We start from the raw sequence: 122,994 nt of genomic DNA, 5'->3' as shown, positions 1-122,994 counted from the left end.
CAGGACTGTTTGACAATGTGTCTCCTCTCATTAAACAGCACTGATAAATGAAGATAGCAGACGACTTGGATTCAGAGGACAGTGTAACTTGGACTTGCAGGAGTGAGAGCTGAACCAATAAGACTGACATGGAAGAAGAATCATACTCTTGGGCACAGACTGCTGATCGCTGATGCTTTTTGTTCAATGTTCTGGAGTCAGCTCTTAGTGAAGGACACTCTACCCTTTAAGTGTAGGACAGCTCTGGGATCAGTTTCAGGTGTAGGACATAATACTGACATTACAGAGCTTCTTATCTATCGGCACATTCCACTACTCAGGGGGGTGAAAAGGGTTAAATCGAAAGGATTCTACAATCTAAATCGTTCCATTATGGGTTACACAAGCACATGCTGCCAAGCACTCGTCCACGAAGGCCAAGACTTTATTCCTGCTGACCACATTGTTTACCTGCACGAGGAGTACTGTAGACGTGTCTCCAAAACCACTGTTGTACTACACTACTATACATTTAGGTACTTTTATACGTCAATTGGTTTCATTGCACTTCTGATGGAGGCAAGTTAAGGTACTGTATGTGATGAGTAGGGCCTGAAGTTTTTCCTGACTGACCTGCCCAGGGAAAACTCTGGGTCCTAGTGATAATGTGAAGGCGATGGGGACAGTGTCCTGTCCTGTTGTCAATCAATTGAAAACAATTGACAATGAAACAATTGTATTGATGAATCAGCCATTGTGAAGTGAAGGGCTGTATTGTATTACAGGATACAAGTGGAATTCCAAACTCCAGCCTTATAGGTAGAAAATGAGTGTTCTTTTTCCCTCCAGTTAGAATTAGAATCAGTAGTATTATTACGAAGTGCATACTTACTTGTATAGATAATTGTTAGCCATAACTTCTAGTAGTGGCATGTGCATAGGTGTAAATAGATTTTTTTGGGGTGGTGGTGGAGGGGGTGGGGGGGTGTCCTTTGTGGAATTTGTAATAAATCTTCTGAAAATACATCTGGAAAATGTGTAAGTGGATCTGTGCCCTAGCCTGGAAAACAAACTGAAATGCTCCATTTTACAAGTGAATCAGAGCGATTCAGTGTGGATCCAGGCTATTATGTGTGCTCCCAAGGAAATAAATTATAATCCGGACACGAGACTCAGTGAAGCCGTATTTGTAACAGCCCTCCGCTTTATTGAAATACATTGGAGTCAGGTTAATATAATGAGTTCTCCACAAGTGTGGTGGCCAGTTTCCATACATTATTTGTTTGACCTTACACCTTAAATATTTCTGTGCAAAAAGAATCTACATCACCTGTAGTGGGCCATCCTCAATAAAAGTCCCAAACCGTTCAAATAAAATGAGCAAGTCAAAATTAAAAACAAATCCAAAACAAACAAAAAAATGATTACATCTATAACATGCAAAACTGTACAAATTATTACAAAGCAATCCTAGAAAAACAAAGTGTATAATATGATATGAAAGAACAAAATAATATAGAAGGAACTGAAGATAAGACCTCACTGAAATGCAAAGGCGTTTTTTTATTTTTTTAATGGTTATCATGGTGGCACCTCAGCCTCAAACTACTACCCTCCATCTGCTCTTTCACCCCGTTTCATCCTTAATTCAAAACACTTGTCTGATTTCTTCCTCTGTTTAAATCTGTCTTTTCTTCCACCTGAATCTTTAGACCCTTACTCCTAGTCACAGCTAGCTACACCAGGGCTAAATTTAGCTCTTCTTTCCCAAGTGCAGTCTGTTCTGTCACACTCACTTCTATTGTTAGGGGGAAAATAATCATTGGTTCTGACATTCCTGAGTTTTTAAAAAAAATTTAAAGTGGGATTTCAGGGCTTTAACTGTACAGTATAAAGCCTGGTCTATCATACTCTTAGACCTAGATATCTCCTCTTCGCTCTCAGCTAATACATTCTACAGATAAGGCCCAGCAGATATGAATAGGGACTCTTGGTAGCTTAAAAGGAAATATTAAAGAGAGGTGGTTAAGTTGAGACGGTTGAGTTAAACCAACTTAGCGAGACTGACGTCTAAAAGGCAAATTCTTATTTTGCAAGCTCAATATAAAATGGAATTCTAAAAACATGTGGAATGAGTAGGCTAGCGATAAATTACTGTATTTTCAAGGGAATATAATAGAATTGTGGTTTAGGGTTAAGGTTTAGGACCCCAATGGCACGAATGAAAGCAGAAATCTGTTCCGTTTTTGTCTTATATTTTATACACTTCTGACTAGAATAGATAAACTGCCATGTTGACTACTTGGTACACTTCAACCCACCCAAACACTCCTAAACCTTAAGACAGAAGGTCCCTTTGAGCAGTAAGTAACAACGGTCATTCATTAAATGGTCTGTAACATAAAAATAATTCCTCATTAGAAATGAAAAAAGTCCCCTTTCCAGAATAAGAGTCCCCTCCCTTCCGCTTGAGAGAGAAGAGTCAGCTGATCTAGGCACTCGACCCAAAGCTCAGAAACAATATCAAGTAACTTGTGTATTTATGTGTGGAAATGAAACATCAACAACACCATGCTGTGATTTGCATTAGGGTTGGGGTCAATTTCAATTTTGGCAATTCAGAAAGTAAACAGAAATTCTAATTCCAAATTTGTCACAAAGAAGCATTGAGGAAAATTGGAATTGGAATGGGACTTGAAATGACTGAAAAAAAATGGAATTGACCCCAAATTGGGTTTGTATCAAGGTTATTGCATTACCAGACAGTAATATACAGCTTACCAGTTAATAGTAAGAACATATCAATAACAGCAGGGAGGTTTGGAACAGAAATTAAACATTGAACTTGTCATCCTAGCATTTCTTTTCCATTATTTCACTCTTTTTTGACCTCCATTTCAGCCTAGCGCTGTCTGTCTAGTCAAATCGACATCTACAATTGTTGTCTCTCTTTCCCCCCCTAACCTATCAAAACATTCTTCAAAATAAGCAAGGCTGTCTGAAAAATAATGAAGACTCAAGATTCCAAGTCATTCTATTTTTGGTTATAACAAGCTTTCCAAAATCTCTCTCAGAAGTCAAAGGATAGACATATTTGAGGTTCACACGTTGGTACCACAGAGAAAAGTATGGAAATACACACTTAGTGTTTCAGAATCACTGTCGGTTAGGAAAGACACAATCCCACCTCAACTGATCTAACTGTGGACCATAGTGGAAAGAGTGGAGGGGGAAACGCCCGTGTGTGTGTGTGCGTGTGTTTGTGCGTGTAAGTGTGAATGCATGCATCTGTGACAGGACTATCGCTTCAAATAAATGCACATATTCACTTAACAGCACGGGTCCATGCGACCCATAATATTAGTTTCCTCAAACGCAAATCAAAATGACACTTGACAGTTTGTGTCTCATACATGAAATAGAAAGAAAAAAACGAAAACAAATCTGAAAGCAAATCAGAGGAACTTGAAGTGGTTTAAAATGGCTTTCGTGTGAATATAACCTCAAATCATACTCAAAAGATAAATAGGAATCGAGGATCTTCTCGCATCATCTATTTCTCTATAGTATTTCCCTTATCATATATTATTCTCTGATTTTAACCTATGTACATGGTTGTGATGGGAATCGGCTTTTTGGAATTGATCAGTGGTTGGTCTATTACTGTACTTACGGTATTAGGTCTACACTACATGGAAAATGGTCCCAGATCACTGGATGAGGTCACTGGCCCGTGTCATGAGGAAGTCGCATAAGGAGCTGTGATGTCATCATAGAATGTTCAGTCTGCTTCTAAACACTGCTGTCCCTAAGAATTCGAGAACATGAAGCCAGCGAGGTGTCACCTAGAGTTAAAATACCCCTAACCATACTTTAATTTTTGTACTGCTTTACTGTAGCTTTTCGCTGATGGTATGAAGAAATTAAGTCACTGCACATATTTCACTTCATGAGCAAAAAAAAAAAAAAAATACATCATTGCTTTCTTTTTTTCTTCATTATTACTATTTTTTTTTAAACGTTATTTTGTGAGCCTTGTATTGTAAATGGAATTCCACCTCTTCTTCTGCTGCCAACTACCGTTTTGGAAGAAAGCAACAGAAGGAGAAAGAGAGTGAAAACATCCTCTCTCTTTCTCCTCTAGCTGCAAAGCACCTTGCTCTCCATGTCTTCGATAGATAGATGAATAAATAAAAGGTGGCCCCCCAAGCCCAAAGGGTGCTGTGTACACGTATCAAATGATCTGTTGTTGTTTCATATTGATCCTCTTCTCTTTGTCGCATCTTGAGGTTTGTGTGTCTCTTTACAGGAGTTGCCAATTACATAATAATCTATACGGGGCTAGTAGTGCTGCAATCAAAAGTACTCTCAATAAAACTCATTGCTTCGCTTATTCTGGTTATCAGCTACAAAGCAGATGAAAGGGGGTGTACATTTTAATTCATATATTGTATGCCCTCCCTCAAAAACACACACACACACACACACACACAGACAAACATGAGCACACACACACAGACAAACATGAGCACACACACACACACACACACACACACACACACACACACACACACACACACACACCCTTTCCCAGTATTTCCCTCTTGGTCAAACACTTCCTTTCCCCGTGTTTGTTTGTAGATCTCAGTTCCATCTTGCGAACTTTGTGGGAGGTCAAAGGTGAAGTAAGTAAGTGGGGGGGGGCCTGTGGCAGCGGGTGCAGTTCCGTGGGCAGGGCCCGGGAAGGGGGGGGGCGGGCCCGGGAGCTTGGTGAGGGTCAGGGATTGGAGCTGTGTGCGGTCTGTCACTCATGTGTCCCAGCCAGTCATGCGGTCTGTGCTCTCCAGTGAGAGGGACTTGGTCTTGTGGGGTGAGGCTGGGCTGGGGGGACTGCTGAACGTAGAACTGTTTGACGCCGTCGAGTGACGGGGCGAGTCAGAGTCCTGGAGAGAGAGAGGGGGGGGGAGAAAGAGAGAGAGAGAGAGAGGGAGATTTAAAGATAGTGAGAGGGGGAGAAGGAAAGGGGAAGAACAGGAAGAAAGAGAGGGAGGGAGAGGCACTGAGATGTCATACTTTTCTCACAGCTAAACACAAAACAGGCAAGGGTCACGGTCAGTAGGCATGCAACGCAAGAAAACCCTGAAACACAGGGGGCGATACGATCTTAACTTGTCTGAGAAAAATATTGCCCCTTTTTTAATATAAATAAATAAATAAATAACAGACAAATAATATGTACACTTTCTCCTATTTGTGCCTACTGAACACAACCCATCTCTCCAATGGGCTCAGTAGATCAGGCCTGGTCAACACTAGTCCTCAGGGACCTCTGTGTGTGTGTTTGTCCTTCCAACCAACCACTGTCATCATCAAAGCTAATCTGCTGTTTCACTTCCTGCCTGCCGATGTGGACATGGTGATATCTCTTCACATCACCACACAGAGCGCTAGGCAACAATGACTTAATGCCCCGGGAACCTTCCACATCATCAGACAATGAGCAGCTCGATTGGCCGGAAGTGATTGGTCACAGCAAAACACATACGCAATACACACGAGGCCCCTCGTCTACTGTCTACTACTACAATACACAGCAGTCAGTGGAGGTTGACCAACTTTTGTTCCAGCTTAGTTGAGAACGCACGGTTAAAATAATCAACACATATATGGTTTTGGAGCTAGAACGCGATTTGTTAAATCAGGGGTGTAGTGTGTGTGTGTGTGTGTGTGCTGGGCTGGAACAAAAGCCTGCATACACTGCTGGTCCTCCATAATTATGATATGCCACCCCTGCTATAGTATACCATTGTGTACAAGATACCCCTGAGGACAGCACTGAGAGTTGCTAGTTAAGAAAAGCAGGGTTGAGATCATCTCCCTCCTTCACTGAAGGGAGGTAGTAGGGTTTGTAAAATTCCAGTAACTATCCCACAACTCCCAGGTTTTCCAGAAATGTCCTGATTATTCCCTCCTGATTCCGGGAACCTTCCAACTGGGGGTTTCTAGAAAACCTGGGAATTTGAGGAAAGTTACCAGAATCTTGCAACGCTACACGGGAGGTGGTGAGAGTGAATTTGTCCTCTGCACCGCATGTTTCTCACAGACAAAACATAATTTTTTTCATTTCTATGGCTATTTGTACAGTAGGCTACGGCTGTGGGAGCTACAACTGTCCACCACCGCACTACAGTAGCTGGCACAAAGGTACAGGTACTATAATGGCCTATAGGAGAGGAGTGCCACAGTATCTTCCTGATGATGTATCAATCAAATCAGATCAGATACTGTCATGGTCATGATTAGAAACACGAGTTGGGCTGGCCACAGGGGGACAGTATGGAAGCAGACAGACGCATGCGGGGTAGAGGATGATGGTGACACACCGTTCCAAAAACCAAACCAGGAAATGAAGTAGAAACCCCAGGGCAGGTCAGGGGAAAGAGGAATGAGTAAACGCCCTCTAGCCAGAAACAGTGGGGGCAATCAGATGCTGGTGCTGCTGGGGCTGAAATGGTGCAGTGGTGGGAGGCTTTGGGGCAAAGCTTCACGACTGTGGGCAACGCGCGCACGTGCGTGTTGGTGTCTGTGTGTGTGGTTGAGGGGTAGGTCACAGTGCGTCTGGGTTGGTTGTGTGTGTGTGCTGACATTACCTTCATCTTACTAAGCAGGGTCCTTAAAGCCCTTTTCAGATCGGGGGTCTTCTCCGATGGCGAGACCGCCTGCCACTGGAGAGGAACAGTTACAGACTCAGCGACCCGGCCCGGCCCAGAGAACAACATGCTGGGGCTGGGGGGGACCGAAGCGGGTGGAGGGGGGCGAGATGGGGGCAGGCACGAATCACGATGGAGCTAGCCAGGTATGAGGGACGGTGGGGGTGGTAGACAGTCAGCCAGGCCAGAAGAGGGAGCCAAAGGCACAATGGATAGCTAGAGCAAGAATCCCCTGCTTTGAGGATGGCTGGATGCTTGAGGTAAAAGCTTATCTTAACCACAGATCTAGGATCAGATTATTAGACCCCAAATCTAACCTTAAACATTAGGGGGAAGAAAAAACTATCTGACCCTGAATCAGTGGTTAGTGGTGACTTGAAACTAGCTACTACTGGCTGGGTGGGTGGTTGAGGCTGAGTGAGGAGAGGCCAGATGCAGAGAACCAGAGAGGGGAATGGCTGTGACTGAGGTTCGGGTCAGGATTGAGTTCCCTATGAGGGGCTGTGGTGGGTCTAGGAACCAATCAGACCGAGGGATAGGATGAGGCAAAGGGCGATATGGGAGGGCACGAGAAGACGTAGGCTGGGTGGTGGATGTTGTGGGTAAAAGGGGGGCGCAGAGTTATGGGGCACACTTTGATATGTCTAATTACATAGATGTTTGATATGTCTTCCACGTCATTGGTCACCAGGTAGAGTATTTTCAGTGTCTGTGTAGTGTTATGGTGAACCTAGTCATTTTAGAGCAACTGTGCTCAAACGATTAGTGAAACGTGGTTTCAGATCCATCCACTTGACTCTCACAACCAAAATACAACTATCTGAACACTAGTATCGGAGATGCGACTTTTACCGTATATCATCTAAGCGACGACATAGATTCAGCACAATTGTTCCCAATTATTAGTAGCCGAGTTTTAGTAGCCTTAATCAAGTGCAATTTACCCAGGCGCCCGAGGGAGGAAGCAAGCTAGGCTGGTCACGTACCTCTCTGTCGAACTGGGAGAGGGGTGCGTCGCTGCAGCCGTCCATACCCCCTCCGGAGGACAAGGAGCTCTCGGAGGGAGAGGTCATGGTCTGGCGCTTAGAGCTGTAGCTACCCCCGGACAGCTCTCTCCTCAACGCATTGCCGTTCTGAGATGACGAACCTGGAAAAAGGAGGGAGAGAGCCAAAAATAGAGAGATAGGGGAAGAAAGAGAGGAATGGGGAGAGAGTGGGACAGAGAAGGGAAGGGGGAGTTAGGAAGAGAAGTGAAGAGAGAAAGTTAAAGACAGATGAGTGTCACCCTTCGGAATCTATTCAGACCCCTTGACTTTTGTTACATTACAGCCTTATTCTAAAATGTATTAAATAAAAAAAATCCTCAGCAATCTACACACAATATCCAATAATGACAAAGCGAAAACAGGTTTTTCGACATTGTTGCTTAATTTATTAAAAATAAAAAACAGAAATACCTTATTTACATAAGTATTCGGACTCTTTGCTATGAGACTCGAAATTGAGCTCAGGTGCATCCTGTTTCCATTGATCATCCTTGAGATGTTTCTAAAACTTCATTGGAGTCCACCTGTGGTAAATTCAGTTGATTGGACATGATTTGGAAAGGCACACAGCTGTCTATGGAAGGTCCCACAGTTACCAGTGCATGTCAGAGCAAAAACCAGGCCATGAGGTCGTACAGCTCCGAGACAGGATTGTGTCGAGGCACAGATCAGGGGAAGGGTACCAAAACATTTCTGCAGCATTAAAGATCCCCAAAACACAGTGGCCTCCATCATTCTTAAATGGAAGAAGTTTGGAACCACCAAGACTCTTCCTAGAGCTGGTCGGCCAGCCAAACTGAGCAATCGGGGGAGAAGGGCCTTGGTCAGGGAGGTGACCAACAACCCGATGGTCACTCTGACAGAGTTCTAGAGTTCCTCTGTGGAGAACCTTCCAGAAGGACAACCATCTCTGTAGCACTCCACCAATCAGGCCTTTATGATAGAGTGGCCAGACGGAAGCCACTCCTCAGTAAAAGGTACATGACAGCCCGCTTGGAGTTTGCCAAAATGCACCTAAAGACTCTCAAACCATGAGAAACAAGATTCTCTGGTCTGATGAAACCAAGATTGAACTCTTTGGCCTGAATGCCAAGCGTCACGTCTGGAGGAAACCTGGCACCATTCCTACGGTGAAGCATGGTGGTGGCAGCATCACGCTGTGGGGATGTTTTTCAGCGGCAGGGACTGGGAGACTAGTCAGGATTGAGGCAAAGATGAACGGAGCAATGTGCAGAGAGATCCTTGATGAAAACCTGCACCAGAGCGCTCAGGACCTTAGATAGGGGCGAAGGTTCACCTTCCAACAGGACAACGACCCTAAGCACACAGCCAAGAGAACGCATGACTGGCTTCGGGACAAGTCTCAATGTCCTTGAGTGACCCAGCCAGAGCCCGGAAATCTCTGGAGACCTGAAAATAGCTGTGCAGCAACGCACCCCATCCAACCTGACAGCGCTTGAGAGGATCTGCAGAGAAGAATGGGAGAAATCCCCCAAATACATGTGTGCCAAGCTTGTAGTGTCATACCCAAGAAGACTCAAAGTTGTAATCGCTGCCAAAGGTGCTTCAACAAAGTACTGAGTAAATGGTCTGAATACTTTTGAAAATGTGATATTCCAGATATATTTTTTTGAATTGATTTTCAAAAATGTATAAAAAAACAGTTTTTGCTTTGTCATTATGGGGTATTGTGTGTAGATTGATGAGAAAAAACAACTATTTTATCAATTTTAGAATAAGTCTAACATCAAAATGTGGAAAAAGTCAAGGGGTATTTTCTCGAGGCACTGTAAATGCATTTAAATCTACAAAAATCTACTTTCCATTGTTCACTAGTAACATACACATCCATTTTCTCTACCCAGGCCTACATCTTTTGATGCTTCTTTAATCCCCATTTTATTATACAATATTTATTTTACTATTAAGCTTACTAGCTTAGTGTGTTTGGTAGTGTGATACTTACGGATGCCCAGTCCACTGCTGGCGCTCATGGACCGTCCCGGCTCGGCTCTGTTCTTGGTGATGGAGGGAATGGACACGGAGCCACTGAAGCCTGCAGCACGACTCTCCTGAACACGCACGTTCTGTGTCAGAGAGGCCAGTGGACAGGGGAGGACAGAATAGACCGGGGCGGATGAGGACAGAGAGGCACAGATATATGGATTATGGAGATGATATGAGAACGCATAGATATACAGGCACATAGAAACAATTGTGAATACACATTCACCGAATGACAAATATGGATATGAACACATATAACATGTAATATAGCCATGATGACCACACATATGTAAACACAGACATTAAATCACAGAAACGCACAGACATTCACACGTACAAACACATGATGCTCAGTTGGACCAGAGAAGGAAGTACAAGTACTCAGCTTGTTACAACTAAGCAGAACATCTATGGAAACTCTCTGTAGTGGCCCGTCTTACCATGGGCAGGTCTTTGAGGATCTGGATGCCGTCCCCAGGTCCCATGTGGGCCACGTGGTTGAAGTTGGTGGGGTTGGAGATCAGCTTGTTCCTCATCTCTGGGTCTCTCAGCATCTCTCTGTATAGGACACACACCAAACACAGGAATGAGGTCACTGTGGCCAGGACAGGGTGAACGCACCAGTAGAGAGTGATATCGCGTAAACAGAATGAGCTTTATGCTTATGGAGGGGACGAATATGGATGAATGGTATGGAGTCTGTACTAAATCTGTAGTGTGTAATGCATCATTAGCTGTACACTCCCTCTGTGAAGTAGCTTGGTGCACTATGAGTGTATTGTGCACTATGTAGTATGGCGTGCACTACATAGTGTGTAGTGTATTGTGTAGTGTGCACTATGTAGTGTATTATGCACTGTGTGTAGTGTATTGTGTAGTGCGCCCGACAGTGTGTAGTGTATTGTGTAGTGTGCACTATGTAGTGTATTATGCACTATGTGTAGTGTATTGTGCAGTGCGCACTACGTAGTGTGTAGTGTATTGTGTAGTGTGTACTATAGTGTATAGTGTAGTGCACCCTATGTAGTGTGTAGTGTATTGTGCACCATGTAGTGTAGTGTGTAGTGTATGGATATGAACACATATGCACATATGTCGGCGGGCAACAGCAAGGTGCATGTGACACATCTAGTGCAGTAGTGCCTGGTTAGAGGTTAGTTGCATGCCCCGCTTACCACGTGCTTGCATACTCTCGCTTTCAGCTCGCTGCTGCCGGCTAGCCCTTGCGGTGAATTGAGCAGTTCATGCACAAGTCTCTCCTTGCCGGTACAAAGCCATGACCAAGACTCCTGTCGGGCCTTATCGCGCCGGCACACGTTAACTGGTTGTCTTGAAACACCAGGCTAACCCGGCAGGGGATCTCGGAGCAGCAGTGTGGACACGTCCTGGCAGCCATCAGCCACTGTCCCGCTGCCTTGTGGGTTAGTCTGGTACGACAAAGGCTAGGGGAGCACACCCTGAGAGAAGAACAGCGTGCTGGCGGCGCGTGGTAGGCGGACGCCGACAGACTGGGGTTCAGGCAGCCTCCTGCAGCTGTGGAAGATACTGGTCGTCCTGGATTTCCCCACTTGCCACTGGAATTTCACCTTCCTACAGTGAAGTAGTGCTGTTGAGGATTGCGCACCCTCAGCGGCACTTTACATTACTTCCTTTGCGCAGGTATCCACTTCTGACCTCGGTGAAGCCATCAACCGGAAACCGGCCTAAAGCCTGGCAGGTTTGGGGCGTCTGGTGACGGGGGCAGGAGTGAATGCACCGGGAGCCCTTAATCAGACCCCTCTGCACGCCAGCGGCACAGGGCTATTATGGTCACCAGCAGTTGGGACTTGAGTGGCAGCTGCTCTCGGCAGACCCCGTGTGCCTGAGCAGCCCTATTTAGCCACACTGCTCTCCCCCAGCTGGGGGGAGGCCTAGAAAGTGGCCTAAAAAAAACGTTCCACTCAGGGGTTGAAAAATGCTAAAGAAAATAATTCCCCTGAAACTGGCGACATAGAACATCAGAACTCTTTTGGACACTGACGATAATAGCGATAGACCCCATCGGAGAACAGCTTTGATTGCTGCAGAACTAAGGCGCTACAACATTGACATTGCTGCCCTGAGTGAGACCATGTTTCTGGATGTACGTTCCCTGAAAGAGGAGGGAGAAGGTTATACCTTCTTCTGGAAAGGTTACCCTCCGGGGGGACAACATCAGCACGGTGTGGGACTGGCAATTAGAGCCTTCTACCCAGCCTCACCGAAACACCTTTCGGCATAATTGAAAGACTCATGTCTCTCCGTATCCCCTTAGCCAAGATCCCCCTAGTCACTAGATGAGGCCCTTCACCCGGAATGACGAGATCTTTCTGCTGGGTGACTTCAACGCTAGGGTGGGACAGCACATGGAGCGGAGTGCTGGGTAGACATGGTGTTGGTCAGGTCAATGAGAACGGCACGAGTCCGCTAACTCTATATGCCGAGCGGGATCTCATTGTCACCAACAGAAGAACAAATATAAAACATCATGGATGCCCCCACGCTCCAAACACTGGCACCTGATTGATTACGCCATAGTGAGACGTTCTGACACAAATGACATCCTGCTGACATGTGCCATGAGGGGTACAGAATGCTGGACAGATCACCGTATGATACCGTCTAAACTCCAGGTGAGAATACTTCCCCCCAACGCCTGCAGAAGTCCAGTAAGAGGCGTCTGCATCCGGCTTGAGAAAACTGCAGTAAGGGACGAGTTCTGTTGCTGAAAGGCTGAGGGTAACTGAGCCTCTTCTGAGCGCAGATGACCCCATGGACCAGTTGTGGGCATCTATTAGCTCAGTGCTCTATCAGGCAGCGGCCCACTCCATTGGCTACAGAGGTAGGAAACATCAGGACTGGTTCGATGACAACTCTGACACCATCATAACGTTACTGGACAATATGCACAAAGGTCTACATTCAACAAACCCAAATCTGCTACCCTCTGCAAGCAATGGCGTGCATCACGCAAGGACGTGCAAACAACCTTGCATGCTCTGCAGAACGAATGGTGGACGAATAAGGCACAATAAATCCAAGTTTATGCCGACAAAAACGACATGCACAATGTCTACAACTCAACTAAAGCTATGGCCCTAGAAGTCACTCCATCACCCACATGAAAACAGCTGATGGTCTGACTCTCTTGAAGGACCAAAACCAGATCCTGATGAGGTGGGCTGACCACTATGAAGCACTACTCAATCAGCACTCTCCTACAGACCCCTCCATCCTGGAAGAACTTCCTGTCCATCCACCCATTTCGAGACCTCAACCATTCACCAACCTTCCAAGAGGTGTTATCAGCTATCCATTCCCTCAAGAACAACAAGACTCCTGGCGCTGACAACATCCCAGCAGAGATACTTAAGAAGGGAGGTTACTTCTGCACCAGAACGTTCCACCAGTACATCACTGAGGTTTGCGACTGGGAGATCGTCCCCCAACAGTGGTGGGATGCAAACATTGTCACCATCTATAAGAACAAGGGTGACAAGTTCATCTGCAGCAAAAGCCAGAGGATATTTCTTCTGGCTGTTGCCGGCAAGGTCCTGGCCAAGGTGATGCCACACATGCTGGTGAACAACATCACAGAGGAACTGCTGCCAGAGTCACAATGAGGCTTCAGAAAGAACAGGAGTACGGTCCACATGATATTTACGGCACGGCAACTCCAGGAGAAGTGCCGTGAACAACATCAGGACCTTATCGTTGCCTTTGTCGACCTTTCCAACGCCTTCAACACTGTGAGCAGGGAACTACTATGGGGCATTCTACTCAAATTTGGCTGTCCAGACAAATGTGTTAACATCCTTTTCCAGTTCCATGATGGGATGATGCCTCAGTGGCCATAGGAGGGCAGGAGTCAGTGCCCTTTGGAGTAAGCGTCGGTGTGAGGCAGGGGTGTGTGCTGGCACCTGTACTCTTTAACATCTTCATCCTATGTGTCCCCCAGCTTCTCCACAAGGAGCTTGAGGATAGCAGCGGGGTTGCGGTCGACTTCGGGCTGGATGGAAATCTATTCAACATCAGGAGGCTCCAAGCAACCACCAAGGTTTTTGACGGAACGGGTTCTTGAGCTGCAGTATGCTGATGACTGTGCTCATGGCCACACTCTGGAAGACATTCAGTCCTTCTTTGTAGCGTCTGTGAGGGTCTATAGCAGGATGAGACTGTCTATCAACACCACCAAGACAGAGGTGGTCTGCCAATGGAGATCCAGCCCTCCACCCACCATGCCTGTCTTCACAATTTAACACAAATCACTGGCAATAGTCCCGTCCTTCAAATACCTGGGCAGCATCCTGTCGGAGAACTGCAGCATCGACCTCGAAATTCAAAATAGGATCAAGCAAGCATCAGCTGCCTTCGGGAAACTCAGACGCAGGGTCTCCCAAAACAGGGATCTCCACCTCCACACCAAAATCACCGTCTATTAAGCCGTCTGCATCACCACACTTCTTTACAGCTGTGAAGCCTGGGTCACTTACATTCGCCACAACAAGCAGCCCGAGCGACTCCACATAAGATGCATGCAGCGCATCCTGGGAATCACCTGGTGTAGCCATGTGCCACATACAGAAATACTTGCTAAGACAAACTGCAAGAATATGGAGGCCATGGTCACCCAACACCAACTGCGCAGGCTTGGGCATGTCATTAGAATGTCTCAGGAGCGCTTGCCGCGGAAGATCCTGTATGGCCAGCTACATCTTGGACGGAGGTCTGCAGGGGGGCAGATGAAGCGCTACAAGAACCAGCTAAAAAACGTTGCTGAAGAAGCGCAACATCAAACCCACAGCACAGACCTAGAAGATGCTGCTGCCGACCGTTTCACCTGGCGGCAGCTCTGCCAGAGGGGTGTACATAGGTGGGAGGAGGAGAAGAGCACAAAGAGACAGCTCAGGAGAAATACAACCATGCCTGCCCCCGCCAACACAGACTGCATGTGCCCCACCAGCAATAAAGTTTGTGGATCTCAGATTGGACTCTACAGTCACCAAAGAATCCAGCGTTAACTCATCATCGGATACGATGGACTATCATAAGCAGTGTAGTGTGCACTACGTAGTGTGTAGTGTGCACTACATAGAGTGTAGTGTACCTTCTCTGCTGTAGCCTCTCCTCTTCAGGGACTCTGAAAGAGAAGCGTCTCTTGTTGTTCAAGCTGCGAACCATCTGCTTCCTGCTGTTGTCAGAAGTCTCGGGGACCACCAGCTCATCACCCTCTGGAATATTAACAACATGGCCACCGTCGTCAACAACAACAGCATCATCAGTAGCATGATCATCATAAATATTTCTAATCCAGTTCTTATTTTTTGTTGTTGAAAAAAAATCTCTTTAAAAAAAGAACATGATAATACTACTGTGGAATACACAACCATTAAAATGAGTATTTCACTCAGTCAGTGGTCATAATCAAGATATGGATCTCTCCTATGCATTTAGAGGTCCAGAGGCCTATCCTGTGTGCAACTGACCTGCCGTCTTGTTTCGGAAGTAGATGAGCCTCACTGTCTCCAGACCCAGGAGGTTCAGGGATCCATCGGGGTTCAGAGGTCGCACCTTCAGGGGGGATACAAAGGGGTCAAATGTTACACCTACACCAATCCCACGACCGGCCCTCCGCTACATGTGCAGTCCTATACTCTCACCTTCTTTAGTGGGACGGTCTGAATCCACTCCATGGTGTTGACATCAAACACATCCACAGCATTCTCACTGTACACTGACAGGTAGGGGGCGTTGTAACCTGGAGGGGAGGAAGGAGGACAACATCAGCTTCAGGCTGAAAGCTACATTCTGGGATTTGTTTTTAAATGCAAAACGACAGCCCCGCTACTTGTTTTGGTAAACAGCTTTGGGATGAGGCAGAGGAAATGTAACCCCTCACAAATGTGTAGACAGCCACTCTAGAAGCAAGCACTGTCTCCACACGATAGTTTTAAACATATTCGGAAGCTATATACTTTTTATTTACTTGTCGTTTGTAAACAGCTAACACCTATTTTGGTTTATGATAACGGTAAGACAATTGTGCTGGTTCAGAACTCACAGGCAGAGTTAGGCACGGCCGGCCACATCAGCTCCTGCTGGCGCGAGCGGCGGCCCTGCGAGTCCACATACACCCCTATGGCTGAGAAGCATAGCAGCAGCTCCTTGGAGGAGATCTCCACGGCACACAACGCATCCAGGCCCTGCTGGGATATGAAGGCCAGGGTGTGGTCCTCGGGGTGCAGCAGGCTGACCGGGGCACAGTCCCCGTGGACGCTGTAGCGCGTGAAGCCAGCCTGGTAGCCCACACACAGCCGCTCGCTCAGGAGACCCATCCACTGGACAGGACCTGGGGTTTGGAGCTCCCGCAGCCGGCGGTGGCGCATCTTGCTCTTGTTCACCTGGGAGATAGAGAACCCTCATGCTGTTATTTAGTGAGTAAATTTTTTTATATTTCATAATCCCATGAAAATAGCCTACATATCGTTGCTTTTCTAAGCAAAGTTACACGACATCATTTGTCAAATACGACAATGAACTTTAAAACCCCATCCCTTCCGTCCCCACCGCCCACCTCGTAACAGATGACCTGTCTCTTCATGGCCACACACAGACAGGTGAGGGAGTTGTTTCGGACGGGCCCGGACACCAGCGCTGTGCAGCCCTTGGTCTCGGCCAGCTTGTAGGAGTCCATCTCCCGTCCGTCCAGCGCGGCCATGGGGAAGAGGCGGACGTGGCGGTTACGACCGGAGATGACCGCTAGGAGCTGCTCCTGGGGGACCAGGTCGATGTGGTAGACCTTCTTATTGTCTCCCACGCGGATGATCTCTGTGAGGTCAGGAGGGGGGAGAGAGAGCGAGTTGTCAAAAAGACCTCTCCACTGTGATCGCCAATATGTGGTGAGCATTCTACTGCAAACTGGGTGAAGTGCATCAGGCGGGTAGGTGCAAAAGTCGTACCATCTTTGGTGACATGGATAACATAAAGGCCTTCCTCGTTGCCCAGGGCAACACGCTCGTGATCTGAAGAGAAAACATCAAGAGGACGTTTGATTCAGAGTCTACCGCATAGTTAGGTAACAAGATGCAGAAAGTGTGATCCCTTCTGCAGTAGAACATGCAATGGCTGTATACTACAAACTCTTAATGAGACTGATACAGAGAAGAGTTTTTCCCCCCCTAACAATTACTTTCTTACTACATGACCAAAATAGAGGGGCAGCGTGTGTGTGTGTGTCTCCCCTACCTATAATAGCGGCGGACTGCGTGGTCTTGATGAGCGGTAGCGTGCTGTCGTAGGCCTCTTTGGGCACGTAGACAAAGCGCTCCTTCAGCTTGTTCTTCTTGAGGATGCGCTGCAGCTCGTTGAGAAGCCCCACCCACTTGTTCCTCTCGTGGTCGGTGTCCGCCAGGATCAGGATGGAAGGTTTGTGACTGGAGGAGGCGGACAGCTGGGCAGCCGTCACCTGGAGGGGTTTAGAGGTCAGAGGTTTGGGCAAGGTTAGGGCTTTTGGAATGGCGTCCCACAACAATGAAGCATTGTTTAAAAAGCGGAGAAATCTGAAGACTGGAATAGGCGGGGGAGTAATCACGGAGTAAATGTATGGATGTATAAATAAATGCATGTATTCAAGAAAAAAAGGCTAACCCTGAATATACATGGGATGTCCTTGCGGCTGGCGTGAATGACGTCAGACGCCAGGACAGAGCTGACTGAAAACTCCTCATCCCTGGAAAACAAAGGAAGGAGAAAGTGTGAGAGAGAGAGAGGGGAGAGGCAGAGAGAACGTGGGAGAGATTGATTGAGTCAATCAAATAAGGGACTAAACCCAGAAGTAATTCTAATAAGCAGCCATTTCTCTCTGATAGACTGGGTTGTAGTTCAGACAGAGCTCAGGTTGTAGTCCTTGTCAGTCTCACGTCATGTCTATGACCTGACTGACCACCACACTGGGCGTTGTGGCCCTTCCCCAGCTATGGGAGTTCTAGTTCAGACAGAGCTTAGGTTGTAGTCCTTACCTCATGTCTATGACCTGACTGACCACCACACTGGGCGTTGTGGCCTTGCCCTCTCCCAGCTCATACAGGAAGAGCTTGAAGTCACACACTACGGCAACCGCCCGCTGCCAACCCTTCTTCACCCCCGTTGGCTTGGGCACCTGGGAACACACACAGGGACAGACACACACTTCAGTCTCACACATAGACCCAACCTAGTATTGACAGTGGTAAACAACCTTTAGAGACAGACATATTTTACTATACAGACACAATTAACAGGCAAGCCTCACACACAGGTCAGCCACTGGTGATATAGGGACGTTAAACGTACAAGGTTTTAGTTTTACATTTGCACTTTAATTCACAGGTACTTATTCTACCAGGAAATGTTGTTAAAAGAGTGCATAAATAAACAATCTTCGGTGTCATACGTACTCTGACATGTCCCTCGTAGGCAGTGCCGATGCCCCTCTGAGGGTCAATGCCCAATGGCCCCTTGGTCTGGTCATGTGGCACGGGGCACACTGCTGGAGCCTTGTCAGCACATGTCACGTGGCACGAGAAGTTACACACTGCAAGACCAGACAGGAGAGAATAAGGGGTTTATATCGGTTTTATATCTAGCCTCAAGAGACAGTACTCCCACCTCAGTCTTGCTCCACTTCTCCTCCTTCCATCCAAAATCCCCTGCCTTCTTCTCTTCCTTCCACCTGTTTCCCTCCATCCCTTTCCTCAGATCCCAGTCTTCCTTCCTTTATCCCTCTCGCTCCTCATTCTCCCATCTGTCTTCCTCCCGCTCTCCTCCACCCTTTATCCCCCCCTCCCTCTCTCTCTCTCTCTCTCTCTCGCTCTCTCATCGTACCTTCGCAGGTGCAGCCCTGGCGGATGAGTCCCACCATGAGAGAGGTGCACTGGTTACACTTGGTTGGAGCACTGAAGGACTTCACCACAAACTGGTGGGCTTTGGGCTGCAGGGGACAAACAAAGGAGAACAGAGGACCGGTCAAAACACATAGGACTAATACAGACGCTTTATTGAACTACAGCAACTGGTCTTCGTCGGGTCCATGGGATTGACATGACTATTGACCGAGGTTAAAACAGTAGAATGGTATTTGGGAGGTCAAAATGGATGTCAGGTCTTACCTTGGGTGATGAGCGGCCAATACTACCGTACCCCCCTGATCGCATGGTGGGGGTCTGGACTGGCCGTGGGAGGTGGTCTATCAACTAGAGGGTGAGAGAAGACAGAAAGATCTGAGTACAGCTAGGGCTGTGGCGGTCACGAAATTTCATCAGCCGGTGATTGTCAAGCAAGTAACTGGTCGGTCTCACGGTAATTGACCGTTAATTAACAAACACATTTAGCGTCTCCTGGCTTCCACACTGATAAGAACATCTACGTTTTACATTTAATATGGCCTACACCTTCACAATAAATCCATGATTTATTTTTAGACAGGTCTAAAGAAACATGATATGAAGAAAATGAAGTCTATTTCAGAAGAACAGAATAGCATACTTTGTCCTTATGTTAGGTCCTGATGTGGCTATGCCAAATGGCTGTGGGTTACACTAGTTCATTTAGCAGACACAATTTGCTTAGAATTCCATGGCATTATTTTAGAGTATGAAGAAAACAACTGAACAAAGCTGAATTAAATAGAAAGGATACTTTCTCCAAACGATTTGAGGGCGTGTGCACATGCGGCTATTCTGTGTTGAGCATTTAACAACGAAATAGGTCCTCCTATATGCTTAATTTAGAGTTATTAATGGAACTTTAGTTGTTCTACAAACATTGGGCTATCTGTTTATGATTAACACATTGTAAGGCTGCATGATGCGACTAATGATGATTTTTTTTTTTTAAGTTGCTTGAAAGGCATGTACTCTGCTTTGTTTTTTTACGCAGGCTGTACACACTTAAAGTCTCTCATTCACAATTTGACAAGCACTTGATATTGCCTCAAATTTCCCGGCGGCATACCCTTTGTGTGGCCGTAATGCATCCTAAAAAAAATCCATGCCTTTTGCGGCCAGTGGCCTTTGTGCCCTTGGCCGGGAGTGCTGTGTTGTGCCCTTCTCCCTGAGTGCTGTGTTGTGCCCTTCTCCCTGAGTGCTGTGTTGTGCCCTTCTCCCTGAGTGCTGTGTTGTGCCCTTCTCCCTGAGTGCTGTGTTGTGCCCTTCTCCCTGAGTGCTGTGTTGTGCCCTTCTCCCTGAGTGCTGTGTTGTGCCCTTCTCCCTGAGTGCTGTGTTGTGCCCTTCTCCCTGAGTGCTGTGTTGTGCCCTTCTCCCTGAGTGCTGTGTTGTGCCCTTCTCCCTGAGTGCTGTGTTGTGCCCTTCTCCCTGAGTGCTGTCCGCTCCGAAGCACCTCTCACTCACATGGCTCACCATCACGTGATCGGGTCTTTCTCTAACATCTTCTCTTTTTTGTTCTAACATGCCAGAGGCTGTTCACCTTGGAGACCTGCTGCGGATATGGAAGACAGACACGTCGGGGACAACTGCGCGCGTCCTTGTCCAATTCCGAGGTGCATATTGAAAATATTGGAAGAACTGTCCACATTTAGTTTTGGTCAGCCAACAAGATGAGTATGTCTAACGAACAGCAAAAGCACTAGCCTATGTCAATGTACTATCCCCCATAGTACAAAAATGTACCTATTCTATTCTGTACGAGAGACAAATATTCCAAACATAGTCTGGCACAGTTGTGGGATGCGATAGATCTCAAATTAATACAACCACTGGCATCAAAAATACTTTTTTTACACAATGTGGCTTAACGCAACAGATCAGAACGTTTAGCTTAAAATGTTGATCAACTATTAGGCTATTTCTTCACATTATAAGCTCAGCAATGTGCACACGGCAGTAGGCTATAAGCACAAATTTCATTAGCGGGAAAACACCATTATCAAAAGTGACCGCAAATGCGATTATGCATGTAATGCTTTAATTATAAAGGTGCATTTTTATGGTGAAAATAATCTTCCCCAAACTTGAAACTCACTCGCAGCTTATGAATGCCAGTTAGGCTCTAAACCCCTTGTAAAGCGGATTTATGTGCTTCATTTTCTTGCGCAACATGAGCTCATGGGCTCTCATGAAGTGTTTGATTAGATTTTTGATTACATTTGCATTGATGTCAGGGTGATTAGAGGAACAATAGGGTGCGGAGTACCATGCAGTTAGCAAGTTTGGCCATCAGCAGCATCAGAGCTTGGAGAAGCCTAATTACTGTGACTAAAGGGTCATGTGGAATTTGACTGCCTTCATTACTCGTGACCAATATGGTAATATGGTCACCTTAACAGCCCTAAGTACAGCACAATATATACCTAGTTTTTATTTTATGGTCGGAAAATCAGCCCTTATAGATTAAGAACAGTCTAAGATTAAGCATAATATAAGTTGAGGTCCAAAGTTCAGAGGTTAGAGTTCACCTCTATAGGCTCCACGTCGCTGGCCATGGAGGGCGACCGTGAGCGAGACTTGAGCTGGGACTTGGAGTCCTCGCCTCTGGATGGAGTGTTGGAGGGAGTGAAGTTATCCATCGAGTCCACCTGGAAAAAGGGATGAGAGAGAGAGAGAGAGAGAAATAAATGAAGAAAGGTGGGTTGCAGGACATAGAAACAGGTTGTGATGGAGTTGGTAGAAAGTAAGGAAGCTAAAAGGGACCAAAAAGCACCATCCATGCTTAGAGTAAAAAGCAAGAAAACAATTCAACCAGGTAGATGCACAGTATTATAGAGGTAAACGGAGATTGTAGTCGTAGCAGAGATAGGACTGACCAATCCATTGGTCAACGGTCATTAGGAAGCCTACAGTTTGGACCACAAACCCATGAACAATGCACATGACACGAGTGCTACACATACAGTGCATTCAGAAAGTATTCAGACCCATCGACTTTTACCACATTTTGTTACAATTACAGACTTATTCTAAAATGGATCAAATACATTTTCTCCTCATCAATCTACATCCAACAGCCTATAATAATGACAAAGCGAAAACAGGTTTCTAGACATTTTTGCAAATGTAAAAAAATTATAAAACAAAATACCTTATTTACATAAGTATTCAGACCCTTTGCTATGAGACTCGAACTTGAGCTCAGGTGCATCCTGTTTCCATTGATCATCCTTGAGATGTTTCAACAACTTGATTGGAGTCCACCTGTGGTTAATTCAATTGATTGGACATGATTTGGAAAGGCACACACCGGTCTATATAAGGTTCCCAAGAACACAGCATCGAAGGTCCCCAAGAACACAGTGGCCACCATCATTCTTAAATGGAAGAAGTTTGGAACCACCAAGACTCTTCCTAGAGCTGGCCGCACGGCCAAGAGCAATCGGGGGAGAAGGGCCTTGGTCAGGGAGGTGACCAAGAACCCGATGGTCACTCTGACAAAGCTCCAGAGTTCCTCTGTGAAGATTGGAGAACCTTCCAGAAGGACAACCATCTCTGCAGCTCTCCACCAATCAGGTCTTTATGGTAGAGTGGCCAGACGGAAGCCACATCTCAGTAAAAAGGCACATGACACCCCGCTTGGTTTGCCCAAAAGGCACTTACTGGACTCTCAGACCATGAGAAACAAGATTCTCTGGTCTGATGAAACCAGATTGAACTCTTGGTTCAATGTCAAGCGTCACATCTGGAGGAAACCTGGCACCATCCCTACGGTGAAGCATGGTGGTGGCAGCATAATGCTGTGGGGATGTTTTTCCAGTCGCAAGGACTGGGAGACTAGTCAGGATCGAGGGAAAGATGAACGGAGCAAAGTACAGAGAGATCCTTGATGAAAACCTGCTCCAGAGCACTCAGGACCTCAGACTGGGGCGAAGGTTCCCCTTCCAACTGGGTAACGACCCTAAGCACACAGCCAAGACAACGCAGGAGTGGCTTCAGGACAAGTTTCTGAATGTCCTTGAGTGGCCCAGCCAGAGCCCCGACTTGAACCCAAACGAACATCTCTGGAGAGATGTGAAAATAGCTGTGCAGCGACGCTCTCCATCCAACCTGACAGAGCTTTCGAGGATCTGCAGATAAAAATGGGAGAAACTCCCCAAATACAGGTGTGCCAAGCTTGTAGCGTCACACCCAAGAAGACGCGAGGCTGTAATCACTGCCAAACGTGCTTCAACAAATTACTGAGTAAAGAGTCTTCTTACGTAAATGTGTTAACCTTTTTGTTGTTGTTGTAATATATACACGTTAGCAAAAATGTCTAAAAACCTGTTTTTGCGTTGTCATTATGGGGTATTGTGTGTAGATTGATGAGGAACATTTTGTTTTTAATCAATTCTAGAATGTCACGTAAGTCTGTTCGAATGCACTGTAACCCATTGACCATGCCGACTGTAGCCACGAGGGACAAGAGCACAGCCACACCATACATTTGGTTTTGGGAAATCCACAAAGCCACTTGGAGGATAACGAAACAACTGCAATAAATGCACACATATACGCTACTGTAGTTTATTGGAGGACTACAGTGCAGGCCATACACCCATACATACACCATGCCTTAAAAGCAAAGACAAATACAATAAAATACTTAACTTTTTTGAAAGTCCAAATGTTGCATCTCCACAAAGCCCCATGCATAACAACCGACACAACACACACAATACATTCCCTTTCATGCAACAGACACAGTTGAGGTTCAGAGGGTGATTGGGCACAGACAAAATAACAAGCACAGAACCGCTGCTTAGCTTACTCGTCTGCCTTTGCTAGTTGGCCCAACTGATGGAGAGCGCTTCAGTGGGGGGAGGGAGAGAGGGACAGAAAAATGGAAAGAAGTCAACATTGAGAAGTCTGAAGTGGCTCTTAAATAGGTCACATTAAAAGGAATGGTAGCCTATCTATTTGCTGAGGATGTCCTTTCCACATTGCACTGAAGGACACTGCCTGGATTGGGTAATAACTCTCGGTGTCCCAAATGACACCCTATTCCCTACATAGTGCACTACTTTTGACCACAGCCCCTGATCAAAAGTAGTGAATAGGGTGCGATATGGGACATAGACTCTTGGACTAACAGGGGAACTCGTGATGGTACTACAGTGTGGAAGGGAAGCTCACTCCAGAGTGTTAAACAGTATGTTCTGTAGTGTCTGGACTCAAAGCCAAGTAGCCATGGATGGCATCAAAGAATGTCTCTATACTAAGTGGGAGGAATCGGCTCAGTATACAAACATTCTTTCAAGTCTTGACTAAATTCCAAGGAGCCCAAATTCTGCTGCTGCAAACCCCACTCACGCAATGGCTATTTTCCGTTTCTCCGCCCTTTTCCTGAACTGAGCACTTTCTCACATGGATTTAACAATGGTGGAAACTCCCTCTAGCCAACCCTTTGCTTTTAAATGCATGACACAGAGTGTGCAAGTGCACAATTTGGGAGAAGGGTGGAAAATTGGGACATAGCCAAAGACTGGGGATGCTGCTGATCCACTACTACATTCACAGAAGACTCATTGGCTAGTAGGCTTATCTACTCACACGGGACTAGCTACGACGCTCACAGATACCCACACGGACGAACACAGAGAGGTATGGTCCACTCACTCACACAAACACTGGATCCAATCACACCACCACGCTCTGAGGCAACTAGTTAGCTTATTATCCATCTACAGTCTAGAGCTCCACACACGTCAGCCACTGCCCAACAGAAACTTACGTCTTCCCAAAAATCTATTAAAGAGGATGAGGATGAGGAGAAATAATCCTGACGTAGCAGAACATGAAAGCAAGGAGAACCAAATAAAAACAAGATGTGAAATATTTACACAAATGAAATAAAGAAAATTAATTGAAGAAAATGAATGTTCTGAACAAAATCTGTTAAAAAAAATTAATTTAAAAAAAGTGAAGGAAGACACAGTCACTCAACAAAAGAAGAGAGGCCTTTAAACATTTCCTCTGATCTTTAAACAAGTCAGAGACCGTGGAATTTAGAGCAGATGATTAAAAAGCCATCCTGTCTATAAAGTGCGAGGGATGGCTACTTACATCGAACTGGTCCAAGGCTGTGGTGGGGGCGTTGAGGAAGGCCAGAAAGGAGTTCTGGGAGTCCTGGTGCTTCACACCTACACAAAACAACCCCACCAGAGACCACAATCACATCACCATGCTGTCCTAAAAGCAGCACAGAGAAAGTAGAAACATTTTGCCCTCTCCCAGTTTCATACATTGAAAGTTTCTTAGTCGGTGCTTAAGACCAGATATTCCATACATATAAAAACGAAAAGGTCGGCACTCAAACAGAACATATAGCTTTGAGAGGAGAAACACAGGTCAGAGGTGATGGTTCCAGTCTCACCCCTGCGCAGGCGGAGCTCCTCCGTCTCCTTCTTCAGCCTCTCAATCTCAGCTAGCAGGTCCTGGTTCTTAGTGTCCGACTCCTGCAGCTTACTGAGGAGACAGGAGGGTAGATGAGCCAGAGAACGTCAACAATGCCAAATCCGATCATGCAAGCCTAACAGAGTAATACTTTAGGTGCGCACTCTTGACTGACTGCACTGTACTGCCGTTGAATGTGCCCCATATCCCATGTTCCCTTTTTGAGCAATAAAGATTTTCTAAGTCTCAGCGTAGTTCTTAGACTATGAGTTTAAAGGTAGAAAAGTAAGTAAGAGCAGCAGTGGACGTACCACTCAGTGGAGATGTTCGAGGCCTTGACTTTGTTCAGTTCGTCCTGGATGGTCTGCTTGGCTCTGATCTCAGCGTCCAGTGCAGACTGCAGCTCCAGACGGGCTGACATGTCCAGCTTAGCGAACCTCCGCACCTTCCACGGCATGTCCTGCTGTAGGGGGGAGAAAGGAGGGAGGGGGGTGAAAGGGACGCAAATGAAGAAGGGTAAGTTCAATGCAGATGTGAGGAGAGGTACAGAGGTTCTTGCGTGTGTGTGTGTGTATATGTGTGTGTGTGTGTGTGTGTATATATGTCTCACCGTGGCCCTGGCACCTAGGCTGGTGTTTCTCAGTCCCTCCAGCTCCTCGGTCATCTTAGTGGCCAGAGCCTGGAGGTAACCTCGCGCATCCTTCTCATCGCTCACCCTGGAACACACGTCACACACGTCACAGAGGACACATTCACTCGCGTCATTATACAAACACACGCACTCATGTGGGCACACAGACACACACCCTGCAGGTAAGCCCTACCCTGTAGGTAGCACGCATGAACTCGTTAACCCTGTCGCACAGTCAATAAATACAGGGATATGAGCAGCCCTCACAACTCACTAAACGCAGTATACGTTGCATAAGCTATCATATCCAAACTGTCACTTTAACTGGACTGCAAGATTACAATACGGTTACGATAACTTGCCATTGCCCTCCCATTGAGTATTAGATTAAGGATATGTCCCAAGTGGCACCCTATTCCCGATATAGTGCACCGCGTTGGGCTTCGGTCAAAATTAGTGCACTATAAAGGAATAGGGTGCCACTTGGGACGAACACTAAATAGGCCCAGAGCCAGAGTTCTATGTGTACATATAGGGCACAGAGGGTTCTGAACAATCCTGGCCAGTACATACACATTTCCCCCACTAGGGGTCTCTAAGGTCCATACAGGAGCTCTGGTCGTCACTAGTTACCACCCTATCCACAACTACAGTACTAAACATAACCGTACAGTAAATCCAAAAGGCACATTTTGGTTTTCATGATTTTTTACAATATAACCAATACTGCCTTTATGGCTGTGCTATCTAGTGGAAACCAGGAGCTCTGGGCCAGACTCTATTCCTGTTTCTCCTACTGCAGTGGCCTGGAGTGGCCGGCAGGGGGCACCACTCACCACTGTATCAGTTCATTGTTACAGAGTGTGTGTGTGTGTGTGTGTGTGTGTGTCCTGTATGTCTCTCCGTCCCTCACCACTGTATGATCTCAGTGATCTGGGCCTCCCAGTGAGCAACGCTCTCCTTCTTGTCAGCCAGCTCCCTCATCTCCTCCTCCAGCTGTCTGTTGCTGCTGCTCAGCTTCTCAAACATGGACGTCAGCTAGAGGAGAGAGGACAGGACAGAGGGCAACACAAAGTCAATCAGAGCCATAGATATTATACAGAGTTTGGCAACCTCAGCAGATATTGCAATAGAACTTTAATTTGAGCCATGCTGCGCCAGATTTTCAAGCGTATGACAGGGTGGGGAAAGGCAGGGCAGGGTCGGAGAAAGAGGGACAGAGAAGAGAGGGGAGAAAAGGTTAGGGCAAAGGGTAAGAAAGTTAGGGAAGGGGGGAGGGGGCATAAAAAAAAAAAAAAGAGGGTACAGGGGAATGTTAAAAGAAGAGGGGAGAGAAGGACAGGCCAGGGGTGGATGCCAATGTAGGGTGGGTAGAGAGAAAGACAGGGAGGAGGGCAGGGAGGTGGAGAGGGGCTCACTAGTCATCTATATAATACAATTATGATTGATGACGTCATAAGTGCTGATCCTAGCCCTCGTGGCAACTGGCCATTTATAAATACCTGTAGCTAGCTTGGTAATTATAAGCTACTTGACAGTTGCAAAGGGAATGTGTTTTAGCGTAATGGTTTGACAGTGGTGAATTATTACTGCGCACATGGCAAAAATCTGATAAGTGGCAAGTAGGTTGTTGGTTGACATAGGACCAGCAAAACAATGGTAAGTGCAAGCTGACATGGACCCAGAGTTATAATACACAGTTTGAAGGATCATTTAAACAGGCTAAATATAATAGTTCCAAGGTAACCTTGCATTTGTTGACATGTGTTAAATGTATTTCCGAACGAAAGCAGCTAGCTTTAGAATAGAAAACATTTAAATATAATCTGATCATTTATAGAAAAATATATATATATATATATATAATCTGATCCGTGTGTTCTGGCTGTCATGCGGAAAGCATGTGAAACAGAATGATATGGGTCTGCGTCCCAATTGGCACCCATTTCCCAAATAGTGCATTTCCTTTGACCAGTCCCCTGGTCAGAAGTAACGCACTATAAATGGAATAGGGTGTCATTTGAGACACAGCCAACGATATGTGCTTCTCCCTATTCTTCCCTGGCACAAGTTGAGCATGTGTTCAGGAAGTGTTGGGGAATGTTCCCTATTTTCCACATACACCCTACCCTGGCTGCTATCAACTTCCAGGCATTGCTTCATACTTAATATACAATACCACAAAAACAAACATCACTTTTAATACGATACGTCAGAACTCCTACAAAAGTATTTTGCTTGGGAACTTCCAATTCTCATTCCCATTTCTCCCACTTCCAAAGTCAATAGTATGGGATCCAACGGGCCGGTCCATTTGCGTGTGTAAGAGACTGTGGTCTGTTTTGAAGGTAGATATAGATGAACAGTGATTATATTGGCTTTGCCAGGAGAGAAGGGTGGCGCCGGAGGGGATGGCTGCTGTTTTACGGAATCCTAAACAACTGTGCTATTTTGTTTGTTTTTTCGCATTGTTTGTAACTTATTTTGTGCATAATGTTGCTGCTACCGTCTCTTATGACAAAAAAGAGCTTCTGGATATCAGAACAGCGAATACTCACCTCAAACTGTGCGAAAATGTTTTCTTTAATGAGTCCGACGCGAAGGATATACTGCATCTCCGAGACCAGGCCCAAATCCCCGTCATTCACGCGAAGAAAATACACAAATACAGGGGGCAGAGATCGGGGTGTCTTGTCAGAATCCACGGCGAGTGGGTAACCCGCTTCTACCGTCAGTTCTATTGGCCAACGTGCAATCACTGGAGAATAATCTGGATGATTTCCATTCGAGACTATCCTACCAACGGGTTAGTAGGATAGGGTTTTCTGTGCATCGGCAGGACAGAACAGCAATGTCTGGTTATGTCGCTATGCTCTCAGACGAACCATCAAACAGGCAAAGCGTCAATACAGGACTAAGATTGAATCGTACTACACTGGCTCTGACGCTCATCAGATGTTGCAGGGCTTGCAAACTATTACGGAATTCAAAAGGGAAACCCAGCCGCAAGCTGCCCAATGACGCAAGCCTACCAGATGAGCTAAATGTATTTTATGCTTGCTTCGAGGCAAGCAGCACTGAAGCATGCATGAGAACCAGCTGTTCCGGACGACTGTGTGATCACGCTCTCCGTAGCCGATGTGAGTAAGACCTTTAAAAAGGTCAACATTAACAAGGCCGCAGGGTCAGAAGGATTACCAGGGCGTGTACTCAGAGCATGCGTGGACCAATTGGCAAGTGTCTTCACTGACATTTTCAACCTCTCCCTGACCGAGTCTGTAATACCTACATACCTATGTTTCAAGCAGACCACCATAGTCCCTGTGCCCAAGAAAACGAAGGTAACCTGCCTAAATGACTACCACCCTGCAGCACTCACGTTGGTAGCCATGAATTGCTTTAAAAGGCTGGTCATGGGTCACATCAACACCCTCATCCCAGAAACCCTAGACCCACTCCAATACCGCCCCAACAGATCCACAGATGACGCAATCTCAATTGCACTTCACACTGCCCTTTTCCACCTGGACAAAATCGAACACCTATGTGAGAATGCTGTTCATTGACTACACCTCAGCGTTCAACACCATAGTGCCCACTAAGCTCATCACTAAGCTAAGAACCCCAGGGTCTAAACATCTTCCTCGCAAACTGGATCCCGGACTTCCTGACGGGCCGCCGCCAGGTGGTACGGGTAGGCAACAACACATCTGCCACACTGATCCTCAACACGGGGGTCCCTCAGGGGTGCATGATTAGTCCCCTCCTGTATACCCTGTTCACCCACGACTGCGTGGCAAAGAACGACTCCAAGACCATCATTAAGTTTTCTGACGACACAACAGTGGTAGGCCTGATCACCGACAACGAGACAGCCTATAGGGATGTCAGAGACCTGGCAGTATGGACAACCTCTCCCTTAACGTGAGCAAGACAAAGGAGCTGATCGTGGACTACAGGAAGAGGAGGGCCGAACAAGCCAGTATTAACATTGACTGGGCTGTAGTGGAGCGGGTCGAGAGGTTCAAGTTCCTTGGTGTTCTCATCACCAAAAAACAAACTATCATGGTCCAAACACACCAAGACAGCCGTGAAGAGGGCACGACAACACCTTTTCCCTTCAGGATACAGAATTTTTTTTGGCATGGGTCCTCAGATCCTCAAAAAGTTATACAACTGCACCATAGAGAGCATCCTATACTAGGCGGTGTCAGAGGAAGGCCCAACAAATGGTCAAAGACTCAAGTCACCCAAGTAATAGAATGTTCTCTCTGCTACCGCACGGCAAGCGGTACCGGAGCGCCAAGTCTAGGTCCAAAATGCTCCTTAACAGCTTGTAACAATTAATCAAATGGTCAAGCGGACTATTTACATTGACACCCCCATTTGTTTTTACACTGCTGCTACTCGCTGTTTATTATCTATGCATAGTCACTTTACCCCTACCTACATGTACAAATTACCTCGATTAACCTGTACCCCCGCACATTGACTCTGTACAGGTACCCCCTGTATATAGTCATGTTATTAAGATTTTATTGAGTTACCATTTATTTTTTATTTAGTTTATTTAGTAAATATTTTCTTAACTCTATTTCTTGAACTGCATTGTTGGTTAAGAGCTTGTAAGTAAGCATTTCACAGTAAGGTTTACACCGGTTGTATTCGGCGCATGAGACAAATACAATTTCATTTGATTTGAGGTGGGGGGGGGGGGTCATATGATGCGAGAATTGGGATGTGTGTGTGAGAGGGTTACCTCAGGTCAGGGCAGTGTGTGTGTGTGTGTGTGTGTGTGTGTGTGTGTGTGTGTGTGTGTGTGTGCGTATAACATCTCACCTTGTCCAGTTCACTGGAGAGCTTCTTGTTCTCCTCGGTCAAAATGACCCTCTCCCTCTCGTACTTCTGCTTGTACTCCGTCTCAAACTCCTCACGCTCGCTTTGGCTGCCACACACACACACACACACACACATATTCAGATGTTCCATCATCACTTACACAAACACATCAACCACACACTATACCTGCTATTCAGAGCAAGGTCCAATGAATACACACATAGGCCAGATAAGGAGCATTGAGACAAAGCCCCGTCAGACATGCCATATTAATCTCAACCACATCAATACTGTTAAAGAGACTATCCAGGAGCCAGATCTGCATCCCAAATGGCAACCCATTCCCTATGGGCCCTGGTCAAAAGTAGTGCACTAAATAGGGGAGAGGGTTCCATTCGGGGCGCACACAGTTTGAACTAGGCAAGCCGGGGATGCTGGAGGGTAGAAAAACAACGGCTTACAGCTTTTTCTCCAGTGTCAGTCTGTATCAGGTGCCGTTAGGTTAGAGGAATGTTGCTTCTTGGATAGAGGCAGAGGGGGATAACACTAGCTAGATCTAAGGGACTCTAACACATGAACAAGGGTCTTCTCAGGAGCTAGGTCAGAGGAGAGAAGGTAACTAGCATTAAACTACACTGCGAGTACAGCACAGTTGAGGCCAGGGTGAAGTAACGTTAACCATGTTTACCTTGCATAAACCTCGCTGGAAAGAAGAGGACGAGTACACTGTCAGGTAAGTGCTACTACACAGAGAGAGAGTAACTGTTCTACTGAATGGGTCAACTCCATAGGCCCGTTTCCCGGTACCAGATGAACTTAACTGGACTTAAAAAGCACTTTCAATGGAAATGTTCAAGTAGACAGACAAACAACGGCAGTTAGATCTAAGGAACTCTAAGACATGTACAAGAGTCTTCTCAGGAGCAAGGTCACAACAGAGGGGTAGGGTTGTGACGATACCAGTATCGTGATACTCAGATGCATCTTAGCAAGGAACATGAAAACTTGAAGCGGACTTCATATCTTAAGGAAAACCGTTCTTAACTGCCTCATGTTGTCACGTGTTTATTGCCTCATGTTGTCACGTGTTTATTTCCCGAGCTATAGCGCACAATATTTGACATAAAGCAGGTTTTTAAAGGAGCAATGATTTTAGTCTGCTTTGTGGGTTTTTTTGTGCCATGGAAAATGTTTGTATCACGATACTGGTATGGTGACAATCCTAATAGGAGGAATCTGAGATCAAACTACACTGTGAGCACAGTAGAGTCCAGAGTGAAGTAACTTTGACCATGTTTACCTCGTATAACCCTCGCTGAAAAGAAGGGGAAGAACCCAGTCGGGCATGTATAGTATATCTCCATGTACTACAAAAAGGTTTAAACCAGAACCACATGAATGCTTTGTCTATGTCTCTAAATTGACTGTCCTATAAGTCTATGAGTGTTGTGGATATCCAATTCTACTAAGGCGGTAGCGCACATAACCCATTATACACACAAAGAAATACATGTAGACAGACAAGACAAACACACCTCTCCCTGCGCGTCTTCTCCAGTTTGTCCTTGAGCACCAGGATCTCCTTCTGCAAGGTGAGCTGCTGTCCCTCAGCGTCGCGGAGCTCCTTGCGGAGGCCCTTGAGCTCGTTGGCGTGCTGCGCCTCCCTCCTGCTCAGCTCCTCCTCGTAGAACAAGGTCTTCTTCTCCAGGTCGGCACGCAGCTTCCCCACTTCCTGGCTCTGGTCCGAGCCCACCACCGAAGCTGACGGCCCCACCTGCTTCTGGTTCAGGGGAAGAGAGGAGTTAGCCAAATACACACGTCCAGGGGTGTGTTCATTAGTGCATGCCGGAGCAAAATACTTTGCAATGGAAAAAGTTTGCTTCCTTTTGAACACACCCCAGGTGTGTGTGTTTTGTGAGTTACAGTATTGTTTCCACCCCTGTAAAAAAAAAAAAAAAACGACTTCTAGGTCTCCGAATGGGTGACGTCATCGATTGAACGCTACGCTAACTAGCTAGCCATTTCACATCGCCTACATGTGCGTTTCTGACTACAAGTCGCTCTGGATAAGAGCGTCTGCTTACATCTGTGAAGATCTGTACATGAGCAACAGAGAGTGAGAGAAAGTAAGAGAATGGTGAGTTACGTCTTATAGAAAGGGTATCTGTGTGTGTGTGTATTTGTGTGTGCGTGTGTTAGAGGTCCTCACGAATCCACCTGTACCCGAATACCCGAGACCCGATCCGGGATCCGAGTGGATTCGGATCCAGAATTCTAAATAATGTCACGGGTCTGGTTCAGATCTGATATGATTGTCACGGGTATGTGTAATTTTAACTGACTGATCTGGAAGGAGCCATACAGATCTGAACACGATTGCTGAGGTAGCGAGAGAGAGAAATTGTATCATTTATGCTGCTTCTCTTTGCTTTTCACGAGAATGCCTCGGGTAGCTTGTTGTTGGCCAATCATAAGTCATCAAAGGGGCAATAGGCTACAGTCAGAGCCTTCGTGTGTGGCAAAAGTAAAAAAAGATCTAATCAATGGAAGAAGGAATAAAAATGACGGAATTAAAACATAAAGGAGAAGTATAGGCTACAACGACCAAGAGCCAACAGGCATGCTGCTACTTTATATTCTGAATGGAGTTGTTGTTTGTAACTGTGCAGGACGAGAAAGCGCATGCAACCTCAATTAGCCTAGCTAGCTGCTAGCTAGCTAGCTGCTAGCTAGCTAGCTAGCTAGCTGCTAGCTAGCTAGCTAGCTTACTTAACTAGCTTCTCCCAGTTTGATGCAGTCAAGAAAGGTACTACGTAATCATATTTGATGATAAATAACCTTGCTATGGCAGCTGTTAGTCTACTATAGAGCGAGTCGGCTTGGTTGGTTGCCATTTCTCCCTCATTCGTCCCTCAGTCACTCGCTCACACTCACAGAAGCCTACACAGACAGCACGGCCCCTGCTAGAGCATCACCTCTCTCTACTTCTTCTCCCTTGCACTTTATCAGCTCCGGTTTATTAAAGTCGCTTAAACCTTTTCTGCTGCTTCCTTCACTTGGATCGGACAGGGTCTGGATCTGACCAGTTCTATACGGAACGGATCTAGTTGTCCGTGAGTCCGTTCGGAATGGGTCTCCATATTTTACAAATGAATTTACGCATACCGGGTCCAGATGGGAAAGCCCCAGGGCCATCTTTTTGGCCCCCCGTGAAGGCCTCCAGTGTGTGTTACCTTGAGTCCGTCCAGCTCCTCCTCTAGCTGTCTACAGTGCTGCTCTGATCGTTCTCTCAGCTTCCTCTCCTTCTGAGCGTCTGCTGTCTGCTCCTCGGACTGGGCCTCCATCTGAGAGACACATCCAGCAAGGGGTTAATACACACACACACACCACACCACACACACACGAGGCCACCACAGATCTTCTTTCACGTAGACATATAGACACGCACACACAAACTATCCAAAACTAAAGAGGTTAAAAAAAACATCCATCACACAGACACACCAATACCTCGAAGAACCACGGGAACCACGAGACTACTCTACCTCCTTCTTGGACCTCTCGGCCTTGCGCACCTCCAGCCGTAGAGCCTCCACCTTCTGGGACAAAGCCTCCATCTCCTCCTCCTTGTCCCGGAGCTGGCGGCCCAGGCGCTGCTTGGCTGATCGGAGGTCAGTCAGACGCTCGTTGAGCTCGGAGAACTCCTGCATGGCCAGCTTCCTCTGGCTGTGGGCTTCTTTCAACTCCTTAGACTGACTCTTCATCTTCTCACTGGCCTCCATTAAGTCCTATAGGGAATGAGGGTCAGGGTTAGTGGCTGACACTGAATGACTGGGAGTAACACCCAGGCGGGTGCTGTATGTTGGTGGTGAATAGGGTGAGTTAACCCAATACAGTATCGAGGCCTAGGGAAGAAGCACACCGACACACACACACCTTGTGCAGGTCGTCCCTCTCCAGGTTGAGGCTCTTCATCTGTTTCTCCAGGCTCCTGAGGTGTTTGGATGAGCCCTCCATTTCTCGACGGGCTGATGTAGCTTCCTCCAACTTCTGCTCCAGTTGACCTGAGTCTGACACACACATTACCCACATTACAGAGGGTCAATGTTGTTATACACAACATTGGCCAATATGCATTACATTTCCCTCTGATGTATGTTTTCGGTCATTATATATTTCATTTTATAGGTCAATGACTATGCAATTCCCATAATGAACCTGGCTTGTTTACTGTATGCATTATTTATTGCCAGCTATTACGTCTTCCTAGTCATTACTGTCCATCTTTCCATTTTGTATCTGCACTTGCCCATTATGTAGAATGTATTTCCAGTCCGAGTCTATCCATGCATGGTCAACGCTGACCTGGCTGGAATGTGTTTGTGTTCGACTACACAGTAACATCTTTACAGTTGAATGTTTACCTGCGATCTGTTTCTTGAGGATGTCAATCTCAGTCTTCAGACTCCTGATCTCCACCTCCTTGTTAGAGGGGACGGGTGCTGGTCCTTCTCCTGACACGTGCTGCAGGGCCTGGACTGTCTGGGTCGACTCTGGAAGAGGAAAGAGGGGAGGTTGAGGGGAGGGTGAAAAGAGAGTGTGAAAGTGATTTCAGAGTATTAGAGAGACGGTGTGTAAATTAAACATCTGGAGAGTGTCCCGGATGAGGAGACAGGTTAAAGAAGGATTGAGACAACTGAGACATGATTGTGTATTTGTGCCATTCACAGGGTGAACGGGCAAGACAAAAGATTTAAGTGCCTTTGTGGTAGTAGGAGCCAGGCGCACCAGTTTGTGTCAAGAACTGCAACGCTGCTGGGTTTTTCACGCTCAACAGTTTCCTGTGTGTATGAAGAATGGTTCACCACCCAAAGGACATCCAGCCAACTTGACACGACTGTGGGAAGTTTTGGAGTCAACATGGGCCAGTATCCCTGCGGAACGCTTTCGACACCTTGTAGAGTCCATGCTCTGATGAATTGAGGCTGTTCTAAGAGGAAAGGGGGGATCCAACTCAATATTCATAATGTTCTGTACACTCAGTGTATATGTGCGTGTGTGTGTGTACCTAGCAGCTTGCGGCTGAGCTCAGTCTTCTCCTGCTCCAGGCGTCGTATCCTCCTCTCGTAGGCTTCAGTAGCTAGACTCTCCTCCAGACTGCGCTGGACACATACATCCATCTGTGCCGGACCCAAACCACCCGACTCCCTCAAACAGCCCCGGTCAGATAGGGTACTGGAGGTGGGGGAGAAAGAGGACAGGGAGAGAGAAAGGGGAGCGGGGAAGAGAAAGGGGAGAGAGAGAGAGGGGAAGAGAAAGGGCAGAGAGAGAGAGAGAGGGGAAGAGAAAGGGCAGAGAGAGAGAGAGAGGGGAAGAGAAAGGGGAGAGAGAGAGAGGGGAAGAGAAAGGGGAAAGAGAGAGGGGAAGAGAAAGGGGAAAGAGAGAGGGGAAGAGAAAGGGGAAAGAGAGAGGGGAAGAGAAAGGGGAAAGAGAGAGGGGAAGAGAAAGGGGAAAGAGAGAGGGGAAGAGAAAGGGGAGAGAGAGGGGAAGAGAAAGGGGAGAGAGAGGGGAAGAGAAAGGGGAGAGAGAGAGAGAGAGGGGAAGAGAAAGGGGAGAGAGAGAGGGGAAGAGAAAGGGGAGAGAGAGAGAGGAAGAGAAAGGGGAGAGAGGGTGAGGGGAAGAGAAAGGGGAGAGAGGGTGAGGGGAAGAGAAAGGGGAGAGAGAGTGAGGGGAAGAGAAAGGGGAGAGAGAGAGAGAGGGGAAGAGAAAGGGGGGGGAGAGAGAGAGGGGTAGAGAAAGGGGAGAGAGGGTGAGAAAGTGAGGAGAGAGGGAGTGAGAGAGAAAGACACAGAGAGCAAAGGGGAGAGAAAAAACACAATTAACAGACCATTAGCCTTCAGGCTAGGATAAGAGATAAGATGACAAACAATCCCGATTCAATAGCTTCTCACTAGTGGAAATTGAGTGTTAGTTTCAGTGTGGTTGAGGTTAGATCAGATGATAGAAAAGTAGGAGTGAAGTAGCCTGGTCCCAGATCTGATTGTGCTGTGTAGTCTATGCTCATTGCTATGCCAAACATGACCATAGGGGTTGGCAAGACGGCACAAACAGATCTGGGACCAGGCTAGGAGTGAGGATGTATTTGTATGCATGCTGTATATACTAACAAAGCTGTAGAAGTAAACGTTGTAACTGAAGATGAGTGACGTTGATAGCGGCCACTCACCATTTACTGGTGTAGGTGAAGCCTACGAAGGGCAGGTGGTGTCCAGAGAAGGCCGTGTGAGAGGGAGGGGGCATCGTCTCCTGACACAACACAAAACACATTTGATTAAAACACACCTCTACAACATCGCAGAACGTTGAGATTACGGTGCGATAAACAATGGAAAGATGAGAAGAGTAAGGAAGACTCTTTAAGCCTTGATTGTAGTCCCATAAAGAGAAAGAGAGAGTTATACCGAGTTCTTGAGACAGTCATCGTCCACGTCAAAGTTGGACGTGTCTGTGGGGCTGCTGACTTCTGGTATGTAAGGGGCCTCGCACGTACGGATGTTGTCCCAGTCGATGCCTGACGGGAATGACAGACATTGGCATTATAGTTTCTTACGGTCATATTTATCATAATATACAGTTTCTTATTGTCGTATAAAATCGTATCACTATCGTCTAGTTTCACTTCAACGGCAATCATCATGATAAAAGCAGCTATAGTCATTTTATCTTGATGATTGGAGACAAGAGTTAGCGCGATAATAGGCTGAAGTTATACAGACAAGAGTTGCGGCGATACAGACGGAGTCCCCTCAAACGGTTTCAAGCCCTACCAGAGAAGAAGGGGTGAGATTTGAAGTCCTCGATGCCGTTCTGGCCCAGGCGGTGCTCACGGCTGCAGATGAGGCGCCGGATAAGGTCCTTTGCCTCTTCGGACACGTCCGTCATCTGCAGGGGGAACTGGAAACGCTCCTAGGGACCCGGCGGAGGGAGGAGAGGGAAAGGAGTCAGAATAATGAGGATATGTCCCTAATGGCACCTTATTCCCTATTTTAGTGCACTACTTCTGACCAGGGAATAGGGTACCATTTGGGATGCTATCCAAATATATTATTTGTGTAAAGTTGTCAAAAATCTTTCTATTTCTCGTTTATTTTTACTGATCATGCATTATCCCCTATTGCAGTATACAGCAGTATAGTTCCATACTATAATTATTTTCCTGTTTCATGTATATATATGGTCCTTGACAAAGAAGCACAGCACATTTTTTAAATGTATTATATAGCCCATGCATGTTTCCCCTGTTGCAGTAGAAAGCAGTATAGTTCTATGCAAGATAGTTTAATGCACACAAATAAGGCATTCCTTCAGCTAATATGGCCGCCGGGTGAGAGTGAAGGTATAGTTGAAAGGTGATGGGAAGGGAGAGGGGGAAGAGTTAGGAAGGTAGAGCGGAGTGGTTTGGAGTCAGGATAGGCTGAAACTAACTATGAACAGACCTGGGGTCGTATGTATCAATCGTCTCAGAGTAGGAGTTCTGATCTAGGATCAGGTCCCTTCTGTCCATATAATCTTCTTCATTATGATCTAAAAGGCTAAAGTGATCTTAGACCAGAATTCCTATTCTAAATCCCTTGATACATACAGCCCCTGAACAGAACATACTCACACTTTAACCACTATCACTCAGACCCAGTCCCAAATCGACCCCAAGCCACCTACCGCCTATGCACTTGTGGAGATCTGAGAGGATTCTAGAAGTGTATAGGGGGTAGGGGAAAAGGGTCCATTTGGGACTGGGCAATCAGACCCCCAAAAAGAAACACTCACAGCAGCACCTAACTCCTCCTGTCGGTGGACGGAAAGGATCAGGAGAAAAAGGGGTAGAGAAGAAGGAAGAGTTGAACGCTTTGTAGTCAGAAAGAAGAACTAAGTCTATGAAACAGAAAGTACCTAGAACGTACAAACTCAGACTTCAGCCTAACACCTAAACAATCCCACGTGTCTTGAACAAAGGTTTGAATAAAAACAAAAAGCTCTTATTTAAAGATGGGTTTTAGTACAGTAAGTACAATGTCACTACCAGTCACCATCAGCCACTAAGCAGCCCCCCTCACCTTGTGGTTCATGATCTTGCCGTAGGTCTCCACCAATGACTCTGCGTAGAAAGGGGTCTCCCCGTACAGCATCTCGTACATGCACACGCCCAGGGACCACCAGTCACACTCAGGACCATACTTCCCCTTCCCATCCTCCATCGCCTGCAGGATCTCCGGAGAGATGTAGTCCGGGGTCCCCACGGCAACCGACGACTGGACCTGAGGTCCCAGGAGATGAATCGATTAGTGAGTGGATGGATGACATGAGGGATCAACCATGTAAATCATATAATACTTTATTTACAGTGCCGTCAGAAAGTATTCACACCCCTTGACTTATTCCACATAATGACAAAGTGAAAACATGTTTTTAGAAGTTTTTGCAAATGTATTGAAAATAAAATATCTAATTTACACAAATATTAACACCCCTTCGCTCTGACACTCCAAATTGAGCTCAGGTGAATCCAATTTCCTTTGATCATCCTTAAGATGTCGCTACAACTTGATTGGAGCACCTGTGGCTCATTCAATTGTTTGGACATGATTTAGAAAGAAACACACCTGTCTATATAAGGTCTCACAGTTGACAGCGCATGTCAGAGCAGAAACTATACCATGAAGTCCAAGGAACTGACCGTAGATCTTAGAGATTATTATGATGAGACATACATTATATCTGGGGAAGGATATAAAACTATTTATAGAGCGTTTAAATGTTCCAAGGCCACAGTGGTCTCCATAATTGGGTAATGGAAAAGAAAATATGGAACTACCCAGACCCTGCCTAGAGCTAGACGTTTGATCGAACTGAGCAACCGGGCAAGAAGGACCTTGGTCAGGGAGGTGACCAAGAACCCAATGACCACTCTGACAGAACTACAGAGTTCCTTGGCTGATTAGGGAGAACTTGACAGAAGAACAACAGTCTATACAGCAATTCACCAATCTGGGGTTTATGGGAGAGGGGCCAGACTCCTGAGAAAAAAAAGCACATGACAGCACGACTGGAGTTTGCAAAAAGGCACATGAAAGACAGAGCATAAGGCAAAAGAATCTATGGTCAAAATGTTAACTTTATGGCCTGAATGCAAAGCACTAGATGAAGCATGGTAGTGGCAGCATCATGCTATGGGGATGCTTTTCAGCAACAGGGACTGGGAGACTGGTAAGGATAGAGGGAACAATGAATGGAGCCAAATACAGGCAAATCCTTGATGAGAACCTGCTTCAGAGTGCAAATTACCTTAGACTGGGGATTCTTTTGCCTTATACTCTGTCTTTCATGTGCCTTTTTGCAAACTCCAGTCGTGCTGTCATGTGCTTTTTTTTCTCAGGAGTCTGGCCACTCTCCCATAAACCCCAGATTGGTGAATTGCTGTAATATACGATTTACGTTCCGACAGGACAGGTACCCCAAACATACAGCCAAACAACAGTGGAATGGCTTCAAAACAAGAATGTGGAAGTCCTTGAGTGGCACAGCCAAAACCCAGACTTGAATCCCATTGATAATCTGGGGAAAGACTTGAAGATTGCTGTTCACCGCCGCTCCCCATCTAACTTAACAGAGCTTGAGATAATCTGCAAGGAAGAACGAGAGAAAATCCTCAAATCCAGATGTGCAAAGCTAATAGACATTCCCAAGACGACTCAAAGCTGTAATCGCCGCCAAAGGCGCTTCTACAAAGTATTGACTCAGGGGTGTGAATACTTATATAAATGAGATATTTCCGTATTTCATTTTCAATAAATGTGCTATTTCTAAAAACATGTTTTCACTTTCTCATTACAGGGTATCGCGTGTAGATGGTTGAGAAACTGTTCATCCATTTTGAATTCAGGCTTTAACAACAAAATGTGGAATAATAAGGGGTATGAATACTTTCTGAAGGCAATGTATCATCTGGAGCATTAATCTGTATATCAGATGTTAATTGCGTGTCTACAGTGAGTTTGGAGTCAAATACGTCCACCAAACCTGAACGAGACCATGCCATAGAGTTAATACTACATAAATAACACTTAACTGAAACCGGGCCAAAAGAGCATCAGTCACAGCAGCTTTAGAGAGACGGGTCCTCTAAGGTCTCAACTCATTCAAAGCCAAGTTGCCAACCCCTTTGGAGAAGCTCAACTAGAGGAAGTGTCTTAACAACAGGCAGAGCCATGAAATCCGCCAGAGGGGAGGCCAAAAGGGGGGGGGGGGGGGGGGGGTTGATTGGTTGGTGGTTTGGAGGTGTTTGGTTTGGAACATAGCCGTGTGTGTGTGCATGTGCTCACCGTGCCGTCCTCCATGAGTTTAAGGCAGGAGCCAAAGTCAGCCAAGCGGATGTGGCCGTTCATGTCCATCAGGATGTTGTCTGGCTTGATGTCCCTGAGAGACACACACAGAGACACCAAACTAAATATACTGATACCTAAGAGGAAGAAGGATAGATGGAGGAAGCGGGAGTGGAACAAAACAAAAAACACTTATATCCCAGAGGGGGAGACTGGGAGGGAGAATGAAAGAGTGAAAACAACTTTAACGCACACTAGTGATTGTTTGGTGTGAGAGAAAGAGACTGTGTGAGGGAGAGAGAGATTTTGGTTCTGTAGAGAGTGTGTGTTTTGTCTCCTGGATGCCTTCACGTCTACCCTCATTAAGTTGTGAAGAGGGCACAACAACACATTTCCCCCTCAGGATTTGGCATGGGTCCCCAGATCCTCAAAAAGCTCTACAGCTGCACCATCGAGAGCATTCTGATCGGCTGCATCACCGCCTGGTATGGCAACTGTTCGCCATCTGACCGGAAGGCGCTACAGAGGGTGGTGCGTGTGGCCCAGTACGTCACTGGGGCCAAGCTTCCTGACATCCATGACCTATATACTAGGCGGTGTCAGAGGAAGGGCCAAAAAATGGTCAAATACTCCAGTTCCCCATAGACTATTCTCTCTGCTACCGCATGGCAAGCGGTACCGGAGCGCCAAGTCTAGGACCAAAAGGCTCCTTAACAGCTTCTACCCCCAAGTAATAAGACTGCTGAAGAAATAATCAAATGGCCACACGGACTATTTACATTGACCCCCCTCCCTTTGTTTTTACACTGCTGCTTCGCGCTGTTTATTATCTATGCATAGTCACTTTACAAGTGACCTCGACTAACCTTTACCCCGTACATTAACTCTGTACCGGTAGCCCCTGTATATAGCCTCGTTATTGTTATGTCATTTTCTTGTGTTACTTTTTTATTTTATTCGATTTTTTTAACTTTAGTTTATTTAGTAATTATTTTCTTAACTATTTCTTGAGCTGCATTGTTGGTTAAGGGCTTGTAAGTAAGCATTTCACGGTAAGGTCTACACCTGTTGTATTTGGCGCATGTGACAAAATTTGATTTGAAGTCTTGTGTTTATTTGGGCCGCGCCTCACCCTTGCTGCCTCTATTGCCAATAGGGCAGGCCTCTCACAGGGTTACACACACGCTCCCTGACCAGGAGACCCTGTCCCGAGAAGGCTTTACATCCCACTTAATGCAGACAATGTCAAGCCCGTGTCTCCACTGTTCCCCTTATTAATATACTATTAATGCACAAAACATACCAGTGTAGCTGAAGCAAATCCAAGTTACACACCCACACAACACAAGTTGGGAGGGTTCTAGTTGGAGGGAAGGGTGTAGGTGGGCAGTATGGGGGTACAGTACACCCTGCTCTGGGGAGGGAGGGGTGTAAGGGGGGGGGGGGGGGGGGGGGGGTACCCCCTACTCATAAGCAGGCGCATAAAGAGGTAAACAGAAGCCCTGGCTTGCTGAGAGGATTGGGGAGGGGGGGGCAGCAGGATACAAAAGAACAAAGGCTTCTCACTGGACAGCAGGATACTGAGGCTGCAGCCCAAAATGGCACCCTATTCCCTACAAAGTGCACTACTTTTGACCAGTTGACCAGAGCCCCAGTGGCCCTGGTCAAAAGTAATGCACTTAATAGGGAATAGCTCGATGCCATTTGGGATTCAGACGAGGGACACAGAGAGAAGGAGCCTTTCTTTTCATGTTGAATCAAGTCAATGGGCTAAAAGGTACACCAACAGAACACCCTCCTACAAAGCAGACCTACTTACATTCGCCTCAAGTTTAGTTATAATGATACAATTAAGTAATTTCTGTGTTGTTTATTCTGTCCAACCATGTCTTTAACTGTGTCTTTGGGCTCCCGAGTGGCGCAGCGGTCTAAAGCACTGCATCGCAGTTGCATTAGGCATTACAACAGTCCCTGGTTCGAACCCAGGCTGTATCATGATTGGGAGTCCCATAGGGCGGTGCACAATTGGGCCAGCGTTGTCGGGGTCGGACGTCATTGTAAATAAGAATGTGTTCTGAACTGACTTGCCTAGTTAAATAACGAAAAAAATTCAAAACCGCTGACATGCCTTCTCTTCAGTAAAAACTCTGTTTCCCAGTGTGCACCTCTCTCCACACCTCTGCTCACTCTACTTAACACCTCTGTGGGTGTCTCCAACCTCTCAATTACAGGCTCAAACCTGGCCCTAGCCTGCCTCTCTCTCTGTGTGTTCCTCCTCCAGATAAACCATTAGTACACTGTGAAAACCTGAGTGGCTAACAAGCAAAGATCAAACAAACAGAATATGGCTACCACCCCTCTTTCGCTTGCCTCATCTCCACCTCCCTCTATGTTGCTATCTGACTTTTTCTCCTGTCCAAATCTCTCATTCCTCCCTCCCCTGTAGGGCCACGGTGACTCGACAGTGGGCGGCGTGGGCAGGTTAATGCCTCCGGGGTAGGTTAACATGGCTAACAACATTAGCGGTTTCTCCCCTAGACATACCACAGGGGATGCTAAGCTAGTTCGCTTAGCGCATTGCTAATTAGGCTGCTCTGTCTCAGGCAGGGCAGGGCTCCTGCGGTCTTAAGGAAGGAGCAATGGGGCTGAGAATAGAGGGAGGTAATCTCCTTTAAGACCTCATTGGCATCCATCTGTGAGGGCCATCTGGACACACACACACACGGCTGGACTGGGACAAGAATTCAGCCCTGGCATTTTATCCACACTGTTTGCCTCCCTGTTGTGCTATCTGTCTCAGCATCTTCTCTGCTGTCACTCTGTGCTTCTTCTTGTTCTCTCACTGTCTGTATGCCTGTCTGCTTAAGCCTTATACTAGGCTTGGGCAGTATGCCGTATACCGGAGTATTTTGAAATAGCCACAGGATGGTTTTCAATACCGCCAAAACTATTTAAAGTTTTTTTTATTTTTTATAAATTGGAATATTTGGAGCTACTTTTTAAGTAAATACCTGTAGTCAACTTGTGCAATACGTTAGGAGATAAAAAAAAAAAAAATTGTTCTTCATTTCACTCATCACATAACTTTTCATTATGAATCTTACCCGTAGTCCCCAGTCACATAGTGTTTGTTTACAAGCACACAACGAATAGTGACTGGAGCCTTGTGAGTAACTATTAAGTTAACTGTCTCAAATGTTCTAAATGCTCTGCAGTTGTGTATTTGATTTGCTAATTTAGTAGCTAGTTAGCTATCTTGCTAAATGCAAGGCATCTTGCAAAATCAAGCCTCGATTGGTAACAGCAGAGAATCTCCTCCTGGATCAAGAGCCTTGCTGTCCAATATTTGTTTTGTGCGTGCAGCAAACTGAGTAGTATTTTTGAGTTACTTGTATAACTTTGAGCTGGGATGACTGTCCTGCAAATATACCAAACTAAAATATAAACGCAACATGTTACACTTTCAACGACTTCACTGAGTTATAGTTCAGATAAGGAAATCAGTCAATTGAAATTAATTCATTAGGCCCTAATCTATGGATTTCACAGTAATGGGCAGGGGCGCAGCCATGGGTGGGTCTGGGAGGGCATAGACCCACCCACTGGGGAGCCAGGCCCAGCCAATCAGAATGAGTTTTTCCCCACAAAAGGGCTTTATTACAGACAGAAATACTCCTCAGTTTCATCAGCTGTCCGGGTGGTTGGTCTCTGACGATCCCGCAGGTGAAGAAGCCGGATGTGGAGGTCCGCGGCTGGTGTGGTCACACGTGGCCTGTGGTTGTGATGCAGGTTGGACATACTGCCAAATTCTCCAAAACAACGTTGGAGGCAGCTTATGGCAGATAATTGGATATTAATTTATCTGGCAACAGCTCTGGTGGACATTCTTGCAGTCAGTATTCCAATTGCACGCTCCTTCAAAACTTGAGACATGTGTCATTGTGTTATGTGACAATTGTTTTTTTTATTTGTACTTTTTACCCCCTCTTTAAAAAACTTTTACACCTTTTTCATGATATCCAAATTGGTAGTTACAGTCTTGTCCCATTGCTGAAACTCCAATACGGACTCGGGAGAGGAAAAGGTCAAGAGCCATGCATCCTACGAAACACGACCCTGCCAAGACTGCTTCTTGACACACTGCTCGCTTAACCCGGAAGCCAGCCGCACCACTGTATAGGAGGAAACACCCTACAACTGGCGACCAAAGTCCGCTTGCAGGCGTCCGGCCCGCCACAAGGAGTTGCTAGAGCGCAATGGGACAAGGACATCCCAGCCGGCCAAACCTTCCCCTAAACTAGACAACGCTGGGCCAATTATGTGCCGCCTCATGGGTCTCCCGGTCACGGCCGGCTGTGACATAGCCTGGGATCGAACCCGGGGCTGTAGTGACACCTCAAGTACTGAGATGCAGTGCATTTCTGTGTTCTTTGTTCTTTTATTTCAGCTCATGAAACACTTTACATGTTGCGTTTATATTTTTGTTCAGTAAAGTTTAGGTCAGCGACTGTATAAAATGTGCAATCGTTAGCATTTAGTTAGCATTCGTTATGGGATTTTACATGCACTTGTTAACACTGCTAACCTATGTATCTCAAAGGCTCAGTGGAGTTTGAAAATAGTGCCCCCTGTGTTCAGTGCCGGTATTACAGAATATCACAGGATGTTACAAGGTCGGTATGAAGGTATGACAATTTGGATACCGCCCAAGCATACCTTACACATTATAAAAGCCAAGCTAATGACTTAGGCTATATTGCAAATGAGAGATATTTTTGGTTGACAAAACAAGTTGCTATATTTTACTTTCAAAATAGAACTACAGAATTTAAATTGTTGTATATATATATATTTTTAATTAATTGCATACATCTTTATGTGTACTAACTAATATATCTTACGCTAATTAATTTGGGTTTAAACACCTGAGGAAGTGGAAACAAAGCACATGAACTAGATCGCTAACTAAATATAATACCCACTACTAGTAGCCATGTATTCATCCAACAGTAAATGTTATGTCCTAAAAACAACATTGCAGTTGTAAGCTACTACCCAAGGCCTATGCCCTCGCAACGGCAGGTGAACATTTTTCGCACGCACGCCACTCCATATCTCAAAACATATCAAATATATTGGTTGTAAAATAGTTTCTATTGAGCTAAGAAATAAATGACCCCTACAGAAAGCTGAGACCCTCCTCTCTTCGACAGGGACAAGGGGAAGAAGAATCCAAAGCTGTGTTTTTCCCACAATTGCATTTTGAAATGATCAGAATGCATTTTTATCTCGAACACATGAGGGGAGAGGAGAGTGGCTCGTTCATGACAGCAGCAGGCCCCACTGAGGGCACAGGCCAGATACTTTCAGTACATGAGGATATTGCACTTTACTGTTTGACCAAATCATAGTTTTAGCCGCCCCAAGAATTGAGTGAGGTGACAATGAGGAATGTGCTCTTTCTACACTTAGTTTAGTTTATTTTTTTTATGATCCATGATCTTGGCTGTCTAACTCATGACACAGTCGGAGCTGGGCTCTTTTCTGATGCCGCGTTTGACTTTGAACGTGAGTTTGCGTGACCGGAGCTCAGCTTATCAGAAAACCAGGCCGGCCTATCTTGGTAGGGCCAAAGGCTCATTATAGATAAAAAAAAACAAATAAAAAAAACATCTTAGCAGGCCCATGGGCCACCGGCCATGTCACCTTTTTGATTGTTTTATTTTTATACCAATTTTTTAGAGTGTGTGTGTCAATTTCGACCAGCTCACCCAACAACAAAAAAATTGTCCAGCCCCTCTGGCATTTGCCAGAATTGCCAGATGGTCAATCCACCCCTGCAAACAAACAAACAGACACACAAACCACATCTCCTTACAAAGACAGGGACAGAGATAGGGAAGGGACACAGACAAACACACACAAAATGCTCTACGGGACCTCATCGCCACTGTTTGGACGCATGCGCAAACATACTGTACATACATACACACCATTGGCCGTTACTGATTTAGGTACCATTTATTAAAATTTCTACAACAACAAACAAGGCATTGTTCCTGCCACTGTTACCATGGTGGCTTTATAATATTAACCGGTAATGAGATGTCTGTGGCCATGGTCAGTGCAGTGGTCCTTCTGATGAAAGGGGTTGGTCCCTTAGATCATTGGGTGGAAACAGGGCTGTGGAGCACACATGTCCCTGATCAATAATATAACACACACACACACGGCCCTGATCAATAGAGAAAGAGACGCACACACACACACACAGGCATGCGCATCACACACGACGAGTGTGCACAAACACAAAGACACTGACACAAACAACACTAACACACACACACACAGGCCAGATGCTGGCCCTGCTAACAGTGAGCTGGGCCATGCTGAGTTGGTCCATTGAAGTGTTTGTTTGTCCCGTGGGAGGCCATGCCGATCACTGACCACTGATCAGCCTCACACACAGCCCTCCTAACACACACACACACACTGACTAATGAGGGGGATAGCCACTAAACTCTGTAAAAAAATAAAAAGTATACATATATTTCATTTAACCATTAGGCCTACTTCTCCTAGGTAGGTTATTGTGATTGAGACAACAGTTGAGCTTACATTATGCGGTACATAACATATACAGGACTGAACTACTTAACTTACATAGACCATTTCTATAACTAGGCCATCCTCATTTCAGAAATGTGGCCTATATGCACTGATTCGAGCTATTTTAATGGGCCTTATATTAGATCAACTACAGGGTTAGCCTAATGCACTGTTCTTTCAGTAAGTATAAGTCACATCCACAGCAAAACACACACACACACACACACACAGAGAGAGAATGCCCCCTCCTCAAGGTTCCTTCCCTTGCTGTATCCACCCTCCATAAACCAAGCGTGCCAATCACCCCCCCCCCCCCCCCCCCGCACACACACCACACAACCGAGCACCCCGTCATTACCGTCCCAAAACGTCTCAGAGGGCCTCAAAGTGGAATGACACGTCAACCGCCACTGCCCCTCCCCCCCAACTCCCCCTAAAACACCATACAATTAGTGGGTCCCCAATGCTACACTGAGTCTATACTACTGCTCTGCTATGGGAGATCAATGCTACTACTGGCCAGCCAGGCACACCCTAACTCCTGTGTGCCTCTTCCCCTCCTCTCTCTTCTGTTCCTCCCTCGATCCGTCCTCTCCTCACCCTCTCCTCTCTATCCCTTTGTCCTCTCTCCCCCCTCCCCCTCAGTCTCTCCCCCTCTCTCCTCCACTTCCATTCCTCCCTCCCTCCCTTTTGGGGACACAATCAAATCGTTGCTCCGAGGCCTCTTCAGAGTCAAGACAGTCATTATGCAGATGAAGCCTGGTGACCACTTCCTGTGTGCGAGAGGGAGAGTGGTTTCCACCACACAGGCACCAGACATCCCACGAGCCCTTGAGGCTGAGGGCTTTTCCTATTGGCTGTCACATCCCTGATCACAAAACACCCTCATTGCCAGGGCGTTAGTCAGGGGACCACTGCAACACATCTATTTAGATTGAGAGTTTTGCTCAGTTGGTAGAGCATTGCGCTTGCAACGACAGGATAGTGGGTTAGATTCCCGGGACCACCAGTACGTTCAAAAAAATGTGTGCAAACATGACAAAGTCGCTTTGGATAAAAGCATCTGCTAATTGGTATATATTATTTATATGTGAATGAGACTTGACAGAGTACCAGTCAAAAGTTTGGACACACCAACTCATTGCAGGGTTTATCTTTATTTGTACCATTTTCTACTTTGTAGAATAATAGTGAAGACATCAAAACTATGAAATAACACATATAGAATCATGTAGTAACCAAAAAAGTGTTAAACAAATCAAAAATGTATTTCATATTCTTCAAAGTAACTACCCTTTGCCTTGATGACAGCTTTGCACACTCTTGGCATTCTCTCAACCAGCTTCATGAGGTAGTCACCTGGAATGCGTTTTCTTAAAAGTTAATTTGTGGAATTTCTTTCCTTCTTAATGCGTTTGAGCCAATCAGTTGTGTTGTGACAAGGTAGGGGTGGTATACAGAAGATAGCCTTATTTGGTATAAGACCAAGTCCATATGTGACCCGATTCAGGAAACTAGGCGTATGTCGCAAGTCACGACTTCACAGGAGAGCCTTTTGAACGTAAAACATTTTATTTTATCAAAATACGTTGTTTTTTTTGCAGAAATGCCTTCTCAAACATGTGAACTTTCAAGTGCCTTAATATCAAACTTGAATGTCATCTGTAAATACAAATAACATGGTTAAATTACGAGCCTAGTTGGTTTAGCCACAGAGAAAGACAGCAACCTTCCTGCTAGCCATGATTGGCTGAGATAATGAGTGGGCTGAACATGCCGAGAGATGAGTTTGGATTGAATTTTTCTTAAGATAGAGTTATCCATGGAGAACTGCAAATAGGTTGCTACTGCTCTCAATGACATAGCTGTCCTGAATTTATCATCAGGTGCTATCGACAATGGTCAGTGGGAAAAAGCTGTGATGGACTACTTTCTGGACGCCAAATGCTGACTCTCTCACTCTGAAAACAACACGTTTTGAAATCAGTGGAACACAACGAGGCAAACAAGCTGTGCAAACTAAACAGAAACAACACAGGATGTCTTATAAAAGGTGTTGCAGTCTGCCGTAAAGCTTTCATCCATGTATACAGGTAAGAATCTAGCTACAGATTCAGATATTATACGTTTATAATCTTGTCAAAGTTGTTATTGCAAGCTAAAGCCTGCTGCTAGCTAGACAGCTGGAGTTCGATGGCTTGCTTGCTAACTAACATTAAACCTAACGTGATTTGGTTCAATTTAGCTTGCTATGACAATCTGTTTGTATTCCTAGTAACGTTACTCTATGGATTGGGATTATAGTTCATTTTTTTAGCTAGCTAATGTTAACGTGACATGTCTAAACAAAAGATCCCAAGTTACAGCTTGCTGTTAGCTAGCTAACGTTAGCTGAGGTTAGGTGGCTGGCTTGCTAGCTAACATTAACGTATGTGTATGAGGTGTGTGTAATGTTAATGATGTGTCCTCAGAATGCCATTTCGCATTGCTAGTTATAGCCTAATGTTAGCTAGCTAACTAGCTAACATTGAACCTATTGGTTTTACTTTAGCTAGCTATGACAATGGGTTTGTATTGCTAGTTAAAGCTTGCTGTTAGCTAGCCAGCTGACAGATGGCTGGATAGCAACAGTAGCTAACATTACCTGTATGAACTGTGTGTAGTGATATCCCAGAATGCCATTTCACATCCATTGTATAATAATGCTAAAACATTTGTATCTGGAATTTTTCTTTCAGTATTACACGCCTGACTCTAATCCATGCACTATTTCTTCAAACTACAGAGTTGGGAAAACACGTGTGGACTTGAATTGTGATAACTGCAGTGTCCAAAACAAGAACAAGTTTGTGCTCTGGTATTGTGCCTGGTGGACCATGCACAAGCTCCACCACAATCTGGACCTTCACTTCCTGATCACAGGCCACACCAAGTTTGCCCCCGACTGGTGCTTCAGCATCATCAAGCAGCGCTTCAGAAAGACCAGAGTGAACACCTTGTCTGAGATTGCTGGTGTTGGACAGCACTGTGACAGGGGTCAACATCCCACAGCTTGTTGGACTGGAGAATGGTACGGTGCTGGTGGAAAGCTATGGCTGGCAACAACACCTGACTCCGTACTTCAGGCTGCTGCCACAGATCAAGCAGTACCAGCACTTCGGGTAAAAAATGTATTTTCATTGTATGAGGTTAATCTTATCTTAACTTGGGAGGTGAATTGATGTTGTGCAGGGTTGTAATGTCTTCTGATTTTTTGTTGTTATTCCCTGTTTTACAGGTTCTATGCTCTGGAGCCTGGTGTTCTCTCCAAGGAGTGTTCGGCCTGTCGGGACCAGGTTTCAGCTGCTGCGCAACGCTGAATGGGTGTAGACAAAGGAGAGCTCTCTAGTATGTACCAAAACATTCAAAGGCCCTTTTCTGAAAAGTGAGTTTTCAAGTGTATCAACTTTCAAAGTAGAAATACTTTCCCATTGTTCCTCAAACGTGCTGTGTATGATATTCCATTTTGTAGCTCTGAGTCTCTACTTTTATCCAATGTAAAAAAAATAAAAAACATTTCAAATTGTACTACATAAGACCGAATCCAGGTGGTGAGTCACATGTGCCAAGAAAAGCTCAAATAAGCAAAGCGAAACGACAGTCCTTCATTACTTTAACATGCTGACCTGACACATCGCAAAATAAATTTAGAAATCCATGTTATTCCATTATTGCACCCACACAACGAGCGTCTGCGAAGCCAAGGGCTAAAATAGAAGTCATTCCTATTTCTGACGCAGATCGCGCTGAAAGTCCTGCCTCTCCCATCTCCTCATTGGTTTATAGAAGCAGGTACCCACGTGCCATCTCCTCATTGGTTATACCCACGTGGGTGATTGAAAGACGAACTTTGTTGCCGGTTGTCGTGGTAATACAATGAAAGTTTAGATGCGATCACCATATAAGTTCAAAGATGAAAAAGCCTGGAAGGAGGAGAGATGACTAGAAACGATTCGGTTGGCCGTTTTATGTGCGGATTAGTTGTCAGAGTAGAGGTCCTTGTGCATTTCAGGTAAAGGTAAAATAACAACTCAATGTTTATATCCCAGGACAAAGCAACAGCAAGCTAGCTAAATAGGACAAATTAACGTTAGCTAGCAAGTGCAAGCTAACTAGCTAAATTTCCATACATGTTTAATGCTTTTCGACCTGTCCCCAAATTAATGCCGTTGGTTCAGAGTTTGTTTTGATATTTTAACCTGCGTGTTGTGATCGCGTTTGGTGTGGGGGGGCAAAATAAATGTATGCGCGATAGCGCACGATGGCGCATGCGCGCAGCCAGTTTGGGTTCCGTGTAAGTCAGTAAATCCGGACAATGTCAAGAACTTTGAAAGTTTCTTCAAGTGCAGTCTCAAAAACCTTCAAGCGCTATGATGAAACTGTCTCTCATAAGGATAGCCACGGCAAAGGAAGACCGAGAGTTACCACTGCTGCAGAGGATATTAGAGTTACCAGCCTCAGAAATCGGCAATTAACTGCACCTCAGATTGAAGCCAGAATAAATGCTTCACAGTTCAAGTAACAGACACATCAACTTCAACTGTTTAGAGGAGACTGAGTGAATCAGGCCTTCATGGTCAAATTACTACAAAGAAACCACTACTAAAGGACACCAATAAGAAGAAGAGACTTGCTTGGGCCAAGAAACACGAGCAATGGACATTAGATCGGTAGAAATCTCTCCTTTGGTCTGATGAGTCCAAATTTGAGATTTCTGGTTCCAACCGCCGTGTCTTTGTGAGACACACAGTAGGTGAACGGAGGATCTCTGCATGTGTGGTTCCCACCATGAAGCACGGAGGAGGTGTGATGGTGTGGGGGTGCTTTGCTGGTGACACTGTCAGTGATTTAATTAGAATTCAAGGCACACTTAACCAGCATGGCTACCACAGCATTCTGCAGCGATATGCCAGCCCATTTGGTTTGCGCTTAGTGGGACTATTATTAGTTTTCAACAGGACAATGACCCAACACACCTCCAGGCTGTGTAAAGGCTATTTGACCAAGAAGGAGAGTGATGGAGTGCTGTATCAGATGACCTGGCTGTCACAATCACCCGACCTCAACCTCAACCCAATTGAGATGGTTTGGGATGAGTTGGACCGCAGAGCGAAGGAAAAGCAGCCAAGAAGTGCTCAGCATATGTGGGAACTCCTTCAAGACTGTTGGAACCGCATTCCAGGTGACTACCTCATGAAGCCGGTTGAAAGAATGCCAAGAGTGTGCAAAGCTGTCATCAAGGCAAACGGGTGGCTACTGTGAAGAATCTAAAATATATTTGTTTAACACTTTTGGTTACTACATGATTCCATATGTGTTATTTCATAATGTTGATGTCTTCACTATTATTCTACAATGTAGAAAATAGTAAAAATAAAGAAAAACCCTGGAATGAGTAGGTATGTCCAAACTTTTGACTGGTACTGTATGTGATCGCACTCTCTCTTTTCTAAGGAGCATCATATTTTGAATACCTCGCTTTAGAGCCACAATGGAGCCAAATATTTCAGAGTTCATACAGGTGGCTTGGGAAAATGAGTCTTCATGAGTCATTAATACAACACACATTAACAAAGCTCACGTGTGTGTGTGTGTGTGTGTGTGTGTGTGTGTGTGTGTGTGTGTGTGTGTGTGTGTGTGTGTGTGTCTCACCTGTGGACATAGTGCAGTTGGTGCACTGAGTCAATAGCCAGCACCATCTCAGCTAGGTAGAATCTAGCCATGTCCTCCGGCAACCTGTCTTCAAACTTACTAAGCAGGGTGAGCAGGTCCCCACCCACATAATAATCCATCACCAGATACTGTAGAGAGGGGGAAAGTGTAAATGTTAGCATCACTGACAATGTAGTGATAATAATATTGCTGTATGATAGTGTACAAGTAACATTCTCTGTATTCCTCAACTTTTTCTCTCCATCTTACGAACTTACTTTCTTCAGGCTCTACCCCTTCTCCTCTTTCTCATCCTGCCATTCTTTCAGCCTACTCCATCACTCCTTTACCGTTAACTGTCATCCTATTATTTCTTTCATCCTGCCTCTTTACAGCTTGTGTACATCCCAAACAGCATCACATTCTCTATATATTGCACTACTTGTGACCAGAGCCTTTTGCCCCAGTTAAAAGTAGGGGCAAAGGTAAGGGCAAAAGGGTAAAGGGTGCCATTTGCGCCGCAAGCCTTGAAATGTGAAAGGGGGAAGGGCAGTCGGCGCAACAGTGGGAGCCAATGAGAGTCCATTAGAATGCTGCTTAGTTAATCAACTGAGCCGTCGCTATTCTTTACCCAACTATTTCTCAAGTGGTCACCATATGAAACTGATTGACATACAGTATATTGAAAGCCTTTGAAACGTTTGAAGTTTGTGGAGATCTTACCAGGTTGTTGTCGTCCTGGAAGGCGTAGTGCAGGGTGGTGATCCACTGGCTGTCCCCGTTCACCAGCACGTCCCGCTCCTCCCGGAAACACGCCGTCTGAGGGAGAGGACAGAGGACAACCGTCATACAAAGATAATGAATAGAATGTAGCTACTCTCATTGGAACTCACTGTGCGCCATCACTATTTGGTCCAACCCAGTGCTTCTTTTGGACAGGAGCTTACCGGAACTGAGGACCAGCACCTCAAATTTGTTTCTGCTTGACTTCCTGCACCTCTTATAGAATACCAGCTAAATAGTATTGCAGAGTTCCTTCACCTAAATATAAAGGAAATGAGTACCAGCACCGATTTCAATCGAAGTCAAGCACTGTTCCAACCTGTGTGTAATGAATTCCTGTGTCTGCTAGTGGTGGGAACCATAGAAATAGAATCTATTAAGTCTACCTCTGTGTGGGAAACCCCCTTTCAGAACATTTGGGGCTCAATTAAGTATATCAATTCAATTACACTTTCTAACAATCTTATAACACAGTCAAATTTATATTTTCCATCCGTGTGGACAAAGCTCATTCTAACTCTATGAGCAAGCCAGCCTCTGCCCTCTGCCTGTAGCTAGACTACATATACAAAAGTATGTGGACACCCCTTCAAATGGGTGGATTTGGCTATTTCAGCAACACCCGTTACTGATAGTTATATAAAATTGAGCACAGAGCCATGCAACCTCCATAGACAAACATTGGTAGTAGAACGGCCTTACTGAAGAGCTCAGTGACTTTCAGCAGGGAACAGTCATAGGATGCCAAATTTTCAACAAGTTAGTTAATCAAATGTCTGCCCTGTTAGAGCTGCCCAGGTCAACTATATGTGCTGTTATTGTGAAGTGGAAACGTTGAGGAGCAACAGCGGACCTGGGCAACAGGGGACTGTGAACGTCTGCATGACCGTCAGGGGAGGCCAATGATTTAAGCACAGCGCATTAACAGATGTATTGTACACAGCTCACATGGTAAAAACAAAAAAAACTTAGTGATGTAATCAAATTCACATTTATTATTCTAAACTTGTAATGAAAAAATTGAATGAAAATCTTGCTTCGCATGTTCTATGTAATGCATGTTTTATGCAAAAGCCAGAGTTACATAATGCTATCTCCAGTTAGCATTTAGCCCGGAGTCGTGTTGTAATGCAATTAGGCTTGGGCAATATAGCGTTTATACTGTATCCCGGGGTATTTCAAAATACTAACTGTATTATTTCCAATACCGTTAAACAACAATACTATTTAGGCGGTTGCAGGGCACCCACACCTCGCGGAGGCTGCGTGCTACGCCACTGCTTATAAGTTAAGTACAACTATAAGAAATCCGAAGATGTGTCCAATAAAATATATCCAGCTCAAGGCTCCTGCTATGCATTTGGTTTGCCTCACTTGCTAGCTAAGTGGCTAGATGTCAAATTGTTTTGTGCATCAATTTTTTTATTTTTTTTAAATAAATAAAATAGCAACAATTATTAGCACCCCTTGTGTGCACATTCGGTAGTACCGTATACCCCGGTATGGTACAGAGACGGTATGAAAATCTGGATACCGCCCAAACCTAAATGCAATGGCTGTTAGTATGTAGCCCTGAGGAATGCTGTAAAGCACATCTATCAAACTCATTCCACGGAGGCCCGAGTGTCTGCGGATTTTCGCTCCTACCCTTGTACTTGATTGATGAAGGTCACTAATTAACTGGAACTCCCCTTACCTTGTTGTCTAGGTCTTAATTGACAGTAAAAAACAAAGACCAGCAGAGGCCACTAGGCCTACCATGGAATCAGCTATTGCTGTTGTTAGCATTTAGCCCTGAATAATGCTGTAATGTTATGGCTGTTAGCATGTAGCCAGTGCTCACCTCTGCTCTCTTCAGCATCTCCCACTTGTTGAGGATCTTCATGGCAAACACCTTGTCTGCATTCTTCACTTTGACCACAGCAACCTACAGGAAACAGAGGAGAGAGGGAGTTAGAGGATGAGGGAGAGTTAGGATATGAGAGAAAAGTTTCCATCCACCATATTCATTACATCTACCCTGTCATGTTCAATAGGGCAAAGCCGTAGGACGAAGTTCAGGTAGAATCTCTGTTTCCCTTAGTTTCAGAACGTTCTCCCTACTGAACATGACCCACTCCTATTAGAACCGGGAAGGGGAGTGAACGAGGGCAGAAGGGAACATCTTTGTGGAATGAAATGCGTCCATACAGTCAGAGAAGGAGAGGAGTAGGGGAAGAGAAAGGAAGAGGGACAGGAAGTGACCTCGGACACAGAGGTAGTGACCCCTGAGACACACCACCTGGATCCTCTTACACACACACACAGCTGGGATCCTTTTCGCTCAAGGGCCTTGACGTGCCACTTACAGTCGCACGGCAGCACAAATACACTGACTTCAAACTGGTTTGCAGCAGGGTAGTTCCATTTGATTTCAATAACTTTTTGACCTCATACCTTTTGATTTAAATGCAACTTTTTATACCTATTACCCATGGTAGAAGTGGTTGGAAAGTAACTTTTTGGACCTGAATGCCAAAACACTTAGATGATAAAAGGTGATCAGAGTTGACCCATTTTGCATATCACACCATACCATAAGACATCCATGTCTTCATCACTGGAAAATATAAAGGGTTCAGTTTGATATCACTTAAAAGCTTAAAAACAGGGCTGTCAAATTATTTTAGAATTCTTTGAAAAACATGTTTTTAAATAAAAAATGTATTTTTTTTCCCCTTTAACAATAATTATCTTCATTTTTCGAATATGTTTAGCTTAGACTCTATTTTACATCATCTGAGGTGTTTGTGTTGTGCCCGCCATCAGTTGGGGAACAGCATGGTCTTGAATACAGGGTGGATGTCATACTACTAAAAATGGAAAAATCATGTCCACACATCAGAGAATGTTGACTTGAATGGGAATCTCAGTTGTTTTAAATTATACTGTCAATTTGCCATAGGAAACCTATTAAAATCATAGAAATGTAGATACTAGAATAGACATCCCTATTTTAGTTGACATTCGACGGTGGTTGGACCGACGGCCATCTTTGTGGTAGTAACAATGTCAATTCAAATTAGAACGTCAATGATGTACCAGCTAATTGCAGTGGTCTGAAGGGATATGTCCATACTATTCATTATATTTCTATGATTGCAATGACACCCACCCTGTATTCAAAAGTATGCTGTGTCTCAACTGATGGCGTGCACAATACAAGAAACTCAGATTATGTTGTTAAGTAGGGTCTAAACTACAACATATGGGGGGGGGGGGGAAATGGGGGGGAAAAGTTTACACATTTAGATAATTGATGTTAAAGGATAAAACAAAACGTTTTTTACAAAATAGTTTGACAACTCTGTAAGCTTTAAACTATATCAAACTTAACCGTTAATCTTTTTCAGTGATTAAGACATGAATAACTCATGATAGGGTATGCAAAAAAACACTACTACCATGGGCAAATATGTATGGAAAGTTTCCTTCAAATCAAAAGGGGTACGGTCAAAAAGTGATTGAAATCAAACGGAACGACCCAGCAAGGATAGGACACCTAGCTAGTTAAGCTACTGCTAAGTGCTAACGTCTCTGACGCAACCACAGGCAGCCCCCATTGTTAGGCCTGAGTGTAGTAAACAAGAGCATTCCTAAAACGAGTTGAGTTGCAACCGGAGCAAGGCCAGATGACTTCAGCTAGCAGGATTCCTCCCTCCTGCCTGCCTGTCTGCCTGCCAGAAAACACAAGAGAAAGCCTTTTTCACTTCAGCTTCTCTGCAACTCCCTCCGTCCGCCATGGGAGGAATTTAAACCACCAATCATCCACTCAGTCACACAAACACAAAGAAGCATGCATGTGCACACACACACACGCAATACACACACACACACACACACAAAATGCACACAGAAAATGACATGCAACACACACAAAAACTCTGTCGTCTGTAGTCCATTAAATGAGCTGGAGAAAAAGAATGAACGCTAAACGCAAATATAACATTCTCCTGCTGTTTGGGTTTCCTCCTGGTGAACTGATGGGGGGGAAAGGAGAGGAGAGGACTGTTCTTGGCACTGGCCCTGTGTATAGCATATACTCCCTCCCTCCCTGTTTTCTCAGCTTTCACCACTCAAACATATGTGTGAGAGCTTGACATGCAGGGTGGCTGACTGGCTGCTCTATGCTGTAGTGATATAAGGACAAATACATTTGTCGGGAGAGCCAAAACATCACACACAGATGCCAAGCTCTCTCTCCCAGCGCACAGACAGACGCCATCTCTCTCTCAGCTGACAATGGGGAGATGAAATAAAAACATCCTGCTCATAATATGTTCTCTTTTCTGTTTCCACAGCTTCCCACTCTTCCATAGGGTTGCCAGATCTTCCTGTACCTTTTTCAGATTTCACAGGTTTTTTTCTGAAATTTTGAGGATTCCCCTCCCTGCTTATTCCCTCCTGCTTTATGTAATTCTCCAACTGGTATTTATGGAAAACAGGAGAACTTTGGAAAAGTTTTTCAGAAATACTGGTAGGAGTATTCCTCAAAAAGAAATAAAAAGTAACGAGGAAATTTTCCAGAATTTTGCAAAACTGCTACTGTGAATAGGGTCTTCCTGTGGCATTATGAGAGAAAAAAATATTTAAAAAATTCTGGTGTGTCGCTGCTAAATGAATATAGGGGAAATACTGGTTACACTATGATGGCTTATCACTGGAAAGACATAAGATGGACCTCTGGCCAGAGACCTTTAAATCATTACATAGATCTAGGCCTAAGCTATGTCTTTGCCTGCCAGCCAATGGATACGGTTGTTGTTGTTGTAAATATGCCTGAAAATGTATAGTGAATTGAATAGGCCTGTGATTGTAATTATGTTTTTATGAATTAAACAAATCCAGCCACTTACTTTGTTGCTGCTTTTCCAATCAACTCAGTAGATTTGGATAGCATGTAGGCTAGGCTATATGAAATACAGGCCTGCATAACACAGCACAGGAGGCAGTGATTAAAGGCGTCCGCATGCTTCCCATCCAAAACAGTTCGGTACAGTTTGTGCATATATTGTGACAAAATGTTGTTGGTTTTGGCCTTCGACAAGGGTTTATTCGGCTGTTTATGGACAGAAAATTATTTTTTGAGGCAAACCGAAATTCAGAAGCCGAAGTCTACATCCCTGAGTCGGTGATTGGTCAACAGTAGGGATTCTTCAATTAAGTGTTTGTTGTCATTCAAAGATAGACGACTCATTTTCATGCACATTTTTCACTTGAGAAATACTGCCCCAAACATCTTAGTTAGATGTAAAACTGTTCGACTAAGATCTCCTTGGCAAAAACGGATAGATTGCTTGTATCTTAGATTAAGTCGGACTATTCTGAGAAAGGGTATACTGGCTACGGAGTTTAAAGATGGACAAACAGTACTAATGCCGCTTTATTCTCGTTTTTCAAGCGAAGGTTTTTTAAGGGTGTATACGAATACACTCGTTCAGTTCGCCGAGTTTGACTAGGTGCCAGCCGAACTGAAGTTTGCGGAAGGAAGCCTTTAGACCAACCTCAACACAAGGTGCGAGAAGAGGTACGGTACACCACAGGGGCCTATATCAGAAATAGAATAAGTAGAGTCAACTGTGAGGCTGTAGCTTAGCTAACGTCAGAGCCACAGAAATAGCTCTAGCACGAGCGGACGCCGCTGCTAGCCTGACACGGGGCTAAGGACCAGGGCACAAACATGTTATTCTTTCATTCACTGTGAATTAAAACCCCAATAAAAAAGGGTCTGAAACAGGCCATATGGACCTCAGCACTGGGTAGAGCTCCAACCAACCCAAACACTATTCAAAATCTTTCAAATACTTTGAGCATTTTCTCTAACCTGCCTGGAACAAAACAGGCGCCAAGACAGCTTTTACCCCCAAGCCATGAGACTGCTAAATAGCCATGAGACTGCTAAATAGCCATGAGACTGCTAAATAGTCAATTAATGGATACCCAAACTATCTGCACTGACCCCATCTTGCACTGACCCTTCGACCTTTCATTGTATTCGGCACATGTGACAAAATTAGATTTAGATTTTTTTGCAGTGTCAGATGGGTGGGGTTTGCCAGTTTGAACTATTCTATTGGTCCATGAAGCAAGCCAAGCTCAATCAACCACAGATAAATTAGGCTATTTGAAATGATTTCAAATAGTATTGAACCCAGGTCTGCCAGCAGCACAGCAGCTAGCCTAGCTAGCTATAATATACAAAGACCATTTGTCATGTAACCTTACACGGCTGAGTTTCTGCTGCCATTGCTAGCTCTCCAACATTCCCCAGGTTTGACGTCACTCGCAGTAGAAGACATAATAATAACTATATTTCAACTCATGCCCTCGAGCCGCGAAGAAGAAAAATAAGGTTCGGTTTTAGTTTCATTTTTTATAGAAAATCTTTCACAGCGACGGTAAGGAAAATATTAAAGCATTCTCTTACATGTTGAGTCATGCATATAGCATGTGGCCTAGTGACCCATGCCTTGCTGCTGGGATCACACTATGTGCACACACACACACACACATATATATATACACACATACATATATACACACACACACACATATATACACACACACACACAATTGCCAAGATTCTTGAGGAACTATATTGTCTTTGCATGCATTGTTCTGTTGTTGTGATTGTCTCTACGCCCTATGTAGGCTACACTTGAAATGCTTTTTCTTTGCCGATGTCTTGCAAGCTTACTATTGAGGTTCAAACTTCAAAAATACTTCCTGGTGAAATAAGGTTATAAAAAAGCACAATAAAAAAAAAAAGGGAAAAAAAAGCATACCTCTCCAAAGGCTCCTCGTCCAATCACCTTGAGGATCTCAAAGTCCTCTTTGTGCAGGCGCATCTGTTTCACCTTGGAAGTGAACGGTTTGGCTGCAGGAGGAGAGAGAGAGAGAGGTTAGAATTCTGGGGACTTAAAATATTGAACTTGACCTGAGAATGTGCAAACTAAAATAGTTGCGCATCATCATGATTCAATTCATAAAACAATAAAACAACAAATCAGAAATACATTTTTAGGTGGATACTAAAAATCTGACACAAAGCAAATGGCACACAACACAGGTAAATCCATTTGAATGTAATCATTTTGAGATGGCATTCCTTTTGATTTAAACAAAAATCTTTCTATACATGTTTGCCCATGGAAGAAGTGGTCAGAGCGTGACTTTTTGGACCTGAATGCCAAAATCATTCAGGAGATAAAGTTGCTCAAAGTTGACCCATTTTGCATACCCCACCATACAATGAGACCTCCATGTCTTCATCACTGGAAAAGACAAACGGTGCATCATCATTTAAAAGATTGCAAACAGGGTTGTTTTTTAATTAAATCTTTTTACCTTTTACGTCAATTGTCAAAAAATGCGTTTACTCCCATTTTTTTCATATTTGCATATGTTGTAGCTTAGACCCTACTTTACATCAGATGTTTTTGTGTTGTGCCCACCATCAGTTGATACCAGTGATGTATATACACCCTGGATTGGGGATACTCTATATTGGCCATTGAGAGGCATTGAAGCCACTGGTCATCTAGCCTATATATAAATCATTGATTGAGACACAAGCTCTTGATTACAAGGTGGGTGTCATTTCAAATCATAGAAATATAATACATAGAATGGGCCCGTCCCTTCACACCACTGCAATTTAGCTGGTACAGGTACACCGTTGACATTTAAATGTTCTAATTACCACCACAAAGATGGCTGTCACTCCACCAACCGTCGATTGTCTACATAAATGGCTGTCATGTCTATTATATGATCTATATCTATATGATTTCAATGGGTTTGCTATGGAGGATTGACAGTATAGTTTAAAACGAGAGATATTCCTGTTCGAGTCAACATTATCTTATGTGTGGACCTCCAACCTGATATCAAATAGGGTCTAAGCTGCAACATTAGCGAATTGTCTTTTATTTTTCAGTTTGTGTTTTTAGATAAATGTAAGGCAAAAAAAGAAAACGTCTAATATATATATATTTTTTGTCACTGTAAGCTTTTAAATGACATCAATCCCAACCCTTTGTCTTTTCCAGTGATGAAAACACGGATGTCGCAGGGTACGCAAAATAAGTCAACTTTGAGCACCTTCACCTCTTGGCATTTAGATCCAAACAGTCACTTCCTGAGCACTACAAAGGGCAAATTTGTACAGAAGGTTTCGTTCAAATCAGAAGGTGGTGCTATCAAATAGTGATCGAATTCAAATGGATTTAGCCACTAGTAATGATTTCCGGTGAGTGTCCTCCTGCCTGTCAGTCCTGTATGCGGAGGGGTTGATATAGATGTCGATCTGTGATCATCACCACTGAGATCTTTATAGTAAACCACACTGGTCTGGAAGTGCAAAGGGCAGTTATAAAACTGTCTACCGTTACCCTTACATTTGACCTAGCCTAGGGCTCTGGGTGACTCACAAACGTAATCCGGAGTCGACAGACAAGCAGCATTTTCCCTACTTTGTAGAGGAAGGACATTCATCCACTTCCTTTTTTACTCTGGATCCTCCATTAAACCTGAGGTAGACTGCCAGTTGGTTAGATGGTTCAGCAGGGTCAGGAGCAGCAGATTGGATACTCTTGAACATAATACAGACCTATTAAATGCCTATTGGCCTATATGTTAGGATATAGCATGGGCCTACTGATGGATGGAGCTGATGATCTGTGCAACATTTTGCTTAGGTGGACCCTTGTGCACAAGCAGAATACATGGGTCACATCAAATACTCATTCATTCATTCATTCCTTCATTCATTTATTCATCCATCCATCCACTGGTTAGTGTTCCATCCTGGTACGGTCATCATGTGCCAGGCTTATCCAGAGAGGCCCTTGGCTCCCCTGTCAGAATCCCAGCGAGGGTCACAGCCAGGCAGAGAACAACACCAGACCAAACCAACACCCAACAACAACCTTTACTGATAAAGGAAAGGAAAGGCAGGGCTTTCAGTTGCTCAGTGTGGTATGGCGAATACCGATGTCCCTTCTTCAGTGTTTAAATATACTGTAAGAGTGCACATCAAGTTACTGTCACGTGCACAAGTACAGTGAAATGCTTTTCTAGCAAGCTCTAAACCCAACAATGCAGTACTCAATATCAATGTAGGACAAAAAATAACACAAGATAGAACAAAAATACACAAGAAAAAAAATAAGAAGAACACGAGAACCAAGTAAGCTGCTGTATTTACAGGGTCAGTTCCAATACCATATTTACAATGTGCAGAGATACTGGACTGACAGAGGTAGATACACTATAACGTACATACAAAAGTATGTGGACACCCTTCAAATTAGTGAATTTGGCTAATACAGCAACACCGTTGCTAACAGGTGTGTAAAATCTAACACACAGCCATGCGATCTCCATAGACAAACATTGGCAGTAGAACGGCCTTACTGAGGAGCTCAGTGACTTTCAACGTGGCACCGTCATAGAATGCCACCTTTCCAACAAGTTAGTTCGTCAAGTTTCTGCTCTGCTTGAGCTGCCCAGGTCCACTGTATGTGCTGTTATCGGAGTAGAAACGTCTAGGAGCAACAACGGCTCATCCGCGAAGTGGTAGGCCACACAAGCTCACAGAATGGGACAGCAGAGTGCTGAAGCACGTAGCGCGTAAAAATCGTCTGTCCTCAGTTGCAACACTCACTACCAAGTTCCAAACTGCCTCTGGAAGCAACATCAGCACAAGAACTGTTCATCGGGAGCTTCATTAAATGGGTTTCCATGGCTGTGAAGCCCAACACAAGCCTAAGATCACCATGCGCAATGCCAAGTGACGGCTGGAGTGGTGTAAAGCTCGCCGCCATTGGACTCTAGAGCAGTGGAAACGCGTTCTCTGGAGTGGTGAATCACGCTTCACCACCGGGCAGTCCGATGGACATATCTGGGTTTGGCAGATGCCAGGAGAACGCTACCTGCCCCAATGCATAGTGCTAACTGTAAAGTTTGGTGGAGGAGGAATAATGGTTTGGGGCTGGTTTTCATGGTACGGGCTAGGCCCCTTAGTTCCAGTGAAGGGAAATCTTAACGCTACAGCATACAATGACATTCTAGACGATTCTGTGATTCCAACTTTGTAGCAACAGTTTGAGGAAGGCCCTTTCCTGTTCCAGCATGACAATGCCCCCATGCACAAAGCGAGGTCCACACAGAAATGGTTTGTTGAGATCGGCGTGGAAGAACTTGACTGGCCTGCAGAGTCCTGACCTCAAACCCATCTAACACCTTTGGGATAAATTGGAACGCCGACAGCGAACCAGGCCTAATCGTCCAACCTCACTAATGCGCTTGTTGCTGAATGGAAGCAAGTCGCCGCAGCAATGTTCCAACATCTTGTGGAAAGCCTTCCCAGAAGAGTGGAGGCTGTTATAGCAGCAAAGGGGAGACCACCTACATATTAATGCCCATGATTTTGGAATGAGATGTTCAACGATACTTTTGTCATGTTTTTTATTTTATTTTTTATTTATCCGTTATTTTATGTAGTGTATGTATAGGGGTAAGCTGACTAGGCATTAGGATACATGATAAACAGAGTAGCAGCAGCGTATATTATGATTGTATGTGAGTGTGTGTGCGTAGTCAGTAAAATGTGTGTGTGTGTGTGTGTGTGTGTGTGTGTGTGTGTGTGTGTGTGTGTGTGTGTGTGTGTGTGTGTGTGTGTGTGTGTGTGTGTGTGTGTGTGTGTGTGTGTGTGATGGAGTGTCAGTGAATGTGTAGAGTCCTGTGAGTGTGCATAGAGACAGTGCAAAAAAAAAAAAAAAAAAAAAAAAAAAAATGGGGTCAACTCAGATAACTAACAAAATGGCTACAGGGACTATTTTTGAAGTCTTATGGCTTGGAGATCGAAGCTGTTCAGGAAGCAGAAAAAAACAGTCTATGGCAGTGGCTGGAGTCTAATGATTTTCCAGCCATTCTTTTCACACCACCTGATATAGAGTTCCTGGATGGCAGGGAGTGATGTACTGGGCTGTCCGCACCACCCTCTGTAGCGCCATGCGATCGAGGGCGGTGCTGTTGGCATACCAACCAGTGATGCAGCCAGTCAAGATGCTCTCAACGGTGCAGCTGTAGAACTTTTTGAGGATTAGAGGTCCCATGCCAAACCTTTTCAACCTCCTGAGGGGGAAGAGGCGCTGTCGCACCTCCTTCACGACTGTGCGCACCATTAAGGAACTTGAAGCTGTCGACTCGCTCCACTGCAGCCCCGTCGATGTGGACATGCTCGGAGGGGAAAATGGTGTTAAACGCTGAGCTGTAATCAATGAACAGCATTCTCACACATAGGATTTCCCTCTTATCTAGGTGGGTGAGGGCAGTGTGGAGTGCAATTGAGATTGTGTCGTCTATAGATCTGTTGGGCGGTATGCAAATTGGAGTCTGTCTAGGGTGTCTGGGATGATGGAGTTGATGTGGGCCATAACCAGCCTTTCAAAGCACTTTATGATTATAGTGAGTAATGAGTGCTACAGGGCGGTAGTCTTTGTGACATGAAACCTTAAGGTTCTTGGGAACAGGAATGATTGTGGTCAGCTTAAGACGTGGGGATTACAGACTGGGATAAGGAGAGGTTGAAAATGACCGTGAATATGCCTGCCAGCTGTTCTGCGCATGCTCTGACAACGCGTCCTGGAATACCAGTCCTGTAGCATAATCTCTGATTCTGATGACCATTTCTCAACGGAGCGAGTCACGGGTAATTCCTGTGAACTCGGAAAAATGGCAAGAACAATTTCTGGGGTTTCAACAAATATTTCACAAGGGTCTATTTTCCTTATGTCCGTCCACATTGTGGGAAGTAGAACGAGCCGACGCTTAGCTTGGCACACACTGGGCCTTTCTCCAATCCTTAATCTCGCAATTACTATAACGACCCAAGTATCACCACCACCACTTCTTTACTTGTTGCATTGACTTTAAAAAAAGACACAGTAACTAGGCCTAGACACAAGCAGTCTCGGACACACAAACAACACCAGTCTCGCTCAAATTTACCCAAGGGTCACGTGCTGTTTTGTCTAACAGTGAAGTAATGTAATGTACATTGTGACATCCCGCCCTTTTAACTCCGAACTTCAGACAAAGGCCTTACAGTTCTGACTATACATCTTTACTAACTATCAAAATATACGGGTCGGCCAAACATAGCAACGGTTGCTATGACAAGGTGTGGCGCCAGCCAGTTTGTGGCGCTTTAAAACGTGAATATCCAACCAAACGATGACTGACTTGGCGTCTTAGTTTTGTCCCCCGACGGTTTTGCAAAAGCTTTCAAACTAAGTGACTTCACTGTTAGCAGGACAGAGTGCACATAACATTATGCACTCGCGCTCAAAACAGCCACGAGACTTTCAGTTTCATTGGTTAGAAGCACTGCCTGTGACTACGTATGCGGCGCAACTGGAAAAACATGAGTAGGCCCAACTAATCCAGTGACGGACTGGTTTATCCCAGACACAGATTATCAGACAGATCTAGGTCCATTATAAGCAGTGAGTTTATTATCCACAGACGATGCAGCTGAAGGAAAACGTTGTACTACTGAAGACAAGCGTGTTCATTCAGCTAAAGAAACACAAACGTCATGGTCAATACAGTAACCAGGCGTCACCCTAGGGCTCTGCACTTTCAATACTGTGTCTGTGTGTGTGTGTGTGTGTGTGTGTGTGTGTGTGTGTGTGTGTGTGTGTGTGTGTGTGTGTGTGTGTGTGTGTGTGTGTGTGTGTGTGTGTGTGTTTGTGTAAGCCTAGGCCTGTGTGTGTTCATTTGAACGAGTCCCCCTCCATATGCACTGGCCTACATGTGCCAATGTATATTTGCTCTACCCTCTCCGTACTTGAAACAGGTACAGTAGAGGAGAGAGTGTGTACGCAGACCTAAGAGAATCTTTCTTTCCCCAAATTATCATTCACTACAAAGAATTTGAAACTATAAAAAACAAAACTTCGGGTGAAAAAACGAAAATGCGCAGTTTTGGCAGCCAAATACGGTACGCGTCCTCCTGCCACAACCCGAGGGGCCGCCAGTGAAAAGTACAGAATGTAACAATAGTATTTGCCATTTTGTTTTGTTTGGGCTTTCATGACATGTGGCTTCTCAGTCATGTTAAAACAAGTCTACTACAATTCCTTATATTCTCATTAGATGTTGTTAATGTTAACAGCATTACTACTACTACTACCAGGCCTACTATTATTATTACTACGATGGTTAACCCGATCTTTGTTGTTTTATGTGTACTTCATTTAACTTGCCATGTCAATAGTCTATTGAATTGAATTGAGTGAGAGAGACAGTAGATCCCACATCCATGCAGCGCTGTGATGTACAGAGAGAGGGGACATCTGGAAGCCATAAGAGGGATTATTTACGGCCAGAGTGAGGTAATGACACAAAAATGCCACCTCCAGAGGAGGGAAAGAGGGAGAGCGAGAGGGGCCAGATCTGGGAATGGCCTTTCACAGCACTACTGGAAGGATGTTCCTCATAATAAGTTAGACCTCGTAAGATCTTGGCTACCATACTTTTGGAATTCTCGACGCGGCTCACGCAATTTCCCCAACCGTCATCACATTCAAATGAAGAGAAAACGTGTAGCTGTCACAATGGGACACAGGACTAACGCGCCTTTGTCTGTGGACCAAAACTATTTTCCAATCGTTTTGTTCTGAACAGAACCATTATTTTCTCCCGTTCTGTTCCGACCAGCGAAATGAAGTTCTGAACCGGTTAGAACACCCAATAAGTAATGGATTATATTGTTTATAATTACATCTGAAATCGAATATAAAAAAAAAAAAATGTTTAGCTCAACATTAAATTTGTTCACCAATCAGTGCAGATAGAGCAGCTTGCTATGGAGCTGGTAAGCGATAGTTGTAGGGCACACGAGGCGACTGATATTTTGGCGGGTAGGGAGAGGGTAAGAGAGGCTGATGCGGGACGTTTGGCTTGAAGCACCTGGGCATGAAGGGATTTCTTTTAACTTCAGAGTTGGCTTAAAGTTGGAACAGAGTAGGCTAGCGAGCTAACAAGCTTGTGTGTGCAGAGCGGCACCACATTTGAAATAATGATCATACCATTTTCTATTTAATAACTAACCCAGTACTTAACTAGTACTGAAAAAGTGAATCCCTTATTTTCTCATTTAAAATGTGACAGTGACAGTGAGGGCTTTGCATGGGTGCTTTGTTGCGTTTTTCATCCCAGTAGGGATGAACATTTCGGTACATTTTGTTGCCGACTAACCAACCCCCATTAACCGGTAAACAAACAGTTAAATTCGTTTGTTAACAGTAAAATTAGTGCCAACAGAAAACCCCATGCATGGAAGGAACAGACATTGTTCATTCAGAGCTTAAAAAAAACATGTGACAATGGCGATCCTCTCATATTATTAAACATGCAACTACTGTAATGAAGCAGACAATGGAATACATCATTTTCAAACATTTTCCAAAATGCAATTTGCGGGAAAACACTGTCCTGTGACAGAGATGAACATCTCCGTTAGAAACTTTGAAAGAGGGAAAATGTAAATATGCAGGATGGGTTGTTAATATGACTAGGATTGAGTCTTTGGCTTCTGGACAAGGGAAGAAAGTCGATATGAAAACCAGTAGAACAGGAGAGAAAGGATGTGAAAATGTTTTGGTTGCTAGCTTAGCTGTTAGATGCTTCTTGCTGCTCCTCTTTCTCCCAATGCTCGCTGCAGCCTGTATCTGTGCGTTCCCTAGCAAAAAGTATCCGCTCTGGCTTGCTCACAGCTCACTGACTAGAGACAGCCATTAGTTGACATAAGAAAGCTACTTTCTAACGCTATTAACTCACTCTACATTATTTATGGCAATATAATAATTCCGGTCGATCAAGACGGTGTTCTGGTAATGGCGCCAGTGGCGACGGCTGGCGTTTTACAGGCTCCTAACCAACTGTGCTATTTTTTTCTTCTTTTTTCGCATTGTTTGTAACTCATTTTGTACATAATGTTGCTGCTACCGTCTCTTATAACCGAAAAAGAGCTTCTGGACATCAGAAGAGCGATTACTCAACTCGACCGGGACAAAGATTTTTTCTTTAATGAGTCCGATGTAAAGGATATACTGCTTTGTCGAGACAAGGCCCAAATCCCCATCATCCGCGTGAAGAAAAGACGGAGAAAAAGGGAGAGGAGGGCAGGGTGCCTTGTAAGAATTTGCCGACGAGTAGGTAAACCACCACTTCCCTCCGTATTATTGGCCAACATGCAATCATTGGAAAACAAATTGGACAATCTACGATTAAGACCATCCAATCAACAGGATATTAAAAACTGTAACATCATAAGGCTGGATAAAATACACGGATAAAATAGAGCTGGCTGGCAAGACGAGAGGCGGGGGTGTGTGTCTATTTGTCAATAACTGCTGGTGAGCGATGTCTAATATAAAAGTCTCGAGGTATTGCTCGCCTGAGATAGAATATCTCATAATAAGCTGTAGACCACACTATCTAAAAAGAGAGTTCTCATCTATCTTATTCGTAGCCATCTATTTACTACAACAAACCGATGATGGCAGTAAGACCACACTCAACGAGCTGTATAAGGCCATAAGCAAACAAAAAAATGCTCATCCAGAAATGGCGCTCCTAGTAGCCGGGGACTTTAATGCAGGAAAACTTAAATCCGTTTTGCCTCATTTCTACCAGCATGTCACATGTGCAAACAGAGAGAAAAAAAACTCTAGACCACCTTTACTCCACACACAGACATGCATACAAAGCTCTCCCTCGCCCTCCATTTGGAAAATCTGACCATAATTCTACCTTCCTGATTCCTGCTAACTAGCAAAAACTAAAGCAGGAAGTACCAGGGACTCAATATGTAACTGGTCAGATGACGCGGATACTACACTACAGGATTGTTTTGCTAGCACAGACTGGAATATGTTCAAAGATTCATCCAATGGCATTGAGGAGAATACCACCTCAGTCACCGGCCTCATCAAGAAGTGTATTGACAACATCGTCCCCACAGTGACCGTACGTACATATCCCAACCTGAAGCCATGGATTACAGGCAACATCCGCACTGAGCTAAAGGCTATAGCTGCTGTTTTCAAGGAGAGGGACACTAATCCAGAGGCTTATAAGAAATCCTGCTATGCCCTCAGACGAACCACCAAACAGGCAAAGCGTCAATACAGGACTAAGATTGAATCCTACTACACTGGCTCTGATGCTCGTCGGATGTAGCAGGGCTTGAAAACGATTACGGACTACAAAGGGAAACCCAGCCGCGAGCTGCCCGGTGACGCAAGCTAAATGCCTTTTATGTAATTGCTGCAAAAAGTGGCTCTTCAAAGTATTGACTTTGGGGGGTGAATAGTTATGCATGCTCGCTCAAGTTCTGTTTTTTTGTCTGATTTCTTGTTTGTTTCACAAGAAAAAATATTTAGCATCTTCAAAGTGGTAGGCATGTTGTGTAAATCAAATGATACAAACCCCCCAAAAATCAATTTTAATTCCAGGTTGTAAGGCAACAAAATAAGAAAAATGCCAAGAGGGTGAATACTTGAGACAGCCTATAGGGAGGAGGTCAGAGACCTGGCAGTGTGGTGCTAGGACAACAACCTCTCCCTCAACGTGAGCAAGACAACGGAGCTGATCGTGGACTATAGGAAAAGGAGGGCCAAACAGGCCCCTATTAACATCGACGGGGTTGAAATGGAGCAGGTCGAGACTTTCAAGTTCCATGGTGTCCACATCACCAACAAACTATCATGGTCCAAACACACCAAGACAGTTGTGAAGAGTGCACGGCAACACCTTTTCCCCCTCAGGAGACTGAAAAGATATGGCATGGGTCCTCAAAAGGTACCACCACTTGGTATGGCAACTGCTCGGCATCTGACTGGAAGGCGCTACAGAGGGTAGTGCGTACGGTCCAGTACATCACTGGGGCCAAGCTTCCTGACATCCACGACCCTATATACTAGGCAGTGCCAGAGGAAGGCCCAAAAAGTTGTCAGACTCCAGTCACCCAAGTCATAGACTGTTCTCTCTGCTACTGCACGGCAAGCTGTACCAGTCTAGGACCAAAAGGCTCCTTAACAGCTTCTACCCCCAAGCCATAAGACTGCTGAACAATTAATCAAATGGCCACCCAGACTATTTACATTGTCCCCCTCCCTTTGTTTTTACACTGCTGCTACTCACTGTTTATGATCTATGCATAGTCACTTTACAAATTACCTCGACTAACCTTTCCCCTGTACATTGACTCATACCGGTAGCCCCTGAATATAGCCTCATTATTGCTGTAATTTTCTTGTGCTACTTTTTGATTTTATTACATTTTTTTTACTTTAGTTTATTTTGTAAATATTTTCTCAACTCCATTTCTTGAACGGCGTTGTTGGTTAAGGGCTTGTAAGTAAACATTTCACGGTAAGGTCTAATACACCTGTTGTATTCGGCGCATGTGACAAATACAATTTGATGTGATATTTTCGGCCGGCTAACTGACTATGATAACCATTAACAACCCTAGTTCTCATGCTGTTCCGGTTCTGTTCCTCAAAACCAGAAAATAACAAACATTTTTCTCTTCTGTTCCCTGAACCAGTTCCAACCCCTGGTTCTAATTCATTTAAACTAGAACTGCCTTCTTGATCTCTAAGGATTTGGAAATTCTTTATTTCAACTGGACTTCCTGGTTAAATAAATAATCGAATTAGGGTACAAATGCGGCAGGGGAAACAGCTGCACAGTCAGTGGTTCCCTTATCAAAAATGAAATCTGTACTTTTAAGTAGGCTGCTACCCCAGCTGCTTCGAACTAGTGACCCAAGCGTCAACCAGCCAGGCAACTTTTTTAAAAATAACCTTTTAGCCATTTAATTGCAAGTAGCTTTAAAACATCCTGTAAATTACCCAAATTACAGATGAAAATGTAACCAGGCCCTTCAAGTCGCGGCCAAGGGGCTCTCCAGTCTCCAGTACACAGATGTGGAGCGAGGACAGGCTGAGGAGGAGTGGCAATACTAAAATTCTTGGCCGGGAATCAGACAATCTGCAGCATGTGAGCTCCCCAGGCTTTGCCAAGGGGACTTCCATAACATGAATTTTGTCATGTGTGATATACACTGAGTGTGCAAAACATTAGGAACTCCTTCCTAATGTTGAGTTGCACCCCTTTATCCCTCAGAACAGCCTCAATTCATCAGAGCATGGACTCTACATGGTGTTGAAAACGTTCTACAGGTATGCTGGCCCATGTTGACTCCAATGCTTCCCACAGTTGTGTCAAGTTGGCTGGATATCCTTTGGGTGGTGGACCATTCTTGATAAACACGGGAAACTATTGAGTGTGAAAAACCCAGCAGCGTTGCATTTTTCGACACAAACCGGTGCGCCTGGCACCTACTACCATACCCCGTTCAAAGGCACTTAAATCTTTTGTCTTGTCCATTCAACCTCTGAATGGTACACAATTCATGTCTCAAGGCTTAAAAATCCTTCTTTAAGATGTTTAAGTCTATGTCATGTAAAGAGCAGGGCTGTTACGGTGATCGTATTACCGCCACACCAGCGGTCACGAGTCATGACCGCAGTCAAATTCCACATGACCATTTAGTCACGGTAAATAGGCTTCTCTGATGCTGCTCATGGTCATTAGTAGCATACCAAACTTGCTAACTGCCAGTCGCTAATGGCTTGGTACTCAGCACTATTGTCCCTCTAATCACTCTGACATCAATGTAAATTCAATCAATGTTCACATCAAACACTTCATGGTAGCCCACGAGCTCATGTTGCGCAACATTTCTATTGGATAAGCAACTGCGTGAGAAAAAGTTTGGAGAAGCTAATTTTCACCATAAAAAAAATGCACTTTTATAATAAAGAATTCCATGCATCATCGCATTTGCAGACTTATGTAACGTAACCTACTATTCATAATGTGATGAGTAGATTGGATAGTCATAATTTAGGCTAATAATAGAACTCAATCACTGTTCGCCCCCAAAAAAAGACTGTTCAATGCATGGCTGAGCGCAGCGCGTATAGCGTAGAGTAGGCCTAGGCTAGATCACTTACTTTTCTTCTTCCTTTGCATGGGGAAAATTTGGCCTGTTCTGAAGACATTTCATGCAATTCTACTACACTTTATATGACTGGAGACATTAGCAGAATTTTTTTTTTTTTTTTTTTTCCATTCGACAAATTACAGGGTAGACTACTATTCTGACACTGAAACAGATATATAAAAACAACGTTGTCCATATAATGAGCCAACGAGAAGAGGAGACAAATAGAATATGACGTCCATCTAAACTGGCGGAAATTATTGTTCAAAAACAAATGTTAAAACATTTTTAAAAAACGGAACATCCATTCGAAATGGATTAAAATAATATTTCTCAACCATCTACACAAAATACCCCATAACTGCATGGCCAAGCACGACTCCAACACCATCATTAAGTTTGATGGCACAACAGTGGTAGGCCTGATCACCGACAACGATGAGACAGCCTATAGGGAGGTCAGAGACCTGGCAGTGTGGTGCCAGGACAACAACCTCTCACTCAACGTGAGCAAGACAAAGGAGCTGATCATGGACTACAGGAAAAGGAGGGACGAACAGGCCCCCATTAACATCGACGGGGCTGTAGTGGAGCAGGTCGAGAGTGTCAAGTTCCTTGGTGTCCACATCACCAACAAACTATCATGGGCCAAAACACACCAAGACAGTGGTGAAGAGGGCACGACAACACCTTTTCCCCCTGAGGAGACTGAAAAGATTTGGCATGGGTCTCCAAATCCTCAAAAAGTTATACAGCTGCACCGTCGAGAGCATCCTGACCGGTTGCATCACCGCCTGGTATGGTAACTGCTCAGCATCCGACCGTAAGGCGGTACAAGGCACTACAGAGGGTAGTGCGTACGGCCTAGTACATCACTGGGGCCAAGCTTCCTGCTATCCAGGACCGATATGCTATGCAGTGTCAGAGGAAGACCCCAACAATTTTAAAGACCCCAGTCTTTTTATTTGACTCGGCAAGTCAGTTAAGAACAAATTCTTATTTTTACAATGACGGCCTACCCCGGCCAAACCCTCCCCTAACCAGTCACCCAAGTCATAGACTGTTTGTTCTCTCTGATACCGCACAGCAAGCGGTACCAGAGTGCCAAGTCCAGGTCCAAAAGGCTCCTTAACAAGCCATAAGACTGCTGAACAATTCATCAAAATGGACACCCGGACTATTTACACCTTGTTCTAGAGAGATTTACATGGTTATCAAAACGTCACGCCAGGGTACGCCTACACGAAACAGTCCTTATTTTAAGTGTTTCTAAAAAATCCCCTATGGGAAAAATGAATGGTGGAAAAACAAATTGTAACAATTTCCCTGTTTGACCGCTAGATTTTATGGGTATTATGACTCATACTGTGGTACTCGACGACTCTCCATTGACTAAGACATTTTTCTAGTCGGGTACAGCCCTATTTTTCACCCATCTAGCAATAAGTGCCCTTCTTTGCAAGGCATTGGAAAACCTTCCTGGTCTTTGTGGTTGAATCTGTGTTTGAAATTCACTGCTCGACTGAGGGACCATACAGACAATTCTATGTGTGGGGTACAGAGATGAGGTAGTCATTCAAAAATCATGTGACTTGTTAAGCATATTTTAACTCCTGAACTTATTTAAGCTTGCCATAACAAAGGGGTTGAATACTTATTGACTCAAGACATTTCAGCTGTTCATTTTTTTTAATACATTTGTAAACATTTTCAAAAAACATAATTCCACTTAGACATGATCTGGTATTGTGTGTAGGCCAGTGACAAAAACAAACACATTTAATCCATTTTAAATGCAGGCTGTAATATAACAAAATGTGTGAAAAGTCGTGTGTAGACCAGTGACAAAAAATATATATTTAATCCATTTTAAATTCAAGCTGTAATATTACAAAATGTGGAATAAGTCAAAGGGTGTTGGTACTTTCTGAAGGCACTGTAGCCTATGTGTGGTCCATATTATCAGGTATGCTATTAGCAATAAGCATTCTATCACCTGTAGCTGATGGAGCATAGAAGCTATAAATAAATGGGCTGAAGCATTGGGTTGCCTATCTGCTATTGGGCTAATCGTTTGCTAGATCCCATATGTGCTCTTTGAAATAGTTAGCATCCTTTTGATTAATTCTATGTCCCCAAAAAATTTGCACAAACACAGTGAATATAATGTAGGCCTACCTGTTAGGGTAACTTGAGGTAAACAGCCACCTGTACTTCTCACAGAAACCACTTCATATCACAATTTTCCCCCAAAACACTTTCCCTGGTTACCACTTCTCTTGCTCAACTAAAATTGTAATCAGTCTCATCCCAATTTGTTAAGACACTCACTCCCCAAAACATTTGAGGTAGGGTGGCATTTTACCCCAAGATACCCTACAATTGACCTGTGTTACATATAGCCGCATTCTACACTATGCACTCACTGCAATTTGCTGAGCAGTAATGTGCTTAACCATAGATCAGCTAAAAAATCTGGGTTTAAAAATATGCAGTTTGCGCATATTTCAAAGTTGAGAAATAAATAAACTAGGAATGGAAAGCTGGGATATAGGGCTGTTGCGGTGACCGTATTACCGCCGCACCGGCGGTCACGAGTCATGAAGGCAGTCAAATTCCACTTGACAGTTTAGTCACAGTAATTAGGCTTCTCCAAGCTCTGGTGCGGCTCATGGTCATTAGTAGCCTACCAAACTTGCTAACTGCCTGGTACTCAGCACTCTATTGTCCCTCTAATCACTCTGACATCAATGAAAATGTATCAAAAAATCTAATCAAACACTTCATGAGAACCCATATTGTGCAACATTTCTATAAGCTATGCAATTGCGTGAGAAAACAGAGTGATGGCCTCTATTAAAAAGAGGAGGATCCATCAGCTTTCTATAGGCTAGGCTACTATATTTATTTCTCGACTTTCCTAATATTAAGCACATTGCTGTTCTTTACAATAGGAGTATAGCCTACCTGGCTGACATGAAAATGAATCACGGGAAAAGCGTCCTCCATTCACTATTTAAGTGCATAGTATTTTTTCTGCTGCCCCCGTTTCAAGACAGGTGCATGATAATGGTCCATTCTAAATCCAAACAAATTTCACACATATATGTAAAGACAAGATGAAATCAAGAATAGTCTGATGGGTGACAATATTAGCCTATCACTTGTGAATGATGGCCAGCATAAGAAACAGCCTTTTGGATAAGGACGCGTGCAGCTGCGTCCCCGATGTCTCTGTCTCCACTTGTAGCCTGTGAGAAAGACCCAATCACGTGATGGGGAGCATGCAGCACTAAGGAAGTAGGGCACAACAAAGGCATGGATTTTTTTAGGGTACAATACAGCCACAAAGGGGATGCCGCTGGGAAATTCAAGGCATTATCAAGTGCTTGTCAAATTGTGAATGAGAGACTAATGAAGTGTGTACAGCCTGCACAAAAAAACTAAGCAGAGCTCATGCCTTTCAAGCAACTTTTTTCAAATCATCATTAGAGTCGCATCATGCAGCCTTAAAATGTATATAAAATAAAACATAGCCCAACGTTTATAGAACAACTAAAGTTACATAAATCATTTTAAATTAAGCACATAGGAATACCCATTTCTTTGTTAACCGCTCACAGAGTAGCCGCATGTGCGCACTCCCTCAAATCGTTTAGAGAAAATATTTATATTTTATTCAGCTTTGTTCAATTGCATTCTTCATACTATAAAATAATGGAATTCTAAGCAAATCTTGTCTGCTAAATGAACTAGTGTAGCCCACAACCATATGGCATAGCCACATCTGGACAACTCAGAGTATGCTATTCTGTTCTTCTGAAATAGACTACATTTTCTTCATATCATGCTTCTTTAGACCTGTCTAAAATAAAAAATAAAAATGGATTTATTGTGTAGGTGTAGGCTATATTACATGGATTTATTAGACTTTTTAAAATGTAGATGCTCCAAAAGGTCTGTATCAGTGGCTTGTTGGCTATGTGTGGAAGGCAGGAGATGCTAAATGTGTTCATGTTAATTAACGGTCAATTACCGCGAGACCAACAGTCATTTGCTTGACAATCACCGGCTGACAACATTTTGTGACCGCCACAGCTTTACTGGAATCCTCCTCTTTTTAACAAAGCCATTAAAACTGCTGTTTTTCCTGCCATTGCAAGACTTTGTGCATTGGCTGCTTGTCAGAATGCACATTTCCCTCCCTATGGTACTCAAACATTCCTTGAGACGCATTTAAGTTATCTCGAACAAAACACACCACAACAACAAGCCAACTAGGTAAATAGATAAACTACTCTTCTATGGGGTAGGCACACTTTTATTCATTTCTCGTTTCGTTTGCAGAGGAACATTTTATGTGGACTGTTCTTAACACTTTCAAAGTGCGCCTCGGCAGAAATATGTTTTAACGCTCCATCTTTTTTTTGCCGTGGCGCAGCGACACATAAATGACTGCGACGGAAACACTGGATATGTCAGCCCATCACCGAGAGGAGAGTGGAACCATTAAATCATTAATAAAAGTGCCCATATACATAAACGCGTCTGGGATCCTGGGAATCACTTACATAGCACGTCAACATGCGTCTGAGCAATACATTTGGTTTAATACTGCACTGCACACTCGTGACACCAGAGTTCTCAGAGCAATGACGTCGTCCCCCGTCTCCACAATAATAGTAGGTCAGGGCACTATATGGTGTGCGTTCCAAAAATTGACACCCAATTCCCTATATACTACTTTCCTGGTCAAATGTAGTGCACTATATAGGGAATAGGGTGCCATTTGGGTCACAGCTGGAGTCAGAGCCTTTTTAAACAGAACAGGGTGTGTCTCACTGTCGCTGCGGTAAACAAACAAACACGATGTACTTCAAATATTAAGAAAGCGGCAGAGAAGAGGGGGGGGGGGGGGGTAAAGGCACAAGACAAAAGATTAGATCAGAGTTGTGTCATGAGTCATGACAACTGCAAGGCTACACATGGGACAAAAATGCAAAAATGATGAGAACATCGGCTTACAGGAGTTTCTGTTTTGGCGTCGCCTAAACGTGTGAAACAAAACGAGACTTCAGCTCAACATGAACTGTCTGGAAGATTTCAGCCTAGATTGACAGATTCACTGTTTATTTAGACAATTGTATAAGTTGGAGGCTACACCAAACCGTCGGACATAAAAACAAATTCAACTTTTCTGTAAAAATGTTTTTAAATTGAAGCATCAGAGACATCTAGGTCTAGGCTATCTGGGCAATGGGAGAGACATTTCAGCGATGATGTGCTCCCACTGGTGCCAGATTTCAGTGATAATGTGCCCCCACTGGTGCCAGAAGTGGGATCATACCTACCATGCCACACAGATGCTTGTCTGTCATTACAAACCGCAATGAGCACAGCTAGCATCACAAAGAGGTGAGAGGACTTTACAGTTTAGTAGAGCTGGGACGATATATTGTATGTACGATATACTGCTGGGACGATATACTGCTGTATGTAAAATATTGTGCTTGGAAATTCATTGGGACTCTGGATGACAACACATTTATGTTTGTTTCTGACATTAGGACTGTTTTTCGAAAGAAGTTAAATCTGCCTCGTGTTTTGTTTCCTTGCCAGGATACTAATGAGTATTGCGATACCGGCATCATCCCGGCCATAGATTTCAGCATGTCTTCTTGAGTCATATGGACTATAGTGCAGAAGGATGGGTGGAGGAGAGAGAGAGGGTGACATGGGCAGCTGTGAGAGAAACTGACAGTTTTACTTTTAGCAGAACTCGAGTGCTTGTTTCTCAAATGAAGGAACAAATATATTTACGGATCTCTAGGAGTCCTCAAAAGCCAGAGCTGGGGCCTACATACCAGATTGCTCTGGGAGGTGATGAAGGGAGTTCTCAGTCCCAATGCCCTTACAACATGCCCCATAACCTTAATGAATAGGATAGAACACATTAATAAGGCCAACAGCTAAGTGCAATGCTAATTTTCAGAGACTTGTCAGTGTCAGAAAATATTGTCAGTTGATTGTGCTGCCCTATGTAGGATTATAGATTACCTAACCTAGTTTAAGGTGTGACAAAGGGATAGGCTTAATTCAACCAGAAATCAACAACTGTAACCTTGAGAAGCAGGTGAGACGACTCTCTCTCCCCAGTTAATTACCTAAATGACGTGAAACACAATGGAAGGCTAGCCTAGCACACCCTGCCTGCTGCAGCCCTCGAGCTGTGTACAGTAGGTTCTCTACCTCGGCTTAAAGCAAACAGGTACAGATGCTCAAAATGGAGGAGAGGGAGAGAGAACTCGTCTAAGCCCACATACTGTACAGCTGTATTCTGAGATGACATGACACCGACAGTGAACCCTTATCTTCAGCCCTGACATATCCCCTTCTTTTTATACCGATCTGTGACCGTGGGGGGAAAAAAGAGTGCCATTTGATTTACAGATTATCCGTGTTTTCATTGAATAACATAAAATGTTGGGCCTTACTTTCCTCTTCCCTTCCCCCCCCGTGGCAGAATGCATCACGGACGGTAGAGGTAACTCTAACAACCCTTTCATTCTGTGGGAAACCAAACCAACAATGGCTGAGGTGAGGTGCACCCTGGCTGGAGGTTCTCTGTCATGGCTGATAGGAAAGAGGACCTGAGCCCTGAGTGCTGACCTAGGATCAGGTCCCCCCTGTACATAGCATCTTATTCATTATGATCCAAAAGGCCCAACTGATCCTAGATCAACAGTCCTACACAGAGACTATTTGTGAATAGGGAACCTGGGGGTGGTGGAGGTCAGTGTAACACCATCTCCCATACTAAGCTAACCTTTGTACTGACTGCATCCGCACAGAACACCAAGTATTACACTACAGGCTAATAACTGGATGGGCTGGTTCCACCATCATGACAACCCAGAAAAAAAATGGAAGGATGTTTTGCATACTACTGACCTGCAAGCTGGAAGCTGTTTCTTCTGTGACTGATATGGTGAAAGGGCTTTAGACCAGACACTATTTGAGGACAGTGACGTGATGGAGGCTAGACCTTTCTTCTTTAGCCTACATCTAGGGCTAGTCTGTGTTCAGTTATCCATTACAGGTGGCTACGGTTCCGAACACAATAATATGTTTACAAAATGGGTGCCGCTGAGTTGAAAACCCACCAAATTACCACTTTTTGCCTACAAGAATAAATGAGGGGGACAAAAACCTATATATACACACAAACACTCCTCCGCAGTCCATCAGTTCACAGCATAGCAGACGCTTTCTAGGCCACAACCAAGGGAACACTACTAATTATATCTCTCTGAAGAAACTAAGGTGTCAATGCCGAGACTTGTAAGTAACCATAAGCAGAAAGCATTCCCAAAAATATGCATCTGGCTGGCTACAGATCGGACGTGTCTCGACGTGCACGTCGCTCAGGAGGAAGAGAAAAGACACATGCAACTGCTCAAAAATGAATTATAGTTCAAAGGGAACATATTGCAAAATTGCTTCTATTGGATGAGGGATGAGTGCCAAAGAAGAATAAGTGTTTGACAGCAGTCAGATGGTTGTAACCAGGTTGACTTTTTGAAGGCCAGGGTTTGTCCGGTTGTTGTTTCTGACATAATAGCATAATCAAAGGACAAGTCAAAAAAGCCAATCCATGATATAAGTCCACAGTGTATGAGCCATTCAAAACAACACCTTATCATGCTCTGCCCATTCCTATCCACTTGTGGACAGAACAGACATGTTTTTGTTGAGGGTGTTCCTAACAAGAGGACATAACCTGACTAAGTTTCCAACCCTTCATAAGTAGGCTAATCTTTACGGAGTATACACAGCATAGTGACTGACACTAGCCATCACGAGGAAGAAACTAAGTTGGTCCTATTTAAAGTAGGCTAGTGCCGTCTAATGTTTTCATTGTAACTATAACTTATTAGCATACTATAACCAGGTTGTTGCTATGTTATTACCACTTTACTCTGTCCTGTAAAAGTGCCACCAACATTACTTTGTACTTTCAGTCAATGACCGGCTATACTTCACAGCTGTTTGAATAGCATTATAGGCCTTAGACTTGGCTCACAATAACAGACAGGCTTATCGAGGCCCACTTAGGAGACAGATTTGCACGAACCTGGACCTTGTAGGCCAGCCTTTCTTAAAAGTATAGGTCACTTTGGGTCGAAACCTGTTAAAATGGTGGGTCATGAGGTGTCAGAGTAAATATATAATATTGGAATTGGAATTGATTTGGCCACGTGTAACTGCGCTCTCTGCTTAGCAGCGGTGTCTCTGCTCAGTTTGGCAGATGCGCAAGTGGGAGGGAGCTGCGCTTCTGCATCGTGGTTAACATGATATTTTTTCTGCAGTTTTCTTGAAGATCACTCCGCGACCCACACGCTGCAGCACTGTCGTTCAGAAACAGATGATGCGCTGTCAGCCGCTGTTAATCCTCGAATGGACTCAAGCTTGCCACAAAGTCTGACTGAGTGTAACAGTATAACTTTAGTACGTCCCCTCGCCCCGACCTCGGGCGCGAACCAGGGACCCTCTGCACACATCAACAACAGTCACCCACGAAGCGTCGTTACCCATCGCTTCACAAAAGCCGCCGCCCTTGCAGAGCTCGGGGAAACCCTACTTCAAGTCTCAGAGCAATTGACGTAATCGATTGAAACGCTGTGACGTAACCGATTGAAACGCTATTAGCGCGTACCCGCTATCTAGCTAGCCATTTTACATTCGTTACATGAGCTCAATCGTCATGAAACGCAAAAACAGCGATGAGTTTCTCTTGATTTCATACAAACTTTGATAAAATACGAGGAGCGCCCACAACGCGTTTTGTGCTGGGAAGTGCTCAGTAATGAGTCTCTCAAAACGAACAAATTAAAACGATACGTCCTGACCAAACATCCACAGCATGACAGTAAACCCAGGGAGTTATTTCAGAACAGGGCAGAATGCTTCAGGAAACAGTGCTTCAACAGTGGAAGAGCAAGTCAGCTAGCAAGGCATTGTTGTCATTTTATAACAGGTGATGATAAGCAGAAATAAGGGAGTACCATCTCTCATTGTAGTCGATTTGAGTTTCTCTTTCAAACAATCCCCTTGTACACAGCTAATAGCTAACGTTAGCCAAAGCAAGCTACCTAGCTACTGATAGCGCAACCCTAAGTAACAGTACAGATGAAAAATTGTTGAAAACAAGTCTAGGATTGAACTGTTGCTGTTAAAAAAAGGAATCATTTGTATTCTGAACTGGAATAAACTGATTGAAGAAATATGCTTTTTGAGGCAAACACACTCGCACAGTTCTGGTTTGCTCATCTAGAGCAGGAAGCGGTCTCCTGCCTGACAGAGAAAGCAGTAGATGTTCTGATCCAGTTTGCCACCACATACCCATGCGAGTCAGGGTTCTCAACTCAACGCTGAGCATGACCTTAGGGTTGCACTGTCAGAAACTGAGCCCAGAATAGACTTGCTTGTTGAAAACATCAAACCGCCACAAACACCTCTCATTAGGACTGTGTGTGTGCGTGTGTGTGTGTGTGTTCTGGTCTACATCTGTGTGATGTGATCAATCAGTTTATTCCAGTTCAGAATAAAAATGATTTAATGTGTTTTAACAGTCACAGCTCCAACCTATACTTTAACAATAATCTCTACAGTACAATGTACAGTAGGCCTGACCATTTGTCATCTGTACTGTTACTTAGGGTTGCACTATCAAAAACTGAGCCTGTGTGTGTGTGTGTGTGTGTGTGTGTGTGTGTGTGTGTGTGTGTGTGTGTGTGTGTGTGTGTGTGTGTGTGTGTGTGAGCTTTGGCCTACTCCCTACTTCCAACCTAGACAGATATATAAGAGTGTTTTTAAATGGGGATAAATAAACATGAATAGCTATTTATATGGTTATTTCATTGTTTTTGTTTTAGTCTATATTGCATTTGTTTTAGGCATAAGGGCAATGAAATGTACCGATATTTACGTATAGTTGAGTGTATTTATAAGGAAAACACCATTTCTAATTTGAGTCCCAGGCTGAAAAAGTTGAAAAACCCCTGATGTAGACCTATTTATTTTTTTATAGATGGACATTATTCACCAAAGCAAATAAGGTTAAGTATCTAGCTGAAGGGTCTAAATTAAAACATCTTGAGCATATGGCCGGTAATTATCATTAAAATAAGTAATTACGGCTGGAAAAGCTTATAAAAACCAAATTATTTTCTACCTCAACGTAAATTCTGCATTACAATTATTGAAGTGTGAAGTGAATTACTAATCTGTAGCCAGAAGGACCATGGGGCTATAAATGGTGTGTGTGTGTGTGTGTGTGTGTGTGGGGGGGGGGGGGGGGGGGGGGGGGGGGGGGGGGGCAGTAAAGCAAGTCATCCAGCAAGTCATCCCAAGATAATGAGGAAAACACACAACCAAGCAGCAGATGAGCAGAGCTGTCAGACACACAGGCCTGAGGCGCTTTCATCCAAATAAATCTCCCACCCTGACAGAGCCACAGACAGATGAATTATCAGTCTATATATAGGCCTATTGGCAGCAGCAGAGATGTCCTATCCCACAGGCAATTGAGATGACAATCAGAGCGACCAGAGGATTTCCTGATGATGTCGTGTCATGCGAGGGAAGGCAGCGTTACTGGACTGCTCCACTAGCCACAGCTTCCTGTGACCCCACAAGGAGGAAGATGTCAGGGAACACTCCACCACAACAACAGGATCCACACACACAGACGTGCACACACACACACACACTCAAGAGCCACAAGCAAGGCTGCGTAGGCGACTCTACAGCGAACTCCTTCGTAGGCGACTCTACAGCGAACTCCTTCTATAGGCGACTCTACAGCGAACTCCTGCGTAGGCGACTCTACAGCGAACTCCTTCGTAGGCGACTCTACAGCGAACTCCTGCGTAGGCGACTCTACAGCGAACTCCTGCGTAGGCGACTCTACAGCGAACTCCTTCTATAGGCGACTCTACAGCGAACTCCTTCTATAGGCGACTCTACAGCGAACTCCTTCGTAGGCGACTCTACAGCGAACTCCTTCTATAGGCGACTCTACAGCGAACTCCTTCGTAGGCGACTCTACAGCGAACTCCTTCGTAGGCGACTCTACAGCGAACTCCTGCGTAGGCGACTCTACAGCGAACTCCTGCGTAGGCGACTCTACAGCGAACTCCTGCGTAGGCGACTCTACAGCGAACTCCTTCGTAGGCGACTCTACAGCGAACTCCTTCTATAGGCGACTCTACAGCGAACTCCTTCTATAGGCGACTCTACAGCGAACTCCTGCGTAGGCGACTCTACAGCGAACTCCTGCGTAGGCGACTCTACAGCGAACTCCTGCGTAGGCGACTCTACAGCGAACTCCTGCGTAGGCGACTCTACAGCGAACTCCTGCGTAGGCGACTCTACAGCGAACTCCTGCGTAGGCGACTCTACAGCGAACTCCTTCTATAGGCGACTCTACAGCGAACTCCTTCGTAGGCGACTCTACAGCGAACTCCTTCGTAGGCGACTCTACAGCGAACTCCTTCGTAGGCGACTCTACAGCGAACTCCTTCGTAGGCGACTCTACAGCGAACTCCTTCGTAGGCGACTCTACAGCGAACTCCTTCTATAGGCGACTCTACAGCGAACTCCTTCTATAGGCGACTCTACAGCGAACTCCTTCGTAGGCGACTCTACAGCGAACTCCTTCGTAGGCGACTCTACAGCGAACTCCTTCGTAGGCGACTCTACAGCGAACTCCTTCGTAGGCGACTCTACAGCGAACTCCTTCGTAGGCGACTCTACAGCGAACTCCTTCGTAGGCGACTCTACAGCGAACTCCTTCGTAGGCGACTCTACAGCGAACTCCTGCGTAGGCGACTCTACAGCGAACTCCTGCGTAGGCGACTCTACAGCGAACTCCTGCGTAGGCGACTCTACAGCGAACTCCTGCGTAGGCGACTCTCGTAGGCGACTCTACAGCGAACTCCTGCGTAGGCGACTCTACAGCGAACTCCTTCGTAGGCGACTCTACAGCGAACTCCTGCGTAGGCGACTCTACAGCGAACTCCTGCGTAGGCGACTCTACAGCGAACTCCTTCGTAGGCGACTCTACAGCGAACTCCTGCGTAGGCGACTCTACAGCGAACTCCTGCGTAGGCGACTCTACAGCGAACTCCTTCGTAGGCGACTCTACAGCGAACTCCTGCGTAGGCGACTCTACAGCGAACTCCTGCGTAGGCGACTCTACAGCGAACTCCTTCGTAGGCGACTCTACAGCGAACTCCTGCGTAGGCGACTCTACAGCGAACTCCTGCGTAGGCGACTCTACAGCGAACTCCTGCGTAGGCGACTCTACAGCGAACTCCTGCGTAGGCGACTCTACAGCGAACTCCTGCGTAGGCGACTCTACAGCGAACTCCTTCGTAGGCGACTCTACAGCGAACTCCTGCGTAGGCGACTCTACAGCGAACTCCTGCGTAGGCGACTCTACAGCGAACTCCTTCGTAGGCGACTCTACAGCGAACTCCTTCGTAGGCGACTCTACAGCGAACTCCTTCGTAGGCGACTCTACAGCGAACTCCTTCGTAGGCGACTCTACAGCGAACTCCTTCGTAGGCGACTCTACAGCGAACTCCTGCGTAGGCGACTCTACAGCGAACTCCTGCGTAGGCGACTCTACAGCGAACTCCTTCGTAGGCGACTCTACAGCGAACTCCTGCGTAGGCGACTCTACAGCGAACTCCTTCGTAGGCGACTCTTATGTCCGCGCGCGCTCGAGTCTGCAACATTAGATGGAGACTGCAGGCAATTTTTTATTATTAAGTAGGCCATGTTAATCTTATTTCACAGGTTGATCTCTCTTCTTCGTCTACAATTTTTTTTACCTTGAACAAGTCACAGAAAGCATATGATCTAGAATCGAATTATCAATATCATAAAACTAGGCTTACAATAATATTATTTCTTTGAAAAGGTAGAGGCATAGGCCTGCCTATACGTTGAATAGCAAAGCACTGTGCAGATTCATACATTTTCAGAATGAGGAGTTTAGGGTAAAGAACTTCGGCATAGTGGCCTACTCCCCCCAACATGCTGTTTGTCAGCAACATAGGTCTACTGAATTTCTCTCCATAGATTGGAGGAGTATTATTAGGCTACTAGTGATCGGCACCAATATGGAAAGTCTATTAATTGGCTGCATTTATTTCTATATGAAAAATGGGAGAAGGTGACTGACCTGCACAGGAAGGAAAGTTTCCAGACTGCGTGCTGATTGAACACTTTAGATAGGTGTGAATGTTCTGGAAGCATCATTCTAATCAATCATCTGAAAACAATATCGAAACCTGATTGGCCATCAGCGGGACAATAATCGGATGAAGCGCTAAATGGCAGCTGGCAAACATTCATCAGTGATCAGTGTTCGCATCACCAAAATGATGTATGTGACTGCAAAGATCTAACGCTTCTATAGCATAGGCCTAACCGAAAGAGTCACGTTAAATTGATTAGTCGTTCTTAAATAATGATGCATAGGCTAACAGCCTACTTGTTGGACGTACATTTTGGTGGCGAGCTGTTTAGTAAGGCCTGCTACCGTGACAGGCCTATTGTCGACCATCAGCTGATCCAGTAAATCATTTCTGAATGACAGTGAAGTGATTAACAGTGCTAATGTCTGCTTTATTTACAGCAAGTTCTAGTAAGAAAAAATGAAGGTAATGAATTACTGTTTTCACACGTTTCTGTGTGTCAGATTTGTTTTCAGAACTGATCAAAATCAGGGACGCTACAGCCTATATATAATAGGGGTCGACCGATTAATCGGAATGGCCAATTAATTAGGGCCGATTTCATGTTTTCATAACAATTGGAAATCGGTATTTTTGGCCGATATTTTTTTTTTTTTACACCTTTATTTAACTAGGCAAGTCAGTTAAAGAACACATTCTTATTTTCAATGATGGCCTAGGAACGGTGGGTTAACTGCCTTGTTCAGGGGCAGAACGACAGATTTTTACCTTGTCAGCTTGGGGATTCAATCTTGCAACCTTACGGTTAACTAGTCCAATGCTCTAACCACCTGCCTCTCATTGCACTCCACGACGAGCCTGCCTGTTACACGAATGCAGTAAGAAGCCAAGGTAAGTTGCTAGCTAGCATTAAACTTATCTTATAAAAAACAATCAATCATAATCACTAAATAAACGAGTAATATCATCAACCATGTGTAGTTATCTAGCGTGTCCTGCGTTGCATATAATCGATGCGGTGAGCATTCGCGAAAAAGGTACCTAACCACAAACATCAATGCCTTTCTTAAAATCAATACACAAGTATATATTTTTAAACCTGAATATTTAGTTAATATTGCCTGCTAACATGAATTTCTTTGTGTCACTTCTCTTGCAACAGAGTCAGGGTATATGCAGCAGTTTGGGCCGCCTAGCTCATTGCAAACTGTGTGAAGACTATTTCTTCCTAACAAAGACAGCCAACTTCGCCAAACGGGGGATGATTTAACAAAAGCGCATTTGCGAAAAAAGCACAATCGTTGCACGACTGTACCTAACCATAAACATCAATGCCTTATTTAAAATCAATACACAGAAGTATATATTTTTAAACCTGCATATTTAGCTAAAAGAAATCCAGGTTAGCAGGCAATATTAACCAGGTGAAATTGTGTCACTTCTCTTGCGTTCATTGCACGCAGAGTCTGAGTATATGCAACAGTTTGGGCCTATAGTCCTATAATTCCTATAATAACTACAACCTAAAACCTTACCTGGGAATATTGAAGACTCATGTTAAAAGGAACCACCAGCTTTCATATGTTCTCATGTTCTGAGCAAGGAACTTAAATGTTAGCTTTCTTACATGGCACATATTGCACTTTTACTTTCTTCTCCAACACTTTGTTTTTGCATTACTTAATTTTGTCAATAGGGGGGCGCCATTTCGACTTTGTAAAAATTTGTTCCCAAATTAAACTGCCTCGTACTCAATTCTTGCTCGTACAATATGCATATTATTATTACTATTGGATAGAAAACACTCTCTAGTTTCTAAAACCGTTTGAATTATTTCTCTGAGTGAAACAGAACTCATTCTGCAGCACACTTCCTGTCAAGGAGTGAGATTTCTGAAATCGAGGTCTCTGTTTTAGGGTCAGTTTATAAATTCCCATGTAAGCTATGAGGGTACATGCACTGCATACGCCTTCCTCTAGATGTCAGTAAGCGGTGAGAATTTGAATGGAGTGGATTGCACCATCTGGGGCACTATAAAAGCCCGTGGAACGGAAGGTCCGACCTTTTCAACGGGGCGCCTGGCGCAGGAGGGACATCACAATGGCGTCCTGAAAAGCTTTCGTTTTAGCAGTTCTATATCTCCGGCTCTGATTTAATTTGATTTTTGTCTTAAAAACTTCATAAGGTAGTTAATTTAAACCGACTTATAGCAGTTTATATCAGTTTATTGCGATTTTCTGGAATTTCTTTGTGACGCGCTATCACGAGTTGGACACCTTTCCGGCACATAGCTAGCGTTAGCTGCTATTTCTACAGGAGAAGAGGACATCTTTCAACCAAAAGACGATTGTTCTGGAGAAAGGACACCTTGCCCAAGATTCTGATGGAAGCTCGTCAAATAGTAAGAAGTCTTTATGCTGTTAATTCGTATTTATGTTGACAAATGTTAAACAATAATTCCGCCATGAATTTCGGTGCGGTCTCGCTTTAGCGCACGCTGTATGCGCAGTAACGTTAATTTTAAAAATCTAACACAGCGATTGCATTAAGAACTAATTTATCTTTCATTTGCTGTCCAACCTGCATTTTTTAGTCAAGTTTATGATTAGTTATCGATTAGAATAGGTGCCTTTCCCAAGATTTCTCCTGACATTTTCTTTGCAGCTTGGCTACTTTTCTCACTGTATAACCACGATTTGTGCCGCTAAATATGCACATTTTCGAACAAACTCTATATGTATTGTGTAATATGATGTTATAGGACTGTCATCTGAAGAATTCTGAGCAGGTCAGTGAAAAAATTAATATCTTTTGCTGGGTTATACGTTATCGCTATTTTTGGCTTGAATCAATGCTGTTGTGTGGTTTGCTATTGTGGTAAGCTAATATAATGCTATATTGTGTTTTCGCTGTAAAACACTTAAAAAATCTGAAATATTGGCTGGATTCACAAGATGTTTGTCTTTCATTTGCTGTACGCTGTGTATTTTTCAGAAATGTTTTATGATGAGTATTTAGGTAATTCACGTTTCTCTCTGTAGTTATTCTAGTCGCTTTGGTGAGAGTTGTGATGGTGGCTGCAATGGTAAACTATGATTTATACCTGAAATATGCAAATTTTTCTAACAAAACATATGCTATACAATAAATATGTTATCAGACTGTCATCTGATGAAGTTGTTTCTTGGTTAGTGGCTATTTATATCTTTATTTGGTCGAATTTGTGATAGCTTCTGATGCAGTAAAAAAATGGTGGAGTAAAAAAAGTGGTGTCTTTTGCTAACGTGGTTAGCTAATAGATTTACATATTGTGTCTTCCCTGTAAAACATTTTAAAAATCAGAAATGATGGCTGGATTCACAAGATGTGTATCTTTCATCTGGTGTCTTGGACTTGTGATTTAATGATATTTAGATGCTAGTATTTACTTGTGACGCTATGCTAGGCTATGCTAGTCAGCTTTTTTACTGATGGGGGTGCTTCCGGATCCGGGTTTGGGAGGAATTAGAGGTTAAACCAAATTAAACATGTTTCATTATTTATTTTAGGCTAAATTGATTTTATTGATGTATTATAATAAGTTAAAATAAGTGTTCATTCAGTATTGTTGTAATTGTCATTATTACAATTACATTTAAAAAAATATTTTTTATTTATTTATTATTATTTTATTATTATTATTATTATATATTTTTTATTTTAAAATCGGCCGATTAATCGGTATCGGCATTTTTTGGTCCGCCAATAAATCGGTATTGGCGTTGAAAATTCATAATCGGTCGACCTCTAATTTATAATATTCTTCCCAGATCAACACATGTATTTTAAGCCATATAAAGAACAGCTACGCATGACTTAATGAAAAGCAGAAAACAGGTACAACATTGTTTCACATAAATAAAAGACAAACAGAAACAGGCAACAGGCTTCAGCTTGCTTCAGTTTCCCTGACAAATAGGCCTAGGAAACTAAATGTATCTAGATGAAGTTGAGTGCAGGGGGGGGGGGGGGGGTTAAGTATCGTCCATAAAAGGTTTTGCTCGTCAAAAAGGCACGTAAGCGAGGGACACACACACACACACTTCTGAGTAGAAGAACCCGCAAACACCTTCACTACGTCAGAGCTACCTCATACATACCATGTGACCGCATGTAGTACAGAAAGCAACTTGCTGACAGACAGGTAATGTGATTAGTCTGCAAAGGACAGGAGATTCATTTTATGAGGAAAATCAAGCTTGACAACAACGTTGAGGTTAGCCACCACCACCAGATCAATTTTATTATTTGAAGAATGAGTACTGGACCCAGTGGCGACCCGTCATTCAGAGCAGGTGGGGCAGAGCACATTTTTAGCAAAAAAAATAATTGAATATATAAAAATATATATAATAATTGGGGCATGCCTGTTTTGCATGTTATTTTGGCATTAATGTGTGTCACATATGAATCATTCAGTTAATAAATCCGTATACACACGGTCTCTTTTTTGTGTTCTTGAGTAAGGCAGCTCCAATATGCAGGTGTTTCAGCTTAGCTCAGTGCTTTCTGTGGTGGTGGGGTGAGCCAGCAGAAAATAGGAGCACTGCGCCGTGATTAGCTCAGAGTTCTGTCACTCATGGGGACAGTACGTCATCGCCAAGTTTAAGTCCTTAGTAAGGGTAGACATCCAAAATGTCAGCCCTTTGGGTCCTGCCATAAAGTTATTACAAGTGCCCATCCACGAAGGCTCAAGGTCATTGGCGACATACAAAATTATGTCAAATCACGTTATATGTACAGTAGCTTTGATTGGACTGATCATGTCAACATCTTACTTTCAAAGTCTTAGCTAGCAGTCATCATCATGAATCAAGTCGACAATCTACTGGCAAAACCTTTTTAATCCTTGTCATATGAAGAGAAATAATGAAGAGAAATTATAGATAAAACCTATAATATCGGTGCTCATCAGCCATTGGACAAAAAGATTACGCAACAAGTTGGAAATCGCTAATTCAACAATGACTCATTTGGAAGAAATCAGTGGCTAACTGCAAGCACTGCAAAGAAACCACTAACATTAGCCTGCTATTCAATAGAGTTCCCACCATAAATCCAGAGAACGCCAGACTTTGATGACAAAGTTTAATGACAAAATTTGCCCACAAAGGCCCGCCGCGCCACCTTCACAAGGCGAGTCCAAAAATGTCTTGTATGCTGCTGCATAAATGATGTAATATGCCAGGGAGAAATGTATACTGTAGCTAAGAAATGAATAATAAGTGTGTGTTGTGTAGTAAGCTGTTAGTGGCCCATGTCCCTCGCCCTAATAATTTGGTCTATTTTCACCAACGTGGTATTGTAAACACATCGTTCGTGGCCGGTGTGTGCTTGTTTGCCAACTTGTTTTGTACTGCTTTGACAGTGCTACCGATAGCAGTGGTGGCGCTTGGCTTGCACGTGTCAAATTAAAATAGATACGGTCACCCTCAAAATCACCAACGTACTAAAAGTCAAGGGCACAATCTACCCACTCCCAGCGAAATGCTAGGTTAGGTAGTGTAGGATCAGAAAAAAGAACGACAGACATTGCAACTCAAAGCAGTACTCCACAATACGTGGATGGCCGCCAGTCACCCCAACCTTTGGAACATTTCATTAATTAGTAGCCTGTACTTCTCACAATGAAATGCCTTTCTTATCATTCCAAAACAATAGACTACAGTGCCTCCTTATTTGACTGTCTATAACCACGGATTCCCTCCATTCTACTTCTAAAATGGGCACTATCCTGTCCATTGCCACTGATCCTGGTACAGTGTGTCCCAGTCCCTGATATAGGCTTACATACTGTATACATAAACAGTGTGTACAACCAGATAGCTACAGAGCTCTGTGTTGTGTTGTACAGCAGCGATGCGACTCAGCAGCAGCAGTGCTTGTCAGAGAACACTGAACACCGCTGGGCTCTGGGCGGCTGCTGCACCGTCACGGTCACACCGGCTCAGCCGCCATACCCAACACACACACTGACTAGCCACCACACCTGAACACAGGGCCTCAGAGAGGATGGGAAGGAGGGAGAGGGATGGAGGAGTAGAAACCAAGAAAGGGGGTGGGGATGGATGGAGAGCAAAAGAAGGGGGCAAGAGAGGGACAGACACAGACGGAGTGACGGGGGAGGGTGCAAGAAAGAGATGGAAAAAAGAAAGATGGAGAGAAATTGCAAGAGAGAGATGGAAAGACAGAGAAGGAAAGAAAGCATGGGAGAGAGAGAGAGAGAGAGAGAAAGGACAGGGAAGGACAAAGAGCTAGCCCCTAAACAGCTGCTGTATTCCTCACATTGCACCTCCAATCCAAATTCCACAGCCGAGCTGTGAAGGACCGGGGCTTGGCTGAGTCAGCGCTTTCACACACAGCTGAGCTGAGCCTCCACAAAATGCAGGGATGCTCTGGCTACGGCACGCACAGGGGCTCATAAAGCACCCACTCTTTTCTCATTCACTAGCTCGCTACCACAGGCTTTCGCTGGCCTGCCTGTGCCCCATAATTAACCCATCACCACAACACCTTTGACATTAAACACCTCACCACAGAATACATTGTTTATTGCTATCTAATAGTATAATTTGGGGAACTTGGCATGTGGCAATGTTTCTTTTGTTGGTCCTGCTTGTGTTGAAGAATGATTGTAATGCACCGTCTGTTTGCGTCATATCAATCTGTCCGTGAGTGTGTGTACGTTTGTACGCGGTTGTGCGCACATCTGTCTGTAGGCATATTTCCCCAACCACACCCAGACCCAGCAAAGGACAGAAAACATACAGAGGGCACGAGCTAGTGGGGGAGAAGGAGAGAAAACCAGGCTGGGAGGAAGCAGAGGTGAATTACTTGGAACAACCATTCTATTACAGCTGGTGTTCCTGTGCCAAGCCCTCTGTGTTTGGAAGCAACATCCCGTGATAGAGAGGGAGCCAAACTAAAAGCCTAGAGAGATCCTGGTTTTTCTGCGCGTTACTTATTAACTCAGGCCCAGCTTCTCAGCCCTGAAGGAGTGCTGATCTAAGATCAGGTCCCCCCCCACCGTCATGTAATCGTATTCATTATGATCTAAGAAGGCTAAACTGATACAAGATCAGCACTCCTACTCTAAGACGCTGAACCTGTTTTAAGAACTGCTAATAGTTTTCATCCTGAGGTTGAAGGTAGTATATCTGGGCACGGATCCAATATGTGATGACACTTTTTTAAACAGTTCCAGTATCTACCAGATAGGCAACCAACTGGAATTGATACTTCAGTTTATTTCCTGAATAAACTGACTTGAAATGGAATTGATCCAAACCCCTGCTTAACAGAAGCCCTCTGGGTCCTCTCCCTCTGCCCTGCTACCACAGAAACCCCAGCCCAGTATGCCTAAGTGAGGGGTAAAGACAGAAGTATGCGAGGTGTCTTTGCCAATTGGCTCTGCATCAATTTCAGCCAGAACTAGCAGGCCTTGCATCAATTCATCCTTTCAAGTGATAAATTATTTGGGAAAACAATGTTGCTCTGTGTCATTGGTCTAGACTTGGCTGGCAGAGGGAGGGAGGAAATGGAAGAGTGGCTAATTGTTCCTTTGGGTTTGACTAATTTAGAAGTACAGTTATGCTCCCTATTCAGCCTGTGTGTGTGTGTGTGTGTGTGTGTGTGTGTGGTGTGTGTGTACACCATCATACGTTTTAGGACGGTTGTGACTTGTGAGTTAGGCCACAGGGAAAACATTTGATTCCAGGGCCATTTTTTGTATGAAATGAACAACGAGAAACCATTTTGAAACCGAAAGCAGAAATGCGTTTTCTTATTTAATATATATACACCATTTACCTATTTGGACAGGTAGAAAGAGTGTGTGTGTGTGTGTGTGTGTGTGTGTGTGTGTGTGTGTGTGTGTGTGTGTATGTATGTGGCCTGCGTAAGTGTCTGCGTGTGTGTTCATATTCACACCAAAATGTTCTGTAAATACAGCCTGGCCAGCTGGCTCCACAGGCAGGAGAGGAGAGGGATTGAGGGTTCACCCCAGCGCCAGAGGGAGTATGGGGAGCCCCGGGGGAGAGCAGACAGACAGCCATTTACCAACCTCCTGGTCCTCAGAGGCTGCTAATAAACAGAGCTGTACCCTCTGGGAGAGAATGGTGAGAAAAACCAGAGCCAGTCATGCATACTGTATGCAGGAGCTTAGCTTCCTTCTGCAGCTGTAATATAGTATTTATCCTCAGCTTCACTTTCTTTTGGTTAGGTAGTTTGTTTCGTAGATTAGAGCTGGGAACCTCCTCTTAGAAGCGGGTATGTGTGCCATTTGAAGTATGGAGGAGGGTGTACAAATGTGACAGACTGCTGGTCTGCTATTATTTAGGCTACTTCAACTGTCTGATATGGAGTGACAGTTCAGGGAAGGCACCCACTTTGAGGCAAGACATGACATGGGCCACCCTCAGACTCCATAGTACCCTTTTGTGATTGTGAACTCACTGCAGTACAGGAGTGACCAACACAATAGAGCCAAGCCACTTCCTGGTATGACATCATGTGCCCAAAGAGCCCAGCTGCCAGTCCCGGTGTTTCCTGTTAGCTGCCCCTGTGGAATCTCCACACAGGAAACAGTATAACATCAAGAATCATGCCAAGGATGTCCAGACCCTTGGCATCACAATCAACCCTCATCATCGGCATTCAAAGACCCTTTTAGCTTCTACCATGCCCATCTGCACCTGGCCTGGGTAGTGTGTGTGTGTGTGTGTGTGTGTGTGTGTGTGTGTGTGTGTGTGTGTGTGTAAGATATCTTCACCACCACAACCACTGCATAAACAGAGGTGAAGCTACTAAACAGAGACACACCGCACCAGAACCAAAGTTCCTTCAAACAGGGATTGTTGTTTCTTCTGTTCTGTGAGTGATCCAACTCATATCTGGACAACTTCTCAGGCTACAAAGAAGTACATGCTAGTATAGTATTATATAATATAGAATTAGGCCTATAACATGGTTATTATTATTGTATAGTGCTGTAACAGTCATTATCAGTATTTAGAATTAACATCATTTTCCATTTCCAAATTTAAAAAAAGCTGCTAATACAATGATGTTAGGCCTACATGTTGAATAATTGAGCCTTAAGATTAATTTAAGTGAAAGGTTCTTTCCAATCTTCTGCTTACTGCGCTGTTGGCCCTCATCTGAGGTGGTGAGTGTTATGAGGACATAATAAAAGGATATGGTGAACTAGGCCTGGTCCATTCACTGATGGCTGCAGTTTATACAAGGGTCTCCATTTCAACCAAAATGAGGTCACCAAACAACTAAGTGATGAAAAGCAAACCTTATACTGTTTGTCTTTACTGTTGTGGGCTGAGCATTAAAGGGGATACGAGCGGTGACAAATAGGCCTAAGTCATTACTAGGCAGCCTAGTTATAGGCCTATAACTTCAAAGTATACTATCTATTCTTGATGACGTAGGCCTATGTTTTGAGTATCACGTTTTGTGAACATTAAAGTCCAAGTGAACTGTGTTTTTTGAAGTTAAGTGTCCCATCCATCGTTAGGGAATGATGTTTCATGTAACAGGCCTGGGTGTCCATTCTGCTATGAAACACCTGTCATACCATGTCATCAAACGTTGTTGTGAGCTTTGAAGACAAAAGTAGGACACCAACGGCGAGCTGCTTTATTTCAGTATGCTACCTCTACTTGAAAAACACTACAACCCCTTAGCCTATATGAAGCAGACAAGTATGTTTTGATAGTTAGTCTATGGTGTTTGTAAAGATGAAATATTTTCCTGAATAAAAGCAATCTTTGAGGACCTTATTGCAGTACCTATTTGAGTGTTTCCCACTTAGTTAGCCATCACCCCTGGACTCCGGCTGTGTCCGTGTCAACACGGGGAAATGTCAAAATGAAATCACACTTGGCACTTTGTCATTTCGCTAAGGCATGCCCCGGCAACAGAGTTACCACAGGGCCAGTCTTAGAAAATTTGAGTCGCATTCCACATACGTGCTCGAAACAACCCCCCCCCCCAAGGTTGTCACAAGCACAGTTAGTTTCTTCAACAAATTATTTAGTTATTTGTGTGTGCGTGTGGTCCTGTGTGCTTCGCTTTGCTTTGCTTTTCACTGACTGTGAGGAGAGGTTACAAAATTGCAAACGTTTCATGACATTTGGGGCTCACGCTAGGCCCCTGCCTGCCTGCCTGCCTACTACCACCACGTCTACAACAAATGGCAACAATGTCAGCGTTCTTCTGTTAGTTAATAAAGTCAATTTGTTATGGGTCACGAATCAAGTGCGATAGAAAGTACCTCAAAGCAGTCATACTCCACTCCAAAATCTCAATGGCCCGACAACTAGCTTGCAGTTAAAATGTAAGTGTGGAGGTGGCCTAGGCTAAGAGGATAGCAGATCCTCCATGGGCCTAGTACTGAGGTCTCTACTACTATAAAAGGAGTGTTGTGAAAGGGAGGGACACATTGCACCAACATTATCATCTTACATAAAAAGAAACGGGGGGGAAAAAAACTTACCCCAATCTAGAAACTCCAATATGTTTTTCTCTCTTCTGAGGGGTGAGTTGTTGCACTCATCATAAAGGCAGATAAGGATATCCAATAGCGTTTCCACACTAAGGCATTGGCCATTTGACTGAGCTGGGCCGTCCAGGATCAGCTTCTCCAGTTTCTTCAAACGGACCTCTCCCGACATGATTCGAACTGTAGTCTGGTGATGGCAGTAGTGAAAATTATAGAAACTCACTTAAATAGTTAAGCCTTGTATTCAGGCTTACCGGTGACGAACAGAAGTTGGTCTAGCTTGTCTCACCTTGTAGCAAAATGAAAAAAAACTTTGAAGTTTTGATCCAAGCAAGTTACTAGCGAGCTAAAATAGATCTATCATGATCCACCTCTCACAAAGGTATCGATAGAGTATCTCGGAGTTGTGCGAGACATGTACATTTTCCTCATTTTATTTAGTTAGCTAATCTATTCCCCCAAGACACATAAAGAATTCACAATTACCAGACCCTGCCCTGGCCGGCAGATTTTGACGTATTGTTAGCCTAATGAAAGCCGCTGGTATTATTTCCTTTCGTATTTTTCTGGTCTTCTGGCAAAAATCCAAGCAATGAAAATATTACCCGTGACAATGCAGTTATAGCAATCCCCTGAGTTATTATCTGTGGTTATCAATTCTGCAGCGACAAAAATGCATCAACATTAGATCTGCAATGCTACAAAGCCCCAATGCCCCTCCTCTGTTGAGTCTGAGAATGGAAGGGCGAAAGGCTTAGCTAGCTAGTTTTTTATTTTAATTCCAAATCTTCTAAAATCATCTGCCTGGCCCTCTTCACAGTTTAAAACGATGGTTCGAGTATATGTCCATTGCTGTATCCGTCGAAAATGCGGTTTCTCGGACGGGTTGAACGCGTTCCTGTCAAGAAAAAAAAAAGCGATATTCTTGCTTATACCAATCCAGGACACTGCCTTCCTCCCTGGTCGCTTGCCGTCTCCAGCTACTGCTTGCTGCTGCAGGCAAAATCCCAGCTCATCATGGCGACCGTCACAGCATCTGCTGTGCTGTGGCTGTGGGGCGCAAGGGTATACTGCAAGGATAGTCAATAATATTGTGAATGGAAACTGTGGCCGTCGGTGTGGAATGGAATGACACATTTACGGTAAGAACGAAAACCTGGCCCATTAATGGCCTAAACATATATATGTTTTTATGCACATTATTTTGAGCAAGCAACTAACACTAAATCATTTTTGGATAGGCTACACCCAAAGTAGCTCACCTGGCTAGATTTTTTCTTTAGTTATTAACAGGCAGGAAAATTAGAATAATTGAACCTCACCAGAAGTCAAATATGTTAACTATTGACTTCATTGATTGACAAAAATATTCATATTGTCTTTTAGCGAGCCTATCAATCAATGTTGGTATTCTTGCAGCTTATTGTGAGAAATAAAAGTACTGCTAACATAATGGTGTTGAACTATCAACATGATATATCAACATGAAAGGCATTTACATTTCAAAGAGAATAGTTCAAACGTTATGGATTTCAAAGTTGAAAAGAGTTTTCAGAAACTATAACGTTTAATTTTTATCTTCCACCACCCCTTTGATTTAGCAGGTATAACATAATTGTGTTGTATTCTTTGCCATTAAAGAAGAAGTATCAGGGCCCAGGGGTTGAAATAATTAAGTTTAAAAAGATATTATTATTTCAACACATGCTAGCACTGGGTCAAGAAAGTGCCAAATTGGATCTGATGACCTACTTGGAACAATCGCGCCCTCTGGCGAATTTTTTGCACTCTAAAATTTTCTGGTTGCTACAGATAACGATTGGTAGATTTGTCAGTCATCCACAAGGTGATTAAAAAGTTACTTGAAATAAATAAATAAAAGTTTGTCAATTTCATATTAACAATGATAAACATGGAATCTCTGCCAAGTGAGCATCTACTTTATTCGGATGCAAAATATTGTAGCCTAGATTCCTCTTCAAGATTATGACAGTCTCCTATAGTCAATGAACAAATGGAAATAAATTACTAGGATGAAAACAGTTAATATCGTTTTGAAACGATATTAACTGTGATACAAATTAAATGAACACAATTATGCTCTAGCCGGGTCAATTAAATACCCTATACGACTGAACCGTAAGTGGATTGTTGTCTGGCCCTGCACATGTCTAGCGCTTTCAACTGGCTTGCCTCCCACTCTTGCCTTGTCCTCAGACTTGCTCAATGATTATTGGCCTACATTGCCCACTTGAATCCTGGGCAGTTAGTTACAAGTGGAGCAATTCAGGTGCAAAACTATAAATTTCTTCAAATATTTGAGATAAGGCAGGATACCATGATCAGGAAGTTAGTGACAACAATGTAATGTCATGTAAATAATTAGGGCTACAACTTCAATATTGACCTTTACACACAGCTTCCTTTTCTCATTTGAGATGCTCAAAATAATAGGCCTACTCTTCTGATGTTCTGCTGAAGTCAAGTCCATGCAAATGTGCAGTAGGCCTGTACTTTAGATTTGGGTAAATGTCATTTTAAGCCTCTTTCCCTATAATTATCATATTTCAAACCATAAAATTAGAAAATATGTTTGATTTAACGATCATGTGATAATGGGCATAGAGAGGGGGATTTTGACTGTGTTTACACAGGTAGCCTAATTCTGATCTTTTACCCAATTATTGGCAACTGATCTGATTGATCAAAATACTAATAATTGGCCTAAAGAGCACAGATAAATTAAACAGCTTTTCTAATGCAGATGTAAGATGTTAATTAACACTATTGTTATGGATTGTAAGAGCTGGCAGGCCTTTGATTGAGGATGATTTGCACGTTGGGAGAATCAGATGTATCTGTGCTTTGAACCAGGGACCTGTCTTGGCTTTGATTGGGAAGGGTGAAAGACTGCCAAATATCATACAAGAGGAATCTTAATTGACTAAATTATGGGTCGAAGTGGAAGGAAAGGTTTTGTGTGTTTTGTGATTTCAAGAGATCACTAAGATCCCTAGGCTATGTATAGGCTGACCCAATATAGCTGGTCTGAATTCACATGTCTACTGTGGTGTTTCTAATCATCAGACAATCTTATTGTATATTCCAACCTTACATTACAAGCTACTTGTTTGTGTGAAAAGATCATACATTCACTGATGTGGATATGATTGTAATCTACATTGTAAATCAGTACGACTGATTTCTTAAATTATCGTTTCATGTGTCTGTAGATTTAAGGATGTAGTGATTGATGTATGCAGACTTGGGTCAAATGTCAAATCCTTTGGTGCTTGGAGTTTGCACTTTTGGCAGTATTCCATGGGCAACGTAGTGGGTAAACTAAATCATGCCTAGTTTAATTGAAAGTATTTGACATGACCCAGGTCTGGATGTACCAATGTAGCAATAGATTTCAGGTATTTTAATTATTAAAATAGCCTAGAATATAGTAGCTGCAGAGCATAGAGTGTGGTTTTCAGATGTGGCTAGCAATGGTCCCCCTTGACAGTCATCTGTCATTTGTTCTTCCTGTGTCCTCCTTTAGTTTGTCTGACATCTCTAAGCAAATAAACCCCAATACACAAACACAGACAGGGCCCATTCTAGGGCCACCAACCCCTCTTCTAATGTTTGCGTGACAAAAAAGGCAAGGCAAATCCTGCTATGGAATCAGATAATCACCACCATGTGAAGAGCCTCCCAATCCACATCGACTCTTGGATTAACTGTCTGTTTGGCTAATAATTTTAATCTGTCGGAGGGGCAGAAGGGGTGATGGGTTTGGAATAAACATGTAATCCCGTTGCCCCCTCCTCCCCAGAGTCCCCACACCAGTGATGGGCCATAAATGGGACCCTTGATCAACTAAAATAGCTGCCAGACAGACAGAAATAAACACACTGACATACTGTTGCCAGACTGGGCTTGCTTTACATTGTCCAGTGGAATGCACACGTTAGGGTGTGTAGACAACAGTGATACTGAGAGGTTCACAGGGTCAGGGGCTGTCTGGGAACACATGTGCAGATGTAGACAACATGAAGAAGAGTCCATGGAAAGACATTTGTTTTCAAAAAAATAAGTATTATGCAATGGTAATATTTAGCCTCTTTAAAGAAATATACTTTAGTATTGATCCAAATATTACATCAATCAAAAAAGAGTCCATCCTTTGTGATGATTTTGAAATATAGGAGCAGGATGCAGACATTTACTCCAACCTATTTGTAATCCTCTCATCCTGCAAACTAACAATAATTAAAACTACCTCAAATAAAGTAGGCTAATACATGTATGCCTCTGGATCAATTCAATATTTCCAACCCACAACAATCCAATAACTATACTGTCTTTAGGAGTCTTCTTACCGCAAACATCTCTGCAAAGCTATGCTTTTGTGACAAGCATCCAAGACTTCCCATTGACATTGAGCAGACTGAATTTTACAAATGCTTTGTATGAAATTGTAGGTTATACATTGTAGAAATCCCTGTATGATTCCAGAGGAATGGTGTTCAAAGGACCCTATTACATGAAACGGATACAATACATCGTTTGGGAGATGGTTGCCTTTCAAGTATGGCACTTCTGATGTCTTGACCGGGACGTGGCTTCTAATGTCACACCTTTGTTGAGATAGCCTATCGGTCCCCCCCCCCCCCCCCCCCCCCCCCCTCCTCCTCCTCAATGTGCGAATGACTGACTGGGAGGGCCAGGGGCTTATAAGGGCCGGCCGATGTCAGAGTGCCACTGTCTCTCTCTGAGCTACTTTGCAGCTGTACTTCTCTTCTCTCTGCTGGACACGATACCCTCTTAGAAGATTTACGATGGATTTGCTCCGTGTTTGCGTTTTGTGCGCTGCTGCTTTCGTCACCGTCTCCAAGGCTTTTACGCACAACGACATGAAGGATGCCCTGCTTCAAAAACTTGGGCTGGATGATGTTCCGAAAATTCACAAAAGGGATTTGGAGAATCTTGTCATCCCGACGCACATTAAGAATAAATACCTGTCAATGCTGAAGCTGCACCACGACAGGCGGCGCAGGTCTCTGCCGAGTTTGGCGGGAATCCTGAGGGGAATTCGAGGAAATGCAGGTAAAATCATTTTACAGTACAGACATAAATAAAATGCTTCCTAAATCTGAATAATTTTTAATTGAATGTTGTCAGAATTATTTTTTTGGTATAGGAGCACACATTTACTTTTTTATTCATTTGTGCGCCCTCATGGTTCTGTATTTAGTGCAAGTGTGCATTCCAAACCATTCATATTTTTTTCGGATTTTATATTCCACACCTAAGCATTTCTATGTTCTGTTTTATTAGATATCTCTGGGGAGTTTGTGTACTCGGACACCACTCGGCAACGGATGGTCTTCGATATGGATACCCGCATCCCCCATAACAGCGAGGTGACCATGGCCGAACTGAAACTGTACAATAAAGCCCCTAACAAGCGCTCCATGCCCGAGAGGAGGAACCACCGGCCAGTCAACAACGCCAGAGTTTCCATCTACTGGGTAGATATGCTGGAAAACGGCTCTAACAGAACCTCTCTGGTGGACTCACGGTAAGATTTTACGCAAAGCCATGTCGTGTCCAGATCATTTCCGTTAGGCTATGTGTTGTCCTTTGTTCTTATCATTTAGACCCTATGTGCAAGGTTTTTAATCAACCATTTATTTCCTGTAGGTTGATCCCCATCCATGAGACCGGCTGGAAAAGCTTTGATGTCACGCAAGCTTTGCACTATTGGTCAAAGACGCAGCAAAAAACACCTATGCACCTGGAGGTGTGGATCGAGGGCGAGAGACCTGGCAGCTACGCAGCAGAAATAGCCAAGAGTGTCCACTTTACCACCCAGGACCAGGCGGACAACACCTTGGGAAAACCTGAGCTGGTCCTCTACACGCTCAACCTCGAAGAGTTTGGGTAAGACGCTCTTTGATATGCAGAATGTATAAACATTGTAACACCGATCCGGTGACAATTATCATACCTTTTAGGCTACACATCAATTAGTACAAGTTAACTAACGACTCCCTATTTGGTTTCCGCATAGGTCTCGAGGCGACTGTGAAAACAGCCCAGATAAGGACACGTGCTGCAGAGATAAATACTTCATCAATTTCCGCGCGCTCACGTGGACCCAGTACTGGATCATCGAGCCAGCGGGATACCAGGCCTACAGATGCGCCGGGGGATGCAAGCAGCCCAAGCGCAACTATGGCTACGGGGAGAGGAAGTGTAGCATCGCAGAGAGCGCTCCGCTGCCAATTATGTACCTGGTCAAGAAGGGCGACTACACCGAGATAGAAGTGGCCGAGTTCCCCAACATGATCGTGGAGTCATGTGCCTGCACTATGGACAACGTCTCCATAGTTTGAAGTTAAGTGTTTGGGACTGGGCAGGGCAGGACACCTCCAAATGGACTTACAGTACTTTTCTATTTAAAATAGGAATTCTCAGGGAGAGTTGCAGGCCATAATAAGAGGGAGCATGGCAGATCTCTTGAGATAAACTAACCAAGCACTTTATTATATTTTGTAAATAATTCATTCATAAGTTTGCCTTTGTATGAATGGTATACTGTACCACTCAGAAGAAAATGTCATATTTGGTCTCAGATGTTATATTTTTGAGCTGTAAATACTATGGATTTCATGATTAAATGTAACATATTTTCTTTAATTAAGAAGTCTTATTTTGTTATTTGTCATGAAGCACGATTGGGAAAATCACACTGACAGCCATTAAGGTATCCTCACACCCACCACAGATACACTTGACTTCATCTAAGCCTACATACACATTGTCATCCTTATTTAGCACTGTATTTAGTTGGTAATGATAAGTCAATAACCATTATTTATCTAATGACATAACTTGTTTCAGTGAAAGAGCATTAGGCGGGGACTGTCGTGGTTAAACAGAGTTGTTGAGCATCATTTACATCAGCTTCCTGGCTGAGTGTGCTGGTTGTTTGATTCCATTAGGATGCGCCGGGGGCCACATAGGGAGCAGACACTGTCACACAAACCCAGAGGCCATATTTACAATCTCCATGTTTACATCTGGCTTAGCAGATACATAGGACCCAGACATAGTCAAGGAGAGAGAACTCCATAGACAATCAAGGCTCAATTGCAGACTCTGGGGGTCTTGTCATTTTAATGGGGGTACTTAGGCTTTAGAGCTTAGGCTAGTCTGGGTACACATTGCAAAGGCAATGCCAAGAGCACCCTGTTGTGTGTTCTTGGTTTGGAAAAGTAGCTTCTGATATGTTATAGAAATAGGCAGCTAGGTTTCCTCCTATATCACATTCCTCCTATATCACATTTTCAGATATAAAGCCACAGACTTCTGATATGTTACAGAAATAGGCAGCTAGGTTTCCTCCTATATCACATTTTCAGATATAAAGCCACAGACTTCTGATATGTTACAGAAATAGGCAGCTAGGTTTCCTCCTATATCACATTTTCAGATATAAAGTGAATGTTTAGGGCCAGTTTCCCAGACACAGTTAAGCCTAGTCCTGGACTAAAAAGTACTTTTAATGGAGTTTCTACATTGATCAAGTCCAGGACTAGGCTTAACTGTGTCTGGGAAACTGGCCCTAAACGTTCACTTTATATCTGAACATGTGATATAGGAGGAAACCTAGCTGCCTATTTATATAACATATCAGAAGTCTGTGGCTGACACAAACTACTTTTCCAAACCAAGAACACACAACAGGGTGCTCTTGGCATTGCCTTTGCAATGTGTACCCAGACTAGCCTAAGCTCTAAAGCCTTAAGTACCCCCATTAAAATGACAAGACCCCCAGAGTCTGCAATTGAGCCTTGATTGTCTATGGAGTTCTCTCTTCTTGACTATGTCTGGGTCCTATTTATCAGCTAAGCCAGATGTAAACATGGAGATTGTAAATATGGCCTCCGGGTTTGTGTGACAGTGTCTGCTCCCTATGTGGCCCCCAGCTCATCCTAATGGAATCAAACAACCAGCACACTCAGCCAGGAAGCTGATGTAAATGATGCTCAACAAATCTGTTTAACCATGACAGTCCCCACCTGGAAACTTTTCCTTGGAGATTTGGAGGAAGAAGCACTTATTTTTATAATCATTCACTTTATTGATCATGTGACAAAAATACATAGAAAACATAACTGATGCATCAACACATATCAAAACATTGTCCAATAAAAAAAGAGATCTCAGCAGGAAGAGAAAAGCTGTAAGTTACTTACAACGTAATGAATTAGTATATCGAAAATATTTTGTAATATACACACTGCTGAAAGAAATTAGATATTTTTTTATCTGTTTGGTTGGGCTATTTTTAACTTGCATTATTATGCAGAATACTTTAAATCAGTTCATGGACATCCATTCAATTTGACATGAAAAAAAAAACTGGTCAATTATACAGCACACCTGGTCATACAATTTTAAATAAGCTAATGAAACAATTACAAAATGGACTAACAATTTTGTCTAATTGTTTTCAATGATCTAGCAACACAATGTTACAGTGGAACACACATCACTTTGACACTGCTGGTAGGCTCCTCAGCCTGAGCTATGTGAGTTTACACATGTAAGAGCTGACATTGTCGGGCTACTCCGTCACCAATTCATTTGAACAGAGTTCACACACCTCAACAGATGTGACTGACTTGGTTTGGACCTGGATCATGTGTGCCATAAGACTGTTAGCCTACTGAGCTTAAGCCCGGGCATTAGCATTGAGAGATAAGCGCATTGGGCCAGTAACCGAAAGGTCGCTGGTTCAAAACCCGTATCCGACTAGCTGAAAAATCTCCCAAAGTGCCATTGAGCAAGGCACATAAACCTAATTGCTCCTGTAAATCGAGCTGGATAAATTACACTAAAAGCAAGACTTCAGGTCTCTAACCTCCATTAGACATACAAAGCTCCATGTGTTTCAATGTCAGTCACTTCTAGTAGCAGTGAGGGTATGGGTGGGTATACACCGACATGTAGGCCTTTAATTGCTGGTGTAAATGCAAACCGCTGTAGTTTTTAAAATCATCCAACCACTTTCAATATAGCCTACAACTGAGTGTTGAACATATGTGCTAAACCAGCCACAGAATGTATACCCTTCCAATAAAGCATAGTAGTTCAAATTAACCTGGTCCCAGATTTGTTTGTGCTCTTGCAAACTCGTTTGTGGTCATCGACTCTGGGAGAATCTCAATTCCATATGGCTAGCGTCCTCTCGTGTTAAAACCCATTGGATGAGAAAGCCAGAGGTCCTGCCCCTCTGACATTCTCCTCCAATGGTTGAGGCGAGAACACAATTGAGATGCTCACACTATTCAAAGCTTAACCTAAAAATGCCACACCAATCAACCAAAGTTTGACAAATTAAAGGAACCGCTCTTCAATTTACACCTGAGAATCAAGCCTGGTCAGCACCATAATCAGTAATGTGTCCCATTTTATCAAGAAATATACAAATCACAAAATAAATGATAATATCAAAAGGCATAATGCAATATTTAAAATGGCTTCTAATACCCTACAGAAATGGATTTGCTGTAATATTTCTTCAAAGCACAATGGCATCCAGATGAACAGGTATCTCTTGCAAAATATCAACTCAATGAGATTAACCTGTATCATTAAAAGGTGAAAAGGAAAGAGTTGTGTTTTAACAATGGATGATTTACATCAGTAAGTAGCACATTGTGAGATGCTAACTGTGTAGATATGATAGGGCGGATGTCCTTGTTTGACGTAGCAAACCAGCCCATTGCCCATTCAGAAGGTACTTTAGGTAACCTTTGAACTCAAGTAAAAGTCATAAGCCATAGACTTCTGCAAAAAGCAAATAGGTTGTTTATTGTAAATCTACGGAATTTAGATTACATGCTTGATGTTTTAATTAAAAATAACAAATTACTGTTTGTTGCTTATGGACTACATATACAATCACTAACAATACTATAGCTACCATGCCTCTCATAAGATAATAACCGAAAGGAACTAAGTGTTCTCACTTCTTATACAAACAAATACAACTAAGCAAGACAATATTTACATTTTGTATAAAAAAAAAACATTACACAGAAAATGCACAACCCTGAAAAAGTCACTGAAGCGGAACATTTTTGCAGTTCGTGATGTGGTATGTTTCTCAAACATGGGATTTTTTAAAAGCATGTGATTTCTTTAAAATGTGGGGAAAATATCATAAAATGTACAAAATCAAATGAAAAACCCATAAAGCTTCAGAGAGACTCCTCTCCTCAGATGTGGAATGTTGCTCCATCGTCTTGTGTTTTTTTTGTTTTTAATTTAAAAAGTGGGTTCTAGAAAAAACAGGAGGGGTGGAACAGGGGGTCCGTGGCTAGTGGTTGGTTACCATTAATGGCCACCAGTCCTTTTGATCAGAAAGTCTTTAATAGTATCCTGGCTGATACTGCTGGCTCCATGGCTTCTGGTTCCAAAACTGGGGACACAGATCAAGGAAGTTAGATGCAGACAATAGAAGACACCTCTTAAAAAGTGACATTAGGCCTCACAATGCAAACTTTCCCAATTCGCATTCTCAGCCTCAAAGTATACTCCACCATCCAGAATGTAGACATAATACCCATAAAACCTAGCAGTCAAACAGAGAAATGGTTCCAATCCTTTTCCATTCATTTTTCCCATAGGGGATTTTAGAAACACTTAAAATAAGGGCTGTGTTTTGCATAGGCTTACCCTAGCGTGACGTTTTGATAACCTTGTAAATCTCTAGGACAAGGTGACTTAATACGTATTTACCAACAAAAATAAAATGCTAATTATCTGCTAATGTGGCTATCATAAAGAACTACAAATTCCATGGTCGACGTGACAACGGTAAGAATCTCTGGATTAACTATCTAATGTTAGCTAAATGTAGTAATGAATAAATTGGCAACATTTCTTAAATTGACAATTCTGTGAACTGTCTTGTGCAAGTTTTAAATTGACAATCCCTGTTAGCAAAGGTGTCTGCTCGACATGACGTGCAGGAGCCTGCAGGGATTTGTAGTTTTGCATGATGTCTACTTAGATGCTAATTAGCATTTTTGAAAATCAGAGTAAATAGAGCAGAAAATATTGTTAAGTAACCTTGGCCTAGCGAGATTTACATGGTTACCAAACCTTCACGCCAAGGTAAGCCTACACGAAACAGTCCTAACTTTAAGTGTTTCTAAAATCCTCTATGGGAAAAATAAATGGAAGAAAACGATTGGAACCATTTCCCTGTTTTATGGGTATTATGACACGTCCACAGTGGGGCTCTATAGACCCTGGCTGCATTTACACATGCAGTCCAATTTTGATCTTTTGCCCAATTATTAGCAAAAGACCAATTAGTTAATAAAGATCTGTATTGGTCTGCCTGTCTAAACACAGCCACAGTGCGATAAAAAAATAAAAAAATGGGAGAACATTCAATTGAATTACAAGGCTAACAAGCTAGGATTTTCCCTTTGAAGTCAAAACGGAGACTCACCCCTTGCTGCCAGCTCTGGTTGAAGGCCTGAGCCTTGTCCATGCCGAATCCTCCACCAGTCCTGTTGTCTCCAAATCCGCCGCCACGTCCTCCACCATTCCTGCCACCCCCAAACCCACCGCTGCCATTCTTGTTGCCAAAATTCCCACGGCTGTTGCCTGCTCTGGGCTGGAACCCCTGGGGAGAAAGACAAGAGACATCTCGCTAATAAATACACAATTGTAGCAATAACTTTTTGATAACACCTTATTTGGATAGTTCCCTAAACATGGTTTATAAAATGTAATGTATCAACTATATACCAACTCTAATCCTAGTCAATAGTTTGAGCATCTACACACCTTCTATAGAAGATTATCCAAATAAAGGCCAACTTGTAATTCTCCATTGCTGTGACCAAACCCACCTGGTTGAAGTTGCCCCTGTGACCGCCGCCTCCTCGGCTCATGTGACCGCCGCCTCCTCGGCTCATGTGACCGCCGCCTCCTCGGCTCATGTGACCGCCGCCTCCTCGGCTCATTGGAGGACCACCTCTGTTCATGGCTCCACCCCTGTGGCCCCTCATCGGTCCTCCTCTTGGGGCCCCTCCCTGGGGGGCCATGAGGGCACCGCCCCTGTTGAAGTTGCCCCGGTTGGCGAATCCACCTCTGAAGGCTGGAGGGGGCATGAACCCTCTAGGGGGGCGAGTGAACCCACCACGTGGGCCTGGAGCTGGGTGGAGGCAGACATGGACACATCAGTTAGACTGGGGTTGAATCTTAATGATCTAAAACCCTCTGCTCATCTCCACTATTCAATAACTACAGGATAAATGCAAGTGGAAAAGGGCAGAGGCCCATCAAGAGGTTTGATTTGCCTTCACCTGTCCAGTCCTATCAGATCATTGCAGACAAAACAAGGAATGTTTTAGCAATTTAGCGAGAGCTAAAAACAGGGTTAAAACCTGTCATGCCAAAACCCTAATCATCTGACCAATATTGCTGATAATTGTGATCTCCCACCTCCTCGGAAGTTGCCTCTCTGCTGGAAGCCACCTCGTCCACCTCCTCTCTGGCCGGCTCCACCTCCTCTCTGGCCGGGTCCACCTCCACGGTTGAACTGGTTCTTGCCTCTGCCTCCCCCCCGGACACCTCCACCTCCTCCTCCTCCTCCTCTCTTGGGGGTCAAAGACCCCTGGTTGGGCTTCTTCTCAGCCGGCAGGGCCGCCTTGCTCTCCTCCTTGTACTGCTCCACCAGCTTGGCGGCATCCTCCTTCTGCAGCTCAGCGTAGCTCACCTCAGCGAAGCTCTCGCCTTCCTCTGGCATGGTGAAGAATCCTGCACCGGGGAAAGAGTCAAGGAGCTGGTGTGGTTACGAAGACAGCTTATGAACACCATCTTATGATGTCCTTCATAGCAAAAACTAGATTTGTAGTGACGGTAAGCGCTGCTGTGAAAGCTGCGGTGTTCCTCCCACCTGGTCCAGAGGCAGGGGTACAGCCCCTGACCCAGGGTTTAGGAGAGAGGGTCACTCTGCCCCCCTGATATGGCCACTTGTGACACAGACAGCCACGAGTGGGCAAAGCTTAGAGGGGGTTAGCCATGCTAACATGAAAACCAAAATTGTTTTGGGGAGAATATATCAGTGTATGTGTGCGGGTACCCTTACTCTATTACTACAAACTTTCTGAAGGCTTTTGGATTAGTGCTAAAGCCGTGAAGTTGCTTGCTTTTTAGCACGGTAGGAGAGACGACTTTTAAGGGTTTTTATTAGTGAAGTAGCTCATCTCACGTCGTTACCTTTCATTTTGAGGAGAGCGTGCTCGGGCACGTCTTTCCCGTCGCTCTCGGCCTTCTTCTGGGCCCTCTCCTTGTAGTCGTCGTCTGAGGGACAGACCACCACAGCCTTCCGCTGGTACCCAGCAAATAGACACATCTTCCTCTTTTGGCCCGGGGCAGACAGGTTGGTCTGGGCAGAGGAAGGAGGGGTAATTACTTATAATGCTGATCCGTGTGATTATAAATAATGATGATTTGGACTGCTTTGTTGGCACCGAAGACCTGCCTACACTATATAATGATGTACTCATGTGTATGAGACTATTCTACCTGTATGCATGTAGTGTGTGTTCCATGTGTATTCAAATATCTACTTTCCTATTCACAATAAGTACTAAAGGTCAGTGTTCGCGACTTGTAAGAAATCGGCTGTGATGGAATGCGATTGAATATCAAGCCTTACGTGGTCCAGGATATAGTTCCTCTTCTTGCGAGCAGCGATCTCAATGAACTTGCCCAGGAAGAGAGGTGCACGCTGGGAAATGGCCGTGAGCTTTGTTGTGTCCTTCGCCTGACGCTTCAAGCTGCCAATCTACATATGAAAATGAATGGCAAAAAGAGACTAATAACATTCAACAGATGCAGGACAGGATATATGCCTACAGTGCCAAAGAATGACCAGGGACTGCATATACAACAATTAGGATAGGACTGAAAGTATATTTCACAAACTAAATTGACAGACAACTAGGACCTCATTCTAAGATGGGTGCAGAGAGAATTTATTCTAAAATACTGAGGGTCACAAACACCATGACTAAGTACAACACTGACCATCATCTTCTCCACAATGGTGTCGCTGCCCAGGATGTAATATTTCCCAGGGTTCTCCTGGATGTGCTTGTTGACCCAGGTGCTCTTTCCTGAGCCAGGCAGGCCCACCATGGCAATTACCTACAACGACACACATACGCAACAGAGCAGTAAGTGGCGGAAGAAGTTATGCACATAAAATAATCAACATTAGTTTGAGGGAAAAGGCCCTAGAAATATGCGAATCATTATCTGATACACATTTTACTAGCCGTTTATTCTGAAATATACAGGTTGAGCTTATGGATAGACCCCAATGCTAGGGAGGCCCTTGTGTCAAACAAAACACTGCCAGTGATTTTTGGGGTTGCCATAGTTACCTCGCAGTCCTTCTTGGTGTCAGGTGCCTTGGGTCCGCGGACACGGTCGTCCATGGCGACCTGCTGCAGGAAGGTGTAGCCCTCTGGCTGGGGGAAGTAGGGCGTGTCCATCTGGCCAAAGTTGAACTCCACTGCACAATTGTGGCAGATGACGTGGGGGAAGAGCGCTTTCCCTGCTAGGGACTCCTTACTGGCCTGGAAGGCCACCACTGGCTCATTACCATTCTTAGAAAAGGACATCTCCACCTCCTCACCTTCAAAGTTCTGCAATAGAACATTTTACAGCTTGTAGTTTCAATGTACAAAATATAACATTGACCGTTGAAAATGTGAGGTGCTAATGGGGAAGTTATCACCCCACACTTAGAATCCCCAAATACAAATACTGGTTGATTGGTTTTTGTGGACATAGATTACCTTCTGAACAGAAGACTTTGAAGACAGCTTACATCATTGACTATGTTTTCAAATAAATGTCATCTAAATGCTTTGTTTTTTTGGGACGGGCCTCAGTGACGAGGAACCCGACACCACCTGAAAGTCTGAATATTCATTTAAAAATCGGCCTGTGCGTTGAGAATATTACGTTATTGCAACTAGTAGGGCTAAATTAAGAAAGATCTTACAATGAGGCAGCAGATGACGTCATTCTCATCATAAGTCTCCCCGAAATCTTCAGTCACGCAATTGGTGGTTTTCTTGCCTTTGCCAGAGTAGGCATAGGAATGCTCCTCCTCACCTGCAATGACATAACTCACATCAGACACGATACACAGCTGACTAGGTGATGTAACTAAAACTAGAATTTTGCCATATACATTTTGGGATTTTAGTATTTCTGCACTCATCCCACTCATTGTTGCCTTGCAAAATACAACACACAGGCTTTGTTCCAGTTCCATGTCATGCTCCCTAACAACCTCTAGAGGGTGCCAACATCCCATAACAACCATTATCTTTTTGAAAAACAACAATGCATTGGAGACTGACCAAGGAGCAGACTGCCAGTAGCTAGGGACCATCCAACCTGGACCTCATGGATGTCCATGTTCTTACTGGATATGTGTTTCACTGGGATCTTCTCAGTTATCTGTAGGCACAATATTACATTGGTGATGTTCGCAGCAAATGGACTACATCAGGCATTTGATTGCACAACCAGGCGGTGAAAAAGCTATCAAAAAAAATATGACCCTTTATTTAACTGTGTAGTGGTGCATTTAAATGATAAAAATGGAGATAAACCCATTATCGTTTGTTATCTGAGGTCAGAATGTTATGAATTCCCAACTACAAATTAAACAAAAACTGGGCTAGACAAAAGAAGCCCAGCGTTTCTCCATACCTTCATCTCGTAGCAGGCCTTGCCCTGGGACAGCCCGTATGAGGCTCTGCCCCCGGACCACAGGTAGGCAAAGCTCTCCATGGTGAGAGAGGAGGCGCTGTAGCGGTCCCGGGACACCTTGAAGTGCAGGTCGCAGTTATCTGGGACACAAACAAACAAAACACATTAAGTTCCCTCTTCTCGGTCCCCTGACACATCTAGATTCTAGTGTCATATCCCAAAATCTTCCCCTAGGCCCTTTCCGCAAAGCACTAGCGGAGATTAGAGAATATTGGATCGGGTGTAGGCAATGTGGCAAGCTAATCTTTACATTTACATAGGGGCAGTAGTAGGGGCTATGATTTGATTTGGGATTGGGTGTAGGCATATTACTTCTGCACAAGTGTTTGTAGATGGATTCATTAAACCCAGCAGAGGCTGTCCATCTACACACCAAACATGACTCACAGTTGTCCAAGCAGACTGTTGTATCATCAAACTCCTCATCTTCCTCCTCCAGGGGTGGCAGTGGAGACTTGAGACTAGGCCTGAAAGAGAACACAGCCAGTCAGTCACAACGTCAGAGAATTAGAACGGAACCTGAATGCAATCGCAGGGACGGCCACCCGGTTGTGACCTCCTCCCGGAAGAGAAGGAGAGATCTAGAAGTGGAAAGAGTCCAGACTATGGGCGGAAATGGAACTCCAACATTTAAGCTATTGGAGTCTTTAGGTTTTGACAATCATGATGAAACAGCATCACTTACCTGCAGTGGTCCACTGGTGCCTTGGATAAAAAATACAAAATATAACTAGTCCCAGGGATTATATTTCTTATTATAAAAAGCATCAACAGCCAACAGGCCACCTGTGGGCAGAAACTGTGTTTATGGTTTGGAGAATGCTGAAAGGTCATGCCGTATAAAGGGCTGCTGGATATATTTAACTCTGTGTGGAGCTGCTCTCACTAAAGGTCAAATCTCATGTTCACGGAACAGAGGCTCGCAAGCTAGCTCCACATGGCCTAGAGGAGCTTCAACTGTGTGGCAGAGGTTCTAATACCCCAGCGACTGTAGTGATAAAAAGCTGAACTTGTTTGGAAATGTTGTGCCACACCGACTTACCAACAAAGGCCGTCAGAACCAGAATCAAGCTGTTGCCAAGTTGTGTTTATGAAACTAGCTTTGAAATAATGAATAGGAGTATCACAACATGAGGATAAGTGTTTCCAAAGCATGTAGACTGAAGCATTTGCAGAACTAAACCCTGCCTCCGGCACAGGAAGAACGCCATAATGCAGCGCTGCTCTTCAATCTTTGCAACAAAACATGTTAAAACCTGTTCTTGGTCATATTTCAGTCCTCACAATGGCCACTAGTGCTGTAGTGTCAGACGCAATGGCCTCTCTCAACATTGGTCAGACCACACTCAGACCAAGGAGCATAAGCCAGGGGTCATCCAGTATAGTGTGTGGTTTAGCTAACAGCTTCTAGGTGCTCTGCTCCAGTCAAAGGATCAGCCACCAGGTGATTTATTTGTTTACACAGGCTAGTGACATTCTGAGATGACAAGATAACCGCTCACTAGGTCAATGAAAACAAAATAGGGTTCCAGATACACACACGGGGGGGGGGGGGGGTCGTTTCCCCAGACACAGATCAGCCTAGTCCTGGACTAAAAAGTATGTTTAATTGGGAATCTCCATTTGAATTTATTTTAAGTCCTGGACTAGGTTTAAGTGACCTGTATGGTGAGAAAGCATTCCTGTAAAAAAACAAAACATCAATCACACGGAATATAATGATGACATGGTGGAGAGAGACGTACTTTGACATAAAAGCAAACATTCAAAAAAGACAACAGTGCGAGCAGGAACAATGAGTGGTCAGTGGAGAGTACCAATCTCCAATTTGCGCGTCCGGAAAAAAGTGATACACCCTTGTGCCCTTACGCGACCCCACTCCCACCTGTCCCAACCCATCATCTGCTACTCTTCCGGGAGTTTCTTTTTTGAGCAGCTTTGCGTCACCCTGTCAGTGTACACAATAAGCCTTTCTGCACAAAGAGAGTGAATGTTGAACAATCAAATTCATGTGTTCATTTCTCTTACTACATTATGCAGTCCATAAGGGGTGTATGTGGGCACTGCATGTGTAATAATGGTAAGGTTAATTTAAAAGCCAGGGATGACCCTCAATTCAAACATGTATGAAACTTACATAATGTTGACAGAAGTTAGTTAAGTGAGGGTTTTGGCGCTAATTAATGCATTGGCGCTTAAAGCCAATACAGTTCACATAGCTGTGATGGCTCTTCAGATATACCGAAGGCCATTTTGTCTCCCATCCTTACCAGCTGTATTTGTTCTCTTCAATAAATTCAAAGTAGCCCCTTCCATGTTCCTCCCGGCGTCTCTTAACACCCTTCTTATTCTTCTGATCAGCATTCGTGTCTTTGTCCGCATCCCCTTAGGAAATAAAAGAAGAATATAATGAGGTGCTCCTTTATTGAAAGGATAGGTCGCACTGTGACTGTGGTGGGGCTGGCCCACAGACGACTAACTTGTTGCCCATTACATTAGGACCCCATTGCCTGTCTGAAGTTAAAGACAGTAGAAGTCTACGGCTGTTTTGACCAGAGAGTAGGGTTGATTACAATGTAGCTGGTCAACAATACATATCAAATGTAAAGAGATGTAAACAATAACGACAAAATAGTAAAATAGGCACAATAACCCAGCTACGGTTAGAGTTATTAAAATGGATCGGGAAATAGACCATTGTCAATCAGTCCCTGATGTTGGGGTAAATAATTTACTGAGGCAAGTCAGTGAAGAAAGACTAAACTTAACTGCAGGCTATCCTCCATTGACCCCCTTCCTGCACAATGCCATTCGCGGCTAGTTTACGAGTTAGCTTGACAGCTAGCTAGCTAATCCTTGTTCATTCAGTTACTGTTTACACAATGTTTGCTTTTAGCTAGCTACATTTCTACTATGAACAGTTTATTGGAACCCGTTTGTAGACGCATTTAGAATACTATTGAGTTGTAGTTAGAACCACGAGCCTACCAAAACCAGCACCTGTCGAATCTTGTCCACTGTCTGCTAGCGTCGCAAGTTAGCTATCCTAGTTAGCAAGCATTCTTTTGTGTAGTTGCTAGCTATGCTATCTAGCTAGGCTAACCAACCATACAGCAAAAAAAGTACGTATAGGGTGAGGTATCTTCGTGTAGTAGGACCAAGTTAAACAATATTTACCAAATTGTCTAGCTACACTAACCTTAACTAGCTAACAAATATACATCGAAACCAATTTCGCGAACGCACCCGACATATTATAGGCTAACGACGTTAGCAAAAACATGTGACACCCAGCCCAATCATTTTCGAATGGAACCAGCGACTCACCCTCTGCTGGATGGTCTCCAGGCTCACCATCCTCTGCGTCCAATGTAATTTTCTCCATGTCGTCCACACCTTCCTTCAGCATTGGATCCATTTCTTCCTCTTCTACCTCACCCATTTCGTCGTCCTCCTGGGCCGCGTTCTCTTCCTCCTCGCATTGGTCCACGACAGCGGCGTCTCCCTCTCCGTTTCCATTCTCTTCCTCCTCGTTGGCATCCATGCTTTCAACGACGGGGCCCTCGTCTTCTTCATCTTCCCCCATGTCCTCTTGGTCATCAGCAGCGGCGGCGGTGTCGTCGTCTCCCACGGGAAAGCCTCCCACCGCGGCCTCCAGCCCAAGGGGAGAATCTCCAGCCAGGGCCTCTTCGTCAAGCGCGGCCTGCAACCGGTCCATCAACTCGGCCTTCAACCCCTTGTCCGACAGCTGACGCTTTTTCAGCTCGTCCTTCAACTCGTTTACTTTCAGTTTTTTTACGTTAATTGAACTCATTTTGATATAAATATAAAACACTAAACTGAAACACGCTGTTAAAATAAAGTAAAATTACAACAAAGACGGGAAATTCTGTAAAGGACGCTATGCAAGTTCACGTATTTTTAACTGCGCCAAATGGCAGTAGCGTTAATAGTCCTTTTCACTGGCAGAAGGGGTTGTGGGCGCCAAAGCGAGCAAACCCCTCCCGTATTCTTGCTCTTCTTCGATGATATAATGGCGGTCTGCAAACCAACATTATAGGTGCATACCGCCACCTACTGTGTTGGAATGTGTGGTCAATCACGGTTTACAACATGTCTAAATCCTCATGTCTAACGCAGTACTTCTGAGAAAATAAAAAAGAGCCCTACTAACTTCTAACAGAACCTCCCCATCCCCCAAATCCCTTCCATCCCCCCAACCCCATCCAACGGTCAATGACCCTACACTTCAATCTTTCCCTTTCTTCAACATACTTAAAACAATATAACAACACATGCTTCACAGTTTAATCGACTGTACACTCCAGACACAAACCATTCACATGCTTGCCAACCAGATGTAATGACAAGTTCAATGTACAATGTCCTAAGCACAATTGAGCAAACACCACCTCTTCCTTCCTAATCTGACCTTTGAATCTTGGTCCACCGACCTTTTATTGGAGGGCATATAAATGCCGGCCTTAGAGTCCCATCTCTTCTACCACGCATGGCTCTGATCTTACATTTGCCCTCACCTCTACCCAGTGGAACATTAATATAAGTTATATCTCATTTAATAACCTGCCCAGGGACTGCGGTTGAAAATTAGCCGGCTGGCTAAAACCGGCACTTTTACTGAAACGTTGATTAATGTGCACTGTCCCTGTAAAAATAAAATACATAAACAAACAATAAACAAACATACATTTCAAAGCTCTTTTGGCTAACTGGTCTACAATTTCATTCCCTTCCACAACCAAATGTGCTGGGATCCAGCAGATTCTCACATGAATACCTCCAATAGTAATAGTCACTCCTATTAGATTTACCAGATGATAAACTATTCAATACCGACAGAGAATCTGAGCATACTAAAATTCTTACAGGTTGTACGTCCTCCACCCACTGGAGGAAAACTACTATCGCCAACAGTTCAACTGAGTATACTGTTAGTCTTCTACCCCTCCCGTATTCTTCTTATTTTTGTGCGTTTCTGGCAGACTAGATGCTGTATTGCTACCTTTCTCAGGTCGGAGTGCGAATTACACATTTAAGTATCTAATAGCCTCACACCCGTAGGTGCCAGCCGGTGGAATAGAGAAACGAAAATAGATTCCTTGCTATTTCGCTCTGCCTGTCATTTGGGCCCAAAATTGTTACAAGCAAAAATGCGGTTACACCCAACTCAGCCAGCTCACAGAAAAATGTCCTCCTATCCTCAGCATACCACCACAGTCTCTACCTCCCCACATTCCTCACTTCCCATCCGGGTGTTTCCCCAATAACAATAACTCACTTCCCAATCCACAATGAACCCCATCCCTCTTTTCACTCCCCAGATACCTACTGACCTTCCTCACAAAATTCTGGATAGAGAAATATTGCCTTCCCCGCTCCTGTATCTCCCATTCACGTTGCCACTCCTAGGTCAACTCCTCTGCTATGATACTCCTACATTCCATCCCCCCTAACAGGACCACCACATCTACCTCCTCCCTCTTCAGAGCTGCCTTCGCTACCTTATGTGCTACCTCATTTCCCTTACCCCAACATGAGCTGGGACCAACAGAAAACGTACCTTACACCCTTCCTAAAGTGCCATTAACAGCTCTATTATATAAAATATATATATACAGGACCAGTCAAAAGTTTGGACACACCCACTCATTCAGGGGTTTTCTTTATTTTTACTATGTTCTACATGGTAGAATAATAGTGAAGACATCAAAACTATGAAATAACACATATGGAATCATATAGAAACCAAAAAAGTGTAAAACAAATCAATCAAAATCAAAATATATTTTATATTCTTCAAAGTAGCTACCCTTTGCCTTGATGACAGCTTTGCACACTCTTGGCATTCTCTCAACCAGCTTCACCTGGAATGCTTTTCCAATAGTCTTCAAATCAAATCAAATTTTATTTGTCAAATACACATGGTTAGCAGATGTTAATGCGAGTGTAGCGAAATGCTTGTGCTTCTAGTTCCGACAATGCAGTAATAACCAACGAGTAATCTAACCTAACAATTCCACAACTACTACCTTATACACACAAGTGTAAAGGGATAAAGAATATGTACATAAAGATATATGAATGAGTGATGGTACAGAACGGCATAGGCAAGATGCAGTAGATGGTATAGAGTACAGTATATACATATGAGATGAGTAATGTAGGGTATATAAACATAAAGTGGCTTGTGATACATGTATTACATAAAGATGGCAAGATGCAGTAGATGATATAGAGTACAGTATATACATATACATATGAGATGAGTAATGTAGGGTATGTAAACATTATATTAAGTGGCATTGTTTAAAGTGGATAGTGATACATTTTTACATAAATTTCCATCAATTCCATTATTAAAGTGGCTGGAGTTGAGTCAGTATGTTGGCAGCGGCCACTAAATGTTAGTGGTGGCTGTTTAACAGTCTGATGGCCTTGAGATAGAAGCTGTTTTTCAGTCTCTCTGTCCCTGCTTTGATGCACCTGTACTGACCTCGCCTTCTGGATGATAGTCTTGAAGGAGTTCCCACATATGATGAGTACTTGTTGGCTGCTTTTCCTTCACTCTGCAGTCCAACTCATCCCAAACCATCTCAATTGGTTTGAGGTCAGGTGATTGTGGAGGCCAGGTCATCTTATCCAGCACTCCATCACTCTCCTTCTTGGTCAAATAGCCCTTACACAGGATGGAGGTGTGTTGGGTCATTGTCCTGTTGAAAAACAAATGATAGTCCCACTAAGCGCAAACCAGATGGGATGGCATATCGCTGCAGAATGCTGTGGTAGCCATGCTGGTTAAGTGTGCCTTGAATTCTAAATAAATCACTGACAATGTCACCAGCAAAGCACCCCCACACCATCACTCCTCCTCCTCCATGCTTCATGGTGGGAACCATACATGCATAGATCCTCCGTTCACCTACTGTGTCCCACAAAGACACAGCGGTTTGAACCAAAAATTTCAAATTTGGACTCATCAGACCAAAGGAGAGATTTCCACCGGTCCAATGTCCATTGCTCGTGTTTCTTGGCCCATGCAAGTCTTTTCTTCTTATTTGTGTCCTTTAAAAATCAAATCAAATCAAATTGTATTCGTCACAATAACAAGTGTAGACCTTACTGTGAAATGCTTACTTACAAACCCTTAACCAACAATTCCATTTTAAGAAAAATAATTAAGAAAGTTTTTACTAAACTATAATGAAATAAAAAAGAAGAAAATAGAAAAATAACAAATAATTAAAGAGCAAGAGGTGCTTTTCTCTGTTTCTCATTATCTATGCATAGTCACTTTAAGTCTACCTACTGTACATATTACCTGAATTAACACGACTAACCGTTTCCCCCGCACATTGACTCTGTACCAGTACCCCCTGTATATATATATATATATATATATATATATATACGGGCGTTATATATATATATAAGTAAAAAATAAGAAATATAAGTAACAAATAATTAAAGAGTAGCGGTAAAATAACAATAGCGAGGCTCGCACAATTGGCCCAGTGTCGTCTGGGGTAGGCTGTTATTGTAAATAAGAATTTGTTGTTAACTGACTTGCCCATTTAAAAAAAGGTTAAATAAATAAATATATATACACTGCTCAAAAAAATAAAGGGAACACTTAAACAACACAATGTAACTCCAAGTCAATCACACTTCTGTGAAATCAAACTGTCCACTTAGGAAGCAACACTGATTGACAATAAATTTCACATGCTGTTGTGCAAATGGAATAGACAACAGGTGGAAATTATAGGCAATTAGCAAGACACCCCCAATAAAGGAGTGGTTCTGCAGGTGGTGACCACAGACCACTTCTCAGTTCCGGTGCTTTCACTCTAGTGGTAGCATGAGATGGAGTCTACAACCCACACAAGTGGCTCAGGTAGTGCAGCTCATCCAGGATGGCACATCAATGCGAGCTGTGGCAAGAAGGTTTGCTGTGTCTGTCAGCGTAGTGTCCAGAGCATGGAGGCGCTACCAGGAGACAGGCCAGTACATCAGGAGACGTGGAGGAGACCGTAGGAGGGCAACAACCCAGCAGCAGGACCGCTACCTCCGCCTTTGTGCAAGGAGGAGCAGGAGGAGCACTGCCAGAGCCCTGCAAAATGACCTCCAGCAGGCCACAAATGTGCATGTGTCTGCTCAAACGGTCAGAAACAGACTCCATGAGGGTGGTATGAGGGCCCGACGTCCACAGGTGGGGGTTGTGCTTACAGCCCAACACCGTACAGGACGTTTGGCATTTGCCAGAGAACACCAAGATTGGCAAATTCGCCACTGGCGCCCTGTGCTCTTCACAGATGAAAGCAGGTTCACACTGAGCACATGTGACAGACGTGACAGAGTCTGGAGACGCCGTGGAGAACGTTCTGCTGCCTGCAACATCCTCCAGCATGACCGGTTTGGTGGTGGGTCAGTCATGGTGTGGGGTGGCATTTCTTTGGGGGGCCGCACAGCCCTCCATGTGCTCGCCAGAGGTAGCCTGACTGCCATTAGGTACCGAGATGAGATCCTCAGACCCCTTGTGAGACCATATGCTGGTGTGGTTGGTTCCTCCTAATGCAAGACAATGTTAGACCTCATGTGGCTGGAGTGTGTCAGCAGTTCCTGCAAGAGGAAGGCATTGATGCTATGGACTGGCCCGCCCGTTCCCCAGACCTGAATCCAATTGAGCACATCTGGGACATCATGTCTCGCTCCATCCACCAACGCCACGTTGCACCACAGACTGTCCAGGAGTTGGCGGATGCTTTAGTCCAGGTCTGGGAGGAGATCCCTCAGGAGACCATCCGTCACCTCATCAGGAGCATGCCCAGGCGTTGTAGGGAGGTCATACAGGCACGTGGAGGCCACACACACTACTGAGCCTCATTTTGACTTGTTTTAAGGACATTACATCAAAGTTGGATCAGCCTGTAGTGTGGTTTTCCACTTTAATTTTGAGTGTGACTCCAAATCCAGACCTCCATGGGTTGATAAATTTGATTTCCATTGATAATTTTTGTGTGGTTATGTTGTCAGCACATTCAACTATGTAAAGAAAAAAGTATTTAATAAGAATATTTCATTCATTCAGATCTAGGATGTGTTATTTTAGTGTTCCCTTTATTTTTTTGAGCAGTGTATATATATATATATATATATATATATATATATATATATATATATATATATAACCTTTAAAAAAAGGCGACACTGGGCCAATTGTGCGAGCCTCGCTATTGTTATTTTACCGCTACTCTTTAATTATTTGTTACTTATATTTCTTACTTATCTATTTTTTACTTGACAAGTATTTTTCTTAAAACTGCATTGTTGGCTTGTAAGTAAGCATTTCACCTGTTGTATTTGGCGCATGTGACAAATACAGTTTGATTTGATTTGATTGTATACAGGGGGTACCGGTACAAAGTCAATGTGCGGAGGCACAGGTTAGTCAAGGTAATTGAGGTAATATGTACATGTAGGTGGAGGTAAAGTGACTATGCATAGATAATACAATGCAAATAGTTCGGGTAGCCATTTGATTAGCTGTTCAGGAGTCTTATGGCTTGGGGGTTGAAGCTCTTAAGAAGCCTTTTCGACCTAGACTTGGCGCTCCGGTACCGCTTGCTGTGCGGTAGCAGACAGAATAGTCTATGACTAGGGTGACTGGAGTCTTTGGCAATTTTTAGGGCCTTCCTCTAACACCGCCTGGTATAGAGGTCCTGGATGGCAGGAAGCTTGGCCCCAGTGATGTACGTACGCTCTACACTCTGTAGTGCATTGCGGTCAAAGGCAGAGCACTTGCCATCCTTGGGGTGATGCAATCATTCAGGATGCTCTTGATGGTGCAGCTGTAGAACTTTTTGTAGTGGTTTCTTTACAGCAAACTTTAGTAGTGTAGCGCTTTTTGTAGTGGTTTCTTTGCAGCAATTTGACCATGAAGGCCTGATTCACGCAGTCTCCTCTGAACAGTTGATGTTGAGATGTGTCTGTTACTTGAACTCCATGAAGCATTTATTGTGCGACTGCACATGAAGAAACTTTCAAAGTTCTTGAAATTTTCCGGATTGACTGATCTTCATGTCTTAAAGTAA

General features: G+C 44.1%; 3 protein-coding genes across 4 annotated transcripts; 1 reads left to right on the top strand and 2 right to left on the bottom strand.

Moving 5' to 3' along the window:
- Nucleotides 1-4,514: 4,514 nt before the first annotated feature.
- LOC120024301 (serine/threonine-protein kinase MRCK alpha-like) lies at nucleotides 4,515-97,172 on the bottom strand. Of its 2 annotated transcripts, XM_038968511.1 has the most exons (38): nucleotides 96,995-97,172; nucleotides 60,876-60,967; nucleotides 55,895-55,978; nucleotides 53,992-54,087; nucleotides 53,269-53,417; nucleotides 40,969-41,062; nucleotides 38,704-38,904; nucleotides 37,417-37,555; nucleotides 37,051-37,160; nucleotides 36,816-36,895; nucleotides 35,658-35,824; nucleotides 35,014-35,142; nucleotides 34,526-34,659; nucleotides 34,135-34,377; nucleotides 33,823-33,933; nucleotides 32,125-32,369; nucleotides 30,590-30,695; nucleotides 26,664-26,788; nucleotides 25,730-25,835; nucleotides 25,431-25,579; nucleotides 25,100-25,191; nucleotides 24,790-24,866; nucleotides 18,907-18,990; nucleotides 18,623-18,728; nucleotides 18,196-18,332; nucleotides 17,779-17,918; nucleotides 17,408-17,489; nucleotides 17,006-17,225; nucleotides 16,720-16,782; nucleotides 16,335-16,588; nucleotides 15,822-16,161; nucleotides 15,421-15,518; nucleotides 15,247-15,331; nucleotides 14,868-14,991; nucleotides 10,183-10,300; nucleotides 9,702-9,822; nucleotides 7,676-7,836; nucleotides 4,515-4,922 (listed from the first exon to the last, which is right to left on the bottom strand). In XM_038968511.1, exons 1-38 carry the CDS (start codon nucleotides 97,170-97,172, stop codon nucleotides 4,788-4,790), a joined length of 5,175 nt encoding a protein of 1,724 aa, XP_038824439.1. In that variant the 3' UTR covers nucleotides 4,515-4,787. The 2 variants fall into 2 exon arrangements, with proteins under 2 accessions (XP_038824439.1, XP_038824440.1); XM_038968512.1 differs by lacking the exon at nucleotides 18,907-18,990.
- Nucleotides 97,173-101,829: 4,657 nt separating this feature from the next.
- On the top strand, nucleotides 101,830-103,568 carry LOC120023894 (left-right determination factor 2-like). Its single transcript, XM_038967995.1, has 4 exons — nucleotides 101,830-102,097; nucleotides 102,329-102,572; nucleotides 102,695-102,934; nucleotides 103,065-103,568. Exons 1-4 carry the CDS (start codon nucleotides 101,830-101,832, stop codon nucleotides 103,387-103,389), a joined length of 1,077 nt encoding a protein of 358 aa, XP_038823923.1. The 3' UTR covers nucleotides 103,390-103,568.
- Nucleotides 103,569-106,845: 3,277 nt separating this feature from the next.
- LOC120023909 (heterogeneous nuclear ribonucleoprotein U-like) lies at nucleotides 106,846-116,861 on the bottom strand. Its single transcript, XM_038968009.1, has 14 exons — nucleotides 116,210-116,861; nucleotides 115,153-115,267; nucleotides 113,270-113,349; nucleotides 112,823-112,962; nucleotides 112,468-112,567; nucleotides 112,104-112,216; nucleotides 111,478-111,741; nucleotides 111,119-111,238; nucleotides 110,748-110,876; nucleotides 110,306-110,474; nucleotides 109,529-109,843; nucleotides 108,934-109,238; nucleotides 108,528-108,704; nucleotides 106,846-107,486 (listed from the first exon to the last, which is right to left on the bottom strand). The coding sequence occupies exons 1-14, from the start codon at nucleotides 116,694-116,696 to the stop codon at nucleotides 107,436-107,438; spliced, it is 2,565 nt and encodes an 854-aa protein (XP_038823937.1). The 5' UTR covers nucleotides 116,697-116,861; the 3' UTR covers nucleotides 106,846-107,435.
- Nucleotides 116,862-122,994: the final 6,133 nt, after the last annotated feature.

This window comes from Salvelinus namaycush, chromosome 29 (genome assembly GCF_016432855.1).
Source record: "Salvelinus namaycush isolate Seneca chromosome 29, SaNama_1.0, whole genome shotgun sequence".
NCBI classification, from domain to species: Eukaryota; Metazoa; Chordata; class Actinopteri; order Salmoniformes; family Salmonidae; genus Salvelinus; species Salvelinus namaycush.
The sequence above is the reverse complement of the archived record's forward strand: the minus strand, read 5'-3'. Positions and strand labels throughout refer to the sequence as shown.

What these genes read in the sequence shown, in the direction of transcription:
- LOC120024301 (XM_038968511.1), bottom strand. Translation starts at nt 97,172, where the DNA reads ATGTCGGGAGAGGTCCGTTTGAAGAAACTGGAGAAGCTGATCCTGGAC. An exon ending in CAGCCTTGGACCAGTTCGAT is followed by an intron (nt 18,991 to 24,789) that starts GTAAGTAGCCAT and finishes CTCACCCTCTAG; the next exon opens with TTGATAGACCACCTCCCACG. An exon ending in TCCTCAAAGACCTGCCCATG is followed by an intron (nt 9,823 to 10,182) that starts GTAAGACGGGCC and finishes TCTCTGACACAG; the next exon opens with AACGTGCGTGTTCAGGAGAG.
- LOC120023894 (XM_038967995.1), top strand. Translation starts at nt 101,830, where the DNA reads ATGGATTTGCTCCGTGTTTGCGTTTTGTGCGCTGCTGCTTTCGTCACC. An exon ending in GGGAATTCGAGGAAATGCAG is followed by an intron (nt 102,098 to 102,328) that starts GTAAAATCATTT and finishes CTGTTTTATTAG; the next exon opens with ATATCTCTGGGGAGTTTGTG. An exon ending in CTCAACCTCGAAGAGTTTGG is followed by an intron (nt 102,935 to 103,064) that starts GTAAGACGCTCT and finishes GTTTCCGCATAG; the next exon opens with GTCTCGAGGCGACTGTGAAA.
- LOC120023909 (XM_038968009.1), bottom strand. Translation starts at nt 116,696, where the DNA reads ATGAGTTCAATTAACGTAAAAAAACTGAAAGTAAACGAGTTGAAGGAC. An exon ending in AACAGTCTGCTTGGACAACT is followed by an intron (nt 112,963 to 113,269) that starts GTGAGTCATGTT and finishes TTTGTGTCCCAG; the next exon opens with ATAACTGCGACCTGCACTTC. An exon ending in CCATTGTGGAGAAGATGATG is followed by an intron (nt 110,877 to 111,118) that starts GTCAGTGTTGTA and finishes TTTCATATGTAG; the next exon opens with ATTGGCAGCTTGAAGCGTCA.